This window comes from Passer domesticus, chromosome 6 (genome assembly GCF_036417665.1).
Source record: "Passer domesticus isolate bPasDom1 chromosome 6, bPasDom1.hap1, whole genome shotgun sequence".
Classification (NCBI taxonomy): Eukaryota; Metazoa; Chordata; class Aves; order Passeriformes; family Passeridae; genus Passer; species Passer domesticus.
In genome coordinates this window covers 11661484-11805662 of record NC_087479.1, presented here as the reverse complement: position 1 = coordinate 11805662, position 144179 = coordinate 11661484, and the positions used below count along the sequence as shown (strand labels likewise).

Genomic DNA, 144179 nt, shown 5'->3' with positions numbered 1-144179 from the left:
CTATAATTAAAGTAAATCCTGATTCTTTGCCCAGTATTTTCTCCAGTATAATCGTTTGGATTTGTAAAATTGCAGTGAGCAAGTTAAACACTATAATTAGGGCAGTGGAGAAAATGACTTGGTATGTGTCAGTTCTTCCCTATGCTTCTCCTAGAAAAAAAATTATATGACTTCCACAAAACTATACCACAGCCTGAATTATTTGCACTTTTTTGTTAGCTATTAGGCTAGCAAATTTCAACTGATTAACTGTTTTTTATCTGAGCTTTATTTCTTTCTATGCTGAATAAGTTCAAAATGGTTCCGACTTTTTCAGTGTATTTTTGGCAAAGTGTTAGATTATATTATTTTTAAAAAGAAGGAGAGAGAAGTTTCTATTTCAATGTCTTCTTTTGCATTTTGAGCCGTATAATTATTTTTAGTCTCTGATTTGGAGTGTCTGAGGTCACTTGGTCTGTTCAGCTTGGGAAGAGGAGACTGAGAGGGAACCTCAATGCAGGCACAACTTTATGAAGGAAAGAGGAGGGGCAGGCACTGGTTTCTGCTCTGTGGTGACAGTGACAGGACTCGAGGGAGTGGCCTGAAGTTGTGTCAGGGAAGGTTTTTGTTGGATGCTGGAAAAAAGGTTCTTCACCCGGAGCGTGCCTTGTGCACTGGAACAGGGTGCTTGGAGAAATGGTCACTGCCCCAAGCCTGAGAGAGTTCAAGAAGCATTTGGACAATGCTCTTGGGCACATGGTGTGACTCCTGGGGATGGTGCTGTGCAGGGCCAGGAGTTGGACTCAATGGTCCTCCTTTTCAACTCTGCATACTCTGTCATTCTGTGATCAGAGTTTATTTTTGTTGTGGTCTTTGATTGCAGTTGTCAGAAAATCAGCCATGTTCCCTAGTTCCTCCTTTTCTGTTTAGTCCCTAAAGTTGAATGGTTTAGAAATCTTTCCATATCCAAACTGCAATTTTTCCCCTACATATTTTTTCACAGAAATTGTTATGCATGGTATAAGATAAGAAGGAAATAAGATTTACTTTATTTTGGGTGACTTTTTTTCCCAACTCTCTCAATAAAATAACCATACTTCTAGTGACTTTTATTTTGTTTTATTCTATACTAATGACAGGAGCAGTGATTCCCACAAGCAAGATACATCACTTATTTTTGTATTAAACCTTACTGACACAGGAAGATACCTATATTCTGTTGTCACTAGGGAAGCATCCATAACTTTGTTTCCAACTCTTCTCAGATCAAGCTTGAGATTTTTAAAGGCATGTGTATAAATCATGTCTTAGGGATCATCTGTTTTTGTCATATGCAGTTGTGATGCTCTTGCCACCTGTCCTAGAGTCTTTATTGCCAGACCATCTTTCTCCAGCCTTTTCTTGCAGTTTTCTCATGATAGGAACAAGTCCTGATCTCCAAATTACCTTCTTATTGTTTTGTTCTATTATATAGGTCTCTTCAGCAACTACATGGTTAAAGATAGCTGTAAATAAAGAAAAACACTGTCTGACCATCCTTAAAAATATTTATTTCCTTGTATCTTTGTGAAGCTGGCAAATATATCATTATACTGGCTGTTGATGTCAGATAACTGCAGCACAAATTGAGTGATATTCTCTAGTTGTATAAGACTGTGGAGGAGACAAGAATTGGGCAACAGAGTCCAAATCCTGTGGCATTTGCCGCAAGATGGATTGTGAGAAGTGAAGTGGGAATGGGCTGGGGTTTTACATTACACTTGAACTGTGATGTAATGAGTTGATGGAATATGTGGTAAGCTGAAAGGCTCTGTCTTTATTCAACCTGTTGCATCCATATGACTTACAATCTTACTGTTTAAAAAGACACTTTAAATACAAATTGAGATGCTTCTTCTACTCTTCCTTCCTCATTTCTTTCGAAGAAAATTCTAAACCTTTGAAGTTCCTCAAAGAGTTCATTGACGGCATGCTGCTATGAGCTTAAATGTCTCCAAAACTGTACACCTTTACCACATAGGAGTGGGTACAAACTGACTCAAACAGCTACCAGTTGGGCTTTATTTTTAAAACTGAGTGTGATTTCTACCAGATTTATGGTAAAAATGTTCACACACAAATCTGTCTCAGATTAGTAGTGTCTTTAGCATTTCAAAACCTATATGCCGTCCTAATAAAATCTTTTGAAGGAAAACCTCATTAATCCCCAAAATGGACAAATTGCATTTGTCTTTTATTAATATACATGATGTTTTCCAGAAGCAACATGAAAATTGTTTCTTCATGGTATTTAAAGGGAATATGATTATCTCAGTGATGATTCACAAACATATGAAGTTTTTTTCTTTTGCCAAGAAAAGCTAATACTCCTCTGTCAGAATTTTAATCTTACACTCTCTGTTTATTGTAATAAATGATGTTGCATCTTGCACACATTTTGCAAAATGATAGAATCACTGAATAGGAAAATTAGCCTCAATTCCTAGTGCTGAATGACATTCAAATGTTTATATCTGTGGGACAATTAAGGAATATCAAGCTAGTACTCCAAAGCAAGACGTGAGGAACTCTGACTTGGTTTTGGTTGTGAAGAAACATGTCTCCACAGCTCTCTTCTCCAAAGCTGCATGTTGTGATGTGACATCCTCTCCCTGTCCCACTCCTCAGGATGCACTATGATCTCAGAAATGCTCAGCACCTGGGCTAAGTTCCTCTTGAGCTTATCAGAAACACTGTCTGTTCCCAGGAACATATGCTGGCTAAAACCCTCCTGTTTTTAATGGAAAGCTCCTTGGGAATTTTTCTTGCCCAAGTTACAACCCAAGTGGAATACCATTTTTGCTATCAAACTTCCAAAGAAAGTGACCATCTCAAATTTCGGCCGGGATGGAAGATTACTATGACCAAAGCCAATTGTTTGTGACCCTGTAAACAGAGAACCTAAATGAGACCCTTTAAGCTCTCCTGACCTGCAGGAGGCATTGACCATCCATCTCCCTCTGAGAGGGATATCTCACTGGATGCTCAACTCCAGCAACGGAGCCTGGGCTGATCCCACAACTCCCCAGGGCTCAACTCTTCTCCCATTGAGAAGATGCAAAGGAATATTCACTGAATGTTCTTCAGTGTATTCAAGGGGAATTTTTCCCAGGTATACACTTTGTATGTTCTCCTCTAGGTCTGTGTGTGCAAGTGTGGATATGCTATAACAAAAGTACTATGAATGTTGCTATCTTAGACTCTTAACTAAGGTAGAGTAACGTAGGGCTGTAAGTTACTGTTGTACTTATTGTAAATTTTATAGAATCTTTTGTTATACTGTTTATTGATTAAGTGCTGTTAAATTTAAGTGCTGTTAAAACCTTTAGGCCTAAAACATTGGTCAAGTCCAGGGCTAAGTTTAACAAAGGCCTCCACTCTGAGTCTTGTAACTCAAAAGGAAAGTCTTCCTTAAATTTTTTTATCATTACCTTTTCCCATCCTTACCCTTTTTCCATCCTCAGCCTCCATGCATGTAATTTTAGGCTGATTTTAATTTTAGATTGATTGATTCTAAATTCTGATTTTGCTCTGTGTGCCTTGGCAGTAGAATGAACCTTGCCAACAAACTTGTCATGGTTTCACTTTAATATCAAACCTGCTTTTGCAAATACCTTTGCCAGTGTCTCAGTTGCTGGCCATTGCTATAATTTCATCTCATTAGACAAGGAAGGACGTTGATTAGGGGCAGGAGAGTCTAACCCCTTGTGTCAAATTGAATTCTTATTGTAGTCACATTGGAAAACCTCCATTTTGATGAATGCCAGAAAGCAAATTTGTGTTACTTTGGACTGAAGAAATGCAGAACGTTGCCAAAAAAAGGCAGTGTTTTAAGAATACTCTTGCAGCATCCTTTCCTTCTTATAGCAATCAGGGTAAATTTTCTATTGATTGGAGTTGTAGCAGAATGACATGAGCTAGTGATGAGCACAAACAGCTGGGATTCAGGTTTCATTATCCTGAGTTCTGCACATAAGAGAGATGCTAAAGATTTATTTGAGGGGGGCCTTTAAAATTTCAGTGGGAATTTTGTCTGAATGAGAGCTAGGGAAAGCTTCAATAGTGGGACAGGATATAAGAACGTAAATAAAGAATGTAAATAAATCCCCAGACTGAGAAGGAAGCCTGTGCCTGTCAGACACTAAAATAACTGTTGCTTAGAGCCAACTGAACCTCTATTTATGACACAAAGATTAATAATGTGAGTGGCAACCAAAGGTGAAGTGATTCAGAAATCTAGTTTTCAATTTTTAGAAATATGGAACAGGCTTGATTTTACAACAGCAGATGTAAGAGGGGAGGAGGAAGGGGCAGGGCTGTGAAGGAGCTACAAGATGCTTTTTAGATTGTATGAAAAGCATTTGGCTGTGAACGAAAGAATGGCATTTAAATTCTTTTTCCCCTTGAAGATAATCAGGGATCTGTAGAATTAAAACTCATGAAAGGGCAGAACATATGGCATGAGGCCAAAAGCAGCTATGTGAATGTGTTAAATAAGCATCCTTTGTAGCCCATCTGTGAGGACATACGGACTCTGCAGCCTCCCAGCAGTCCTGGCAGGTCCTGTGCAGTGTGAAAGGAGGGAATGAGGCAGCAGGAAGATGAAGTGACACTGGTGAGCTGAAGGTTTTTTTACTTCAAGCCTATTTTAGGATGGTTACAGCCAGTGTGATGGAGTCAAATCACTGACAAAGATGCACATTATTCAGAGGGACAAAGAGTTTCTTGTGGTGCTTGGAGATCCCACTGGAATGTGCAGTTGCTTAAGCTGTCACTAACCTAAATGTGGTCATGACTACTCAGGGTTTCTTTTCTATAATGAATTTTCCTTTAACCCCATTTCTTTCTCACCTGTAGAAAGGTGATGCCCTATCCCACAGGAGACCTTATTCAGTGAATTGTTTTGGGCTTGATCCTTGTGAAATGGCAATGGCTGTGCTGGAGCTGAGCTTTGCCAAAATTTGATCATGTTTTTGGAAACCCATTCTCTACCATCATCATGAGAGATGTGTTCCTTGCTAGACTAAACACAGAGAAACCTTTATAAATGTGTTTTAAAGGTTTTAACTTTTCAGACATAATCTTTAGTATTTTGTACCGGTGTTCACACAGACACACCTGTTTTGTGAGGTAAGGGTCCTTTCAACAGACATTTAAAACTTCTCACTTCATGTCTTATTCTGAGAGAAACCAATCAAATGGTCAAATAGTGCTGGCTCACTCTGGCTAATGACACCTTTGCACTGGCATTTCGGCTCTGGATTTCCAACTCAAATGGAAAGTGCTCCTGCGGAATTCACCCTTGAAAAGAAATCTCAGTGCAAGCCAAACCAGAAGACCCAAACCACATCTTTGAGTTTGAAGCTGCAGCTGAAAAATACTTTTCCTAAGTCTGTCTTTGTGGTGGCTCTTAGTAAATTTAAAGAAACCATATTTTTAATGTCTGAATTGTTGATTTTTAAGCAAAATCTTTGTATGAGAACTCTATGTTATATGTCCCAGAACAGAATTTGAGAAATTCAGAGTTCTAGCATCTTATGGAAATATATCACTGCATGTCAAATTTGTTTCTCAAAAGCAGAATATAGTTCCTGGGGTTGTTTTTTGGGGATTATTTTGTTTTTCACGTGTTTTTTTTTGTTTTGGTTTTTTTTTTTTTTGTTTTGTGGGGGGTTTTTTGTTTGTTTGTGGTTTTTTTGTTTTGTTTTGTTTTGGTTTTGTTTAGTTGGTTTGGGGGTTTTTTGTGTTTTTTGGTTGTTGTTTTTTTTCTTTTTGTTTGGTTGGTTTGTTTTTCTTGGTTTGGGTTTTTTGTGGGGTTTTTTTTTCGGTTTTTTGGGGTTTTTTTCAGAATGCATCAGGAGTCTGATCAAATATTAAGTTATCTTCTTCACAGTGCTCAAGACTAAAAACTCTGAGGTGGGGGTACCATATACAGAAAGTTCATGTCAGTGGTCAAAGCAATAAGACAATTTGTTATGTCACTTTGGCATAATTGATCCACAAATTATGGATTGTCTCTGGGTTTCTGAAAAGGTGACAGGAAGCCAAAGAAATTGCAGGATGTGCAGCATGAGAAAGGTTCTTCAACAACTTTAGGTTCCCTCTACAGGATAAAATCTGTAGACAGCTGTCAAACCTGACTGGTCACAAATTTCCTACCTACTCATTTGAACAGTTTTTCCTATCTTTCCTCTTTCTGCCAGATGCTTCAGATGTGGATAGGAGTGAGGGGAAGATGAAATCTGAAGGTCATCCAATTCAGAGTAAGCTATTCCCAGGCAAGGTTCTAGGCTGCATTCCAGTAAAGCTGGAGATCCAAAATGGCACAGGTTCAGGTTTCCAGTGCTCAGCACTCAAAGCTGGGGCCAGATGTGGCACACTAAGCATCCCCTGGCTTCCTGCTGCAACATTTGTAGCTGCATCTCTCAAAGGCTTTTCTCAAAGTTTTTTTTTTTTTACTCTTTTATTTACTTTCTGAAAAGAATGTCTATATCTTTAAAACCCTTTTTTTAAGAGGTCTACAAATATGTTTAGCTGTCAGATAATCTGAAAATAGCCCTTGCAGGTAATACTTGTCATCTAAATGCAAGAAAAACATGGCAAGAAGTTTTTGCCGTGTAGGGGAAGCAAGGATGAGTCTGTGTTTTCCAGTTGATTGATTATTTGATTAATTTCCATTTTAAACACTGTATCATTGTGATTTCTTGGGGGCTTTTTCCCACTCTGGTCATTTTATTGCTTTTTCAAACAACCAAATATGTAATATTTTTTCTAATATGTCAAGCATGAGCATGCTGTTCTTGCCACCCTTGATCAGTGCATTGCTATGCTGCTGTGAAGCAATCAATTCAAATCATTACAAGGAAACCAACTTGGAAGAACTTGTGAGCTTTTAAAAAAAAAATAAATGGGAAATTTAAGTGAATAAGTGCTATACATAGCCTCTTGTCCCAAGAGACATTCAAAGAAAGAGTGAGTGCATAAATTCTACTTAGAAGAAGGTTACTCAGAATCAGATAACATGCAGATTAGAGGTTTTAAATGGAAAACTTTACCAAGGGTAAAGTGCTGTGTAGTTCTGCCAATAAAAGCCCTAATTGGTCCTCAGGAAATTCTACCTCAGTTGTGAATAGAAGTAGCATGAGAACAGGTGCACAGGAGGGAGAACAGAGGGGTTTTTTAACTTCCTCAGCCATTCTCTTCACTTATTTCCAAAGTCTTTGTATTATTTATCCCTCACAATAGATTGTTTACGTGTAGGCAAAAATTTTACACAGGGGGGAAATTGTTCCCTTAGTTTCTTCTTTGTCTTTTCTGAAAGATTTTGAGGGTTGGGGTTTTTTTTTTTCCCTTCTTTTGAAGTCGGTTTGCTTATTTTGATTGGTGGGGTTTTTTGGGAGAGGGTTTACTTGTTTGCTTTGAGGTTTTTGTAGGGTTTTTTGTGTGTGTTTTTGGGGGGGTTGTAAATAAGAAATCAGGTTACTGTTTTATGGCTATTCAGAAATCTTTCTAAGTTACTTGTGTAGGCATCAGCAAGATGTTTTTTGATGGACTCATTCAGAGAAGGAGCTTCATCTACAAGCCCAGAAAAGGTTGAATCCAGCTCACTTTTCTATCTTTCTTGACCAGAAGACAGAGATTGGCCTTAGTACAGTGAAGTGTACACTTCTGACTATTCACAGACAGAAACAGAGAAATTTCATATAAATTACATGAATACAAGAGGAAGAACAGGAAGATTCACCAGTGGCTATCCACAGCTGTGGCCTTGCAGATGTTGACTGCATGGGAGTGGCAGTGACAGCCAGTATTGGCCTGGCAACAAGCACCCATCCTCCTTCATTAACACAGGTCTTTCTGGAGTATGTTGCCTCCGTGGAAAATTTAAATCTTTTGAGGTATTAATAGTGCTCACCTTAGGAAGTGGCTTTCAGCTCTAAGGATCCAGTGACCAGAGGAAAAGGCAGGCCAGTTGTTTGGGTTTTTCTTTCCCTGCTCTTCATGGATGGCAGGACACACTTTTTCCTCTATTCTCTTCAAGTTTTGCTTCAAGTTTTTGTCCTTGAAACCATGAGAAAAAAATCTACAGGTTGTTGTTTGTTTTTTTTTGGTTGGTTGGTTTTTTTGTTTTTTTTTTTCTTAATGGAATTTAAGGTATCCAAGTTTTCAAAAAGAAAATATCAAAGCTCTGGGACAACCAGGACACAGCTCAATGAAGAAAGTTTGCCAGATCCAACAGCTCTTAATGACATCCTAATAATGAGAAAGAAAAAAAAAGGTGAGATTGCAGCTAGTTCACTGGTATAAAAAGGTGGGAGAAAAAAGAGGCAGAAAAGGTACCTAACAGTAATGAAGAAACAAGATTCTGGCCTTCTTTTTCCCCCTGAAGATAGTAAGAACACTGCCTTGGGACACAGAGAGATAATAAAAGTTTTTAGAAATCATTTTACACAACAGCTTAAACCACATTCATACTGCATCCACAAACCAGAAAAATTAGTCAGAGGTAGCACTTTTCCCCATTTAAACTCCAGATTTAGAGATTATGAAGTTTAAATATTTTTATGATCAGAAATGGGTAATTTAAAACCCAAAATATGTATTTTGGATTTTTGCAAAGGCTCAGGTTTTTTGGTGGCTGTTTGGTTTTTGGTTGGGTTTTGGTTTTTTTATTGTCCTGAGGGAGATGTGGTCTGTCAGTGTAGCTAGATTTGCCACATCATCTTAATGATGCATCAAGGGACCATTAAGGTGCATTGAACCAAAGATTTACATTCTCCTTGCCTGCTGTGAATTCTCTGCTGTCCACCCTTTGGGCATGAGATAAACAGCATTTACTTCAGACAGTTCTTTGCATCAGGATGCTCGTGTGTTTCCCATACAGCAACGGGAAAGTTTCACATTCTTTTCCTCGCTTTCTTTTGTTTTAACTGAAATTTGATCTTCATATGATAAGCACCTTCTATAGACCTTAAAATCTTCATGGAGAAAATGAGAGAAAAATTTATAAGCCCAGAGTATGCACAGAATGTTTAATTACCAATTTCTTTGTAGAATTGTCTGCAGATCTGCATTCTGGCACTAAAGTTAAAGAAATGTCTTTAAAGCTAGGATGCCTTCTAATTAACTTACTTCTTGAGTGGCATTTCAAATATGGCGAAGGTTTGCCATATGGCTCCTTTAAATTCTTTAAATTTTGGATGTCTGAGTCCCATAGACTCTAGCATACAATCAAAATGATGCCCTGCTCTGCCCTTAATAGCTATATGTCAGAAAAATAATTGCCTAGAATTATTCCTACAAAATTGATAGAAATAAGAGATGCACAAGTGCATAACATGTCCAGATTTTAATAAGAGCATCCAGTGCTACAGTAAATAGAGTGAAGAGCCAGGCAGGAGCACAGATGCATTAAGAGAGGTCATGCATGTAGCAGGGGGATACCAGACAGGAGACTTGCTGGAATTGTTGCAAAACAGTTTAAACAATGTAAATACTTTAAGAAGCCTAAATCAATGTGGGGAAAGGAAAAATATAAGAAAAAATTGGCAGGTTATTTTTTATTTTAGTGTTTTTTTGGTGAGTTCTTGAAACCTTCTGAATTTAGACAGGTGTGTGAGATTCTGCACGATCAAGGAGGTTTTACTGACATGTGAATAAAATTATTAACTAATTCAGTTTTGTATCATTTCTTAAGTTAGGAAGTTTAAAGGCATATATGGCCTAAATAGCACAGTACTCTCCTCTGGAACAAAATCCCCTTCTGTTGCTCCATTAAAACTAAAAGGATGTTTAGGTTCGATGGCTTTGCTCAAGCTGAGGATCTGACAGGTAATGACTTTCAACCATCCCTTTCATTGTGACTTTCTGCAACAGTATGCAGTTTTTTCCTCTCTTTTAGCAGGGAAAGTTGTGGGGAGGAGTTTGATGGGACCAGAGAGCTTGTGCTTTTTGTTTGCTCCTTCAGATCCGTCTGCAACTTGCTGGGAAGGAAGCCTGGGAGCAGAAGCAGGAGCAGTGCCAAGGGCAGGAGGCTCAGCTGAGCTGCGGTGGGGTCAGCTCACTGTGCCCTGTTCACTCTCAGGCCAGAGGTGTGTAGTGTCTGCTGACATGTGGGGAGGCTCCTAACTGCTCCCAGAGCTGACCCGTGAACTCCGCTGCACACTGACATGGTTCTAGGGCACGTTATCCCTCTGTGCCCGCACAAAGCGCTGTCAACAGCCACCGCTTGACAAATGAGCACATCTGCTCCTGTGAGCACAAAGTGCAGGATCAGGTCAGACAATGCAGACCATCTATTTTTAACTCTCTCCCGACGTGATGTTCACACTGTGCTTCTTGCTCCTGAGGCCACAAGCTGCTCCTCCTAAAACGTTTCTTGTCTTGTTTTGCCTTTAATTCAAAAGAATAGTAGATCTTCATAAATAATGTCTAATATATTTGGATGTGTCTGGTAAAATTTTGGAAAAAAACTCTTAAACAAAATGCTTTAAACAAAAATTTATTCCCTCTTCCCTAAATTCCCTGAAATGACTAACATCATCTAAGACTTCTAGCCTTGATGACCAGCTTGATATTAATGGCTGTAACATAAATGACCTTTTATAAGGACATCTTCAGCACTTCTGTGAAACCATTCTGACATTCAGTTCCAAAGCCTCAAAATAAAACTACTCACATGCACATGGGTGTTGTTCTTAGCCTTTAATTGAAGCTGTCCTCAATCTTCTCCTTGACATTGTTGCAGGATACAACTGATATAATAGAAAATTGGTTGTTTGGAGATTTAGGCTTCTGTACTGGTGGCTTGTGTGGATGCTAATAGGAGTCCTTTACTTCCACAGCAAAATGAACTCAGATACCTGTTTGATACAGCAGAATTCTGTCCTTCATCACAGGTGCAATCTTTCCTTTTTGTTTAGCCATCACAGAATATCTGTATTAGGCACCTAAGTTTTTAACTATTAGGAATCTATAGCCTCTAATGATCTGGAAATAGAACTGGAAAAGAAGGCAAGCAATAACATTAGTACCCTTTCATAAATATGGCCTCAACCTTTGCCAAGACAAATTTGAAAAAAAATCCAGGGATAAGCAGGAGTTCTGGACTCTTGCCACTGCTAATCTGACTCAGAAAAGACAGGTATTCAATAAAGCACAATATGTCCTTGATTTTCACTCCGAGATAATTTTAAAAAAGATTCTGTTTGATCCCCTTTGCGTCTGGTTTTGGTTTGGTTTTGGTTTTTGTTTCCCTTAAGAGCTCACAGTCTGTTAGTCTCCAGACCAAAAGGAAACCACTGTGATGATATAAATCAGACAGTGAGCTTACTGCAGATCAATTGAACATTTAATTTTTTTTTCACATAAGCTACAAAATGTGTGGTCAACTCCAATATCTTGGTTTGGAGCTAACAGTGGGTTTCAGTCTATAATCAAGGATAGCAGATCAGTAACTGGCAGGTGCTGATATTGCTCTAAAGAAACTACAGTGAGAACAGTGAATGTTAGAAGAACATGAACATTTTCACCAATGGTATAAAGGCTAAATAACAGTAAGGAAGATCAGCTTAATAATTTCACTCTTTCAGTGGACTAACAATGTTAGAAGGATTACTAACAAGAAGGATTTGTGATACCTTCTGCAAAATACATTTATGTGTTTATCTTTTGATTTTCTGCTATCTTTTGATTTCTTTACTCCACTCTGGTAAGACCTCACCTGTAGTACTGCACCCATCTCTGGAGTCCTCAGCATAGGAAGGACACGGAACTATTGGAGCAGATTCAGAGGAAGGACACAAAAATGATGAGAAGGTTGAAGTACCTCTCCTATGAAGAAATGCTGAGAGGGTTTGCTTTGTTCAGCCTAGAAAAGACTCTAGGGAGACCTTATTGTTGCCTTTTGATACTTAAAGAGGCCTTGTAAGAAAGAGAGAAACAAACTTTAGTGAAGCTTATAGTGCCAGAACAAGGGATAATAGTTTTAAACTAAAAGTTAGTAGATTCAGGCTAGATACAATAATTTTTTTTTTTTTTTTAATTTTTATAATAAGTGTAGTGAGATACTGGCATGAGTTGCCCAGAGAGGTGCTGGGCACCTCCCGCCCTGAAAACTTCGGAGGTCAGGCTGGATGAGGTTCTGAGCAACCCAATCCAGTTGAAGATAGAATCACTGGATTGTTAAGGTTGGAAAAGACCTTTAAGATAAATGTCCAGCTGCCAATCCAGCCAACCCATGGTTTAATCTTCTCCATTAAACCGTGTCCTCAAGTGGCACTTCAACACTCTTTTAGAACACTTCCAGAGATGGTGACTCCACCACTTCGCTGGGCAGCCCAATCCAATGCTCAACCACTCTTTCTGTGAAGAAAATTTTCCTAATATATAATATGAACCTCCCCTGGTGCCACTTGAGGCCTTTTCCTTTTGTTCTGTCACTGGTCACCTAGGTGAAGAGGCCAACCTCCAACTTGCAACAATCTCCTTTTGGGTAGTGGTGGAGAGCAATAAGGTCTCCCCAAACCTCCTCTTCCTATACAGGCTCAACACCCTCAGCTCCCTCAGCTGCTCCTCACAGGACTTGTGCTCCAGACCCTTCATCAGATCCATTGCCCTTCTCTGGACATGCTCCAGCACCTCAATGTCCTTCTTGTTGTGAGGGGCTGAGAAATGAACACAGGATTTGAGATGTGGCCTCATCAGTGCTGTATACAGGGGGACAATCCCTGTCCTGGTCCTGCTGGCCACACCATTACTGACCCAGTCCAGGATGCCACTGGCCTGCTTGGACACCTGAGCACAGCTGGCTCACGTTCAGCCACTATTAACCAGCACCCCCAGGTCCTTTTAGCCACTCTGTCCCCATCCTGTAGCACTGCAGGGATTGTTGTGCCTCAAGGGCAGGACCCAGAGCTTGGCCTTGTTTAACCTCATTGGCCTTGGCCCATCAATCCAGCCTGTCTAGATCCCTGTGCAGAGCCTTCCTGCTCTCCAGAAGATCAACACTTCCACCCATCTTAGTGTGTCTGTGACCTGCCCCATGGTAGGTGGGTCACTCTGGATGGTATTTGGAGACCCAACTCAAACTACTCTGTGATTCTGTGATTTTGGTAGATGTGCAGCTATACATTAGCAAGGCATCTGATGCAAGTTTGAAAACTGAACATTTCATCAATCGCACATAATTTTAACTTTTGAGTCTCTCAGAACAACTTCTGCAATTGTCTTTTCTGGATTCCTGTGTTTCAGCCTGGCTGTGTAGGAAAACACTGACAAGCAGTGCACAGAGGGTGAGGCTACCTGGTGTTTTCCCCATGTCAGTGCTTACTGTGGTGTGGAAGAAACAGCTCATCATGCCAGCCCACATGTGGAATTTGCTTGAGCCATGCAAATCCTAAGCTAGGATTCTTGTGCTATTACTCTGTTATACTCAGATGATAATATGAATTTAAATTAGGTGAGTCTTACTCAGTCATGATGTAATGAGAGGAAAATAATTATTTCAACAAAGTTATGCCTTCATAGTTACCCTGTAGAGTATAAAATGTGGAAAGTACCCCTTGCTTAAATTTCATAAATTCTAGTAAGTGTAGACCTTTTCTGAAAGCCCAAACTCACTAATTGTATTATTCATAAGTCAGCTCCCATAAGTGTAAAACAACACATATTACATCAAGTAAAGTGAATCCCAAATAGAGAAGGGAATTTAAAAAAAACTAAGTTGCACCTAACTGTGTGTGAACTGTGAAATGTATTTTTAGATTAATTTTTTATTTCCCCTTGTCACTTCTGATCTTGAGCGCATTTGTAACCATCTTGTACCCATCACTTCTGTTCCACACAACAGGTCAGAGATGCAGACATCAACCTTATAAAATTTATTTCTAATCTATCCTCTCTCCTGCTTCCCCTGCATATTAGTAAAAGCATTCAATGAGGACAACATTTCATTGGGAGAAAGCTGTCCAGAGTTTTCCTTATAATTCTTCTCAGGTAATGGCACTTTTGGCTGCTTCTGAGCTCCCCATCCTTCCATTTTTGCACACTGTGGGAAGTCATTGTATCATCTCATCTACTTTTGTGCATGGTCTTGTAGTACAACTAAAGACATCTCCCAGATAGCTGCTGCCAAGAGGTGTGATCTTGCTCTCAGCCACCTCTTTCTGATGTGCTCATCAAAACTGTACTTCCTGATGGCATAGGCATCTGATCCTTGAAGAAGCACGTTAAGAAGGCTAAATCAGAAAAAAATAACCACTTTTTCCACTTCTCTCATTTTTTGTTGTTTAGGGTTAGTTCAGGTCTGGAAATTTGGGAGACTGATGAGACTGTCTCTGTGCACAGCAGCCAGACACTAAGTTGGCTTTGCTAAGTCCTAAGCAGCACATTCAAGTGCCTGAATTATCTTGTTCTACTCTCAACACTAAAGTGGAATTAAAAAAAACAACTAAAATGCTCTCAACTCCCATTAAGCACCTTTAAATATTCAAATGTTTAAATATTTAGATGACCTGAACTGCTTCTAAGAGGTTCCAAGTGGGGAACAGTAGTCTGTTAATTCATGCACCCATTCCTAACAGCCTGAGCATCTTCTCTGAGTCCATAGTAGCATTTTGGTTTGGAGAACTTGTGTGGTTTTAAAGCCCATTTCCTAGCAGTTCCCACTTCCAATTGTTGGTTCAGTTCAGCATGCCTTTACATTCTATGTTAATGATAATGTTTCCTTTAAATAATTCAGGTTTGATGTCTGAGACAGATCTTCTGTAAAGGACTCCATTAATTGCTTGAATGCTATATCAGAGGTAAGTTTGGCCAAGAGATGTAAAATCCATTAGGCGATGTTAAAATGAAGAAAAAATGCTCACACTGGAATAAATTCAACTAAAAGACACACAGAATAAAAAGTAGAGAAAAGAATAGCACAAGTCTTTCTATATCCTTTGTATTTGTCTTCAAATGACACTATTCCACTTTTAAATTTCAGTTATTACTGCGGTAATGGTATTCAGATTGTCAGTGTAGTATGACAATTACAGTAAAGAAAATATCTCTAAATCTTCAGAAAAGAAATTATTCAGTCTAACATGTACAATAGCTCCTGCCAGGATGAGGGGAAATCATTGCTTTTATTCAAGTGACCTACTAAGTGCCATCTACCACATCAACCAATAAAACATTATCTCTTTATAACCCACCAGAAACTTGCTGTTATTATCACTAGACCAGATACTTTGATTTTAAATCTCTTTTTTTTTGGTGGAAAAGCTAGAATCTTAGTGAATGCAGGGAAGTTTACAGTGAACACATCAGATGAAACCCACTCAGAGGCAGATTTACTGGGGAAGGATGGAAAGGATACAAACCCTATGACTAGTTTCTGACTTGTGCTCCCCTGCATTAGGGCTTGGAGCTCATAAGCTCTCACTGCCTACTCTGAATTTTCTTTGAGCTCCCCATATTTGATGCACAGCATGACAAAGAATGAGAGAGCCTGTAGCACTGTGCAGAATCCTAAACTTCTCCCACATTTCTGCCCCACAGTGCTGCCCAACCCCAGCAGGTAATGACCCAGTGACATGCCTCTGTTTCATAATAAGGCTTTATTTAAGCAAAGTCCACAATTTGCTTCCTATAGTGCAGATACAATTTCAGGCAATCAATGCTCTGTTTGAGGTACTCCTCCTAATTACAGCAAAATATCATAGGTTCTTGTTCCCCCTGCAGTTTGGGATGTAATTCATCATATCCTTTCTGTGCCTCCACAAAAACTGAGTAATGAATGGAAATGTTGAGTATTGGGTGAAGTTTTTAATCTCCAATTGTTACGGGAACTTTGTAGGAAAATTCGTATCTATTGTTAAAGTATTCATTATTAGGGCTTCCTTGGGCTTTCCTTCTCATCCTTACCATTGCATATCCAAATTAACTTCCTAGCTGACATTGGATAGACTGTGTAAAAAGAAGTGAGGGCAGAATGGAGGTAGAGCAAAATGCAGTATTCAGTATATATCTCTGTATATTCTTCACATAGAAAACTACCTTCCTGATCAATTTCCTGGATTTCTAGGGGATTTGTCAAAATTGACAACTGTCAAAAAGACTAGTTCTAGTATGTTCTAGTAGTTCTAGTATGAACAAAAAAAATTCAGAAAAGTGGTCACTATTAGAATATGTCTTTGCTCAAAGTGTTAATTTGAATATACTCTGGGGATTGAGGTGGTAAGATAGTCTGTTAGTATGATGAAATTCAGGATGGCTATATTATTAGTGTTTCCTGGTGTTTCAGTGCCACTTATTTTAATGCAGCCCAGAATCAAAAGTTTCTTCCAGCCTCAGGTTGTGGTGGTCTGTGTTTCTGTCATTCCTGATAGACTTGTCCCTCTTACTCCTGATGAGTCATGGTTGTGGAGATTTCAGAATTTCTCCTGACAATATATTACATGCCTGCACTATACTTACTGCTAAAAAGTTCTCCTAATAGCATACTTGAATATTCCTTGCAGTAATACATGCCCACTGCTTCTTGTTCTTCCCACCATGGGCATCTGACATTCTCTAGACGTGTCTCTGTGGGCGTTTGAATAGAAGTGAGGATTTCAGACAGGGTTTGGATGGAGGGATTGCATCACATGTCTGCTGAGCTATTCCTGTTATTAGGGCCTAATGCAGCTCTCTTTTCATTGAAACAGCATGGCATTGTTGACTCATGTTTGGTTGATGGCCCACAGCATCCCTCTGATATGTTTTTTTCCAGAACTTCCTCACAACCAGTTGTTTCCTGGTCTTTATTTGTGCTGTTGATTATTTCAGCCTAAATGTTGCTGAAAATTACTCCAAAAATTACTTTCCCTGACTTAGATTGCCCAGCACACGCTGCTGCAGTTTCAGATTAGCAATGCAAGTTAAGAGCATTTCTCCTTGATTCTGTGCTCCAGTCCCTAGCATCACATTTATTACATGGACAAGTGATGTCTATATCCTGACACTCAAATGTTTGGGAAGATGAGATATGTTTTGCCACTTGTTGAAGGTAAGTTTGCAAACACAAGTCAGTTGTATCCATGGAAACATCACTTAAACATATGAGTCTGCAGGCTCTCTTCTAGCCCTCTGATTAGAATCTGGGTGTTCTGTAGACCAAGTCCTTCTAGTCCAAAAAAATAAATCATCAGTAATAGTCATTTTGTACAGAACAGTCTGTGAACATAAAGAACACTTGTAGAGTTCCTTAATAGATTCCATCAGAGTTTAAAACACATCCTTATTAAACAACATTTTGTTAATTCAACTGGTTTAGAACTCCCAAATTGTCTGACTTTCATATCCTTTATTGAGCTCAGCTGTGACAAGAACTGGGCTTGGAATCAGAAGTGTTTGGACAATTTAAGAAAGTATTTAGCCAACATGTAGGGCGCCTTCTTTGTGAAGGTGCAGAGCAATACTGGAATCAGTGTTCATTTATATGAACCAATACAGGTGACGCTCTTAGTTTCTGTTCTACTGATTAACAAAGTATTCATTATGCTTTCATGAAGAGAGGTGTGAGAGAACACCTGATGGGTTGGCCTGAATATTTGCCTGAATTTTTTGGCCCAGTCCAGAGCAACCTTATTCAATATTTTGTCTCTGCTAGCCAGTTTTGTAGTCAGGCAACAGTTAGTGGCTTCTTGCTCAGAAACAACACTTTGATGGTAACTAGATTGGGGAATTGTTGTAAGTCTTCATTGCTGTGGTTTTCAGTGAACCAAAAAAAAGATTATTTTTTTTTTGTTCCCATAGAGAGTACAATTACTTTCAAATTTAACTTTCCAATGAATTATTTTAAATAAGCTTTCTGTCCACAAAATATTCTGCAACATTAATTGTTTTACCAAATATTCTTATAATTGAATATATTTAGAAAAATAAATTCAAAAGGAATTTGAATGCTGCCAAAAGTAATTCACTTTAAAATGTGAATGAAAATGTATATATTATGTGTTAAATATTCAGCTATGAAATCTGCTACAGAACTTCAAAAGTCTTGTACTTTCAAGTTCTTGCTAGGAAAGAATTTATCTGCACACTGTTTTCATAATGCCCTTATGCATTTTCCTCCTTAAGAAGCAAAAATTTTTTAATGTGTCTGACAAATCTGACTAGAATTCAGGTGGCAAAGAAAAGACAATTCTTAGCCAGATGTTATTCCTTCTGCTAAATACCAGATTATGGCAGAGATGAGAAACTGTCATAGGTTCAGAAAAATCCTTAATACAAGAATGTATTTAGGCTCAAGATTAACTCCAACCATACTGAAGACTTTTGATTTTTATTTCTACTGCCATGAAGCCCTGTGGGGGATCAGCAACTTATTTTAGATTTCAGATTTGCATTTTCATTGCTAAATGTCCTTTCAGCAGGAGCATTTCTAACATTTTTTCTAAGTACAATGTTTAAACAGTCTTTCTTGCTATAAAAAGGAGAATGAATTTAAATTTTAATAAGAAAAACCCACAGTGTGCACCAGCATAAAATTAAAGCTCCCCTGTGCTGCCTTCTGTCCTCTGGGTTTTTTTAGAGTGACTGGTATCACTCTAATATTAATTACTTTCAATATTTCTTATGAATGTTATGATTAGGATTTACAGACACAATCTTTTTAATAGACCAAGAGTTTGATATGACTCTATAGTTTTGTTATGTGTAAAGCTTATGTGAGGAAATGCATTCCGACACAATTACAGGCAGGTTTTTCTGTACATTCAACTACAAAACACAACACACCATAGATTATTTTATTACAACATTTGTCTAAATTTGCTACAATTATATTTAACAGAATAAAGATGCTGTTGGGTGTTGGCACAGCATTGTTGTTTTATCTTTAATTGTTGCACAAAACCCAAAAATTACAATTAAATTAAAATATGCAGCCATAATAAAAGTATGACTTAATTTTTATCATCAGGAAAAAAAATTGAGCAACTACCATTCCCATTAGTAGGAAATACAATTTTTTGAGGCCTAATTCTGAAATGTAATGAACAGGAAAAAATACTTCTTGGGTTTATTATTATTGTTATTATTGCTATTATTTGTAGATCTGTAAGCACAGCTGTGCTACCTTGTAAAACCCAGAGAAGAAAAGATTACTTAGGAAAGAAATTACAAGATGTGGCAGAAGAGGCATGATGAGAAGATATTTCTGCACTTATATAACTCTTTACAAAAGTTAACCAAGAATTAAATATGCAGCACTGGTTAAAAGGGAATATATAAATCTTGATTTCTAATAGATACAGGGATAATTTCAGAGGTAATTCTACTAGAGAGTTCAGGCTTCAGTCTGTCCTTTTTTCTCTGTTACAGAAAATAATCTCACCCTTCTTAGAATACATGAATAAGATCTGAATAAACTTAACCAATGTGTTGCTCCTTAGTGATTCTAGCTAGATTTTCAGTTCTGTTTCTCATTGAATTCACATGAATTTTGAAAATCCTTCAAATGAAGTACCTGTTTATTTAGCTGTCCAACTACTTCCTGGCTGGCATGAATACAAAGTTGTACTATTTAATGCAATTTTTTTCCTTTTTATCTTTCCTTTGTGTACTGGGATGCTAAATTAAGCTTAATTACCCATGGAGGAATTGCATTCCATCTTGAATAATCAGAAACATAGAAACTTTTCCATTGAAAAAGACCCCTAAGATCACTGAGTCCAACCATAATGAGTACCAATGAAAATTCTGATTGAAAAATTATGAAAACATAGGTTTGGTTTATAACTTCATTCTTTGCACATGTCTTTGTGAAGACTCTAACTCTCACAAAAACAGTCATATTCCATTTTAGACTCCATTAATTCTGCCTAAAGTGAAGGAGGTAGGGAAAAAATTCTTTTCTCATTTATGTCTGTGGTCATTCACACGGTTTCCTTCCCTCAGAATGTTCTGGTTGGAGATCTGTGGAGTTAGGTTATTTTAAAAATTATAGTCTGCATTGGTGCAGAAATGTTGACTACATTTATAAGGCTAAACGTGGTAGCTGTAAATCAACTGGCCTGATGTGTAAGTGAAAGTGCAATTTCTATGCTTACTATGGCACTGCAGTTTAGGATAGATTCTTTTCATCTTTGTTGCATCTGATATTGAGAGGAATATACTGTTTAAATGCCCTAAAAGATGGATTTTATGCATTAAGGGTGGGGTTCACAACAACTAGTCACAATAGTCTTACATTTTTCTGTAGGAGAAAGTGGTTTGTAGTTATGTAATTTTTTTAATTCTTCATTGTGTTTGTTCTTGGTTGCTTGTCATTCAAAATCTGAAAACTTCTGATTTTGGTAGTATGTGGTTAAGAAGGAAACTTTGACATCAGAATCAGTTTGCAATACTGGTAGACTTTTATTAAAAATGTACACTAGAAATATCTATTTCTCAGCATTTTCAGTTACCCTAATTAATTCAGAAATCTTATCATAAAGAGAGAGACAGAGAGCTCTGAGCTAAAACTAATCTTACTTCTTGACTGATCTGCTAGCAAAATATGTTATGCCAGACTGTCTATGAAACCAGTGGGCATTAATGACTTGTCTAATTCCACCTCTCCTCTTGTTCAAAGGCTATCCAGCACTCTGGCACAACTGAGATCAAGTTTCAGCTGCATGAAAGGTTGACATTTTTCCCTTTCTAAAACGCTTTCATGTCAGCTGAACAGGTAAGAAGGCAATAAGCTATAAATTCTCATTAAAAGACTTTGATTGTCTCTTTGTTAGGACTTTGTGATTTTCTGAGACCTCAAGGGGAGTAGGTGTCCAGCAGTCCTCTGAAGCTGCAGTGACTAGGACAGCTGGCTCCCTTAGGAAGCCCTAGCCTTAGTATTTGAAATGACAACGATACACATGTGATCTACAAAGCATGTGCTTGCTTCAAATACCTTCTGCAGGCTTCTAAAGAAGTCATAGAGCCTTTAAACATATTCCTGAGGCTTGTTTGAATTTAAGGAATGTGAATCAATATAACCTCAAGTTGTCTTTATTTGTACAATGATCTAAGAGATTTCTCTTGGCAGAGAGAAAGCAATGACTTGTATTTCGAGAGACAATGGGCACATTTAATGGCACTTGGCATTTGCATACTTCTTCTATGTCTGCAGTATGTTGGCAGTTTTACTGTGCTGGAAAGGTCACTGGACTGGAACGAGTCGGTGATGAGGACAGAAGAGCTGACTGTGAGCATCCCACATGTTTGACAGCAGAGGATTTGGGTGCTCTTGAAAAGGCCGATATTGACTGAAGCTTCCAGGATGTGACTTTTTCATGAAAGAGCGCAGTGGTGCCTGGGAAGCTCTTTCCATCCATAATGAAAGAAAAAGAATAAATGTTACTTTCTACAGGGGTGAAAAAGGTGGTGAAGCCAAACAAAATACTGAATATGTTGTAATACATGGTGAGAAAGAGAAAGCCTGATGTAACTACTCTTATTAGAGCTATGAATAAAATGAAGTTAATGAGCAGTTCATTTTTCAATTAGTCCCATAACTCTACAGAAAATTTGCCTATGCTATGCAATTGTTTACTGTGGCTGCCTGACAGAGATCTGCCATATTTCAATTACATTTCAATTTGTTGCAGAAATGATATTTGCCTGTAAAACTTCCAGCACTGTACATGAAATAGGCTTCCCAACAAGGCAGTACTGTGGATCCATGATTGGTCCTGTTTGTTATCAGTAAGGTCACCATTCAGACTTGCCAGCTCAGGCTGGCATTTTTAAGGCATCTAATATTTAGTTTAAAGAGAGTATAGCTTGGGATCATGTTGATGGAGTTCTTCTGGTCATTCTGCATCTAGATAAAGTGCTTGATCTCATACTCCTTGTGTCAGTTCTCATTTCACTATATGTGTGTTCTCATGAGCTCCTCCTCATCACTGACACGTGTAGCATATGTGCACAGGTTCTGTGTTTCTTTAACATGGCAGCATGTCTTATTATTTATCTAAAGATTAATGTTAAAGGGAACAAGGAAGACAGCTTTACTTGGCAAACATTTGGGATCCTTTCAGATGAAATATTCACATCAAAGCATATAGAGATTTGTTTCCATTTGTTTAGACATCAAAAGTCTCACTGGATTTAAAATGCTTGTAAATTGTCTGAGCTTAAGTTAGGAGCTTGCCATTACTGCCTGATTTGGGGCTAGTTTCTAAATGCTGTTTATCCCAGTCAAGAACTGCAGATATGTAAAAATTCTTGTTTAGAAGAAATTCTTGTTTAGAAGAAATAATGCACTGCTTTTTTTTTATACATACATAATTAGTATAAAGGTTTGTGTTTAGTTTGGTTTGAGTGATAGCATGCATCCGCTTTGGTTTTGTCCAAACATATTTGCTGGTCTCTAATAAAGGCAGTAATTTGTGTGCTCCTGAGAACACTTGCAAAGAAAGTACATGATTACAGCATTCTTTGGAATGCTCAGACTGATCAAGCTTCTCTTATTTCAAGCAGATTGCTCACGGTAGTCTGATACCATGCTTAATGGAGTGCTTTGATTAGTAATAGGAGCAAACAATAGTGTAGAGGGAGATAGATCTGCACTGCACTTCCACCTGGGAGTAAGAGAGGTAAGGCCTAAATAAAGAAGGATTCATTTGCAGAAGTGTTTATGTAACAAAGTCACAGGGCAAATAACAGCACTGATATTTTTTACTGACGTCTTAGTGTCAAAATAGTAGTGCATAATTGAATTCAAGCTTCAGATAATAATGTGCCTCTCAAATGCCTGCGAGTATTACTGGCTGTATATTCAGTGGCTCTCAGGCACTTGCTCATACCTGCCCTTCATGTTTATTTGCAATGGGAGGATTTGTATTTATAAACTGCCATTTCTGAAAATCCAGCAGTTGGCCCTGGACAATGTGCAAAAACCATTTCAGATGTGCAGCTTAGTTGTTTCAGACTCTGGTTTTCAGATTATAACATAAAAAATGCAGAGGAAAGAAGTAATGCTCAGTATTGTGGTGCCATAGATCACCAGTTCCGGCAGAAAAGGGGAGTTCTTGTCTTAGGTCCAGTAAAACCAGAAATTCAAATTTACAGCATTTTGGTAAAGGGGGCTTTGTTCTGCCTTGCCCCCCTGTCCCTAAACAATCCTTCTGTTGCTGACCTCAGCTTTATCCATTTCAATGGTTATTTTCTAGTTTATAAGATGCCTGTTGCTTAGTGTACTGAAAAGAAAGCAAAATAGGTTAATGAAATTTACTCCCTACTACTCTTGAACGGGCATTCACAGTATAAACCATTTTTCACTGAAAACAAGGGACCTATTCTTTGGAAAATCTTCAAGATTTTGCAAAGAAGCACTAAGAAAAGCAACTGTGAGAGGAAGGCTTACCTTGTGAGGATGGATTGTAATTGGGGGGAACAGAAAACAGACTCCTAATATTCAGGTTTAGGGACCCAGGACATCATTACACCATATTGCATTGATTTGAATTATAACACAGATAAATAACTTTCATTTTGCCTTTATCTTCTTTGGCAAAGAATTTTTTATACTGAGGAAACATTGTGTTTTTTTATTTTAATGGGAAGAATTTAAGTGTTGTTAAAGTCACCCATAATGCTCTTTTCTTGCTATTACTTATGTTTTGCAAATATTTCTTTTAGGTAGGTTTGATAAACTCAGAAGCTGTATTGTGATGGACTTCATTAAAAGTGTTTCCATTTCATTCTCCTTTGAGAGCTACATTTTCCACGTTGCCACTTCCATGCCTTTGTTCACTTCAGCAATACAGTGGAGAGCTTTTTTTTCTGTCTAGAGAATGTAGAAAACCAGCTTGAGAGTCAGGCGTATTTTGTAGTTGATTATGTACCTCAAAATGCCTTCTAAAAATGAAAAAAAAAAAAAATTCTTTTCTACTGAAAGATGTTGATTTGCAATAACTATATTCCTGTCCTTTATTAGCTAGATGAATTTTCAATTATTTCAGGCCTGTCTGACATTATACTAACTAACCTTATCTTACCAAGCACTCACAAGTATTCAGATTCATCTTGTCTTGTATTTCCTACTATTCCACAATTTCTTTACTGCAATAAGAAGGTGACTGTCCAGGACTTACCATGGAGAATTTGTAGAGAATTCTTGGGTGCAAGTTCTCCGGAATTACTTGCTTTAATAAAAAAAAAATTAAACACTGTTGTAATACATAACAGCCTCTTTATCTGCTAGTCAATTAAGTATTCTCTCTGGCTATGTTTATTACCTGTTTTTCCCAAGCATAGATTGTAAATATTTCCAAATAATATTACTCTTTCAGTATAACTTACAAGTTTATCATGTCTATCAAGTAATGTGTGTGTTCTAATGCTACCAAATAATGCATCTTAGAAATTTATATAAAAATTTGGAAGCTATGCTTCCATAAATATTCATAACATTATTGTCCTTGCCAGATGTTGATTTTTCCCTGGAATACTTAGATTGTCTCATCAGTTTTCTATATTTCAGAAATTCTAATTTATGCTGATACCTATTTCACTTGTTTCCCCTATTGTCATTTCCCATCCACGGTAATTGCTGCCTTCATTCATCCACTGATTTGTAGCTTTTTAACAGTCTCTAATAAAATTTTTTCATTAAAAATCCCAATTAACTTTAATATTCCTCCCACTAACTTTCATTAACTTTCTTGAGCCTTGATGAACTATGTTTGTGTCTGTTTGTGTGTGATATTATCCTACTTACCTCAATCAACATCAATGAGTTATTAACTTTGCCTCCAATGCATCTTTCAACATCGGTCCAGTGATTAAGTCATCAGGAGTTATCTTGTGAACTGAAATTACACTTGAGTTAAGAGATGATAGACTGTTCTAAAGAGCTGTATAATATTTTACTGTTTGGTGGCAGAGTGCCTCCTGTGTCTGCTTCCATAATTGAAGTCCTTGTTAATAAAATTTCATTTCTTTCCAGACATATAAGGATGGGTTTAAGGACCAGCTTGCCCTGTTTTGAGATTTGAATCAGTAATCATTTATGTGTGCTCAAGTTTCTATAGAACAGGTTTATGAGTAACTCAAAACAATTCAGGGGAATTTTAATACAGAATACAGATATCATCCTCTCCATTTCCTCTTTCCCCTTCTCATTTTGTATCTGTTCTCTTCTTCTTATCTTAGCCATAAATGCACAGGATTGAGCAGAAAAGTGCTTAGATATTCATGATAGTTTCATGCTGCTCTTGCCAGCTCATATTGAGATTTTATCCCTGATGTGCTGGCACACAAATTTTTTTTATACTCTACTTCTCAAGAAATTAAAGCAAAAAGGTAGAAATAGGAAGCTGAGTTCACCCACAAAATGCTCAAGGGGAGGAACTCAAAATTTGTATTTTGACACATCCCATTCAGAACAGAAGAGCCACAGGTTTATATCTGCAAGCAGAGCTAAAGAGGAAATAGTGTAAACAAAAATTGATTTCTGCAAGATAAACGTTTAATTTGATATCACACATGGTGTAGAAGAAGAAAATATAATGAATATCCCAGATCTATGAGGTCTCCTCTATACCTGAATTCCTTTTCCAGTGTCTTTTGATGTTTTACTGCCTCTGAAAATGCCAGTGAAGGGAGTCCAACAGTGTCTTCAGAAATGCAACCTCTGCTATCTATTCTGAGCAAGTTGATGGCACAAACTCTACATAGTACACCTAGGTTTGTGCAGAAAAAAAAAACAACCTTGTTAAATCCTTATCAGGTTATTAGTAAGTGTTTTCCAATAAGAATATTTTTCATCATTTTAACAGCAATGAAACAAAAAGGGCCCTATAAAATTAATATTTGTAAAAATAAATCATACCTTTGTTTATCTCCAGAAACTACATATTCCAGCCTTTCTACCTGGATTATCTGATTCTTCTCTTAGTTTTCAATGAAATAAGGATTTTCCATTTTTTCAGTTTTTTAAAAAATATATTTGGAAATTTGTTCTGGTTTTTGCCTTTGTGTGGTATCTGTGTAACATGGCATTGGGTGGATGAATTAAAGGACCTTTGCTGTGAGCTTTATTTTTGTTTGATTAGAAAATTTTTATGGCAAACCAGATTTTACTGTACCTTGTTTTAATGAAAAAGGCTGATTATCTGTCAGTACTCACTGGAGATTGAATTTTCATTTGGCAGTTTTCATGACACTCTCTGTATTCATTTTTCAATCACACTTTGAGCCCCTGAGCTTGGCTGTTGGTGAGCCATACAAAAAATTCTAGAGTGGACTGAAAATTAATTTTGGAATTGAAACCTGCTACTACAATTCAGTTGTGAATAGGTTGAGTCCAAATACTGGTGCTGAGAATAGAAAAAAGCATCTAGCACACTGGGCAAGCAATTCATCATGGGCTCAGAGCACAGAAACATTGAAAATCTTATTAATGCAACTAATTATTTGGGCTTGATCAGAACAGCAACAAATTTGCCCTAGAAATGTAATGCATTTGTGTATACAAAGAGGATACTGATAGCTTTCATCTTCTTACTTCAGGATTATCAGTCCAACATGCTTCAGTTACAGGGAGAATTCACTTTCAGTGTAACTTGACTTTTTGTTGTATCCTATATTGAATGCACAAATATTCATGATCTGAAAATTTTAGCAGAGAAGAGATCAATGTCCTATGCTGTCTAGAGAGAATTAAATAATCTATCATTTCTCTTCAGGGACAACTTTTGTTTAATTAAATTGGCGTCTTCTGCAAACCTCCATGTCAGGCTCTCACAGAGCTGCAAGAGGAAAGGAGGAAAGCAAAGCAGCTGTGGAGTCCCCACACCACAGCACCTGCCAGCTCTGGAAGGGCCATTTTGACAGGGATGGATGTGGCCCTGGATGCAGGGATGTAGTTTAATTCAATCACAGTTTTGGTTATTGGGACATTTAAGGACTGTCTGAGGTGTAACTCACCCAGTATGGGTCAGTCTGATTAATGTAACCACCTCCATGTAAGGGACAATGAACTCCATCTTCAAGCTTCATAAACGTGTTTCTAGCAGAGCTGGTGAGGAAAAAACCTTCTCTGGCTTCAAGGAGGGAAGGAGGTCATAACTTCTAACAGGAGATCTAGTTCTGGTTTGCATCACCTTTACTGAGGACCAGTGTACCTTCTTGCTCATTTACTTTCACAAACACCTACTGATTTCTACCTAAAATATAACCTACCAATGAGGTTTTCAGGCTGCTAAGAGGAGGGCGAAAAGAGCATTGCCAAGAATAGTCTACCTGTGAAGGCTGACTAATCTTCCCAGCCTTGAAACTAACTTAGTACCCTCACAGAAGTCCAAAAGCCTACCCTATTTTTTTGTAAAGCCCCTGGGGTTTGAAGAAGAGGTTAACAATCTTCTCTCTGACTTCACTGGCTTCTTCATCCAATCTGCTCAGGGTTTCTCTTCTGAAGGATACAGAACTCAGTGCATAGGTTCTCCTTAACAGAACTCCGGCATTTTTTCTTATGTGTCAAATCCAGACCACTTTATTTCTGGGATAACACAAGGAGAGTAGATGCAGAAAAGTAATATCTGTGGGGCCATACACACCTGCTTGTCTTTTCTATGAAAATCAGTATGACTGCCAAAGAGAGACATTGAGATCTGAGCAGGTTTGAACACCGGAGGAGGCTCAAAACAAGGAAGCAGCATAAAAATAGAACAAGGATGTTCTATCTCTCTTTGTTGTAAAGAGGCACCACAAGGCAGAATCATGACAGTGGGTTGTGTTCAAACTGATCCATACCAATGACAGCATAAAATCCAACAGTCGTCTCAAAATTAAAACCCGTTGCTAGAAGAATAATAGATTTTAAGAAACCATTGTCTTTTACATGTGTATTTCAGCAAGTAGGTAGAGAAAATGTAAGTGATCACACAGTCTTAACTGTCCAAATAATTGCAAAATGCCATTTGTGGTGGCACAGTACATGGCCCTCCATCCAGCATTCCTTAGAATGACAATGAAGGAATTCATACAGGAAGCAATATGTTATTTGTGTTCAGACCTGCCCTGTAGCTGCTGTGAGGGGGCCTTCTGCCTTTCCTGTTGAAAGCCCAGCCACTCAGAGCCCTGCAAGCAGGCCAGTTGATTGGCACTGAAATTATGGCTTTTCTCAACCATTCTTCAGAGGCCCATCTGCGACAATGAATTGTGGAGCAGTTTTACAGAACAGGTACTCAGCAATAATTTCTCAAATACCCCCTACCAGCTAGTTATTTCTTCTAGTCTGGTTCTAATGTGAAGGGCATGGCTACAGGTCTGGTCTTGGACTTGGAGCAGAGGCAGTTCATCATACTGTCTTTCAGAAGTGTAATTTACTCCTTTGGGGGTCTTTTATGCCTTTTCACAGGCTCAGCTAGAACATTGTCCTGCAGATGCAAAGTACATCATTTTGTTATTTGTCTCTCTGTGCATAACAGTTTTGCTTGAAAAAAAGGAGAGGGAAGAGAGGAAAACAGTGGATATAATGAGGGGAAATATCTGATAAAGTAGTAGAAACACAAGGAGAGAGAAGGTGCTACCACTTAGTTAGCTGTTCTGGAAAACGGCCTATGGAATAGCTCAAGGCCTCAAAAATTTTCACAACCTGGGTAAGCAGAAAAAACATGAGGTGTTATATGCCTTCAGAAAACTGTCTCTTGACCTGAAATTACAAAACTGTAATTATGCTGATCTTTTAATGTAATAGCTAATCTAAGATCTTAACGCTCCACTGTCGATGAGAAACAGAAATAATAGATAAAAGTTCTTCTAGAAAAGTATCAGCAGTAAGCATTAAGGAGGAAAATATCTGAATTCCTGATACTTTGAACATTTTCTTTCATAAAGTAAAATGTTGTTGCTGTCCAGAGCTGATGAGTATTTTCCTCCTTACATCTGTCACTTGAAAAGAGATATGAAACATTTATTTTCCCAACCTTCCCAGAACTGGTAATAAATTGTCAGAACCAACCATTCATATCTGGTGGCTTTTTAAATAAAGGATTAGACCTTCAATATTTTATTTTTCTCTAGAATTGCTCTATAAGCTTACTGAGAATGAGGTAATATGTAAAAGACTGTGAGGGGAAAGCTATTTGTCCAGTGTCAGAGAGATATGGGCAAACAGTTTAAGACATATTTTATTTTCTCTCCCTCCTGCTCTATGTGTCTATATAGATGTATACAGGTGTGTGGGAGAACTGAGGGAGACAGACTGGCTGTCAGAACTGCCAGCTTTTGTTGAAGTTGTTATTGTGGACTTTTGCAAGCCAGCAGATTTCTGACAGAGTTACACTGTTGATAAGAAGCTATACAGGGGAATATATCTTGCTGCTAATAATATGGGCATGCTCTTAGAAAAAAAGCCTAAATGCTAAGTAATGCACATGGACCTCCCTTGCAGGCTCCTTTGAAGCAAACAGAAGCCATGTGTAGATTTACAGGAGCAGTCTTTGCTCTTCTGCAGCTTTCCTAGCTTGGACACCATGTTGACTTCAGTCAGAAAGTACTGAAGTGAGCAAAATGATGATATAATCATGGGGAAGAGGGAAGTGTTGGGTCAAACCATGCTGAAGAACACTTCTGAAAAACAACATGTTTCTTTTGTAAGGTCATCGGAAAATATGTCGTTCAGGAAGATTCACAGTTTCTGCTTTCCAGCCTAGTGTCTGTCCTAAGGCATTAACACAAGGAATTCATGTTACTTCTCTATGTTTTTGTGTTTAATCAGATCTTTGGGAGCTGCTCTCTGGTTCTCATTTGAATTTCAACCTTTATGGTCCAAACAGAAAGGAAGGAAGTTTACCTGTGTGCTATTTACCCTATTCTCCTGTGCTATTCTCCAGTGATGAATGAGATGCCATCAGTATATTATACAGGGTACAAGAAATGCAATGTGCCTGAAAACCATTTGCATCTCTGTTAAAGTCTATATCCCAGTTCTGTGGGTTTGCAGTGATGACAAACTTCTAAGGATGTGGAAAATGCTATTTCCAGAAATTCTCTGCTTTGTGTGCAGGTCACATCAAAGAGAGTTCCTGCTTTTTAGCATCAAGGATGGAATTCCTTCTGTCATCATGAAATGCAATACTGCAGTGAAGCCATAATTTGGAGCTGTAAGGGCTAAGTATAGAGATGGAGTTAGAAAGAGCAAGGATTATATAAACAACTGGTGCATGAGCCGCTCAGATCTTACTGAGAGAAAATGATGATAGTTTCTTCTTCCAGATGCTGAGTAGGACTCAATTGCACACCTGCTTAATTCCACAGTAACAAGTATTGCACTGGTGTGTACTCAGCAATGAGTTTTTTGATGGAAGTAATGACTTTTTGTGGCTTAACTGTAGAGCCAGCTGAAGTGTAAACTTGCAGTAAAAAATGTATAGATATGGTCTGGTAAGGACTGCCAAATGCCTTCTAGTCCTGTTTGAAAACCACAGTTCCCAGTCCTCTTCACCAAGCCTTTGCATTTTCCTAGCTACTTAATTGAGCTTCACATACCTGGAGACATATGAAGAAAATCCCATCAGTGACTGAGAAGATTATAATTGCAGAAGCTCACAGAAGATGGGGGCCTAATATGGTTTCTGTGGAGATAGTAAGATGTGTTGGGCCAAAAGAAATGCATTTCCCTACAAGCTGAATAGCAATGAGGTTATATTGCAGCAGGCTCTGCAAAAGCTGCCACTCTGGTCTAGTCAAATGAGACCAGAAGTTGATCACACAGAAAGGGAGAGGAAGAGTGGTAGTGAAATATTTACCATGACATGATGAAACCATCAGCAAATCCAGCCTGATTTTCTGGAATGAGAAACAAGGTGCTGAAAGCTTCTCAGCTATGTGGTAGGACTTTGGCTCCAAGCAGTGAAATTGCACAATCTCCCTGAAGTGCAGAGTAAGAACATGGAAAAAAGAGTTTTTTCAGCCTGAGTGAAGGGGGCTGCACTGAGTGAAACCACTGAAGTTCTGCTCACATCCACTGCTCAGAAGACACGACAGTGACTAAAGGCTGGCCAATCTGGGAGTGTATACTAATCACAAAAGCACAGAAGCCATTAGGTTGGGAAAGACCTTTGAGACCATCGAGTCCAGCCTATCACCGAACACCACCTTGCCAACCAGACCATGGCACAAAGTGCCACATCCAGTCTTTTCTTAAACACCTCCCAGGACAGTGACACCAACACCTCCCTGGGCAGCCCATTCCAATTCCCAGTCATTCTTTCTGTGGAGAACTTTTTCCTAATGTCCAACCTAAACCTCCCCTGGAGCAGCTTAAGACTGTGTTCTCTTGTCCTGTTTCTGGTTGCCTGGGAGAAGAGACCAATCCTCACCTGACTACACTCTCTTTTCAGAGAGTTGTAGAAAGCAATAAGGTCTCCCCTGAACCTCCTCTTCTCTAGGCTAAACACCTCCAGCTCTCTCAGTCACTCCTCACAGGACCTGTGCTCCAGACCCTTCACCCTTCATTGCCCTTCTCTGGGCACACTCCAGCCCCTCAATGTCCTTCCTAAGTTGGTGGGCTCAGAACTGGACACAGCATTCAAGGTGTGGCCTGAGCAGTGCCAAGTACAGGGGAATGATCACTGCCCTGGCCCTGCTGGGCACACCATTGCTGACACAGGCCAGGATGGCATTGGCCTCCTTGGCCACCTGGGCTCACACTGGCTCACATTCAGCTGCTATTGACCGGCACCCCAGGTCCTTTTCTGCTGGGCAGCTTTCCAGCCACTCTGTCCCCAGCCTGTAGCACTGCAGGGGTTGTTGTGACCCAAGAGCAGGACCTGGCACTTGACCCTGTTGAATCTCACACCACTGGCTTTGGCCCATCGATCCAGCCTGACCAGATCCATCTGCAGAGCCTTCCTGCTCCTCAGCAGACCAACATTCCACCTCAACTTGGTGTCATCTGTGAACTTGTTAACAGCAGACTGGATCCCCAGATCCAGATCATCAGTAAAGATATTCAGCAGGACTTGGCCCAACACTGATCCCTGGAGGACACCACTAGTGACTGGCCACCAACTGGATGCACCACCATTAATCACCAATGCGAAGAAGCAACAGCAAAGAAGATTTCTCCTTCAGTCTTCCGCCATACCTGTGTCTGCAGCAGGATCTGCACATATTCCTTTCCTTCCTGGAGAAGCAAGAAAAACATTGATGGATTTCAGACCTCTAACGGAAACAAATTAGATTTATATCCATTCTCCTTTCCTCCCAAGTCAGTATAATGCACCTAGCAACCAAATGGTCCTGGCTTACTGCTAACACTTGAGGTGCAAGAAAGGAAAATGAGAATTGGGCACTAAGGAATGCCTCCAAGTCACAGCAACTCCTGATATACGATTGCAAATGAAATAGCAACAGTTGGGATTGTAGCAATTGAGACAGCCTCTGCAGGAAAAGAGAGGGTTACTCAAACCCTCCACTATTTTATAGACCTTTCAAGACGGCTGCTGCAATAGCAGTGTTTCTAATGTGTACAAATTATTTCAATAAGAAATTCAACAGCGCATATTTGAGACCTTTCAACATTTAATGGAAAAGCCTATAAAGTCTTTATCTTAAAAAGTGAACTATAAAAACAGCTGCTCCCTTATTCTTCATCATTAGGGACACTTGCAAGGTCCCAGGAGTTTTGTTGCTCAGAAGAGCTTTGTTCACAAACACCTCACCTGAACCAAGTCATCTTTCTGTTGCATTTGTTTGCTGTAAAGGTGATTGCAAGATGGTGTGCTGTGGCACAAGGAGACACAAACCAACAGCAGGTCTCATCTGCCTCGAATTCCTCCCTGAGCTGCATTTCTGGCAGCTGGAGCTTAGGGTTTGCTCTCCAGAGAAGATGCTTGGCTATTCCTGTAAACACATCTGCCTGCTACAACACAAAGCTGTTTCATATGAAGATAGGTACTTCAGTCAGACATTCTACCTCCAGATCAACCAGAGAAAACCAGGAGGTTTTGTGCAAGTTAACCACGGATGTGTATCTGTTGTTTTGCTGCTGTGATCTTCCTGGAAATGAACACCAGTGAGCTGCTTCCTTCTGTACTCTTACAGAAATAGCAGACAATTTAGAAGATTTTAAAAAATGAAATCTGTAACAGCTTTCATAACAATGTAGAACTTATGGAACTGGGAGTACAGTAGTTAAATCTCTGGATCCCTTTTTTTTTTTTAAAGTTCAAATATAGCAAAACTTTACCAGAATTCCTCTGTTCAGTAAGAAAGAAAAAAAATTTCCTTAAATAAGTATTTTTAGGTTCTACCACTCAATAAAATTTGTAATGTGCACCTGCCATGTGATGCAGAACTTTGAAAGTCAAGTAACACATCCATGATGTGTTTCCCATCAGATAAAAAGGAAGCTAAAAAAATCTGATTTATCTGAAGTTAAAATCTCCTCACACAATCCTGTTTAAAGGAGGTGGAAATGAAGTATGCTGAGGATAATGTTTGCTTTTCTTTGATATAGGTGCATCGTGCCTGTGGCTGATACATGTTTTTATGAATACAGTCTCAATAAAAAAAGATATTTCATAGAAATCTGGTTATTTTAAGACTCTAAAAACATCCAAAACTACACAAACAAGAGCTGTATGACTGTACTATGAAATATCTTGACAAATACAGACACGTACACAGAAAGAGGGACAAGCCTTATGACTTGTCCCAGTGAGAAACAAAGAACTCTGAAAACCAAAAGACTTAAAACAATTCCTCTGAACTATTTTTTCCCCTTTTAAAAAGTTGCTCATGTGCCATTTGTTTGGTTCAGCTTTCAATGGGATTTATTTAGTTCTTTATACTGAAATGCAAAGATGTGAAAGGATTATGTTATTGATTTGGCTGGGAGCTCCCTCTTACACCCATTTTGTTGCTTTTCTCATCAACATGAGTTATCACGATCCTGTGGAAGGTGTATTGAATTTTAAACTTACCCTGTTAAGTGAAACATAGTTACTTCTAATGATTAATAGTTATTAATGCTGTAATAAATTTCTAACACTAATGTCGCCTCTACTGCAGGATGAATTTCTCATGCATACGTTGGGCTTGCATCAGATAATTTCCTGTAATTTGAGGACTGAAGGAAATATTAATAAGACTTGGGGAGAGTGGGGGGTGGTGAATCCTTTGAACATCTGACTAAGTAAATGGGCATGATAATTTTGCAAAAGCTTAATATTTGGCTCAGTATATTTTTTAAAATATTCCTGCAAGGGAAGTATAAGAGTGAAAACAAAAGCTCACAGGTCTGTTGATCAACCATTTTTGATCATACTTCCTATCCATTAAAATATTTCTCATGCATCTGAGCATTGCAGCACCTGTGGCACTTGTTTTCTTTCCTGTACATTCATAGTCAGCATTTTGCTGACAGCCTGGAAGCAGATGTTTTACTCTATCATGCAAGCCCACAATACCTTTGTCAGCCCATGCTAGTTTCCTGGTACACTTGTGGATTTTCTGAAGAAAGATGAAGGAATAAAGAGCTCCCCTTGAGCATCTGGTCCTTATCCAAACCATGTTTCTGACAGTTACCAATAGCTGATGTTTATAAAAACACAGGATGTATAACTCTTAAACACTGGCTTTCTTTCAAAGTTGATGTCAGTCATTCTGATGAAGCTGAGGACAGGGATATTCATTAAGGTTCATGTTCTTCAGGAGCCCAAGCAATTAAAGGGGTCATAGAGCTGAGGAGATTTCAAGGGCCAGCACACAGAGTTTGCAGCAAGCAGCTATTGCACTCATTGATCTCATTCCTCCCATTCCCCAGGGATCCAGTCAGGCTCAGCACTGTCTCTGGAGAAGCTAACCCGCTAAGAGAGTGCAGCAGCTGCCTTTAAACTCCCATGGAGCTACAGCTAAAGCTGTTTTCTCCTTCAGCAGAGGCAAAGGTGAATTTCTTATCCCCCATTCAGAGCACAGGGAGGTTTTCTGACCCAGGTGGGTATGCTCTGCCCCATCCTCATCTGCTCTGCTGAATTTGGCTCCTTGATTGAGAATATGAAAAAACCCAAACCAGTGCCATAGCAAAAAGAGAAATGAAAACTCCCCCCTTTCCTGCCTTGAGTTTCTTGGGAATGACACTGCTGAGAACTGAATCAAATTTGTGGCTATTGATATGCAGATGTTACAGTCTTTCACTGCACTGGGACAAAGATGACTGCATTTCCAGGTTGGTTTTGCACATAAATATGTATATTATCTCAGTGCCCCCGCTTCCACCAAAATGATAGCAACTGATGTTCAAACAGAACAGGCAAAGTCCACAAATAAACGATGCCTCATGAAACAGGCTCTTCCCTTTCCTTGTTTCTGATTTGTTTTTCCCTCTGGTACACACAAAGCTCAGGCCAAACAGGATCCCTCTGGCTGTATGTGTGGGCGGCCAATCTGGTTTTCTCCCAAGGTGACAGCTGCTGGATTTTCATTGAGGGATGTGACTGCCATCACCTGGTGAGAGCAGCGCTTGGAGCCGGGCCATGCCCGCGATGGGAGCCTCCCTGCCGCTCGCAGAGCCGAGTGATGCTGCCAAAGGAAGGGTCACTCACTGCAAGGGAGCACAGCCGTGAAAGAAGATCTTTTGAACAGCTCCTGCTGTCTGACTTTAAATACAAATGTAGTGTATTTTATATTATTAGATTAAATTAAAGACTGTTCTGGCATTTATTCTGTTGTTGCAGATCTGAAAGCATTTAATATCCTTGGTTTTAATCTTGTCATGAGTTTCTGTGATAATTCACAGAATCAGAGCAAGTTAGGAAATGTTTCTACCTAGATCAGCTTAGTCTATCATACTTGATAAGATATTATTTTGGGAAAAAATGCAGTCTCTTGGTGTAGTTTAGGTAAGACAAAAAAAGTATTTGAAGAGTGTAAGAAACAAATATAAATGTTTATTTTTCATTTTACCTTGCACAATAACCTTGCTTTATGTGATTTTACAATGTTAATTTTTTTAAAGCAACTTCAGTGAAGCATTTATGATCCACTCAAAAGAAAATGCCTTCACTCATATCTTTATTTGGAAAATTTTTGAATGGTGCAATTTCTATTTCAAAACAGATTTCATAAATCTTCAGGCCCTTATTGAAACAAGACTTTTGCTCTCCACACAGGGCTAAGTCAGGAATCTGGAACAGGAGCAGAGATTGAAAGGGCCAAGAGGGATGGCAATTAAATTTTTCATATCCAGTGCATTAATTCTATCAGAGAAAAAAATAAGGGCTGTAGTGCAAGAATCAAATTTTGGGTTGTCCTTTGGAATGTGTTTGCAGATTAGAAGCTTTCAGGGAAAGCTGAAATACAGAGCCCCTGGGATCAAGGGTGATTCATAGGACGCAAAATAGGCATCAGCTACCTCAGCTATGCATTCAGGAAACTATCTAGGAACATGTTAGTCTATCCAAAAATAATAGAATGCTTCAGGAGCATGTTTAAAAGTTGATCTTAAATATTTATTTAGATGTGACCATTTTGTAAGTCTGAGTCTTTTCCAATTCACGCCTGGATGCTGGGAGGCAGAGCCTGCCAGTGAAGGACACACACTCCTGTGAATACTGAGGCTATGACAACAACCTGAGTTCCTCTGTCCATATGCATTTCCTGAGACCACACCCATTAATCCAATAAGTAATGTTGAATCGTCCACATCAAGGCTGGTTGGGATAGTTTTGGTTATTTATACAAAAATGTAATGTGATGCAACTAAGGGTCACATGACTCTACATTCACATCACTAGGAACCAGGATTATTTATCCATCATGGAGAAATTAAACTTCTTGCAGTTGTAGTGAATCCATATGTGGTTTGGCAGTCATCCTCAATTAAATTCCATTTAACTATAACTTTTTCCTAAATGGAGGAAATTTCAAATAGGAGAATGTCCCTCATCTGCCTCACCATTATCACCACAAACCTTTCCTAAGGACCATGTTCCTTGATGTTCCCTTGACAACTGGTCTTTCATCACTCTTTGGGTGTTTCTCAATTAACTCCTTCCACACATCCCTTAGGAAAATTCACTGTAGTCCTTCATTGTGCTGCTGACTGTGTATTTTCTGTGTTGTGACAGCTTGTGATGTGTTCAGCGCAACAACATTATTATAATAGCATTCAGATTCTATAGATAATTCCTGTTAATTAACTGGTTCATATTTTTGCCAATCTCAGAAGCAGAAGTACCCACCCATTAGCTGTAGTAGGAATTACTCAACTCACCGTATCATACACGTTCAATACCCTGATAGAGGTTTAAATATTGTTACTCTGAACAACACATCCCAAGTAAAATAGTATAACAAATATAATCAGTGAATTTCAGATAAGCAGCAGCATATGTGTTAAAGGATTTTTACACATTATTATCCCAAAATACCACTACTCAAGTAACATCAAACAAGTTTCACAAAGTTAATCACTGTCCATTTCATAGCCTATCAATGTAACAATTCCTTCTGGACAGAGAATTTTTTATTTTTTCTGAAGAATTAAACCATTGCTGTCCAAAGCTATCACCACTCTCAGGCTTTCCATTCCCTCCAAACCACAAAGGACTAGCCCTAATCCTTAATGTGAATGAGATGAAATTCAGATGCAGAACTTCAGGCTTCTTTTCAGCCCTTAAAGTATTCCATTACTGTGTACTCCAGTGAGATCTTTTGCCCTTCTTAACCGAAGAGTGACAGAGATTTGGAAACAGAAGTTGTTCCACAAGAGAGTCAAGACTTCATCACTAGTTTAGTGCAGCCAGTTCTGATCTTCATCTGGGGAAAGGAAATTCACATGGGGGTCATAAGAAATTCTCCCCATCCCAGGTCATGTGTTCAAGGTAAAATTGTCTTTTTTCTGAGAAAGAAATCACATTTCTTTGGGCAAGGATTGTGATTTTACAATGAGATCTGCTTATAGAAAGGAATTAATCTTGAAAAGTTCCACTGTGTATCTGGGTCTCTGCTGGAGACACTCCACCATCTGACCCACCATGCAAGACCCAGCCAGACTTTGCAGAAACTCAGTAGTGCATTGTATCTGCTGGAAAGCAGGGCTTCAACTTGTCAGATGCCTTCTCCTGCTTTGAAAGCAACTTTTTACTTTTCCTCTGGGTCATTCTGTTCTGCCACAGCTCATCAGGAAGATCCAGCATGGGAAAAGAGACTTCATGTCCCTTCACAGCAGAAGTGCTAAGTAGGACTGTGACTCATTTCAGTGGCTCAATTATGGCTTGTTCTTAAAAGTTCTGATGTGGTCAGGATTTCCATAGTCTGTTCTATTTCTGAAGAGTTTGTTTTTATTCTACCAGTCTTTTGTGTCCTTCCTAATTCCTTTTCTAACCTGAGTAGTCCCACTAAGAATGTCATACAGTTTCCCAAGCTCTCCATCTCTGTGGACTTCAGGACTGACCTGCAGTTGCAAGTCTCAGTTTTTTCAGCCTCTTCACAGACATATTGAGTGTCTTTGATTTCCATCAGGACACCCATAACTGCAATTTCAGGTCAAGCAAAGAATGTACTTCTCATTGGCCACTTTTACTCCAAACAATGTTATTTTAGTTCTTATCAAAGATCAGTCAGTTCTGCATAATTTCTAATTCAATTACTAAGATTCTGCAGCATTATTGTCTTGACCAGCTAAGACAACCTCACCTTTGAGGTTGCCTTCCCTACTAACCAGTAAAATTATGCTACTAAATTGAATCATGTAAACCATGTGATTTTTTTTTTCTAGAGAAAATACATCATGTGTGGCGTTGCGTGTTTTGAAGTTATTATTTGAAGTTGTTGTTAATTATTTTATATTAGTTAAATAATGGTTTGTTCCTTTCCCCCCATGTAATCCCCTATAATGGTTTGTCCCTAAGTTGTTTTTCTCCTATTCTTCCCGCCACTGGCTTGTCAATTAAAGTAAGACGTCCCTTGTTCCTCCCCCTAATGCCATATTTGGTATTGTCAATCCTCCTGGTGCTGCCTCCTACCCGTGTCAATTATGTTAACCCCCCCTACCTTTTTCAAGAAATTTCTGTGTCATTTATCCTTAGCTTGTACTGTGATTTGCTCCCAAGGCTCTCTCCCTCCCCCTTATTCTTGTCATTGGTTCTTTTGTATTGCATCACCTCACCTGTACCCTCAGTTATAGGCTCCTTTGTATTTCCACGCCCCACACCCTCTTACTTTAAAAGCTAGCCGTGACAGTTGTTCTCTGACATTTGTCCCTGGACCCTCCTCGGTTGTCCTTTCTCCCTGGACCTTTCCCCGGATTAAAGACACCTTGGAACCCAAACAAGTGTCCCTTCTTTCTTCCTTTGTCTTGGATCCTCGTGCCTCTCTTCGCATCAGCCTGCGCACCCACGCCGCTGGCTGTCACCGCTACCCGGCAGACCCGACGGGAACCTGGGAGCGGCCAGTCTTGTGGCGCCCCTCTGAGGTCTTGCAAGGAGCAGCTAGCCGGCGCCCCTTTGCTCCGACCGGCCGCAGCGCGTGAGAGCCACAGTTCGGCGTATGTAGCAGGTGTAGTGTCCAGGGCAGAAAATGCTGTGCTCAAAGAAGTCTCCAATCCCATCCTATTTCGCTTGCTTTCGAAGTTAATACATTTGGTTTCCCACCGAGAGCAACCGTTTTTCGTTATGCATGTAAGGTCACACACCGATCTCCCTGGCTTTATTGCCGAAGGCAATCGCAGAGCGGACGCACTGGCCGCACCCTTACAACTGGCTGGCCAACCTGACATCTTCCAGCAGGCCAAATTAAGCCATCAACAATTCCACCAGAATGCTCCAGGATTGGTTCGCCAGTTCCATCTTCGGCGTGACCAAGCCAGAGCAATTGTGGCCACATGCCCAAACTGCCAGAAAGCAGCACTACCATCGCTAGCCTCTGGAGTAAACCCCAGAGGTCTTCGCAGTTGCGAGGTGTGGCAAACTGATGTTACACACATACCCGAGTTCGGGAGGTTCAGGTATGTCCACGTCACAGTGGATACCTTCTCGGGGGCCGTCTTCGCCTCGGCCCATACGGGAGAAAAAGCAGCTGATGCACAAAAACATCTTATCCATGCGTTTGCGGTCCTGGGAATTCCATCTTCCATTAAAACCGACAACGGCCCAGCCTATACTTCCAAGGCATTCGGTGAGTTTTTACAAAGTTGGGGAATCCAACACAAAACTGGCATTCCGCACTCCCCCACCGGTCAAGCCGTAATAGAGAGAACCCATCAGACTTTGAAACAAGTCCTCCTCCGCCAGCGCGGAGACGTTCAGGTTCAGACCCCGCACCTCCGGCTCTGCAAGGCACTCTTTACTATCAATTTCCTTAACTGTTCCTTTGACAGGCCGGAGCCGCCAGTCCTAAGGCATTTTGTCCAACACCCCCAACTGAAGATCATGGAAGAGCCTGAGGTTCTTATCCGGGACCCAGACTCTGGGGAAATCCAAGGGCCGGTCCGTCTGATTACCTGGGGACGTGGATACGCCTGTGTGTCCACTTCCTCAGGAGTCAGATGGATCCCCAGGAAATGGGTCAAGCCCTATACACCGTCCACTGAGCCTCCAACATTTCAACCCACTGTCCCCTGCGGCCAAAAGGACCCAAACAATGGCGCTTTTGCGCACAACCGGAAGCGCCGCAAAGGAAGGAAAAACCCAATACCCTCCGCCTGAGGGGCGTCCCCTTCAGAAACTTTAAGTTGCTCCCCATACTTATGTTACGTTTCGTTTTTCTTTAGGCATCCACCGTGGTCCCCATTGCCATCCTCGTCACCTGGCAACTTCTTCTTCAAGCCTTGGACCAGTCCCTGGTGACCGCGTGGATTGTCCCGCAGCCCCGCAAGAACGTGTGGGTAACCCTGGCCCATGCCCTCAATCAGAATCATCTTTGTCTATCCACGTCAGCAGCAGACAACCCTATGTCTACCTGTCTGGTGGGGGTTCCTTCAAAACTGGCGGATTTTCCCGATTCCATCCTAACCATCCAAAACCAACTGAATGGGAATAATCCGCCAGGTCAGTGGGTGGAAATTTTCCGGTACTGGGGGATTGTGAACAAAGTGAAAACACCAATAGCCAACCCCCTGGTACTGTGGCGCAAGTGGGTATATAACCTACCCTATGCGGAGGCTGAGCCCCAGGAATTCGAGCTACTGGGCTCGGCCAAAGCAGACCTCTGTGTGCACTTCGATTTTACACCATCGTCTCGAGTTGAGTCCTACGAGAATGTCAAGCAGCACAAGCTAGAATTCCAGGCAGCTGCATGGTGCACACAGGTGGACAAGATAAGCGCCCCATCCACTGACGATGGGTACCCCAGAAAATTAGATAAAGGTGTCTTCTTGATCTGTGGAGACAGGGCGTACCCAGGAATCCCGTCTCGTCTCCTAGGAGGCCCGTGCACCCTGGGGCGACTGTCGCTGGCGTCACCCAACATGACGCAAATTCCAATTCGGCATGCTAAAAGGAACTCAAAAATTGTAAAAAGGGGTGCAAGCCAATTTGACGAGCATTGTAATTTATCATTGGGCCAAATCCAAGAGGATCGCCGTCTCCGTCTTTTTACCCTGGGTAGCGGCGGCTAAGTCTCTTAGTGAACTTGGCAACCTCGAGTGTTGGGTGACACGCCAAGCGAATTTGACCTCGCAGGCCCTAAGTGACCTCCTAGCAGACGAGGAGATCACCAGGCGCGCGACCCTGCAGAACAGGGCCGCCATCGACTTCCTGCTGCTGGCACACGGGCATGGTTGCCAGGAGTTCGAGGGGCTGTGCTGCTTTAATCTAACGTCTCGAAGCAAATCAGTCCACGCGTCGATCCAGGAAATGAGAGACCTTGTCGGTACCGTCAAGCAAGAGAATGAGGACTGGTTCAAGGACTTATTCAAGAACTGGGGACTCTCAGGTTGGATGCTCTCCCTTATAAAAGACATCAGTTATTTCGTTGTCATTCTCCTTCTAGTTGCTTTAAGTTTTGGGATCATCAAAAGAATCATTACCGCCTCTCTATCCGGACCTTCATCAAAATCGAAGGTTGTGATTGCAGCTGCAACCACACATGAAGACAGCTGGTGGGAAAACCCCACATCGAGAGATACTCAAGTCTAAGATCCCGGAAGTTTTGTTTTTCCAAAACCCACACTGTCTCTCTTTTTTAAACAAAAAAGGGGGAGATGTGGCGTTGCGTGTTTTGAAGTTATTATTTGAAGTTGTTGTTAATTATTTTATATTAGTTAAATAATGGTTTGTTCCTTTCCCCCCATGTAATCCCCTATAATGGTTTGTCCCTAAGTTGTTTTTCTCCTATTCTTCCCGCCACTGGCTTGTCAATTAAAGTAAGACGTCCCTTGTTCCTCCCCCTAATGCCATATTTGGTATTGTCAATCCTCCTGGTGCTGCCTCCTACCCGTGTCAATTATGTTAACCCCCCCTACCTTTTTCAAGAAATTTCTGTGTCATTTATCCTTAGCTTGTACTGTGATTTGCTCCCAAGGCTCTCTCCCTCCCCCTTATTCTTGTCATTGGTTCTTTTGTATTGCATCACCTCACCTGTACCCTCAGTTATAGGCTCCTTTGTATTTCCACGCCCCACACCCTCTTACTTTAAAAGCTAGCCGTGACAGTTGTTCTCTGACATTTGTCCCTGGACCCTCCTCGGTTGTCCTTTCTCCCTGGACCTTTCCCCGGATTAAAGACACCTTGGAACCCAAACAAGTGTCCCTTCTTTCTTCCTTTGTCTTGGATCCTCGTGCCTCTCTTCGCATCAGCCTGCGCACCCACGCCGCTGGCTGTCACCGCTACCCGGCAGACCCGACGGGAACCTGGGAGCGGCCAGTCTTGTGGCGCCCCTCTGCGGTCTTGCAAGGAGCAGCTAGCCGGCGCCCCTTTGCTCCGACCGGCCGCAGCGCGTGAGAGCCACAATCATGTAAGAAAAACCCATCTCTCTTCCCTGGACCTCTTCCCATTGGAAATGGGGTAGAAAATAGAAAAAAAAATCTTGCCAGCTTATCCGCAACAATGTTTGCACTGTGGTGGTACTAAGAGTTAACAGCATGAGGACCTCACCCTCCCAAAGCCATCTCCCCTGGTGGCAGGAATGAGGGAAGGGCCATGATGGAAAACTGCTTGAGTCATATATGAGATTGGAGATCATCTAAGTGTGAGCTAAGAAAAATAGCAGCACCAGATTGGTGTAAACTACAGAAAATTAGAGGAATTAATAAGGTCAAGGTAGCTGTAGAAATACCTGGTTTCCAGAGGGGAATTAAAAGGGCATATTGTCAGGTGTAAGTAGAGCCAGAGTAAAAAAACTTTTGTCTCAGTTACAAAAAAATCCCACTGCAATCTAAAATGATGGATTTCAATTTGCACAAATGACTGTCATATTTAAAAGGTTAATGGAAAGGGTATTTTCTGCCATTCTGTGTTGGAATGCTGATTGCACCTAGCAGATACACTGGTGCACATAGAATCCCTTTAACACAATGTTCACAATTGGCCTGTGAGTACCTTGGTATTTTTGCAAAGAGAGGAAAAAAAATAGAAGCCATGTTTCAGAAAAAGTAGCGGCTTTTGCCAGCAAGAAGAAGTAATTCCAAATACAGGCTTTTAACTTTGTTGTGAAAAAAGACAGAGATCTTCAAACCTCTGGAAGTCTCTGTTTTTTTCATTGTTGCCACATGGGCTGGGCTTGGTGTAGAAAGACCCCCTAAAGCATTTCAGTAGCAAGAAAGACAGCTGAGAAAAAAGCTGAACTGAGGAGTGAAACTGGTCTTGTGGCGAAAGCAAGGAACTTTTGGTGCGCTCCAAAAAAACTACAAATACTATTCAGAGTCTTGTGTGAAAGGAATATTGTGGGATAGAATCTGCTTCTTCTTAGATTTATACATAGAAATCAAGGTTTGCATATAATAGTCTTAAATAAGGTTTTCTTTTCTTTTCTTTTCTTTTCTTTTCTTTTCTTTTCTTTTCTTTTCTTTTCTTTTCTTTTCTTTTCTTTTCTTTTCTTTTCTTTTCTTTTCTTTTCTTTTCTTTTCTTTTCTTTTCTTTTCTTTTCTTTTCTTTTCTTTTTCATCCCATCAGTTTCTGCTCATGAGAGCCACCAGAGAGCTCTGCCTCACTGTTCGCACGCAGGTAGAGAAGAGAGGAGGAGAGGACAGCTTCATTTTATATGAAGTTTAAGAGACAGAGCTGCATGTTTGGGAATGATAAGCACTTCCCATTTTACTGTGGCTTCTTTCCAGATGCAGCATTCTGGGGGAAGGTAATACCACTTCTGCCAGCCCACTTTGAGATGTCTGACATGCAGTTGCTTTAGCATTTCTGCTGCTTTAGCAAAGAGCACTTTCCACTTTGGCTAAAGGAGAGTTCTCTGCTTTCCCAGAGGGCTTTGAAAGACTCAATCCACTTCAGCACGGAAGGCAAAGGAAATACTCTCCTTGACTTCAGTTAGAGTTGGGTCTAAGCCCAAACAAGGGCTGATGAATGAGCTGAATCAGCTGCAAGTGTTCTCTGCTGGTATGATTGCCATCTTTTATGTAGAGCTGAATAGGAAAAGGGATTGTGTTTTTGTCCTCCTTTCACTGCCTTCTGTATGCCTGCTCTAGAAAGCTCAAGAACAGGATGTGTTTCCCCCCAAATCTCAGTTCTTTGTTTCATTGCCAATCACTGCCATAGAGCACCAGTCACCTCTGCCTCCTTTTCTTCTGCATTGCACCTGTGCTGCAGATCATTAATTACCTGTTCAGAGTGCAATTGCTGTGCATGTGCAGCGTACCCTGCAAATATGTGCTCTGGCTGATAAAGAGTTTAAAAGAGATTTCCAGTCACATAGTCCAAGCCTGTTTTTCAGTAAACCAAACTACATTGTTCATTTTGCCAACTTTTTTTATACTGGCTAATAGAATTCTTTATGCTACTGTTCTGAGGGAAAATGGATTTGTTGTGTAGTCACTTCTCATATATCCAATATGAAAAAGGGAATCATTCAAAGGAATCATTCAGAGGAATGACCAAGACATTTAAAAATACAAGTAAACATTTTTGCTAATACAAAAGAAGCAATTAACAATATATACATACTGGTAATAAAAAACCCCAAACAAAAACAACAAGGCTTTCAAAATAAAATTCACAATATTCTTCAAAATGGCTTTTAAAATAAATTACTATACCCTTTCTCTTTTATTCAACAAAAGTAATTTATTGGTGACTTTAAAAAAAAGAAGTAAAGAAACTGGCATTTTTTCCACACAATTCTAAATGCCCATGCACAATTGGTGTTTTCCAGTCTGAGTTCTGGTGGGAAGTGACTCGATCTCCCTTTCCAGAGCATGATCTAATTTTGCTTCCTTTGCATATTATACCAATGTCTTAATGGAGATGGAGATCATGAAGTAGATTCCATGGCTGTAAATCCTGATCCAAGTCCCTCAGTTGTCCAAGTGGTCATTTGGACAATGCAGTCTCTGAAATTCTTTTGCTTTAGGAAAATGGCTTGGAAGATAAGATTCACCTTTAGCTGAAAGACAAAAAGTACGGGTGCAAAACCAGTCTAAAGCTGGCAAGGTGGGGACAATAACTTTGTCTACATGGGCCTTTCTGCATGTAGAGAATTTTTGACAGTTGAGATAGCACTTCTCAAAACTTTGGGAAATGAATCAGACAGGAGTTCATTTAACAAATTCTGGGTTGTCTAACAGTCAGCAAAAGGGAGGTTTTAAATTATCACCAGTCTGTTAGATGTATGTGTGTGCATATTCTGATATTTGATAGCCTTTTGACAATTTGAATTGCTGAGTTGCCTTTTTTGGTCTTCCAGGGTACCCATTTTATAAATTATTGCTGAAAATTTAGTTGATCTTATATTTAATTTTCTTACATAAGATAATTATTCACTGCTCTTTCTTCTAGATGTGTTCCCAGGCTCTTGGCAGTCATATGAGTTTCTAACCTGGAGCTGTCTCTCCCTGACTCTGATAGTTCATTGGGAATCAATGGAGTATTTTCCCCTTTGCTGGAGGTAAAGACACAGTGAGAGCGCATCTTTATTCTTTGTCACTTAGGCTTCCATCTGTTTTCCAAATCTCACCAGACATTTGATGACTATGTTATGTCAATGTAACAACAAATTGTCATAGGGACTCAGCTGGCACTGGCATAAACAGAGTCATTTGATTCTCCTCCCAGCTGCAAGATGACTCCAAGCCAACTGAAGGCAGTAGCAGGGACTGCCCTTTTTTGTACTAGGCCAATGCCAAATCCCTATTGCTCGCTGTAAAATCAATTTCATTATCTGTTAGATGTTTTGGGAGCAAGCTTGTAAGCAGGAATAAAATACTTTGGGATATGTTTCTTTTTTTTTTTTTTTTTTCAAATTTGTCATTTTTCCTTTACATTTCCTTGTTCTTCCTTTCCTCCTGAATTTTGTGAAATTCCTGATAGTTATGGTTGGGGTCTGGGGGAGTGTGCTTTTTCTCCTGTATTCTTATTTGCCAAATCATCAGTTTACATTTCTTGTTCAAACACACATTGGCATCTGCTCTGTATTGGTGACAGAACAGTGTAATTTCTGTAAGAACAGTTACCACTATAAGAAAGTGTAAAGCACCTTCAGAAACCTGTTAGATGTAGTAAAAATTGGAAGTCCAAAATAATGACATGCTCTTGCTCTGTGTGGGCAGTGATGGATCCCAGCCCAAAAAGCCATCCAGCAGATTAACTCCTCTTGAAAAAATTCCTCCATACTCTGACTCACTGCTTCTTTCCAAAAAACCTGTGACAGACAAAACATTTATTTTCAAGCACACAACTATGAAAAATAAAATAAAGTAAAATGAGTGATGACTAGTTTCCAACATGAAAAACATTCTTTTAAATGCAAGTTTATTCATAGAATGATAGTCTACCAGATTGGAAGGGACCACAGAGATCATGTGGTCCATCCTTTCTTGGCAAAAGCATGGTCTGGACAAGATGGCCCAGCACCCTGTCCAGCTGAATATCAGAAGTGTCCAACACTGCAGAATCCACCACTTACCTGGGAATTAATCCAATGGCTGATTTTCTCATTGTGAAAAATGTTCCTTTTATGTCAAATCAGAATCCTTCCCAGGAGTAGCTTTTACCCTTTACACCTCAGCCTTATCCACATGACTCCTGGTGATAAGGTCTTCCTTAAGCTGTCTTTTCTCAAGGTGAACAAACCTGGTTGTCTTAGCCTTTCCTCATATGACAGCTTCCCAGTCCTTTGATCATCTTTGTAAACCTTCTCTAGACCCTCTCCAGCCTGTCCACACCCTTTTTTTTTTTTTTGTATAGCAGAGAGACCAAAACAGTACCCAGTATTTTAGTTTATTCATTTTTTATTCATCTTAATTAGCTCTGATATTTTCTGTTTGAAAATAAATTGTTTTTAAAATATGTTAATGTCATTTTAGAGATAGTGATCTGTCAGGCATATTTGAGGAAGAGTATTTATGATCAGGAAAAAGCCACAGCAAAGATGGCTGAGGATCATGACCATAGTTGGCTGCCTGGTCAGGGATGCCTTGGAGCAGGAGAGAAAGAGGTGCCAGCATGGACACGGAAGTACCAAAGTCAGAGGAGGCTCAAATAAGGTAGGAGAGAGATCTTGTTCATATTTCTCTGTATGTGAGAGAACATTTCAAGTGACAACATTGTTGTGGATAGTCTCAGATGTTGTTGTTCAACGTATGTCCTAAACCAGCCTATGTGATTCCATCCAGCATGGCAGCTTCTCTCCCAGGAGCACCATGTGGAAATGGATGTAAGTCACTTGTAGATACATCATCTGTAATTTGGGAAGATTAGAGCAGTCACTGCTATTTGTCATGTGTTTGCAGATCTCTTTGAAAGGCTGATGCTTACATTTAAATATTTTGGTGTTGATGACCTGGATGATTAAACATAGAAAAACATTGGAATTAATTAGATACTGTATACATCCCCTCATATTGGCTGGTGTACTGTCTCCTGCTGGGGTTTCACAGCTTGGCAGTTGATCCATTACTGCAGCAGAGTGTATTCAAAGAGACATTTGCTCTAAAGAGACCTCAGAATGAGAACAATTTACACAAATGTGCTAAGTTGCATAATTATAATGGACCAGATTGAAGTCCTCACTGCTCAGTTTTTCACAGGAGTCATGGTGATGGATTTCATGGCACAGCTCTTATGAGTAATTGCTCAGCACTGTGAGTAAGGGATCTGCAATATGTCATTCTATTATTATTTATCTAATTATAACCTTTGCTAACTTAATACGCAGATTTGCAGTAGAACATGAGTACACGTACATGAAAGTTGAACAGGTATGACACAAAGACAAATGCTTTCTGTCCAGGAAAGTGTATGACCTAGAAAGATGTTATGTGATAACAAGGGGAAAAGAAGAGAAAAAAAAAATAAAGCAAGAGAGAAATGAGATAAGTTTAATAAAAATCAAACAAACAGGGTTATAAGGAGGACATGCAGTGCACTTTTCTGAATCTTAATAGCTATAAACTTGGAGACATAATTTAGAATATTTTTATACAACTTAATTTTTGTATCACATCATATGATTACTAACTTTTGATAAAAATTACACAAGTACCATTGGACTGATCAACATAATTTTAATTTTTTTTGTTAACTGTCAAAAGTCTCTTTTATTTCCAGGACTGTTCTAGGACTTGAGTTTTCATGGATGAAAGGAAAATGATCCTGACAAATTTTAAAAATGTTTACTTAGAAAGTTCCAGAACTTTCTACATAAGTATTTTTGTCTTGTTTTTTTTTCGCATTTGCTGTTAACACAGAAATCAGTGGCAAATTTCAAGAAGCAGTGCTAATTATTCTCTGTAGTAAAAACAGTTTTTTCAGTTGCCTCAAGCTTTGCTGCTATTCAGCTGTTAGGACTGATAGTTCTAAATGATATTTAAATGCTTCTGGAAAGTTTAAATGGCTTAGAAAAAATTAAGCTGAAATAATTGTAAGGTTAAGAAAAATTCCAAGTTTGTACTCTGTAGAGTAAAAAAAACCAAAAAACAACTCACTTCTTGTCTGCAAATTACATTAAATTAGATAGGTGTTTGTTTTATGCTTTTTCTTCTGAAATTCTATCCAAATTTGGCTTGCTTTTAGGACTTTTAAAAATTGCAGTTCTGATGTACTCTGTAGCTGATTTGAACTGCAGTTTACTGAGCAAAGATCAGGACTGAGATTTGAGGAGTGTGAAATGAGGGCCATGAAATAGCTAAGCCAAAAGGCTGCAAAAAAAGGTAATTTGAGAAGAGAGGGGAGAAAGGGGAATCAGCAGGGAAAATTGAGTCTTCTAAGTGAGCATGCTTCAATCAAGTGCATGGAAATGAACTGGGAATCATCATTTCTCTGCTGTCACAAATATCTGTGAGAAAGCCAGTAAAGCGTCCGCTCCTCTGCAGCACTGATTCAGACTGAGAATGACAACCTAAGATTGCTATCCATTATTCCATTAGCTGAAATTACTGTAATCTCCCTAGTGGAGCCAAAGGTTCCAAACCTTCTGGCGAGTCATGCCTCTGTCAGCGCAGCCTAGGTGGTGGCATCTGGGGCCCTGGCTTTTAAAGGCCAGGGAGTGAAATGGAAAGATGAACTTGAAATTAGTTTACTGAAGGTAGAAAATGTGTGTATGCTCTTGTTAGGAACTGCAGCATGAAAGTTTCTTTGAGTATCTTTCTTTAGGCACCTTCTCCACCTACACGAATTCCAGAGGCAGAGGTGTAGGCTGGAAGCAGCCAGCAGAATTGACAGTGCTCAGTTTGGGAGCAACTTCTCAATATTTCTATTATTTCTCTGCTGTTCAGTGCAGGAACAGACTTTTTTTGATAGCCAGGTGCTTCTGTTCACTGACTCCTGTCCCTGCTCCAGACGGATCAGGACAGTGGAGGGGCTGTGCTTGCCCCATTCAGAGAGCAGCTTGTACTCATTTATTGCATAGCGTTCAAACATTTTAACATCACAATTGATTTCTCATGGATTTATTTTTTTATTTTTCAAGTCATGACCATTGTTACAGTTTCTGAGCACATACAAGTTCTATTTTATTTTTACTGAGTGTGAAATCAAGAATTGCTGTTTATTTGTGTATTCACAGCATGGATTCTAAAAAATGAAAACATTAGTATGCTGAAAGAACACTTCCCAGGTTCCAGTAGTAGTGAGGACTATTCAGCTTTCCTATAGGTATGTATGTTTAATATCCCCGAACAGAAGCACACAGCTAGTGCCCACTTTTGAGACTCTCAGTGTAAAGGACATACATTCCATCACAGGATGTCATAAAGACAGATACTCCAAGGCAGTACTCCAATCCCATAATCTTGAAATTACTCTGGCTGGAATTTCCTCTCTTCCTGATGTCCAGCTTAAACCTCCTCTCTGGGTGTCAAAACCAAAGCCTAATAACTCCTCACCAAAAGGGAAAATCCCAATGAGTCATACATGCTAATTTTAGATTGCATGTCTCTAATATACATAATAAATAAGGTGGTTTAGGGATTGCCTTAACTAAGCACATTATTGTGCTCTAACACTAATAACCAGTACTGTTCTTCTGGTCCAAACACTGAAACACTCCAGTTGCTCCTATGTGTAATGACAGAGGGAAAAGGGTTCATTACATACAATTACTGATCACATGATTTTTATTTTAACGTTTGAGTCTCCTAAAAAATGAAACTAGTGTGAAGATGCCAGAAAATGCACCATAAATTAAAATTGCAAAATGTCACAGCTTATTTAATCTTCCATGTTGAAAAGGAGAGTGAGTATTTAATTAGTTCCACATAAGCAGTGTTTGTTTAGAGAAAATCTTTAACCTTGATAAATTATTGAAGAAATTTCATTAACCCTTTGACACGAATGGGGCAGCTGCCACATTTAAAGTTACAATGAAAAGATTTGCATATGTTGGAGTTATTTTCAGACACTTGCTGAAAGTTATATTTAAATAATTTTTTCTATATTTAGGAAACCTCTAAATTTCTCTGACACACTGCCCCTGAACGCTGAAAGATTTACTGATCAGAATGGTTCACTGGATATTGTTATCTTCCTGTATTGTTCTGTGTAGGCACTTTCCAGAATGCCAGATTTGAAGAGTAGCTGTTCAGACAGCTGAGAAACATGATTCCTGATTACAGTGCACATATTTTCAAACTTAAATAGGTTAGCAGTTATGTTTTGAATAATTTATCAGAAGAGAGATTTTCTCTGCACAAACAAGGTGTTGGAAAACACATATCACTTCTTCGTTATTCAGCCACATTATTCAGTTCTCCAGAAGAGTTAAAACCCCCTTGTTCTTGTGCTAGGCACCATGGCTGCTGCTATCAGCTTTTGCAGTCACACAGCCAAGATACTGAACATGGGACAGCACAGGACATGGATCTGTTGGAGTGAGCTCAAAGGACGCCACCAAGACGATTAGAGGGATGGAGTACCTCTGCTATCAGAAAAGTCTGATTGGAACTGGAATTCTTTGGCTTGGAGAAGAAAAGCTTTGGGGTGACCTAATTGCAGCCTTCCTGTACCTGAAGGGCACCTACAAGAAAGATGCAGAAACTTTTGGCAAGGGCACATAGGAACAGCAGAAGGGGGGAATGACTTCAAATTGAGAAAGAGTAGGCTTAGATTAGAGATGGGGAGGAAAATCTTTACTGTGAGGTTGGTGAAGCACTGGTACAGGTTGCCCAAAAAAGCTGTGGGTGTCCCATTCCTAGAAGTGTTCCAGGCCAGGCTGGATGGGGCTTTGAGCAACCTGGTCTAGTGGAAGGTGTCCCTGCACATGGCAGGGTGTTGGAACTGGAGGATCTTTAAGGTCCCTTCCAACCCAAGTCATTCTATTATACTGTGATTTCTTTGAATTCCCATGTGGAACTTTTGGACAGAGATTGGTTAATTCTTGTGTCTTAAGTTTCCCGTCCTTCACTCAGTTTTCCAGTAAGTGATCCATACTTTGGTGGAGGGTTTTTTTCAGATAAAAAATTCACATTTGAAGAATCTGTGAAAAATATTGACTTCATATCAAAATACAATTGCATTTGTTCTCTCACTAGGAAAATTAAATTACACAACTGATGTTCCAGTAAGTCTACCTTTTGTGTCCTAAAGTCTTAGGGTCTGAGTGAAATTCACAGCTGGATATTCATCTGGGGCAAACTTTGCATTAATTTTCAGTATGCGACGATTAGGCACACAAGGTTTTTTTAGACTTAATTAATCATCTGGCAGTGGAGTTTTAATCTATATTTCAACATGATACAAACCAAAAAGGCTCATGGTAAAAATGTAAATGTAGCAGCAGACCCTGAAGCACTGTATAAGCATGAATCAAGCTAACTTGCAAAGAATCTATAATTCATATTGTAGGTGATCATCATTCATTATGGTTTGTTTTTTTTTAAGAGACTTACTGTATATTTCAAGGTTTGTCAGCACTTATATATTATAAACATAATTTATGAGGGCTTGCTAATTATTTCCAGAGGCATCAGATCAAAAAAACTAGCAGCAGACTTCCTTAAAGATAACTCATGTGGTGGTTGATTACCTGGTTCCCAATTGCCAGTGGAAGCATCACACATTTAAAGTTGAGATGTATTTGTCTATGCATTCTCTGTGTGCCATTTTCACAAAATCACCTGCTCATTTACAATTGTGTAAGTTGAGAGTGATTTGTGTTAAGGCACTGTAATGGCATTTTTGTGAAATTACTCTTTGTACAGTCAAGTAAATTGCCTTTTTTTTTTTTTTTTTTTTTTTTTGTAATGATACCTTTCCTTTTTGAGCAAAATACTTTCTATTTTTCACAAAGACCTTATCCACAGACTTTGTGTTAGAGAAGCAAAAGACACAGGACCAATGTTCAGGGTAAGTTTTGAGTTTCTGTTTTAATAAAAAACCCAACAAAGCCATGAAATCTGAATTCTGCATTCTGTTTTTTGGTATATTCTAAATCTAGGTCAAAGTACTCCATCTCTAGCCTGATTCAAGTGATTTCTGGAGCATCCTGTTATGCTAAAGCTAATGTCAGTCTCCTGTACACGAATTTTCTGCACTGGCTTTGCAATCATCTGTGGGCAACACAAGGGGGTTACCTCTGTTCTTGCTCTAACTGCATGGACATAGTTCTCCTGAAACAATTGCAGTTTGTCAGTACTGCAAGCACTTACACAACCCCATTGAAATCAAGGTAACAACTTGTAGTGTGGCACATTCTATTTAAAGACTATACACTGGGACAACATCTGTGATCGATTTCAGTCTGGATCTGGGGGAAAAAAAGACCTTTAAAAATAGCAAAAAATTTCCCAGGGTGCAGAAATTATAATGCTTATAAACTTAACTAGAACAAAAGCTATTAGCTTGAAAGCAATTTGGAAATAGGTGCTCTACCCAGCCAGGATAATTAAGGTAATAATGACACATCTGTTCAAAATAAGTTCAAAATGCTTTACCCACACCAAGTAGAATTGATCACTGCCTGTTTTTCTTTTGCAGATGTTCAAGGTTGGAAATAATTATAGGAACCTAATCCAAAACTCATGTTTCTCTATTGATCTGATCCATAATTATTTTCTCTACTTTTTTCACTGTTTATTGCCTAAATACAATTGTATTTTAAGCTTAACTAAATATTAGGGCATAATGCAGCTGATGGGCTTGAGACAGACAAGGGTTCTGACAGCAGTAAGGAAAAGGGCATTAGGATGAAAATGAAGGCATTAGGATATTGTCAACTGGTAGTACTGGGAGAACAGGTCTGAGAGAGGGGGGGAAGGGTCAGCTTAAACTCAGTCCTTCAAAGAGAGGTCTCTGGGCACTGAAGGAGGCCAGCACAGGCAGATGGACAGACAGACAGAGAGGTGCAGGGTGCCTTCTTCCCATCTGTCCATACTTGTGTATATTTCTCCCTATAAGGAAAGTGTCTGGCTCTGTTGTACAAATATTACACATATTATTTGTGCAGTTTCAATTAGAGTGATATATCTGGGGAAATTTTTCCTCCCAGACAAAAGCTATACCTCATACCTAAGCAGAATTTCAGCCAAATTTTGGTACTACTTCAAGCCACCATTTTTTTGGTATTCCCTGTTTTCTTGTTTTTTCTGGACTTTTCAGTGTAGAAAGAAGAAATTAGTGCAAAACACATGTGCATATATATGTATTCATATGAATATGCATACATATTTCAGATAGCAAATAGTGGAAGCAAATTTCATTCTAAGTGAAAAAACTGATAAGACTGCCTAACGACTGGAGAAAATAATGAAAAAAGTTGACAATTTGTAAGAGAAGCTCTTCTCTATGGAAGAGTTTTCCTATGGATTGCAGGAAAATTATGCTTTCTGAGAGAAATCTTGGGGACAAGGTGGGAGGGGGAGTTGACAATGAGACCCAGTTGTCAAGATTCAGTAATCAGCTGTAATGGTGCTTTGAAAATTCATCTAGCAAAAGTTATCTTAAGCAGCCTCATAAGCTTCTTCCTTTCCTATTGTACTTCCTTGCTGACAGGGAGAGGAATAGTTTTGTGCAGTGTCCCAGTTATTGAACATGTCTAGTCGTAAGATCCAGTTTCCAGTCAGTGTCTTATGGCTTTGTTAGATGTTATCCACTGGGACTAAAAATTTTTATGTTTTACTCCCACAAAAAAAGAGGTCCAGCTTGATGGAACCTGCAGCTCTGCCTTATTTTAGTCACTCACCACCAGTGCTTGCAAGGTAATGCAAGGAATACATGTTGTTTCCTAAGGAAAATATCTTATACTAGCAAAGCAGGGTCCTCATCTCTACCGGACAAAGGACAGCAGCAGTCAATTGTTACTGTTGGTCAAATGCATGTAATAGCAGAAATCATTTAAACTATTATCAGATGTAAAATAATTTCTTATTGGTCATCACAATCATATTTCCCTCATTATTGAGGCTTTTAGTAAGGTGTAACCCTAAAAGCCAGCCCACACTGACTAGCACTGCAGGGTGCTCTTTGCCCTGTGGCAGGGAATTTGCTGCTGGTTGCTGAGCATGAGAAGTAATGACACTATCCAACCCCAGGAAGGGTCACCCATTGCCACACAGAGAAAGCTGTACAGCTGCTAAATGAAGATTTTCTGAATCATAAAGAAGTAGTGACCAAAACTTTCAGGTGAGTTGAGAGACAGGTAAAGGGCAACTGGAGTCACAAGGTAGGGCAGAGATAAGGTCTGCTCTGACAAGAGGTGTCTTATTGCCACCAAGAAACAATCCTAGTCTTGCTTCCTGGCTGATTTCAGTTTCTGCCCTAGGTCTATGAGTACACTGGTGTGCTGGTTTTGGCTGGGGTAGAGTTAACTTTTTTCCCAGTGGCTGTTGTGGGGCTTTATTTTGGATTAGTGCTGAGTGCAGGGTTGCTAATAGAGATGTTTTGTTATTGTCGAGTAGGCCTTACAGAGCCAAGGACCTTTCTCCTTTCTGTACTGCCATGCAGTGAAGCTGGAGGGGCATGGAAGGTTGGGACAGGACACAGCCAGGACAAGTGACTGACCCCAAATGACCAAAGGGATATTCCAGACCATAAGACATCATTTGCAGTATGTAACGTAGGAGGAAGCGGGGGACATTTGGAGCAATGTTTGTCTTCCCAAGTCATCATCATGTGTGATCAGGCTCTGCTCTCCATGAGGTGGCTGAACACCTCCCTGCCCATGGGCAGCAGTGAATTAATTCCTTGTTGTCCTTTGCTCAGAGCTCCAGGGTGTCAGCAGATTTGCCTGGGTGCTTTGGCTGTGTATTTTAAGTAGAGCGTACATGGAAAAGAAAATGGTTGAGATGCAGGGTGGTGGACTCCTGTCAGGTAAGGAGCTACTGCTTTGAGTAAAAAGTATTGGCTAACATCAGGATTTGAGCAGGCAGGAGCCCCAGCTGGATGTAGAGGCTGTCTGTGTTGTAAAGGCTCTGGAGGCTTCATGTGGCATTTGGGGTGGGGAAAACCCCCAAGTCAGAGTGCTTTAGGGAGTACCCACACAAGCCCTGTGTGTGGCCAGGAAAGGTGGTTTTGAGTGTGCCAGGAGAGTTGCAATAATGTGACTGTGGGAACCTCCCTAAAATGGGGGAGCTCCCAACAGTGAACAGTGCTTAAACACCTGTGAGTTAAAAACATTATTCCGTCAGGAACAGTTTGAATTGTGTAGCCTTGGGGGCTTATCTGTGGCACATTTTGTACTATAGAAGTTGTACAAACTCAAAGCTTGTTAATTAAATAATGCCTCTCCTATTGAATAAAGGAGACCGGTGATTGCAATGTAATTTTTCTGTAAGATGCCTGAAAAAGGCTATGTCATAAGGCATGTATTTGAACAGCCAAAATCCATTTTTCAAGCCAGCTTTTTGGTTTTGAGTGTCTGATTTAAGCTGCTGAATGCTTACATAGTATTGATTACATATATTTATGCATTTAGCCTTTTGAATTGAGCTGAGATTTCGGTCATTCTCACTGCAAAACACAAGTTTTTTGGGAATAACTGTCAAAAATAACTATTCTCAATAATCACTTTTAAGAGTTTTATCAGGAATTTGCTCACTGCCTCGCTGCAGAGTGACTTAGACTCTTAAGATCTGACCAGAATATTAATTTGGACTTGAATATCAAAGCACAGAAAGGACAATATATTCATATTACTTAGGGCTCTTTTTTTTTTTTTTAAGTATTTCCATAGCTGTAGAAATGTTGTGTGGCAGTTGTAAGAACAGACTCTTGGCTCCTCCATCTGGTTACTAACTACTATAGTGAAGTGTCTTACTAAAGGCAGCTACAAAGGCAAAATGTGCTGTTGGGCCATTTGTTATGTGTTTTCTATGAATTTTTCCACCCTGATTCTCTTTATACTTGGCACAGAGCTGTGTTGAATACATTTCATACATTTTCATAAGGACTATGCTTTGAAATAATGTAATTATCTGAATATATATATATCATCTTGCCAGGCTGACCTATCATTCAGGAAATACTCAGATTGTATTCAAAACCATATCAAGAGGTGATGCACTAATTTTTGAAGACTTAGTAATGAAAGCAGTGGGAGAAGCTGACACTGTTTATTATCTTGTGAAGATATTCAAAACCATCTTATATAATCATAAAACAGCCCTCCCAAGAGCACTCTTGAGAGATTAATATGGATGTTATGGTGCCTCAGGATAATAATATGCATTTTCAGTAACGGTCTTTGGAAGACTTCCTGTTAACAAGAAAGACAGTTTGGGGGTTTTTTGTTAGTTTTTTTTTTTTTTACTTCATGTTTAAATAATATGAGAGGCATGCATACAGACTGGCATAAATAAAGGATGCTCATATTTAGGCCATTGCTATGTAACTGAATACCCCATGGCCCTGGACCCCTGTAAGAAGAAAGTCTGCAGGCTGTTTTCCAATCCACCATCATCCTTTGTCTTTCTCTGTGATTTTTGTAGGTTTATCAAATCTCTTGGGTCTTATTACTCAACATGCAGGTGCAAACACGCAGTAAACATTCCAGCTGCATATACTTAATCATAACTTGCAGTGCTAGTCAATTGCCTTGCAAAAAAAAAAAAAAGAATAACCAAACTGAAAACACTCCCCTCACCTCAAAAAAAGAAATGGCTCATAAAATTTTCTACCATTTGTGCAAACAATCTAATAAAGACTTGAAGGGACAGGTTATTAATATTCTGTGCTTAGCCATTTTGTTGTATGAGGTGTTGATTCAATAAGCTTCAGCACATAATTAAAACTTCCAGGTTCTGAGGTTGTGGTAAACTCTGGTGTCTGCCAAACTACAGTAAAAATTATAATTACATTTAAGTAGTTTAGAATGACAGCTTTCCTGCTCTAGAAATAAGAGTAGTGAAAAATGTTTCTGTGCCAAAGGTCCTGCTGTAACAGAGTCACAATGGTCTTCCACTGCTCCACAAGCGCTAAAGTAGGACATGGTGATCTAGGGTAGAAGCTTTGTTATAAAGCCACTGTTGGCTGAGATATTAGGGAAGCTGATGGCTCTATGGACCCCAAAGTTTGTTGTCTCTGGGCAGCTGGTTTCATCCTCTCATCCTGGCAAGGATGAGAGAAAATGCTGCTCCAGATCCAAACCCAAATGCCCCTGCTACCAAGGCTGAAAGGCTGGAGTGTGTTAGCTTTCATCAGGATCAGAGCTCTGACAAAGTGGCACAGGAGTGCCACCTGTACCTGACATCAGCACCGATCTTTGCTCTTTTTTAAGGAGCCTGTGCTGGCTACTGAACTCATTCCCCACAAAACTGGAGATTAATGTGTAAAGTGTGGTGGCAGAACACATACTGTAACATATTGACCTGACCTGTCACCTTCTCACATTAAAAAAATCTTAATAAAAGGTGTTATTCACTTTTATGTCTAAGAATTCAGGCTTCATTTGAAAAAAAGAAATAGTGCTATGGCAGATGGTATCTCTCATATTTTAGTATCACACACTTTGTTAATAATTTGGCTATATAGCTGAGAGTCTGTTGTTTCGTAGAATAAATTCTAGTGGATTTAGTTATACTCTTTGAATTATTTTGTTCTCAACATTGACTTTCTGGATGCATATAGCTTTAACCTAGACAGTCCAATTTTCATGGTGTTTTTTTGGAGGTGGGATGAAGCATAAATCAGGCCATTAAACCAAGGAAGCTTATGAGGAATGTAGTTCATGAAAGAGTCATTGGACTGGAAATAAAGACTTTTTCAGTGTTTAAGCAAACAAAGCTTTTCCACATATGTTTTCCATTTGTCTTTTCTTTCTTTTTTTTTTTCCCTAAGGAGAGAATATGACAGAAAGCGCCTGAGCCCAAATACTGAACCTGCTATTTCCAGGGAAGGATTTTCTCAGAGGTTGCAGCTGGTTGCTCTGTTTTTGGCAGGCCAGGTGAGGGTGGGACACTCAGTAACGCTGCACACACTGAGAGGCTGACAAGGAGCAGGATGCCTGGTGGGTTTTCAGACCCAGCAGCTGTGTGTTGGACACACTTCATGTCCTTTTCTAACAAGCACAACTGCTGTGCTGCTTCAAGCAGCTGTGCCAAGAAGCCTTTTAGCATATGCAAGCAGCACCCTTATTTTTATTCATGCCCAAATCAAGCTCCTGCTAACAGTAATTTTCTTTAATAGTGACTGCTCACATCCTTCAGGGTAGTGGCAGCCCGTGGCCTTAGTTTCTAGTTCCTTAGGCACACTTTTTGGATACACAGTCATTTACCACTTCAAAGTATCTTTGTATAAGCTTTCATAAACCACCTGTCATCCTCATCTTGTAAGTGGTCTTTTCCCCTCACTGGGACACTCTACCTCTCTTTGTGCTTTCAGTCAACCTTTTTTTTTTCTTTTTGGACTGTGTTTTCATCTAGAGGAGTTGATTGGAATAATTTTTTCTTTTTTAATTAACAATCATATTAATGTACAAAAATCATGTAAGAGAATCTGGCTCACGAGAGATGTCCCATGATGTTTAAACAGATTTTTTTTGAGAAAGGGAAGAGCAATTTCTCTTAAAAGTTTTATATAGGCATCTGGTCAGAGACACAGTTTTTGGGAGTGCTTTTTTTTGGGATCTGCCTGACATTTCAATCAGCTTGTGCCTTTTTTCTCTTTTCTCCCCTTCAATATTTCTAGAATACACCCACAACTCCACCTCCCACTGACTGGCCCCAGCATTTGAGTTCACTGGCCTGATCTGTGTTGTGTACTGTTCCTCACGTTCCACTTAACCATATAAATAAATAAGTATTTGAGGCTGAGGGTTTTTTGGTATCAAGTGCAACATCAATTATGCAAGTCATTGAAGAAATAGTCACCCTTAGAAAAATTACATATATGAAGAAAAATGTAAAAACACCATAATAGGATTTCTAACACCATTATGTTTTAAACCTAAATAACACCATGAAATGGCATGTGAAAGAAACCTCCTCCCCAGCTCCAAATGCCCTTCCTCTCAACTCCAAAAGTTCTTTGAGATTTCTTTACCCCCCAGCCTGGGAAAATAACCTCTTCCATAGCACCTCTTCTTCCTTTTTTCCTGTTTCTCTTGCATTTTCATTTCCTTTGAGAGTACAATTCAGAGGAATTCCTGTCTTTTGAAAACTTTTGCCTGCTGAAGGTGATGTTTCACCCTATTTGTTTTAAAGCCCAGCTGGGAGAATTAATTCTTAGTAATCATCTTACCCAAGTTAGCATATGTTAGCATCTTACTGGAATGGATGATGACTAAGCAGAAAAGAAATTATTTGATTTTAATGCATCTTATCATCTTAATATTGAGCTTACAGTAATAAGATATAGACCGAAAATATTTTATATTCAAAGTAGAAAATAACTGTATAGAGAGATCTGAATATATACAAGTGATATGACCCATTGCACTGATACTGACATATTTGATCACTGAATCAGTGAAATTACACTTAGTGTAATTTTGACTTCAGTGTCTAGTATCTTGATGTGTTTTTATTTTCTGTAATTGGAATATTAAACTACTTAATTTATATTTAATATAAATTATTAAATTTGTTGCTCAAAGTCTTTACATATATAACATTAATAAGTGATCTGACTTTGGAGAATTTTGCATTGTAATCTGAAAATAATTTTGTAAGTTCTTTGTGGAAAATTCATTATTTAGAAATTATATATCCCTGGTGTTTCCATGGAAACACTTTCACCTTATGCTAATGAAATACAAATTATGGGAAAATAAAAATCTTTACTAGAAGAGTATTAGAAAAAAATGGTTTTGCAGCTTAGAAAATTTTAATGCAGATAAATCTCCAGTCTCTCAAAACAGCTGTCAGTCTAGATCCAGAAATGGGTCAGGTTCATCCTGTTCAATGCTGAATTCCAGAAGCTGGGTGGGTTACCATGAGGGTAAATGAAATATGCTGTTTACTGGCAATGATGTCTCAAAAGGCTGGGTTTTTTTAGTCCGTGTCTAGGCATCTGGGCTCAGCAAGCACTCTATCTATGCATGTTTCCTACTTCAAACAGTTTGGTTTGGGGTTTTTGCCCTATATGACACAATGTAGGTAGCATTTATCCACTGTGATAATTTTATTCTTTGCAGCACTGCGGAGTAGGAGGTAAAAGCTGGTAGGACTACTCTTGTAACAAGCAGATGTTGGGTTTATTCCTGGTTTTACCACAGCAATAAAGCTCCAATCCATTTTCTTGCAATGAATGACAAAATTCCTTCTGCCATTTGTGTCCATTGCACCACCTCTTTCAGGATCCCTGGGTCTTTTGTGGTCCAAACCCACTGAGGGGCGAGTTTGGGGTGGCTCTGAAGTGGGGTGCCTGGTGGGCAGTCAGTGGGGGCAGGTGGGATCCATCTCTGCGGGGCATAGGCTGGGCATCCAGTCATGGATAAGGAGACAGTCCTGTCACAAATATTTGCAGCCCAGTGGCCCAAGTGTCCTCAAAAAACCTTTCCCAAAATATTCTTGATCCTGATAGGAAGTGAGGAGGGTGGAGGGCTGTTGATGGCACTTTTTGAAATTGGTGATTGACTTTTGTTGTTTGGTTGGTTGCTTTTTTTTTTTATTTAATATTGATGATGTCTTCTGTGGGTAGGACAGAAAGAAAAGGTTTTGTTTAAAAAGTGTTTTTATTTTGGTAAATTATTCCTCTTATCACAACACAAAAACCCCACACTGATCAGAAAATATCAAAGAATAGTTTTTTCTTAATCCATTTTTGTAGGCATGTTGTCTCTGACTCTCTAATTAGAGCAAGAATTTACTCAAACTTCATTAGCCTTGCTTTTGTCCATATGACTGGTTTTGTCAAGCTTGAGCTCTTTGCAGTCACATAGGTAAGAAGCAAATATGATCTGTAGCTTATTTAACTATTGCTCAGTTGTACATTTCTTTTTAGTTACAATGGGGACAAGGAAATTTGCCCTGAAAATATGAAACAATCATTGGTAGCCTCAGAGAGTTGCCTTTGCTGATAACAGTATTGAGCCAGAAATTTTCTGCCAATTCAGCCTCCTGCTGCCACCCACAGCCAGCTGTGTTTAGGAGCTCTTCAGCTGACAATAGTCAGAAAGGAGGTGAAGGATTTCTTTTTGTGTGAGGAACACAAAGTCTTGAGAAAAATAAAAGTGGTAATGGATTCAGAGAAATACCCAAATTAAAAAAAAATTATAAAAACTCACAAAGCATTGGTTTATGGTGTCTGGGTTTTTTCCCAGATTTATAGTAGTAGCAGCAGCAGTTGTGTTTCTCCTGATCTTCTCTGTATCCTGTAATTTGGTTGCAGAGTATTTAGGCTGAGAGTTTAAATCACTGGAAAATAGAGTTTAGTGATTGCTTGTGGTCTTGGATAAAGCAGCTGCCGAGAGCCAAGTGTTCCTGGTACTGTGTGTGTTCATTGACCTTTCTGGGCCACCAGCGAGGCCTTTCAGTCCCATTCCAGGCTGAAATGGAGCTGTGATGAAGTGCTGCACATTCAAGGACAAGCTGCTGCCCCTGAAATGCCTTTTGTGGGGATCTAAATAGATGGATTAAATTGAAATGGGTGTATGTAAATATTTACAACTATGGTAATTACAGCAAATGATTGATGACACACTGTACCCCAAAACAGCTTGATGGGTCACAGGGTTGAAGCTAACTTGTGTGTGGAGTAGGGTCCTTTAACATTTGTGGAAGAGGGGAAGCATTCATCTTCACAATTGCACAAGTTTTTTTCTCTCCTTTTGTAGAGTAACATAAAATGTTTATTCTGAATCCATCAGAATTAAAACTTGCATAGGTCAGTCTGGCTTGACCTCATCTCACAGGGAAGAGCTCCACGTGGGCTGAACTCTGGTCTGTTTGTGACAAACTCTGGCATTTCATGGGCAGTTAAGAGCTGTCTCCACGGCACAGCTGTCTGTTATGAAGCCTCTTGTGACTGAAGAATGCAACAAGAAAATGAACATGGAGGAAGAGAGCTTCAATAGCTTGTCCAAGACAGACACATTGTGTTAGAACATGGTTCAGCAGCATTCCCAGCTTTTAGTCCAATGATCTGTTCAATATTCCTCCCTGGCATCCACTTTGATCATAAACTGAGGTCTCAGTCTGTCCTTTCTGCTCTTGTAAGTGCCTCTGTTCTTGTCTCAACTTGTGGGTATGCATGTTCACAATGACACAACAGGGTCATAGTGGGAATTTACTCCAAATATTGACTAGATTTGTTCATGTGTCAAGGGCCGGGGGCCAGGGATGGTAAGGAATACCTTGGCAGAACATGTCAATATAATTCTAGCAGGAATGTGTCTCACTTGACCTCGTTAAGCAACTCTGGTTCACCCAATATGATTTTCTGCTTTGACCTGTGACTTTCCCCCATTAGGACTTTAATGGATTGGATTACAGACATTTCAACCTGTGGCAAAGAGGAAAGGTTATAAACATCTACTCTTGGCCTGAAAATGGTTAGTGTGATGGGAATGCATGGGCTCTACAATCACCATATTAACCGAACCAAGCAATGTGCTTGTACAAAGCTGGAATGACAAAATCTGACATGGCTTGTTTGACACCTTTGCCTTCCTGCAAAGGCAACATGGCATCATTCATTGATAAAATGAGGTTTGATTCTGTGGCTTTGGAGTTTTTTTGGAAAGGTGTTTTTTTGGTCTGTTTGTTTGGAGTTTTTTCTTTCTTTGTATGTTTCTGTTTTGTTTTGGTATCCAGCTTGATTTGTGAGGGATCTGTCAAGGTCATCTGACAAAACCTTCTCCATAAAATAATGAGATCTTGTGTATTATTTATGGTCAAAAAATGTATTCTGCAAATGTATGTATCTGCATGTGTGGAGTGTTTGTATGTGATTTGGATTTGAATCTGTGATACTGCCTAGTTTTCATAAGTCCATTTTTTAATGGATCTGCTCAGCATGTCTTCTATCAGTGCAATTCACTGTTTCCTCTGTAGGGTGCAGATGGATGTGTACTGGTGAGTCAGGTTGTCAGGTTTGAAAGATTTACTCAAGTTGTGCTAGGACAGGAATTTACTAGGATTTACTCAGTTGTGCTGGATCTCAGGAAAACATTTTCACTGAAACTGTTGTCAAGCATTGGAAAAGGCTGTCCATGGAGGTAAGGGATTTAGTCACCATCCCTAGAGGCATTTAAAAGACATGCAGATAAGGCATTCGGGGACATGGTTTAGAGCTGGACTTGACAGTGTTGGGTTAACAGTTGGACTTGATGCTGCTAGAGATATTTTCCAAGCTAAATGATTCAAAAATTCTATTATACTAAGTGAAAACTGAAGGTGCAAAAAATCCATTGAACAAAGAGGCATTTGAAAAAGAAGAGCTACTAATTTCTGAAGAAAGTCAGTCATGGGCATGGAGACAGTTATCCAAGGGCTGAGTTAAACAGTTGTGCTTTTTGATGATTATGTCCACCAGTTCCCAGTGTTGATCCTTTAGAAGTCTGTATTTCATCTGATCTGTCTCTGTGCTTAAATGTCTGGAGGAAGAATTACCAGAGGTTTGTCATTAGGAGATGAGGCCAGAGGGGATTTTAAAAAGGGTGTCATTAGATTTCAGAGACCCACACTGGTACATCATTCCAGCCCCCATGTCCTGGAAATACGTTGGGCTATAATTTGGATTCAGGGGACATGGAAATTATATAAACCTTTACTTACACTTTTTCTGCCCGTCAGTGTACAAACTAGTCTTCATGACATTTGGGATTATACATTTCCCTCAGCTCCAGCTACTCACCTGTCCAAACGAAGAATTAATGTGACATGAACACAACAGAATTGTGCATGAAAATAAATTAATGTCCCTCAAGCACTTATTTATTGGTGCTACAGAGTTTCTAGTCATGTACAGAGACTAAAGTAATTTATTCTGCCTGCTTTTTTATATCTAGCATTTAATGACAAACACCACACTTTATTGCCAGCATTGTAATACAAGAATTAATAAATATGCAAAGTGATCTGCTATTGCTCAGAGTCATGAGTAATGAACATCTTGTATATGACAATGCAATGGCTGTTCTTGTTTATCAGTCTTTGGCTGCTGTACTACTGAGATTATTTTCTCATATCATTGCTTTGTAATTTATATTTTTGCCTTCTTTTAGGAGTTCTTTCCTGTAAGAACTGCTGTGAATGTCTGTCTATTTAATATGAGTGCATTAAGTCTCCTCATTATTTTAACATGTTTTGCATAGACACTTGGTAACAAAATATATCTTATGCATTAGTGGATAGCAAGTTTTTGGATATGGAACAGCATGTTCAAAGCTGAACAGAAATAAAAACCTAAAAAACCCTGAGTAGAGATGGCTGAAGGTTGACTCGAGAACCATCAAGGTTTTTCCCCAATTATTTTTCTAGGTTCTGTCCAGTTGTAATCAGGTTACTTCTTGAGCTGATTATTACAAAAACTAATAAATAACAAACACTTCTCCAAAGCACAATTTTGACTGTTCTCCATGGGATCTTTGATCCTGAAAACATGATTTTCGGAGTAGAAAGTCTCTTACTTATAAAGATTCTTTTTATACAGCACAAAGGTATTTTCTCCACATGATTTGAATTTCATTACCACCCTATTTGAACAATGTTTTAAGGATGTATCAGAGGCAGCACAGAGTTCTCAAGTACTTTGTCAGGTTATTTTCCTCTTAACTGAAAAAATATTATTTAGAGCTAAGCTTTGAGATCGTGCAGGCTGTGCAGTCTGTGTTGTCCAGGGATTGATTTCAAACAAAAAAATTTCACTTTCAGTTTAATTTTCATGTGTACAATTCTGCTTTTTTTCTGGATCTTTTTATACTTTCTTGCTCCTTTCTTCTATTGCTATGTATGTGAAGGCAGTCTTTGGCGTGATGGTTCTTTAAATGCTTAGTAAATTGGGAAAACTGAAAATCTGTGCATAATTTCTTTGGTTTTTTAAAAGCCTCTAAGATACTTAGAAAGAGACCTTTTTATTTACCACTACAGTTGTACAAACTGAACTACAATATTGGCTTTGCAGTAAACAACAGTGTTGCTCAGGTATATGTAATACCTTCCTTACCTTAGAAAGGGAACTGGGTCAGCAAAAAATTATCTCTCACAGGATACCCTTATGACTGCAGGCTGCTGGAGCCTTTGGGTACTGGGAAATGAATATCTGGACTCCAGCAGGGGAGGCAGGGTTTGGGAGTGACTGGCTGTAAGGGGAGGGAGAGCGCAAGCAGGTGGCCTGAGGAGGTATTCCTGTATTATTTTAAATTTCCTTTTCTTTAATTTTACATAACACAATTGGGTGCCAGGAACAGGAATTTTGCCTGAAGGTCTAAACAGCTTTTTTACCAACCAGGTTTGAGGTTTATCCAGTTTTCATCTGTATGGGTAATGTCATCTTTAATAGTCAGGAATTTAAGCCTTACCTCTGGAGGAGGTTTGATGCCAAAATTCCCGGGGGATGGGATGGGAAGAAGGCAGTGTGAGGATATTTAACAGTGAGTGGTGGCCTCAGTTAGAGGGTGCCCAGCCTGGATGAGTTGTGCTGCTGGCAGGAGTAATTCTGAGTTACCAGGCTGTAGCCATGACATTTTATAAAAAATCCTTTGCTAGGACTTTTCTCCTGAGAAGCCTCAGGAAAGAATTGTAAACAATAACTATCTGCTGCTGTGGAATGACACAGGTGCATCTGTGATTGGTGCATGTTTGTTGTTTCTAATTAATGGCTAATCACAGTCAGCTGGCTTGGACTCTGGAAGTCAGGAGCCTTCGTTACTCATTCTATTCCTCTTCTTTCTAGCCTTCTGATGAATCTTTTCTCTCTATTCCTTTAGTATATTTTTAATATATAATTTTATTATAATATATATCATAATATAATAAATAAACCTTCTGGAGCATGGAGTCAAGATTCGTGTCTCCTCACACAAAGCCTTGACCATACCAGGCTGCTCATGGCTGCATCAAGGTGCATTAGAATCTCTCCAAGGATGGAGTTTCTACAGCCTCTAGGTTTCCATTCCACAGCTGGGCCACCTGCAGTGGCAGAACGAGGGCAGTGGTGCCTCCACAGCCAGGGAGATGACACAGACAGGCAAATATGGGCTTGTGGGCTCACTAAATAGCAAAAGGCAAATGTGGGCTTGCCTCTCCTGAGCTGTTCCCTGCCCCTTCCACACTGAAACCTCTGCCACCTCACCAGAGGTTTTAGGCAAAAGAGAAATTCTGTTTGGTATTAGTGGGGGAAAAGTCCCATGTCAGGTGGCCCAGCTGTGGAATGGGAACCTGGAGGATGTGGGAACTCCATCCTTGGAGAGATTGAAATGCACCTTGATGCAGCCATGAGCAGCCTGATTTAATCTTGATGGTGGCTCTGCTTTAGCAAATGCTGGATCAGAAAGCTGCTGGACACCCCTTCCAGCTTATGATTTTTTTGTGGTTCTGTGACTTGGTAATTTCTGACTACCAATGGCTGGTCTGTCACTGATTCCCTGCCTAAGGCTTTCTTTCAGAAGAAAGATTTTTTTTAATCTGCTCCAGTCTGATGTCCAGCCCTTCCTAAGAAAAAAAGCCAGTATTTGGTCACTTTGCACAGTGCTGCTTTTGTTTGTTTGCAATCTTTTGTCTATGGAGAATCCTTGAAATTCCCCTCTCTGGGTATTTTTCTAGCATACAGGATCTCTAGAGTTCTGTTCGATATCTGCTGCTAACTTCTGGATTAAACCACTTTTTTCTATTGATCACTTTTCTGGCATAATCCTGTTGAAGGACAGAAGAATTGCTGACATTGCTGAGTCCTTCATCACCTGCCATGTGGTGAAGGGGGCAGCATAGACCTCCTACACCACATGCATCTGGTTTGAGACCTTCTGTAATTAGAAGACAAATGCCTGTCAGAATGCAAAAAGAGAAGAGATGGTAGCCAATTTTTCAAATGTCCTGGAAGTTGAAAATAAAATTACTAGTCTTTTGTTAAAAAGCAGTTTCTGAAACAAGAGGATAATGAGTCTTCATTAGAAAGAAAATAATACATAGAAACTAAAAACTACATGAAAATGTAAATAGAACAGGATTATCAAAATCATCTGGTGTTTGCCATGAAATACCACCAGAGTTCAGAGGTAAAGCTGCAGAGTTAGTGTGTTATATAACACAGTCTTTTAAGTTGTGTCAATGCAAAGGAATAGTAAGGAGCAAAAATGACACCACTTAAAAAACATTCACACGGTATCTGAGGTAGTAAATTTTCTATTCATACCAGGCAAATTAGTGTTTGGGGAAAACATTAAACCCACTAAAACCAAACCCAAACAAATTTTAAAAAATACCCTTAAGCAAAAAAAAAAAAAAGAAACAAACCCAAAACCTCAAAAAAAACACCAAAAGCAAAAGCCCTCCAAAAAAATCCCACCCCAGAAAAAATGTGAAAACATATGGATGCATTATTAGGCACATAGAGGAACAGGTAGGACATCAGTTGTAAAAGAAGCAGTGTGTTGCAAATCTATTAATTTGGTGAAGAATGTTACTAAGATTCAGTTGATTTGTATTTGCATACTCAATTTTTATGTCTGTATCTAGGCCTTCAAAAAGCATTTGACTGATGTTTCTTATTGAATACTCTTTTAGAACATAAAATTTAACATAGGATAAAGGAGAAGGTCCTTTCCTGGATTAGTAGCTATTTAATGGATAGAACATTGATGGAGTGAAGGTATCAGACACCACACAGGGATTCTGTGCTGTTCTGCATGTCTGTTGGTGTCCTGGGAAACAGACGAAAAGTAAGGTGGCAAAATCTGATGAGAAAAAAATATTCAGCATACTCTGATGGGGATCCATCTGTGAAAGAGGAGGGTTACACTGGTGACTGGGCAATAAAATAACAGAGGAAATTCAGTGTTGATTACAGCCATTTGAGCTTTCAGGGGAAAATAACCCTAAATATACAAACACAGCAAATATCTGTAAATTAGTGCTCACTATTACAGGAAGGAGTCTGGAAGGGATTTCAACTCGTGCTCAGAAAACATCACCATAGTACTCAATTGTGATCAAAAAAGCAAAGTCAGGTGGTAGAATGTACTAGGAAAAGAGCAAGGAAGTCAGCAGGAAACATGGTTGTGCCACCATTCAAATTCACAGCGCACCTGCATCTTGAACAATATGTGCAATTCACAGTTGCTCCCTTTTGGAGGAAATGAAATGTAATAAAGATTGACAGCAAGGGTGATGGGGAGCTTCTGTGTAAGGAGAGACAAAATAGATTAGAACCCTTTCCCTGAAAAATATGACAGAAGGCAGATATGATATAGAGAATGTCATTAGGAGATGGGTGGGGAATACTATTCACAGTTTCTCAGAACACAGTAACAAGGGAATAGCAATAAAACACTCAAATACTAAGGCAAAGAATAATCAAAAAAGGCAAAGAATAATTTTTTTTCCACACAACGCCCATTGCATGTCTACAGGATGCTGTGGATGCCAGTAACTTAGTTGGCTTCAAACAGCTGTAAAACATGGCAGTGGAAGAAAAATCCTGGTAGGCTGCTCTAAAGAGTAGACACTGCTGCTGGTTTCCACATTGGAGGGTATGGAAGGGTGTCACTGCACACTGCTGCTACCTATTGTCCATGCAAAGACTGGGAAAGATAACAGTTCTTATATGTATTGAAAATGGATTCTGGGCTTATTCAGTCTGTTGGGGATCACACATTGCTACTACAAGAAGAATTTTTGTGTTATCATAGATCCACCACCAAACTGACATTGAGTCAATGCAACCTTTGCACTGATTTCAAAGTGTTCTGCATTGGACCATCAGCTGAAGTCTCAGTTCTCTTACAGGTATAACCCATCAGAACTGATGGGTTTCATGAGAGGCAGGATTTCACATAGGTTCCTAATATTTCTAAGGAATAAGAGGTGTGTTTCCATTAAACTAGCTGAGTGTGAACCATGAGATTTTATGGGTTGGGGATAATAGATGGGATATTGGAAAGAAAACGGAAATGTCTTTCAGAAGCTGAGATCACTGCAGATGCATTCTTCAGAATAGTTTCATTTCTTTCATCCACTGTCAAGAGCACTGTTTGTCAAGATCGTCCTCATAAGTTAATGCTCTCTTAAACAACTTAGATCTCTGACTGGGCAAACAGCAGTTCTTGAATCAGAAGTCTGTAAATCCATCTTAATCAGCTGATTACAAATGGAAAACTGCTAAAAGGTGATGAGAAAAATATTATGGGCCAAAGAGAGGTTTGTGTTCACTTATGGTATATTTAATGTGCTGTAAGAATAGCTGGAATTATTTAGACTTTGCTCCTTTCTGTGCCTTATTATGGCCTTCATGTATGGAGGCAAATAACTGGGGCTGCTGGGCTACCATCTCTTGTGCACTAGCTGAATGAGATTCAGGAGGATGTAGGATTATAGCCATCCTTCCTAAGGCCTGCAGGCAGCTGGGAAATCACAGCTGTGAATTCTGCTCCCTGCTGGGTCCTGGAACTGCCCTTGCTGTGCTCCTGTGGAGCACTGGAGAGATTTCAGAGGTAGCTTTGTTTTGTTCTCAGCAGCAGGAAATGTCTTCAATTCATAATCATGCCTCACACCTAAAGAGGGTGAGCCATGTTTCTAAGTTGTGAAACTGATCTGTTTGGGAAAATTAACAAATCTTAGTTTGTAATTAAGGGTATTAAAGCCACTTTGACTATAAATAGTTTATCTGGGCTAGAAGCCATCTTCTATTACAGACTTGACAGGAAACAGTGCAGGATATTAACACAAAAGAAAAATCATTTACCAGGTTTCACTTGCTTAAATAATATCTTAAAATATGTTTTCTTTATAGAGATAAGTGTACATGTTTTGTATAATTAACATAGTAACAACAAGCTAAACCATTAATTTACACTATACCAAAATAGATAATAGAACTTCAAGAAAACACAATACCTGTATTTTTTCAGTGGTGTGTGTAGCTTCTACAGTTCTAGATAAATTTGTCATCCAAGTTAGGCAGCTGTAATCAAGGATTTAGTCAAAGTCAGAATGCCACATTGAACTGAATCATGAAAACGTAACTTCCACTTAACCCTAATGTAGAAAACCCAAAGACTTTACACACAGAACTGCTAAAAAGATTTGTAAAAATTGCTTTGGATGCTTTAGTATTGTTTTCAAGCCTTTTTGTTTGTCCCGTTCCTTTTCTATTATATAAGAAAACTCAAACTACAATTACAAGGCATACTTCCTAATATTAGGTAACTGATTAAACAAACAATGTGGATCAAAGGAAATTCAATAATTATGCATCTAAGTCTGCATCTAACTTTTAAAACTCCCATGTTTTAAAGTGATGAATTATTCAAAACTCAAGATGAAATGGAGAATATTCCAACTTGTGCTTTTGAAGTGTCATCTTATTAATCTAGGCCACTTTATGCACATCTATAGTCTTTTCATCTCTGGAGATCTCTGCAAGATGGTGGGCATGTCACTAAATTTCTGTTGGCAGTGAGTCAAGAAGCAAGTATTTTAAAACTTACAGTTTATTACTATTGTGATTCAATTAATATTCAGGATTCCTAAGGAAGCTCTATGATCTTTTTTCTTTTTTCATATTTTGTGATTCCACTGTTTTTTTTCTCCCCTCCAGTTATTTTATTTATGCATATTTGTTAGATGATTTTTTAATTACATATACTTATCCTCAGATATTAATTTTAACCTTTGCTTCCCTGCCCCCATTTTCCACCATCCCAGTCACTCAGCTTCATTGTAATTCTGTTATTTAGAACATGCATAATTCATCAGCTGGGTCCAAGCTAAAAACTGAACACTTAGAAAAAATAATTGAGAGAAATCAGTTCCAGATGCAACTTTTTAAGTTGGTCCCTATTTTTGTAAGATTAAGAAAAAAGGAACAAGGAGAGCAGAGTTGATTCCAGTGTTACAATTTGTGTCTACTTTCAAACCTTGATGGTCCTTTTTTTCAAGAATGAGTTATGTTTACATTCAAAACACTTTTGAGGATACCCTTTGTGGTTTTGCTAGACTTGTCTCTTACCAGGCAAGTGCAATAGTGACAGTAGAACAATATAATTGAAGTTGGAGCATCTCATTGTACCTTTGCCATAAGAAAATCCACAAATGACCTGTGGGCTTGCTGAATTTCAGACTGTAAAGAATATGGATCAGGAGGCTGGTGCTGATGCACACACTGATGCTGGGTGAGAAGGGCAAGATGGGAGCTGGTCTGTATTGTGGCCTACCACTAAACAGATCTGATCTGACTAGTGCCCAGCTCCTCTGGTCTAAGGAGTGTCTGGTTCATTTCAACCCTTTGACAAGCCTCTTCCTTTACGCCATCACAGTCTCCTCCTTCCTGCATAGAATCAGCTGTATCCCAAAATTCATCCCAGATCTTTCCTCTTTCTCAGAGCTCCTCTCCTGCCAAAGTCAGTCTTTCTCAGATCCTTCTTTTTGGAGCCTTTACTCTACTCCTAGAAATACTAGATTTCTTTTTTTCTTTTTTAAAAGGAAGACATATACTAGATAATGGGGTACAACTCTGCTAGGTTGGGAAAGGAGGCTACAGGAAGAGTGCTGTAATTGGCGGCTTTCCCATCTGGACACTTTGCCACATTATAAGATCTGGATTTTTCATCATCAGCTTCTCCCTTGCTTCTTTCTGATGCTGTGTAAGAGATAAAACCTTCAGAGTTCCTTGATTTTTGCACAAGAATAGCACATACTTTAATGATAGTATCTCATCCATAAACTTTGCAGTGTGATGTTATGATATGCTAAAGATCTGCCTGCACAAATTGGTGTGACCATTCAAAGAAAGTGAAGCACACTGAGCTCAGCAGCTCCTATCAATATGGTAAGGAAAGGAACCTGCTGTAGCAAACATCTACATCAAGAGTAAAATAAGAGCCTCAGATCTGCTTACAATAAATGAACTCTCTATAAAGGAACACTTTACAATTCAGATGCTTCCTGTGTACTTGCACAAATGAAATGAACCTTTAATAATTCTCAGTCAAAATACTTATTAATGTCTTTCCTCCAAATTCTTCATCACAATTTCATACATAGTTCAAGAATACGATTTAGTTTTCTAGCTAATAGAAATAATCTTAACAATTCTGTACATGAAGAAGTGTTCTTGAGTGGACACTCAAACAATCTTCTTGCTTGCTCTGATTATTTCTGTGCAACCCAGACAGTTTTTTTCCAGATGAACTATGTATCATTTCTTCTTAGGGAGTGAAATAAATTCTGTTTCCATAATGCAGATCTTACTACAAGCTGTGTCTGGCCCCAGAAGCACATGAAGCTGCTGAAAGTGTTTCCTGCAAATCCCTTCCTCTAAGTTTGATGAAAACAAGGAAGGATCCCGTGAAGGAGAAACGCCTCCTCCCTTGCCAAAGGCATAGTCATATAAAATAACTTTAAGGTGAGAGACTAACTACTAGGTACTAAACGTGTTCAGTACTGAGGCTCCTTGGTACACAGCACACACTTTGTCAGGATGCACACAACAGAAAACCAACCCAAAGCACAAATTGACTGCCTGAGGTTTGCCAGCTGCTGATAGAGCTGCATACAAGGCCCCATCCTTGCTTACAGGGCAGTGGGTGAAAGCTAAATTACCCAGCCATCAAGATCACCAGATCTTCTCTGATTACTTCAATCTTTGTTTCAATTGTATTGTGTTTATTACTTCTACAATAAGCATTTTATTTTTCTGAAGAAATATGTTTAATGTCCTGAGTGCATTGCAAAGAGGTCATAGCTCCAAACATGATCATGGCAACTTTGATGAGAGGAGGCAAATTTTCTTCTTAAATGCATCAGAATTGAAGTGCCTGAACTTCAGTACACAGTTTGCCTGGACAGAAAGAAGGTTCTGGTTTATGGTTTGCAAACCTTCATGGCACAGGCCAGACAGTGCTGTAGAAGTACAATCTGTGTGGTCTCTGGGGAAGTGAGCACATAGGTGGGTTACACCGTCATAACAAAACATTTGCTGGAGTTGTTATGCCAGCTTATGTCAGATTACTTGGACAGTCAAGTTAAAAAATGTTGTTTTGTCAAATGTTCCAGTTCCTGTCCATGCAAGTAGAGTTCAGTGTTACCTGAATTTGGTTTGTTACAAATTGGACTCGTCTGTATTTCTATGCCAAATTATCTCATCACACTCAGCTACTTCCTCGTGTGGGATGACTCATTTCATGAATTTAACAGTTTGTGACTACATATATCTTTTGACTACAAGCCAGTCAACAGAATAATCCAAATCTATGCAAAACAATTGAAGGCTAAGAGGTATAGTCATTAGAGATGACCTATGTGTTTCTACATAACAAAAAATAAAGATACAAATCTGCTTTACACCTCACAGTCTATCCATCTGAACTTTTGACAGGGACAGATGCTTATCTTACTGTGTGAAATTCTTAGAGATTACTTTAAAATATTGTGTATACAGCTGCTAGAGACTGGGAGGAATAATGGCTGAAAGGACAGCACCTTTTTAGAAAACAAAAGTCTTTCTCACACAGAAAGACACACAGAATGTCTCTCTGAGTACTGCCTTTCTCTTGGATTGCACATGTTAAGAAATGTCTGCTTTATATGAATTATAGATATTAATAAATTGGGGTTTTCTGTGGGGGAAAATAAAAGGAGCAGTTATCAAGCCTTATACCTTCTCTGTTTCTGCCTGATTCTAAGTTAAATTAAATATCTTCTTACTCACCTTTACTTAGGACAGTGTTTTCATTTGAAATCATGCCAGCAATATAAATACATGCATGCAAACTGGTTATACAATTTTCCTTACTTTTTGACTCACTCCTTTTGCTAATAGAATAATCATTACTACTGTGTCACATGAGGTATCAGGTGCATTTTCCTGTTATTAATTTCTTGTCTTTTTGCATGTCAAGACATGGTTGAGCAGAACTCAAAAGCTGCTTCAGATTCTGAAATAATATTTTGTGTCCTTATGGATCTTTTCATCTGAAGAAGATAAAGTAATTTAAAAATGTGAATTCTTTCAAGCTCCAAAGCCTCCTGTAAGTGACATCAGAATCAATGTGCTTATATGGGAAACAGAAAATCAAAGACTGTTGAATAATCTTAGTGGGGTACAAGAAAATCTGTAACATAACTAGGAATAAATATTGATGATAATTCTTGACTCACATTGTTTGGGGAGTACCTAAAACCTGCCTTTCATTTTCTTTTTACCCCCTCCTGTTGCCATGTATGAGTTATTTCTAGCAGAGAATTTACTTGCATTTTCTGACTCTCTTATTGTACATACTTTGATTGCTTTCAGTTGAGTAGATCTGGGCAATTCTTCTGTACTTTAGGAGAAAACGCCTAAACAAATAGTAGAAAAAATACCTTTGCAAAATTTGATAAATAATTTCAAATTTTGATAAGTTATTTGATAAATAACTTCTGTAATAGCAATAGATTGTATCACTTTTCATTTTTAACAGCACAACAGAGTTAAGACTGCTATACCAGAAGAATGGAGATACCTCATTTAAGCAGTTAAGGCTTTGTATGATACAGGCAGATGTGTGTGTGACAAAATCTGACTGAACAGTACCTTCACTCATGCTCTTGTCTAGTTCTGGTCATTCCATCTCCTTGGTGCCGGGTGAATATCTTGACATTTTGATTGTTTGTTTAACTTTTTTCCTTATGGATGTGTCTGTAGATCCATGAGGTGTGCCATGAGCATTCCCAAGTACTTAAGCCAGCTGCCACAGAATGCCTTACACCTGGGCTGGTAAATGAACCCATCCCTCCAAAAAGGAGCTGCTGTGTGCTGACTGCCTTTTGGAGAGGTCTCTGGCATATGTGAACTCCTCAGCCATTCCCAGGAGCAGCTTTGGAGCCATAAAATGTGCCAAAGGGTGTCTGGGACTGTTCTAGCATGTTTTAGATGTTCCTGGAAATGCTTGAATTTCCTGGTGTAGGCATAACCCATCAAGGAGTGAGGTGAAATGCAAACTGGGGAACCCAAAGGATAGCTCCGTTTTCCTCAAAATGCACCTCATTGCTTGTTTCTGAACAAAGCAGCAAGAATGCAGAGCAATGTGATGTAGCTTTGGTAGAACTGAGGGGAAAATATGCATGAAATATGAGCAGCATGGAACAAACCACAGAACATTCACAGGATGTTGGTCTTCACAGATTGGGTTTCCCTAAATATGCAATGACTCTTGTTCCTATTGAATTCCCATAAAACTTAAAATATTCACTAGTGAGATTTTATGCACAACGTGGCAGCAAGATCTTTTAGGAAAGATAAAATATCCAAAGCCATTTGGCAGATGTCACTGAGATACAATGTCACCATCATGCCATGACTACAAAGAAAGATGATCTGGTGGCCCTTTCTGCCTTTTAGATATGATTCTATAAATGATGCAAATTTCCAAGGTATGTGGAAACAGCAGGCTATTTTGAATGCAAAGCAATCTATTTCAGGTATCTGTGAGCTCTGAAATAGGACTGAGAAGAATGAGACTTGTCAGTGAGGCTGTGATCTTTATCTGGCTATTTGCCACACTGAGTCATGAGATGTGCTGCTGTGAACTCAGAATCACTCTTATATGCACAAAATCTATTTAAAATGATCATCAACTAAGAGAGCACTTGGGAAATGTGTCTTCCTAGCAGATGCTAGATGGCCTCAGAAAGTCAGATTAGTCCCTATACACATACAAAGTTGTTTATTAGTGTGCTCACAAATTTTTTCTCTCCCCTCACAGATCTACTGCCTCATGCTTTACATAGCTGATCCCTTAAGGAACTACTTTATTATTTCCTTTGTGTCCCTGCTTTGCAGTATCTGTAGCACAAGCCCCTTTATGAATTGTTTTCCATATGGAAATCTATGTTTCTAGTGACTTCTCTTCTCATGGAAATTTTATTTCCCTTGAAAGCAATGGAAAGTTGATGAAGAATCTTGATGAAAGTGTCCAGCAGTGCAAGGGAAATTAGCTCCATTTCACAGAAAAGTACAGTGCTTGATTGCCCTCCAGCCTGGGCCACCTGCATCCTGAAACACAAGAAACTTGGATGCCCTTGAGAAGTCCTTGACCAAGTCTTCCTAGTCTGGCAGCTGAGGTGGCAGGCAAGTCATCAGGAAAACAAGTCATGGACCTGTTAGATCTCTAACAAAAACATACTTTGAATGATTAACACTATTTTTTTTTTTTTTTTTTTGACAGAGAGAGAGACCCATCATTTGCTGGAAGTTGTCTGGACACCTCTAATTGCAAAATACTGCACAAGAAAATTCAAGTACTTGATATACGTGGCTTTAAGATTCATCCATTTTGCAAAAGAAAAGGCTGATTTGAACAATGTTGCTCATCACCTTGTATCTTTTGGTGTGGATAATGAATATTCAGCATGTTGTGTTTCCAGGAACTTTGCTAAAAATAGCACTGTATCCTTGTTTGAAAAAGTGATGAGCATAACTGTGAAGAATGACTTTGATGGTTTTCCTTCCTCTTTTTCTGTCTTCTTTGTTAACTCTTTCTATCATAACACTTCTGCTCACCATCAAACTGCCACCTCCTCAGCAGACAAACCAGAGAAGCATGAGGGCACAGATGTGTGGAAAAGTAAGGCTGGAGGGAGGAGAATTTCAGGTCTTGTTCCCTCTGCTCTCAGCTCAGTGGTGGGACAAGGTATATCTGAGGCATCTTTAGTTATTTTCATCTAACCTGTTCATTAAACCTTCAGAGACATTGCTGCTCTGCCAGTGCTTAAAACTACTTATATTTTCATCATACATAAGTGCCTGAAAATGAATGGTGAGCAAAACTAAATCAGTATGATTTCCTTTTACACATGTTTTATCTTCACCTCGGTGACGCCAGGGTTTATGAAATCCTCAGTCCTCTTGATTCTCTCCTGTTTGTCACCTCTTTTGGTAAATCATTGGGTGTGATTCAGTCTCCCTGGTCACTGCTGCCCAACAGCAGCTTCCCTCAGGCAAGTGGCCTTATTTGAAATGGCTCCATTGCCTCTTTTGCAAGGAGGGTGTCCTGTGGTGCGGTACTAAATTGCATTCGGTTTGTCTCTTAAATAGAACTCTCCCATCCCAGATCCTCCCTCCTATACTAATCTGCCCAGGTTACATTCTGCTTTTATTTGCTATAAGTTTATATTTGTTATTACAAGGGCAAGGTTTCATTGCTGTCATTCTTTTTATTTTTATCCTGTTGACGCTTTTTACCAATTTATCAGCAATTGCCAGTTCTTCTGATTTCTGTTTATTTACTTAAATTTTTATTTTCCAGAGGGATTCTACCAACAGTCTCCAGAGTCTCTCTAAGCCTACTTTGGGACCTTATTACCTTTATTAAGTAATTAGCTCTTTTTTTTGAGTTTGGAACTGTGCACTATACTATTTCTCTCTTCCTTTCAGTCCAGTTCCATCTTCAGACTCCTGTTCAATTACTTTTTATTTTTATGACCAAATATAAAATCAGATAATTGTAATATTGTAATTTCCTTTGACTTCTGAAAAGGGGAGACTCTCTTAGTATTTTCAATTCATTGGAGATGACCAAAGGGCTTTTTAAGATAGGAATGGCCCAAGTTCAAAATTTCCTCTGCCTCATACTTAGCAAATAATTGATTCTGGTTAAGAGTCATCAGATTACAGTGTCAATCTCCCAGGCATAATGGATGTTCCACCTAAAGAAACTTAGAGGACAAATCAGTCATTCTAATATGCTCTGAGATACAATCCTGTTGCAGCTGGGTTTTTGGAGATGAGGGTTTCAGGTCTGTGTGGCTTTCAGGATCTGTTTAAGTTTCATCCTGGAAGTTTCACTGAAACAAACACTTTCTCATTAAGGATTTCAGTTTCAAAACAATAGTATTGGCCTCTGTGGGAAGGAGGAGCAGGGCAGGGAATCTGAGTCAAAACATTCCTAACCAGAATAATTTTTATTTAAACAGTATAAGTCTACCTTCCAGCTATGTGCATCAAAGGTTGGCTTCCACACAAAGAAGAGGAAGTGAAGTTGTTGTTATAATTTCAGATGCAATGTTGGAGAGCTCAAACAGTTCCAATTATATAATACAACAGATGTCACCAGACTGTGATAGATTTTTGTTGAGTTTTAAAACTTGAGGTGTCTAACTTGTTAAGGATGGTGAGTGGACAGGGTAGATGGGAAAGTAGGAAAGTGTACTCTGAGTAATACTGCTTCTAAATTCACTCATTTAAATTAATGCACTTCTCTAATCCGGTGGGATTAATTTTACACTGAGAAAGAAAATAAGGGTGTGCTCTGCTAGCTTTGGGTAGCATTTATTCTGAACCAGAGGTACATTCTCATTATTCATGCAGAGAAAAAATCTGGTAAACAAAGGCTGCATAAAATAAAGTGTTATCTAGGGTTTAGTGAGGCATCTGGCTCTAATTTTAGATAAGCTTCTTCTGTTGATGTCTCCATCTCCTCAAACAGTTGTTTCTTCTGCTTCTTGAGGCTTTTTTTTCAGTTACCATCTTTTGTGGGGCAGCAGCTGCACCAACACCAGGGCACTGTGTGCTTGAACCTTAACACATGCCTGAGCATGGCAGTGTAAGGATTCAGACATGGCTTCAGAAGACTGCTGCTGAACATCACAGAATTAACATTTTACAGATTAAAATAATTATGAAAAGAAGTGCCTTTAACAAAAAATATGTGCAGGGCAAACCTCTTGAGTTACATTTTACCTTGTTCTAAATTATAATTTCCCATGTAGTAAACATCTCGCATTTCAGTATGTGGTTGATCTGCATGGACTGACATAAAAATACAGAATGCTAGAAGTTTTTTACTCTATTGATATAATCATGGTTGAAAACAATTTTTTTTCTTTATTAGCTAGTCTTCTTCTCAGAGAAAATAGGCAAACTACATAACTCAAAAATTTGTTATTAATATATGTGTCACTTTTATTCAGTTCACTTCTACACGAAGTTAAAGTTGATTTATAAGCTTTAGTCTCTATTGAATATGAATAAATAAATTACCTTACACTTTATTATCTTTGGATTGTGTTTTTATGAATGATCATCTCTGCAGAAGTTTGTGTTTGAACACACAGCTCTGAGCTCAGAGAGGAGTGAGCCAGAGCAGTAAGGGAATTCATAATGAGGCTGCACCTTGCAGCTCAGCCCTACACAGCTATAGGAATTGTGACAATTTAGAAAGGCACCAATGCTGTTATAGCATGTTAAAGCTGTCAATGAAGTTTTGGAGGGGAGAAAAAAAAACAAGAAAAACTCCTTTTCCCTTAAAGGAGTGCTGTTGCAGGAGAAGGTTGAATGACTATCAAAGGTATTACAAATGGAAACACCTTATGTTTTCCTGTCTGGCTTTATGAACTTTCAAGACAATACATTTTCTATAAAAGTGATTTATAGCTTTTATATTGTAAACAAAATTCAAAAATACTCAGGAAACTTTTTGAGATATCTAGTCAAGGAGTAATTACATGAAGGAACTGCCACCACCTCTTGACTAAAACCATGAGAGAATAAAAGATTAGATGCCCCCAGTAGAGAGTTAAAGCTGGTCTAAAACATCTTTAAATTAAACATGGGCCCAGTGAAATCAATTGCACTATCACTAACTTCAGCAAAGAGACATTATTACCTATTCAACTTAAATATTGTATAAGTGTGATGAATCTTTTCCCTTCAAATTCCATCCTAGGATTTTGCACTCAAACTAGACATCGATGAAAGTTACTGTCAAGCAAATGTTTGGCAAAAGATCTCTCTGCTCCAACAATCTGCATACCTTTGTAATTAATTTTTTTTTCCCCTAGGCTTTCAGATAAGGACTGCAACTGGGTATGTGAGTCTGAGAACAGTTTGCCAACTGATCAGTGAAATTTGGGGGGTTTTCTATTACATTATCAAGGATATTGGTAAGATCTTTTTTATAGCTAGAAGAGTGACAATAGCAGTTTCCTTGAGGACTGCTGTCAGTTCACACATCCTGTGGTACACTGCATGTTGGTCTACTACGGGGCTCCAAAAGAATTTCTTAACCTTTTCCAAAATAATCAGGTGGCATTTTCACAGTGCTTCTCTTTATTAGGATACAAAGCCTCTTCATAACATGCTCTTTTCTTAATCTCCACTACTGGGGGAACAGCCCCTCTCCAGAGGATTATGTTATCCACAACATAACATATATGTGGGCAAGTAAAGCACAAAGGCCAGACACAACTCCTTTGTCAAAGCTGAATTCCCTATCACCCCCCTCAATCTCTAGTCACGCCTCATCTCCAAATTTGTCTCTATGAATCACCTGGAAAAGATATTTTTGATGTCTTACCTTATCCTATTAGTATTAGCAATATTAGTACATTCCACTTTCTAACCTTTTTTTCTGTTGGAGTCCTTAAGAGGAACATTGCTTGTCAAAGTGTTGAATTTTCACAGCCAGGTTGTGACTTTTGTCTTTTCCAAGGAATGAATAGATCTGGTCCTGGAACCCAACTGTACATTCTCATCAGTCAAATAGTCAAGGAATGATTAATTCTTCAGTCTTTACTTTTAATTTCACACTGATGTTGTGATCATAATCAGATACATGAGGAAAATGAGAGACTAGATCATATTTAGCCCGTAAATTGAGTATGAGTTCTCCAGATGTTAAGTCCCTTTTTTTAGTGTCTTGAAACACCTGTTTATTTTCACAACTAGGATTCTGTACTGCCTTATAGGGCAGAATTATTTTTCATGGAAATTTCATGTGTTGAGGGAAGTTATGTTAAGCTGTGATTCTTTTACTTAAAATCAAATATATTCAGAAGTTATTTCAGTTGCTTTTGTTATGATTCCCATTAAAATGTAAAGTATTAATAATCAGATACATATATTTTTAAAAGCAAACATTTCATATATTTCTGAGCATGATGAACTGGCAGGCTTTTAATGTGCCCTGGAATCTTACTCTTCAGTCTCAGAGAGTTGATTCTGATGTCAGTCATCCCAGATAGGTGAATAGGTATTATCATCTCTATAGACAGGGAAGCAAAGACAAATATAGGGTCTGAAGTGGCACAGTAAAGAATAATGACAGCTTCCACTGCCTTCAGGAGCTGTTACTGCTGATCAATTTTAAAGATCAAGTTATTTGTGTTAACTCTTATACAAAGATACACTTGTTTTTTACTAGGAAATACTGTATTTCTCTACATGAGAAAGTTCATGGTGTAAATTTAACAATTTCGTTAATATCAGGTGAGCATCAATAAAGCAAATTCTTTAGCAACCATTAATAGATCATAATCCCAATCTCTGGCTCACCAAGGATGAGGCAAATGACAGATTTTAGAGCTCTCTTCAGGGATCACCTCTTTCTCTTTAATTTAAAGGACTATATTTATGTTTATTTTTGCTATGTCAAATACTCTTATACCTATTACAAAAACTAACACAGGCTTCAGCAGCACCTCAAAGATCTATTTCCATCTATGTCTTCTTTATTACTCAAAGATTCAATAGCACAAAATACCTTGCAGTGCAACAAAGCAGTTAACCAGTTGCTTAAATCCCAGAGTGTCTTATGTAGTTACACTTGTACTCAAATGCTCTGCTGAAGAGGGATAGGGTGTCGATCTGAGGCCAGAACACAAAGGCTGGGACCTCCAAAGTTATTAGTTTCAGCACCACAATTAGAACTCAAGTTCCCCATTCCCCAGCATGTATGCAGCTCACTAGAACTGTGCTTTACCTCTTATTGAAGTTCACTCTAATAATAATTCTACCATTTCCACTGGGGTAACAAATCAAACAAAAATAATTGGAGGTGGGGGAAACAGTTTCATATTTCAATTTGATGTATCAGCTCTTTTTTCTCCATGACTAATTTACATTTCATATGAAAGCAGACAGAGACTAGATTTCACAGATTTTTTTTTCTTCTCTCTTAGTTTTATTGCTGGGAAAGTGGAAGGGGGATGTAATTGCTTTTGTTTCCACATACCTGTGATAATGATAATTTTAAATTTAATAAAATTAAACTAGGAGTTCTTCTTACCAGCTAAAACATTACTTCTCCTCACAGAACTTAATGACAAGTGGGTGAAATTTTTTTTCATGTACATCATGATGTAAAGATCACACAGTGAGTTCCTTGATTCTTTAAAGTCACAACCAGCTAAGACATTCTGAACACGCCCCTCAAAAGAAAAGGTTATTTGTTTCCAGATGTTAGTCAGCTCCATTCGTCTTCATAAAACGCAAAATAAAACAATATTCTGTGTCATTATGGCTACAGAACTTTAAGGAATGCTTTAGCACTGTTACAAACTCTGCAGAGGCTCCAGCTGAGCTCCGTGCCAGCGCGAGCCGTGCGCGCACAGGCGGGCAAGGCACAGATCGGTTACTCAGGGCTGCTGCGTCTGATGAAGGATGCTTAAACATCCATCTTCTCATCCCCCGATGGAAGCTGGCTGCTTTCACTGGGATGGAGACACATTAGGCACTGATTCAGTAAAGAACCTGCAGGTGTGGGTTTGACAGGGCAGGGGGACAAGAAAGGAGAAGATTTAAAAAAAAAATCTGCTAAAGATGAAACAAGGTACCTCATATCACGTTCATAAAGAAATGGCTTTTGGATTTTACATCCAGACTACAGAATTCTTGTTAATAGCTAGCTGCCAAAACAGATGCCCTGATTAATGAGAACAGATGGATTTCTCCAGAGGGTCTGCAGATTTAGGCATTACTTTCACTAAATGAAATGCTAATGATCTGGCAGCATGATTCTCCGTGTGGATTAGATGCCAGTAATATTTTATTTGTATTTGGTGGAGTTAGAATGATCCCTTTTAGGCCTTCTTCTATATAAAATTCTAGTATTATGCTTCAGCTCCAGATCCCTAAAAGCTATAAATAAATGAGTTAAATGCTTTTGCAGGATTTTACTGCTTGCAAACTCTTTTAGTAGATTATATACTTTTTACAGGTTCCTCTTCAGATTTAGAGGAATGTCTGGTTTTGTATTTTTAATTGCATTTTCCCAAGGCAAATTAATCACTTGATTCATTCTGCTAAGAAAATGAGATTATATGAATTTTTTTGCTATTATATTCAGCAAAACTTTCTTTACTTTATTTTTTTCACCACAATTTCCAAGTAAAATTAAGCTGAAAATTTTGTACCAAACACATTTTTTGTGGAACTAGTCAATTTTGTTTCCTAAATCTACCATAAGTTAATATTTCTGGTGCTAAAAAAAAAATAAATTAATACTTAAAAAAAAAGGTTAATAAATTCTGCTCTGAAACAGCTGACTCAAATCCCTCTCTTCTTCTGTCATCTAAAAATCTTCTTTGGTGGAATGAAAGGCTTTGTTTTGTTACGTTTTTATTTTTCTTATTTGCCAATGTGGTTATTTCAAGACAAATCTATCTGCACAATTCACACCTGCCTGACTATTATTCTGTCATCTTTGTTCTGTTTTGGAAAGACTGTGAGGAAAATAATGCAGAACTCAATTATTTATAAGGGGGGCTTTAGGACTAATCTCTCTCTACAATAAAGAAAAAAAAACTGATTAATCTCAAGAGGATCCCTAGCTGCTACTTCCTTTATAGACCCTGCATCTACAGCCTAGCAGATACATAAGCGTCAAACAGCTGGTTTTCAGTTTTAAATAGATGTTTTTGCTAAATGTGATTTCCTTTCAGAATCATAAAGTAGCAGCAAACTCCTGTAGGAAAAGTACTCATCGGAGGTGGGTGTAAAAATTAGAGACCAGGACTAGAAAGTTGACAGGACGATAAAACAGTATAAAAGAAATAAAGGAGCTTGAAATTTACAATTATCATAATGACTGACTGACTGGGAAATTGGCCACTGGCATTTCTCCTAAAAAAAAAAAAAAAATTTACAGTTCCTCTAATCAGGTACTGAATGCTGACAGAGAGAAAGATGAGTCAATAATATCCAGAAGTGGCAGTAGATTTTGAGCAGCAGGATCTGGATGTCTCCAACCGGGCAGCACCAGTGTTGTAAACTGTGTCCACAGCTCAAAAGTGCTCACACAGCAGGAACACCAGAGGAACTGGTGTGTGGTCTCACAGCACAGCCTGGCAAGGGTCACTGCTCTGCCATCCCTGTGCCATCAGGGATTTGCCAACCATTATTTTCTATGCTGTTGTTTCAGGAGTATAACATTTGTGTCAGACTGTCTAATCCATGGTACTACACTGGGGAAGACAGGACAGCTGAAAATAACAGAAATTTGATGCAGAGTATCTTCAGTTTCCTTGATTTAATTAAAGGAGGATAGGACCCCACTTGGAGCAGAGATCTGATGATGATTTCCTTTTCATAATTAATTTTTCATGCCAGCTGTCTTGCCCCTTGTAAATCCATTTCACAGACTCTCCAGTTCTCCTCTCTTATTCAGAGTACTGTATGTTATCTTGTCCATGAACTGTACAGAAATCTCAGTTACAGTGACACCATTGCATTCACCAACTATATTTGTTCTCTCAAAAATGTATCGGATTTGACAAGTTCTGGATGCTATGAATTCATGGTGATTGACATTAATTATATTTCCTGCCTTTAGTTACTTATTAATCACCTAAATTTCTTATTCATTTTTTTCCTTCTATGGAGTTGTGTAGGACTTCAGATCTGATGGAAAGAAACTCAGAATAAGGCAATGTGGGATGATGTAATTCCAACTTAGTAAATAGGCAGAAATACCAAAATCCTGCAGATAAATAAGTAACCTTGCCAAACAGCCAGTGGAACTCCTCTGTTCCCACCCATCATGGTAAATATACCAGTCAAAATTCATCTTCAGCTCTTCATAGCAGCTTCCTGGAGTGCATTAATAGATAGAATGAAGGCTGGCTTTAGGCCTTCTGATGGTTGCAGTGCAGCAAGCTTGCCCACCAGAAAAAGAGATGTAGTCTGAGTCCTGTTGTATGTTATTCTCTGCATTAATACATTGAAATTCAAACTCTCTGTTGCAAAAGTGAAATGTGAGACCCATTTTCTTACTGATGCTGAAGATTGTGTGCTGCTTAAGCCTTGCTAAAGACAAGTGAGCCCTGTGTGTGACAGTGGGGAATGCAAACCATTTTCTTTACCTGTAGCACTCAAAAAAAGTTAGGAAGTAACTGAATTCTGAACTGAATGTTTCCATAAATGCAGCCATCCATGCTGCTGGCTTTGCTGTCTGCCTCAAAAAGATAACAATAGACGAGCCTTGACCATATGATATTTATGCTTCATTAACTTCCTGATAGATTCCACATATGTTTCAGGCCAGCAGGATGAATACTGCATTTACTTACCCTCTCTTTCCCTCCCAAAAGGGAATCAGACTCTAGACCTCAAGCCCCTCTAGTGCTGGAGTGAGACACCATCCCACTGAGACAGCCGGCTCCCTTCCATGGGAGCGCAGGCTTTCATACAGAGGGAGCTCTCCATAGTACTCCTGATGAATGATGGAGTGGCCTTGGAGTTCTCTCCCGTTTCAAATGCTTTGGGAAGGAATTTAACCCTCCCTGAATTTGTAGAAGCATTTTGTGAGAAACTGGTATCTTATTAAATTTGCTATAAAAGTGCCAAGAGAAAAACATTTATGAATGGAGAAATGAAACCCCTGAAAAGGAAATTTCTGGAAAGGAAGAGGAAGATCAATGTTGCCAACACTCTGTGGATTTTGTTTTTCATTTGGGGGTTTTTTGGCACTATTCAGCTCAATCTGTCAAATGGCCACTTTGTAGTAAACAGCTTTTTTTGGCAAATTACCATAAGAATTAAAGAAAAACCTTTAAATTCCCACATGAAACTAAAAAACACTCTACCAGATCTGATAATCAGTGTTGGATTCCTTTTCTGTACAGTTTGCTTCAGGTTAAGATAGATGTAGCATTGAAGGAATTCTTACAGTACAGATTATTCAGGTCTCACTGTGTATCAGATTGGGTACAAGAATTACTTCCTTGGTTTTGGGACACACTCCAGCACCTTCTGACACTGGTGGAAGGAATGCTGTGGTTTTTGATGTCTACAAACCCAGCTCAGGTCTTGAAAGAAATGTAGTGAAAGGGAACCAATTCTTACAGCCAGCTAATAATGAAAGAAAAACTTATTTTTAAACATTTCCATAATCACAGTTCTGTGACAACTGCAAACCCAATTTGTACAGTTTACAAGAAAACAATTTTTCTTCTCATTTTGCAAACTCAGCCTGGGATTAGAGACCCAGGTGGATTTCTCCAGCTAATGCATCAGCTTGGAAAATAATTACAAATATACAGGAGTTACAGCTTGGCTAACAAGTCTGCAAGTGATGCATAAGGCAGAATTTGAGCCTAGCTCTCATTCTCAAAAGTTTAATTGGCTCCCTTGGGCAAACTGTGAAGAAAAGAAACTGACATAACTCTAGAACTGAGGTGGCCTAAAAGCAGTTTCAGATCATAGGAAATGTAATGCTCGGCTCCCAGTTACTTTATTGGTGCCCCTTCAAGGCAGGATTTTACACAATTTTTGAGTGCTCAAAAATATTTATTTCTTAACAGTCATAGTAGAAAGCTGGGAACAACATGCCACCATTTCAACATCCACAGGTTTACCCCTTCCTCATCACTACAGGCATTACAGACAAGTCTTAGATGGACACATAAACTTTAAGAAAATATTGGGGGAGATATGTTACTTAAAATAGGTTGATAATTTTTTTTGCCAAACTGCTATTTTTACTCAGCTTTATTTGTTCTTTCTTTTCTTTTCTCCTCTCCTCAGGTTCTTATAGCTTTTCATGTCAGCATTCATCTCTAAAGACTTTGAATTACTGACAATTCCCAAATCATTCCTCTTATTCTTGCTTTTTTAATCTTACATGGTCTTGCTTTACAGACTCTTATTCAGATTGACAATGTTTTTGACAGCAAAACGGAGCCATTGTTATATAACTGATATAGGGTAGGATTCACTGCTGAGAAAAGGTTGCTGAATCTACTTTGTTTTTCTTACTCTTATTCTTGCCTACCTTCCAGCTTCTGCTTCCATAAAGAAAAGAGTCAATACACAGAGATAGTCATGATATTTTGAGTGCAGCTTCAGTTTAGAGCTCTGGATTTATGGTGAAGCTGGAGACAACTTAATTCAATTGTTTCCATGATGGGACTAAATTGTTTCTGAGAGGGGGAATGAGTTTCATGATGCCTGGCTGCAAGATGGTGCCAAACTATCACTGAAATTGAGATGACTGATGAAGCAGGAGCTGATGCTGAGTGACAGGGCTGTGTTCTAATCAGAGGAACCACATGGGCACTCGCTGGCCTCGTGAGCACAGTGCTGCTGCAGGGCAGGTTGGCTGGCACCAGCTCTGCCTACAGCCAAGGGCTGGCTCACAGTCCTGCCCGTGCTTTGTTCCCTTCCCTGATGCATGGCAGACTGCAGGGTCTGTAAGACTTGGAGGGGAAGCCAGCTTCTGCTTGGAAGTTCTTCCCAGAGCCAACTGGCATGACAAAAGAGCTGAATATCAGTAGTTTGTTTCAGATGAATGACCCTTTTCAGGACAAGGCACCAAGTGCTTTTGTTTTTCCAAATGCTGACACTTTCTCTTTTTTTTTTCCTTTTTTTCTTTTTCCTAGCTGGCATCTGTGGTAGTGCCCAGTAGTTTTCCAGATTTGCTGACTGGTTGGAGTGACTGTTGCTTCTGGAATTGCTTCTCTCTTCAGCCAGTCCTTGCAGAGAAGAACTTTAGGTGCGCTGCTCTACTGGTATTTACAGAGGTCTGTAATGAGTTGATGCTGGTAAGGTGCCAAATGCCCACTGAAGACTCTCTATCACTCCTGAGAGGGGCAGAGGAGAGAAAATACAAGGAAAAGTTTGTGAGTTGAGATAATGACAGGAACAAATCATTCACCAATTATAAACTCAACTTCAGGAAGAAAAATTATCAATCAATCAGAATTAGATACAAAGAAATAAAAAACTAAATCCTATAACACCATCCCTCTACCATTCCCTTCTTACCAGGCTTAACTTCACACCTGATTCTCTACCTTCTTGACCCCAGGGACATGGGGGGACAGGAAGGGGGGCTGCAGTCAGTTCATCACATTGTCTCTGCTGCCCTTCCTTCTCATGGAGAGGATTAGGACTCTTCACACTCTTTCCCTGCTCCAGCATGGGTCTCTCCCATGGACACAGCCCTCTATGAACTTCTGCCAGCAAGTCCTTCCTATGGCCTGCAACCCCTCACAAACAGCCCCAGGGTGAGTTACTCTTCCCTGGGACGCAGATCTTCAGGAACAGGCTGCTCCAGCACGGGTCACCCAGGGGGTCACCAGTCCTACCAGCAAACCTCCTCTCCTCATGGGTTCACAGCCTCATCTGGGGATCCAACTGCTCCAGCATGGGGTCCTCCATGGGCTGCTGGTGCATCTCTGCTCCACTGTGGACCTCCACAGGCTACAGGGACACAGCTGCCTCCCCATGGCTGCAGGGGAATATCAGCTGGGCACCTTCTCACTGCCCCTGGTGTCTGCAAAGCTGTTCATCTATCTACTTGGAGACTGCTGGTATTGGTCTATAGGGCACAGGGGAAGCACATTCTCACAGAAACCATCCCTGTAGCCACCCTCACAACCAAAACCTGGCCACACAAACCCAATACAAAGTCTAGGGCAGGAGGAGAACAGTAATAGAGTCCTTTTAATACTGTTTAGTCAAGTAGTGCTCCTTTAGAGCTTTGTATTCTGAAGATCCATCCAAAGCCCAGAAAAGAAAAATCCCTTTTGTAATTTTCTATTTTCTCTTTCCTTTATTATGTAAATTGTATTATGTTTCCAAGTGTATCCAGATTACTATTAATGCAAACACAACTAGATGAGAATGGTACCACACTGCCATTTTTGAGAATAGTAATGTTGCATCTTGCAATGCCTGAAATGTGTTGCAGTCTTAGCTTACATTGCCAAAATCCAATAATAATAATCAATCCAATTCTGAGCAAAAAACGGTAGCATCATGAGAAGGATAGATAACCAGTATATTGAAATTTCCTCTTTGTACTGGTTCTGATCACACAGGTTTGTGTTTGCATGAAACCTTTCTTCAGGACAGAGGGTTGTAAATACGGGTGTATATCTGTAAAATATCTAGAAGATGTCTTCTGAACAGAGTCCCATTGACTTCACTAGGTTAATGCACCTCTGGAACTTACTCCATGACACTAAACTAAAAACAATTTAGCATAATGCATTTTCTGCTAAGTTTCTTACACTTATAATTTTTCTATTATATCTTCATAAACCCTCCAAAGCTCCAGTACAAAATCAAATTCTTGCTCGTCACAATTCAAACTTGAATTCAATTACCCCTGTTCCCATGTTGTCTGGATAGTGTAGTCCTATATGAACAATAAAATAAGAAAAAGTATGGTAATTACCATGCCATAGGCAGTATGTCAGCCTGTGAGACAGGCAGTGGCTTAAAAGGTAGTCTGACTTTTCTTTAAGTGGCTTGTCTTTTTATTTGATGATATAAAAAACACAGTAGGCTAGATTTTCTGCTAGGGTAATGGGGTGAAACTGTACCCATTTATAGCACCAGAGTTCCCACAGCAGCATGTAATTTATAGTTTTTTCTGTAACAGTGTTCACTGTTAGTACATCTGAAATCAAACCAATCTTTGTGAGACAGATGGTTGTTATTATTGGAACAAAAAAGATTTCCTAAAACAAAAGATCACATTCCTAGTTTTCCAATAAAGGTTCAGTGGTGTTGTTTTGGGTCTTTATGGCTAAGGCAATAAAAATGGGGACTTGAAGAATGAGGCAGGTTTGGGCCAAGTCCTCACGCTGTACCGTCCTCTTACAGCTTTAAGTTGGGACATGTATAAACTCTCTCTTCATTTGATTTAAATATTGCCTGTATAAAGGCCCCCTCAGACTTTCAAATACTTTAAAAACATGTATGTTCTTTTAACTGCTTCTTCCTTGCCTTGCTGTGGAGAAAGTAGGTACTGATCAATACCCTAGGGCACAAAGGAAAATGTGAGTCCGCTGTGTGTGCCTCAGGGTTTGCTGGGTTTTATGCCTGTCTCCCAAACTGCTGAGTTACTGAGATATTTCAAGGCCTGTTTCCTTTGCTGCTAGCATCTCATAATTGTAACACTAAGCTCAAAATTAAAAATCAGTCTCTAGATTCTCAGAATAACTTTGCTAACTCAGTGAAGGGAACGTGTTTCCTGTTTTGTGGCATCTCAACAGCCTGACTCCCCTAAAGTAAGCATAATTTGCCTCTTGTGACTAGTTTATTTCAAGCTGTGGGTTCCACAAAAAGAGAAGGAACTGAAGAAATACCAAGACAGCTAAAGATCTTTTGGAAGTCAGTTTCTTAAAAAGAGTTGGAAAGGGAATTTCTTCTGGGATATGCAGCTTGTAGGTGATGAAGAACACCTTCACAGCAGAAGGTGTTTTTCTCCTTCTGAGTGGTGGATGGTTAGACCCTCCCTTTCTTCTGCACTATGTGGTTTCCATTTGAGAGCTAATTACAACTGTGGCAGGATCACACAATGATCAAGACCACAAGTTCATGCACTTGGCTGAGCTCTTGGGGATTGATGATAGCTGATCTATGAGGAAAACAGTGCCCACTTTTGGGCAGAGAACCCACAAAAATGTAGTGTCATAAACTCGTAGACACCATCCACCTCTGTGAGCTGTTGTGATACCATATCTAGGGGTTTTGGCTACCTGTTTTTTGTAAAAGTGAATCTATTAAATTCAATTCTCACTTGCCCCTCTCACAAAGAGAAGATTTATTGCCGGATGTCATTTAGAATAAGACTTTTTTTCTTGTGCACATGTTGTAAATTTATCTGTTCTTCCTTTGCTCAGTGTGTCAACAATTTATTAATGGCAGGGGAAAACAAGTCATATTCTGTCTGGCAAAACAGCGCAATTAAGAAAGATTGCTATTCATTTTTAGATTAAACCAAATTTTTTTCTTGGTTTTGCATATAAAATTGTCTCCTTTGCATCTAGTATATTGTAATGGTACATCTGGTCTCAAAATTAAAAAGCAGTCTCTATCCAGAAGGTACAGTGCATATACTGAGGAAAATCTTTGAGAAGCATTGGTAATAAGGGTGTCTTTACAAAGTATTTCTTGCTTTAGTCAAGTCCATAACTCTGAATGCCTCATATTTCTGTACACAGGAAGAGTTTTTTTACAGAATTATTATCTTTAGAAATTGTTGATCACCTGCATTGCCATTCATTTGGGAGACAAAATGATTGTTTCTATGCTCTTTGTTCCCATGTAGAAAATGAAAATAATTCCAAAACATATAAAGACCAATACATCACAAAAGGCAGGTTTGTCTATTGCAAACATAATTTCCGCATGCAGAGGTTATCTGAGTACTTTGCAAATGGAGACCACAGAAGTCAACCATGACAGCAAGCCAAAAGCACTGTTAATTATCAGATTGTACATGCAAATCAGGCAGGTAGGCACACGATGATTCAGATTGGCACCTTGAGGACTCAGATGAGTTGAGGGTATGAACTGTAGCTGGAATAAAGTGAGCTAATGTATCAAACTTATGAAAATGTACTAGTTAATAATTTACTATCCATAAATAGACCTTCTCCAGGAGCAAAATAAATTGTACTTTGAGATATGAGAATCCATTTTTGAATGCTATTCTTTTACTGAATTATGCAGTCAGGGCAATAACAAAAGCTCAGTTGCAACTAGGCAACTGGGTGTGGATCTTTTCTTTTGAACACCTCTGCAGGATGATGATGGATTCTAGCTGCAGGCCACAGTTTCTGTGTCTTCAGAACCTTGTCTGAAAAGAATCAGTTCCAACTACTCAGTCAGTTTTCACCATTGTGACTTGGTGTTAAGATGATGAGCTTTGTCTTTGTCCCAGAGAGATGATAATCTTATGGAATGAAAAATGAATATAAAAATTATCATTTCCTATTTCTGTTGGATACTCTATCCAGAGAAATCTACTTTTTTCCCCCTTTTCTGTAGTGCCATTTAAGTACTTAAAATCATACTTTAAAATGTGCAAAAAGTAGTTTTTCTGGTGTCTAAGTGATTTAGGAATGCGAGCCCAATTGGAGAGTAACTTCATAAAGATTTTTCTCATCTCTTTAAGATAATAAGCAAACCTTGATGATGAAAGCTAATACTAGCAGAGCCAGAACATTTAGTAGGACAGACGTTCCTAGATGGTGGGACCCAACAGACAAGTTACAGTTTTTTAAAACCTGTGACTTCTAATCAACAAGATGTCTCCTGAAAGCATCATGAGCATCAAATGCAACTGAAACTACACGGCTTTCAGAATTTAATTTTGCAGACATTTGGCCAGGGCAAGAAGGCTTACTTTACTGCTCTTTAGAGAACTGATATAGTTTCATGACAAGTTCAGGGCTTTACTTTCATATGTGGGCTACTTGATATACCTCTGTGAAAAAGCAAGCAAAAAAGGAGTTGTGTTTCTCCTTCCAAGTGGCAGAAACTCAGGTTGTGTTTAGACTATTCCGGCTTAATTCACTCTATTCTTCCCTCTTTCCACTAAGCCACTTATGTCCTAACAGGCAATCCCAGCTTCCATATCTTGAAATCCCCTAAGACTGTTTTAATTTGGGCATTTGAGTCAGGCTGATTTCATTTATGTCCCTTATGGATGGCAGAGCACTTTAATACAGGCTGTTGCTTCAGAACAGTGTGGTGAATAATATAAATAGCTGTTCAGAGAATATACAATAAACACTGCATCATTACTGAATTACTAACTCCAACCAAATATTAGTGCCAGGATACAAGTCAAATCAACAGTGTTCAACAGTGCATAGTGTTCACATAATATATTAACCATGCAAGCTTAAAAACTACTCTTGTCTGACAGAAATACTGCAAGTGAACATGCTTTTATATGCTATAATGCTCACTCTATCTGATTTGTGAAAGCCAAGCTGTATCTAATTACCACAATCATTTTCTGAATCTTTCTTCACATTTCATAAATGAACTACAGAAGGGCTTCTAACTGAAGATTCAAGCATCTTGATGAGATGAATGAAGAAAAAGTATCCTTCAACTCAAAGCTCACATCTATAAGCCTCCTGACCAACTGACTTTTAAGCACAGCAGACCTCTGCCCAGGTTCAGGCAGGGTTTGAAGCTATATTTGGTTGTTTAGGAAATGTTCATCAATCACTTTGGTTCTTCTATTCATTACCAAAACACTGTCAAAGAAAAGAAACTCCATAAATAAAGATGTCTGTCTATAAGATATTTCTAGTCTTGAAAATGCTGATTTCTTATCTTGCCACAACAATAAGGTGTTCTGTTTTCCCCAAAAGGAGCAGTTTGCTTTTTTTTACCTGCTTATAAATTACAAAGTACCTTAAGTTTAAGTTGACCTCAGTCTAAGTGGCTGGTTTTGAAAATAGCTTGACCAGGTGGCTACTTCATTCACAAATATACTTCCTACTTATAGTTTAATTACAAATTTGCAACTAGTGGCAGTGTAACAAACCAAGTTGTTTCCATGTGACCAGAATTCCCAACACTTTTTGTGCTCTTCTAGGGACAGCAACCCAAGCCTGAGGAAGGATTCATTGGGGTAGTCTGTGAATAAACAGAGGGCATAAAAGAGTCACTCTTTCAAAGACAAGGAAGTATTCATAGATATATTTCACCACACCAACTGTCTCACCTTTTCATCTCGGTAATTATTGTGGTGTTACAGAGTAGAATTGTTTCCTTTAAGAGCACTCACTGACAAATGTGCCTGTCTCATGGCTCTTGCCTTTCATTCTGCCTTTTCTGCTGGACATAGAAAAGTCTCCTGCTCCACTGCTTGGTGTGAAAGTCATGCATCCTCTCCAGAAAAGGCTCAAGCATCAGCTAAACCTTTACCTAATCATACACAAGTTTTCAGCCTGGACTGGTAGCCTTTTGGCATTTCTCTTGGTCGGCTATCAGCCTGCTGAGGCTGGGGTGTGGCTCGACTAACAAAGTCCAGTCTAAAGGTTAGTGCAAGGTTTGGACACAGCTTAGCCCAGGTCTGATCATCCATACTGCAAGGTCATCTTGCATTGTCACAGGTTTTGCTCTCAGTGCATCTCTGCTTGGATGTTCCATTGGAATTTCTTTGGTCATGCTCCACAGCTCTTACCCACAATATATTCTGTAATATTCTGTAGCAAATGATTGGCAAATTGTGAGGGAAAAAGTGTGGGTTTTTTCCTGAGCACTGTGGGAAAATGAGATTAATCCTTTTCAGACAATTAAACTTCTCATTCTAGTGTGAATTATCGAAAACCAAGAGAAATGGTGAGACCTATCTTTTCTCTTTGGGAGAGGTGGAAAATGTCACTATATCTGTGTGAAAAGGTTTTGTGATTGGCTGGAAAGGTTCTGCTGAGATGGCAATGCCTTCATTCTCAGACACTGCTCCTTTTGTCTGTTCTCACAGCCAAGTAATCAATCCTATGAGCTGCACTCACTATTGCACTCACTCTTTAGGATTTGTGACCTTCCCTGTACATTATCACTTCATGCTGTGGTCTGAACCTGCCTCCAGCAAGGCCCTGCCTTGCCATGACAATAATACACTATATTTCTTTTATTGCTGTTTTCTGGCAGAAGAGAATCTTGCTCCACTGCAGTTTGGTGAGCCTGTCTGTTGCCAGTGCTATTCACCAGGGAACAGAGACTCAGTGGACAGAGGTGGGCAGTGGCAAACAGGGGCATCAGCTGCACAGCAAGCTCAGTTTCCCTGTTTGAACCTGGGTTCCTGCCAAAGGGTGAAATTTGCAGCTACAACCACTCACTGTCTCCTACATCTCCTTTCTTGGCTGGAGGAGGGCTCAATGTTCCCTCATGAGCACTTTAAGCCACACCCAAGTATTAATTGCTCAGTAAATTGTTTTGGTAAAGCTTGAATTATCAGCTTATTACAATTTTAATGACTAGGAGACTGACAGAGGCTGAAGTCATACTACCTGTGATGTATTATTTTTTATAATTGTGGATCTGCTTTCTGTTCATCCAGGAAGAAATCTGTATACAAGCATGATATTTATAAGGTTTTATTCCTGTTCTGGGCAAGATTTATGCGAAGAATCACAAGCTACTTCTAACATTTACTATGCAGCCAACTTGGATTAAACCTCGCATGAAAGATTTTATCTCTTGGTTTCCAAATTTGCAGAAGGTCTTATCCAAACTTGTTTTTAGTGTATAAATGCTCAGGCAAATCACTGCCTCTAACAGAAAGATAGAAAGGCTTAGAAAATATGACCTTAGAATGGAAAAACTTTTACATGGAATACATTGGTGCAAAGAGAAAGAGAATCAAATTTTTTCTTGCATCTACAATGAAGAGCAGAAGTAGTAATGAGGCTGAATTGTATCAGAGGAGATTTGGGATAGACATTAGGGAAAACTCTCTAATGGTGGTGATAATTAACCATGAAATAGCTTACCTTGGGGTTCTTCCCCACAGTCACAGCTTCGTAATATTGAAAAACCATCTAAGAGAAGCAGATTAGATTTCCCTGTTGCTCCCTTGTTGCAGGGTAATGGACTAGATACCCCCCTGCAATCCTGCCTGTAACTTTATCAGCATTAGTTGGTGAGTCAGATTTATTGATCATTGTGATTTTGTAATTAATTCTATGCAGAATTGGTGATTTAGATGCATTTGCATAGTGCAATAATTTTCACAGAATAGTGTTCAAGAAAAGCAGATACTGCAATTCTGAAGTACATACTAGAATCAGAACTGCTGGCTTCTCTTGTTTTCTCCCTGGAAAACAATTTTGATATTTGTTTTATAGACTTTTGGAGACGAGCTTGTAGGTTATTTTGCTGTGAATTGTAGACTTACATTTTCATTTTCTTTCTGTAAACTCTGAGAAATTTTGCAGACTGTTTAGGGCAGTCTGCTAGCAAACAAATGTACATACTTTTCTTTCATAGAGACAGAACTTTTACCCTTTAGAGGTGTCACACAAAAAAATCTAAAATAAAGATAGCAGAGATGGATCCAAGTGTTTGTACAAAAGTTTTGAGTGTGGTCTAATTAGTTGGATCTGAACAGATTATTTTGACTGCTTTTTTATTCTGTGAATTGGCTAAATTAGATTCGCTCTTGTATAGCTAAAAAGACAATTTTTTTCTGGTTTTTTTATAACTCTGGAGGAGAAACTATTGCACCTGCTCATACTCACAGATAAAACCTTTCACATTTCACAGAAAAATTTATGTAGTTCTTTAATAGAAAAAAAGAGTATTTGCTACATAAAAATGTTACTCACTTCAGAGGACACTCTTTTTACCAGCGGGCCTTATGGTTTTGCAAAAGCTACTTGTGGAATCAGCAGTTATTTTACAAGGTGTGCACAAGTGTGCTCATGTGTCTAGAGTAATTAACTTGAAGAAAGATCGTGTAAAGGACAATATGGAGCCATGTTTCAGCAAGGGATCTGTGTGAAGTTAAAAATCCCAGCTGGAGCACAATAGAGAGAATCCTCAGGGATGTGTAAAACATCAAAAGAAAAGCAAAGACAAGCAGGCAGGAAGAGGAGAGGATGGTTGGCAGAAGGAAAGGGAGTAGATGGACATGAAAGTAGAAATCTAACTGAAATGCAAATTCAAAAAACTTCTCAAAAGAGGACCAGATGCTCAATTTTTGTGCCAAGAGTCAGAAAAAAAGAGTAAGAATCATGTGATTGAAAATGACAAAATATAACACTTAATGGCTCCAATAGCCAAGGCTGGAGAATGCAGTTCCTTCTGGATATTTTTAGAGCGTCCCTAGAAACCCTCTCTCACCAACAAATGTGAGAAACTCAGAGGAATGTAGAATCAGATAGAGAGAAGTGAGGTAGGAGCTGTTGAAAGAGACTGTAGTGATCAGGAGTGGTTGCAACATTGGCAACTCTTCTTCATAGGAAAATAATAAGAAAATTATCACTCCTGGAAACTGCTGAGGACATAATCACGCTTGGGCTAGGAATAGCTATTATTAAATAGAATGTTGTTTATAATTATAAGTTGTAAAAAAAATAACCAACTTAAAAAAAATTAATCAAATTAAAACTAAAAAGGCACACAACAACCAACCAGACAAAAACCACAACAGGTGAAAAAGTCCTACATAGCTCCAGGATTTGTCAATATCCAGGCTTTTTGCAGTGGATTTTTGCACCCTAAGTATATTAGCAGCCACATTTTACTCCATCACAGCCACAACTCAAGCTATTTGCAAGGGCATAAAGGGAATTACAGTCATGAGAATGGCTCTGTTATGGTGATCTGAACCCAAGGGAATTCCTTGCCATACCAATTTTTTTTTTTTTTTTTTTTTTTTTTTGTAGCAAGCCTTGAAGAGCCTGGTTTATTTTTAGGCAGCCAAAGAGTTCAATATAGAAATCTAGGAGCTGTTCATTGACTCTGGATACATTGTTTCTATCCAGAGGCTTCATAAAATGTTAATGACCATGTCTGACTTTCTCAATAGAATAGGAACCAGGGATTTAGGCAGCTAATTTATTATCACTTACACCAGCATGCAAATGAATCTATCATTTATACCAGCATGCAAATGAATCTGCCCTTCTCTAAATGTAAAGTAAGAAACATCCTTATTAAAAAAAGAAAAAGTGAATTTAAAAAAAAAACTAGCCAAAACTCCTGTTACCTCCATGATTCTCCTCCAGAGAGCCTCTTATTTGAAAAGGATCATGTTTCCTGCCATAGTTTCAGGCATACTTTTGTGCTTCTTTCTGGCCTTTGGTGCAGGTGATAATTGAAAAATGGAGAAGCTGCTGTAGGAACTGAGAAGAAGACATGGGAAGGGCTGGGGAAGAAGGGAATGTGAAAGCAAAGGAGATTGGTAATTGAGAGTGGTAAAAGAAGTAGGAAAGAAGATTTAATTCATCTAGTTATAATTCAGCCCAAAGGCATGAAACAGAGGTGGTGTAAAGTGTTCACAGTAGCACAGAGTGTAGTAGTAATTTCCAGTAATGAAAATATGAGATGTCCTCTAGATATATTACTCATCTCTACTACAATGGAAATCTGCTGCTGAAAATGCAATTTAGCAAGTGAGCATCAAACCCAGTAAACATCCAGTGCTCCCCTTGTACTCTTCTGCACTGCTTCCCACTGCTCCTCTTGCCCACCACAGCCTAGACTTGGTGACTCCCAGGACACACTGGGCTCTCAAATCCTATTTCCAACCCAGATTAACAGGAGAGAGAAGGATGGAGATACTTATAGCAGTGGTTTTCCAAATAAGCTGTAAAAGCATCCTGAACTACAGCTAAAGCATTTTTTTGTCACATCTGTATAACAGATGGTCTTTATCTATCCAGGCTGTGGGAGTTGACTCTGGGGAAGCTTTGTGTGAATGCTCAGGGTCAGCCAGGCCTTGTATAAACTATGGCACAGATTTCTCTCAATTCATAACCCAGCTGAAGAATTACGGATGTTCTTTCTTCTCTTAACTGTATGTTAGGTCATAGGCTAAAGGAGGAATGAAATGTGTCCATCAGGTATTCTATTCCCTCCCTTCCTGCCATTAGTTGTCCCCACTAGGACTCTTTTCCTCCCTTAGTCCTTGCATAGCTCAAAGTAGCTCCAGGTCATAGGAGAGGGCAGCAGGAAATCCTGAAATAAGCTGCATACATGCAAAATCCTATGCCTGCATTAAACACAAAATTTTATACACAGAGATATGATAGAAAGTCTGCTAACTCTGTGTGGACCCAATTTCAGCACATCTGGTTTTCTGCAAAGCTAAAAAAAATTGTTAAGCATGAGAGAGTAATTCAATTTCACCATCCTCCGTATCTCCCACTAAGGATATGTGCAATTAATATTTAATTTGTTAATTATCAAAGGTATTTACAAAGCTTTCTGTTTTAAGAACATCACAAAGACATAGTATGAAGCTATGTGACTTCTGTGTCCTAATGTAATGTTAATTTAATTTGTCTGCTCAAAAAGTCTTCTACAAGACAAATGAATATGTACTGAAAAAAATCATTTGCTAAATTATACAATGAAAAATACAATAAGCCTGTTCGTAATTCCTATTTTAGATCTACTTTTACTCCTGTTTGGGTAGTTTAAAGTGAAATAATTGAGGGATGTATTTTAGAAAAGGAATGGTGATAGAGTAATTTGTTTCTTTGATGCTTGCCCACTACTTCAGTAAGCATGTGAAAAGTGATGTTTCTACACCCAGGAGGACCTAAGGTAAATATTTGCCTTTAATAACGTTTTGACAACTCTTTCAGTCAGCATTAAGCCTGACATGTGGCATTTTTAGTGTCCTGCTCCTGCCAATCTCAAAGGAAAGGATTAGACTAAAAAGTAGATCTTGTAGCAGCCTTCTCTCTGGCTTGGCTGCTCTGGTGTGTGGACATGCTGCAGCCAACTGACAGCAAAAATCCTTATGAGTTTTCATGGCAGCCCAAGCAGCTTTGGAGCTGCAGTGCCTTGGCATGGAGCAGCTCTTCCTGTTGTAGTTGGCTTGTCAAACCTGGCTCTGTGCATCTCTGTGTGCCCCTGCATGGGGCACTGTGTGCAGCAAGAGGCACGCATTTGTGGTGGAAGAAGTACTTGTGCTTATAGCAGTCCACACTTTCCAGTGAGATCTAATGAAAAGCTATAATATTTCTTTACATTACCTTAAGGGTTTGGCTTTTTTAAGCTACAACTTGTATAAGTGTTCTAGGGAATAGGGTTGAATAAACCCTTGAATAAACTATAATAGGAAATGCAACTAAGGGTATTCTCCTAGCAGCAGGCCAAGCAAGTTGCCTTTTAAAACAACAGGGAATTCCACATGGACCATGTGCAGAGGGTAAGAAGTCTAAAAAATTACTATTTATAGCAAGGGGTTATAATTTTTTCCTCTCCTAAACTGTTACTTGTTGCAGATGTGAGATGATGATATCCTCTCATACTTGCATGACGCAAATTATTTGTTGGAATACTGATCAAAATAATTTATTTCTATAGAATTACTGAAATTGTCTTACTACTTTATAAAAAGTCTTTATTAAACATGTTGTAGTATTAACAAAAGGCAGAATTATTACAGACCATTCAGATATTCTGTACACATTTACAAACATGAAAGCAATACAAAATTTTCAAAACTTGGCAAGAATTTTCTCTAGTTGTGGTCCCTTTTCATATTTATAATGAAAATAATACATTTCTGAGAGTAGATATTTCTGCTTAATAGAAACCCATCTTTTCCACCAAAAATAATTCATTTGAAAGTTTCAGCCATCTTTAAATTATCTGATCTCAAAGGGTTACTTATTTGTATCATCTGCATGTATGGAAAGAAGGATATTACATTTTTAGCCACATAATTTTAAAGTCTGCCTGGCAAAGTACAGGAATTGTTGAGAGCATGCTGGATTTCCTCAGGAAAGAGACCCAATATCCTCACTAGCATTGTGTATTTATTAAAAGACAGAAGAAAGAATTGGCTTTCTGCATCTTCCAGTCTTTTAGTGTTGCAGAAGGTCCCTCCTTTTCCCTTTTGGTTTTTTTTTTTATTTCTTAAGAAGAGTAAGTCATAAGCTATTTGTGGTTTTATTTCTGGAGTTGCTTTGTAGAAGACAATCCAGTTTTCTTACATGCCCAGTAGAGGCATTTATTTCTCTAAGGACAGTGTTGTTGCAGTGCCCACAAGTCAACACAGAATATAAGAATGCATATTGCCAACCATTACTTGCCAATAAGCCTCCACTTGCCCTAAACCAGTCTTTCAAAGTTCTCCATAGGTGGAAGAAAATCACAGGAACAAAAAACCCAACTCTTCTCTGAATCTCACCCTTCCTTGACCACCTCCCAGGACGTGAGGTTTGCTGTTTGGTCCTGTTTCCAACCCAGATAAAGTGCCACAGTAAGTTTGGTAAGACATCTCTCAGGCAGTCTTTAGTTCCTCCCGAGAAAGAAAGGAACAAAGCAATTGGGAACACTAAATGAGAAAAGCATGCAGTGTATTTAGCATTTAGAAATGCATGAAGTGCAAAATTGCAGTGTCAACGTTCTTCCAGGAGCTGCTGTCATGAGGCAAGAGCCTTCTTCCTTTTAAAAAAGCATAAACAAAGCCCACCCTAACCCACCCAGCATCTTCAGGGAGGTATCCCCAAAGCAGCACTGATCTTCCTTTCCTCTTTCTCCTCTCTTGGTTGCACAGGTCTCACAGCAGAGCTCCAGTGGCTCTCTTGAGCTTTCCAGATCCACCTCAGGGTGATGACACTGAGTCAATATGCTGGGTCAGGGCTGAAAAGAACAGGTGCTACCATACTGGTCCTGAGGTGAAAAAATGGTGCCTAACCAGGTTTTCAGAGCAGAGATGGTGTAGCCAAGCTGGTCTCTTGCTCTTCTCACCATCAGGAACAGCAGACATTTAGTGGGGCATTGTCCTTAGCTTGCATCCTGCTACAGCAGACCTAAGGCAGAGCTTGCTGCCATCCAGCCTGCAGAGCACTGCAATTACAGCTTTTCCCTTCCTTTGTCCATTTTATCTGTGTGCTCCTCTGTGGGTACCTTGGGAAAGCTTACTGGAATCAAAAGTTCACTATTCCTTCCTCGAGCCACAGTGCATCAACTACTCAAATTAAAAGACAGACCTGCTGTGAAATAAAAAGTGTTCCCCAACTTGCAGCGAGTTCTCATAAAGGAACTGTACCAATCAGTTCAATACCTGTGGCTTCCTACTAAAAGCAAATTATATTTCACAGCAGATAGCCAAGCACACAAGGATGTATAAATTTAGCAAAATGCTTTTTATTAGCCTTCTGCCTTTACATGACCACATTGTGAGCATGGAAATACAAAGGGATTCCTTCTCTTTTTAAAGGCAGCCAATGAAAATACCGAGGTTTTGGAACATGAATGCTTCCAGTAATAAAACAAGGTTAACTTTCTACTTAAAACTCAATTTTCTATTTGAATTGAAAATTTTAATTGCACCAGAATATCTTCTTGGTAATTAACAAAAAAATGTGCCCAGTATTTAAATCATAAGCCCACTGACATGAACAACACCAAGATATATATTTTAGTAAAAGTTGTTTTAATCTTTGGAGTAAGGTTGAATTTTGTATCATTTGTTCTTCAAGAACTCTGCATGCCTCTAGAAGAATATCAATCTAGGTTTTAAGCTTAGCTCATAATCAGTAATTCTGAGTTCTTTCAAGGACACTTATTATAACAACAGGTGAAGAAGTGTCTTTTCCATGGGGAAGGAACTGTATGTAGATTGGACTCATCCAGAAACTCGTTTACAAAATTCCTTGCCTTCCACTAGAAATCCCAGACACATCCATGCCCTTGTTTTCTTTGAAATAGAAGTAGAGCGGGTAAATGTGTTGAAAAACTCAGATGTATGACATGAACTGTCCTTATCAGCAGAGAAGGCAAATCCCAACATTACAGACACCAGTCCTGCTGTGCAGTTTGTGGCTAAAACGCCCTCTTGTTCTGGGACATAAGGCTGGGAGGATGTTCAGTCCTTCTGCAAATTTTTGTAAGATACATATGAACCTTTCTCCTGAAATGTCACTTCCCACTAGAGTGAACAAACACATCCTTTGCGTATTTCTATTTATAAATCTTACATTTATCCCTTTAATTATGCTTACTGGAACACATCTCACTCTGATTTCTCATGGCATCTTTCATTAGGACAGAAGGATAATAATAATATCTTTGATGAGTTCCTATGCTGCAATAGCATAAGTGTTTATTTCTCCTGAACTTTCGCCAAGATTTTAATAAATCACACCTCTCCATTCACCAAGCTCCATTTCCTTCAGATTTTCCTGTATATTTTTCAGATTATTTATTTTTCAGTGCTGAAGGTTAAGGTTTTCTTGTTTATACTTGATATTTTCTTGTGGAACTTCCATCACTGAATTCCAAAGAGCATGAGCCTAATCCATAAAATTTGAAGGAGATCATGTACACTAGCTTAAAACCTATGGTCTCTTTGTGACTTTAAAAACAAAAACAAAAAAAGAACAAAAAGCAGCAGGAAAGTAGCAGACTTTTTAAAATATATACTATATGAAAAAACCCAACAAGACCAAAATCCAATCCTAAAGGTCATGGCACACATTTAAAGACACCTATAGTTTGATTTTTAACTCTGGCCAAAATATTCCCAGCACAATGATGAGAAAATAGTTGTCTTTTATTCCACCAACTTACACCATCTATGTTTTTTAGCCCTTTTTATCTCATGTATATCTTAAGCCACATATCTGACCTTCACACAGCAGACAGGAGATGAAAGAGGAGAAAAATGGTCCTCTGGCATGTGGGGAGATCTGTGCAACTGCATCTCTGGCTGGTGATCTCTTTCCCCATATTCCGTTCTGCACAGCTACACCCTTCAGGAAATCTGCGGCACACACTGCTACAAGAAGAGGAGGGTATGTGTCACCACCTGGCAATGCCTACTCTGCTGCTTATGCTAACAGATACTGTGAATCTCCAGGCTGATTCAGCTATTTTTATTTTAAACTCAGTAATGGATTGGGACTTTGGTCACTGTTCAGATTAAAACATCTGGAAATATCTAAATAATATCATCAACAACTTATAGACAAAACTAAAACTGTAAAATAAAATTTGCAAAACAATGAAAGGCACTTGTATTGTCCACCCCACAGAAGAGAAAAAACTGGTGTGAATTGAAGGGATGAATGACAAAAATTACTGTGTCTTAGTGTTCTAGTGATACTCAGTGGATAGCAAGAGAATAGCTGAAGTAAAGATGAGAAAAATTACAGTGCTGAGAAATGACTGTAATACACATCAATCCAGCTCCTTTCATCTGAAATCAACTACTTTTCAGTTGTCAGAAAGGCATAAATGAGACATAAATCAGGTAAGTTTCTGTTAAGGACACAGAGGGATAGATCCCTTGCTACCACAATCCCTGCTACACAGAGGGCACCCCGCTGTAGCTGTCAAATTCTCAAGTTGCCAGGCTTTGAATGTGGGTTAGAAAGAATAACAACTTTTTATTTGAGTCTGGTTACTACAGGATATTCATCTGTCATTGACCAGTGTGGCATAATATCTCTCTCTGGTCTCCCTGACCAATTCACATTGTCTCTTTGCCTGTTTTCTTGAACAACATCTATTATGCCAGGATGAAGCTGAGTTGGTTTCTCAACAGCCTGCCTGATCTGAGCCCACTAAGGACGCTTCCACATGTGGCTTGGTGGCAGGTGTTTCCAAACCTTTCCTGCTAATCATGTTCCTTGGCAGCAGAAATGCTCACATTTGCCCACAGCTGTGATGGACAAGCTCTCTGTGGCTGCTTTTTCTTGGTTTAAATCATGTTCCATGAAGGGACTAACTGGATGAGCTTGGCCCTTTTAGAAAGCAGAAGATTCCTGCTTGTCAGGCAATAGGTTTACTACTGGAAGTGGAGTTTCTCTGGCACAAGAGGGAGAGACCTCAGAGTAGTGAGCCCTCAGCTCATGCACAGACTGAGAAACTATTCAGAGGAGCAGAGAGTGGAAATCTGGGACTCTCAGATGGCAGTAATAAATATCCCAGAACCAGAAGGGATTGCTCTGTGTTTGTTGCAACTCAGGAATATTCTGTTTTGTTGGAAACAAACTATAGGAGCAATCATGTACTTGTAAGGATAGACTGGGCAGGAATCCTCTTGGCTACATCACAAGAACATTATCACAGCCATGGTAAGGCAATGGTTCATTTTGCTCCCTGCTCTGTTCTCTTACATCATACATGCAAAGTTGCAGGAAAATTGAAAGACTATCAAGAGCATTCTGAAAATCCAAGGATTTACTAATCACATCATCCTTATCCGTATTTCTATTGAATTCTGGGAAAAAAACTGTAAAAGATTTGCAATAAAGACCTTCACTTCATAAAAAAACCCCATAGTGACTTCTTCACAAAAAGAAGCAAGGTTAACTCTTGCCAATTAAACCCAATGTATCACATATCCATTAATTCCACGCTTTATTATAGCTTCTACTAATTTTCTCTTCATTTCTCTTCTTTAAAAACAGATTTCATGTCACCCCTGAGTCCTCAGATACAGATGCAATTTAAGTAAAAGGGCATACACCATGATTAGTAATTCAGCTATTTCATCCTTGATTTCCTTTGGATCCCATGAGTGAATACACCCTGGTCCCAGGGATGTGTGACTGTTAATTTTTTCAGTCAGTTTCAGCATCCCTTCAGAATCACTTCACTTGATGAGTCTCCCATAAAGAATGATTTTTCAATAGGAATAAGGAATATCCCTCATTTCTTCTGCCATGAACAGTGATGCAGAAAAAGCTTTTACCACCTCTGAAATTGCTTTGTGTTCTCTGAATATGTTTTTAATATCCTGTTCGTGAGTGGACCTGACAAATTTTCTGGCAGAACCTTTGTTTCTCATGAGTATTAATAAATACTTATCAACAGTTTTGATTTCTTTTGCTAGTTGCTTCTTCAGTGTCCTTGCTGTTTCTTCTTCATTTCTAGACATACGAAGGGTGTAAATATCTACATTCTTTCCTACCAGTCATTTCCAGGTTACTCTACTTTAAATAAACTGGCTTAGTCCATGTTTCATTAAAATCTCATTTTTTTGAGTTTTGAAACATTTCAGTCTTTGAGACATCACTCCAGGATGGAGCCCAGGCAAAGCCTTCTTGGAGAACTGGCCAATGAAATGTCTCTTCGTAATGCTGTTCTCCTACATCCTGTTAAAGAGTCTCATTTGATTTTCCACTTTTCCCAAGCAGGAGTCATTGGGGGCCTACGCAGATCTGCACAGATCAGGAAGAAAAAAAATTTTTCTAAGGCGCTTCAGGAATGTGTTTATTTTCAGCAGTTCCCAGTAAATTAAGAATTCTTCCAGAATGTCTCTGACAAAACAATCTATGTTTAATTAATCATCAGATTTTGTTTTCAAATTCACAAGTAAATATTTATTTGATGATATTGAGTACCTGTTCTTTTTCAAATATTGTACATTTTTTGTCCTTGATTCTTACACCCACCAGCCTAAATCTCAAGAGAGGACATCTGTTACTGAGCTGTTTGTGTGTAAGCTTGGACTTTCATCTGAAGAAACCACACAGGAAATCAAACTCTACTCTCCAGTTTGTTCTTGATATCCATGCAACTTGTAACAGTTTACAGTCTCACTGCTTTAAAAGAATGCACCAAAAGTACTTCACATCAATAAGAGTGAAAGCCTACCGCATGAAGAAGCAAATACCAAAGGAATAATTCCATTATTAACAGGAGACAAGTTCCAAACTGCATTCACCTCAGAGACAGTAGCTCCAATCTGAGTTCCAAGGGGCAAAGGGGCAAACCCGTCACAAGAAAAAACTGAAAATCTGTGGTTCATCTCTGTTCTGCAGTGACCTCTCAAGACTGCTGTCCCAGGAAACTGTTAAGATGTGGAGGTTTGTGAATGTATGAGCTCAAATGAGATGATATTTGAGAAGCAGTTCTTGGAAACAAAATTAACGAAAAGTCTCAAAAAAAATTCCAAATGTAGCATTCATTTAAAATTATTTAGTTTCCCTTCCAGTCATTTGTTTATACATAAACAAGCCATCCTCACTCATCCTATACATGTGGACATAAACAAATTAATTAATTGTTTTCTTCAACAGCCTTAAAAAGGAAAGAGTGAGAGAGATTTTCTACTTCTAAATCCTTGGAAACTGCTAGTATAGGCACTTGATAATTGCCAGAGTAACAAGAAAGAAGCAAGTCTTAAAATGGAAACACATAACATTTCCTTGAATTGCAGGATATGCATTAGGAGTCAATCATCCTTCACTTGACAAGGCTAACAGGAGAAAGTGTTATATCTGTAAGACAAATCATATGGTAGGTATAGAGGCCAAACAGTAACAATTTCAAAACAGTGGTTTTACCCCATTTGTGGTATGTGTTTTAGTTGCCCTTGATATTCTTTCTAAAAGGCTATTCAATGCTCTTTTGTAAACATTCTTCAAATTTCCAGCCAAATTTAATTAACGACCAATTCAAACCAATCTGATTTGGTGCTAGCTTTATCCTCTGTGCAGGTAACTGCTCTGTCCTAGTGATAGTTTATAGAGAGCAGCTGCCCTCAGTCTGGGTTGAGTCCAGCAGTCTCTTCTGATCATGCTGGTTATTCCCCAGGTCTCGCCATTTCCTTCCCTCTGAACCACACACCAGTCACTTCTCTGGGTCAGCACGTGCAAATAACTGATTGTCTGCTGGGGACACCTCAGATTAAGAAGATTTTGCAGTGCCCATTCATGGATTGCTTTGCTCAGCAGCTGTGTGTCTCTGGCAACAGCAATCAGTAACAGAGCCACTATTAGAGTGTGGTCTGGTCTTTCCCCTCAGTCATTTCCTATGGATGAGCTCCTGACTGTTAAAATCCAAGTACCCAAGTGAACAAACTTACATGGCATTTAACTCCATCTCATTTCACTTCCTATTAATCTACTTGCTTCCTTCTGTGTTATTTTCTTTTAAGGAGATCTGATCTTGTCCAATCACAACATGAGGGGTTTCCTCATCACATTTCTAATTTTTGTGCCAAGGTTATTACAAAAAAGTGTTATACAAGGTAACCTGGAAAAATACCCAAGAAGAACTCCAGTAATCTCCCTCTGTCCAGCCAGAAAATTTCCCTTTCTACTTTCCCTACTTCCATCCTTCCTCTAAGTGACTTCTCACCAAGGTTACTGCACTTTAATTTCCAAATTTGCACTTTACTATATCCCCATGTGCCACTGTTCTGGTTTCAGACAGGGACAGGGTTTATTTCTTGCAATTGCCATGAGGGTCAAGGCCAGCACCCTGATGTTATTTGATACCAGCTCACATCACTGCCAGGGGCAGCAGGGAAAGGGACTTTTTTTCCCTTCTGAGGAAAAGGGCCCTCCTTCCAGTGTCCTGGAAGAGCTGATTGGAATTGCTGGGGGCTTGCAATTGTTTCTTTGACTCATACCTTTTGTTATTACTATTGTTGCAGTTGCTGCTCCTTTTCTTATCTCATTGCTGTTTCCAGTAAATTGTTCTTATCTCAACCCACAATTTTTGCCTTTTGCGCTTTCAGTTGGAGTGGGAGGGGAGGAGGAGCATGGGTTTAGTAGGACTACTAAATTGTAGAATACCATTCCTAAGCCAGGACACACTGCTTGGTTGACGTCCAGATATGTAATTTCATTCCCCTTTCTGTTGTCTAGAAAACCAATTACCATAATAAAAAAAGTTGTGTGGGTTTTTTTTTTAATTTTTTCACAACACTTATGTTTGGTAAACCCCATAAATGGGTAAACCCCATTTACAGTGATAGTCAAATTAGAAAATTCCTTTGAACAAATTCCATTAAAAGGGAAGAAGCTCTTAATTCTTGAAAACCAAGTTGAACTGGTGAGTAAAAATATTCATCTAGATTAAGGAGAAACCCAAATGCAAGTCTTCATTGTTTCACCTCCTACATGCATGTACATGCAACACTTTGCTTTGACATTGTTTTTGACCCAATTTGAACCAAAATTCCAAGGAGAGCCAAACCTGTTAACAGCAAATAAACAGAGGAAGGAGAGATCCAGGAGTGTTACACAAGGAAATCACCTGTTGCTAAGAGCTTCTCTTGTCAAGGGAATAGAGATTTGCAAAACACATCTCTCCCTGTGACAGGAACGGATCTATATTCCCAAATCTCCCGAAGAATAGCAATAAATTACATCTGATCTAGAGGGATACATTTAATGCTTGCTCACTGACATACATTTTGAAAAGAATTACTATATTTGTTTAAATAAAAATGTACAGAGACAAGTTCTATAGCAATACAGAGTATTATTCTCATTCTTAATAATAATCACAGTAATAATAATAACATCATAATCCCTTCTATAACAAAGTACAAAATTAAAGGTAAAAGTCATCTTTGTCTTGTAGTAAGCTGCAACATTCAGTAAGGCACATGGAAATGCCTCAAAGACACAGTAAAACCCTTAAAGGCACATATCTTATGTGATTTGTATTTGAGAAATCAGTATTTCTTTAAAGAAAGTTATCACTGGGTGATAATAAGTTAGTGGTGAAGTATTTTTTCCTTTCTACACCAGCCGAGGTAGTTGCTCATGATAGGGAGAGCAAGAGCTGATTTTTTCATCTATGTAAAATACAGAACAGTCTTTATCCACCATTCTAAATCAGATCTCTATACATGTTTCCAGTGCATATCCACTTATAGATCTCAGCAGCTTCCACTTCAGAGAAAGTATTCTTCTTTCTGCTGCAATGTGAATACAGTTGTATCCCTACATCTATAAGAAACTGTTGGTTTCCTTAGGTATTTTATTTGCAACATTAGAAATTAAATTACTCTCCCCCCTGGAATTTTTTAAAAAAATAAATAAATTCCCATGTCATCCATCCAATCCTCTTCAGAAAAAAAAACATAACCTTCTTTGCAAACAAATGTTAAATTCTGACAGCAGACCTCTGTCACTTCAGATGAGCTGCACCTTTCATTTTGCAGAGGTCAATGCAGTGCAGCGAAATGATAATGGCTGACTCTCTTATGTTATTTTTTTAGAGCATCATCATCCCACAGCAGCCAAGCAGCAAGGCTGCTCAGAGCAGCATTCTGTACTGGGTAACACATTGTCATGGCAACCAAACAAATGGGTCATCCCACTCTCCTCACTCCCATTGTTCCACGGTGAGAGAAATCACAGCACGAGCGGGGATGTGTCTCTGAGCTTCTGAGAGACTGAGCCAAGTTTCCTTCCCAACCTGCTCTTGGGCATGGGATCTCTTGGGGAAGCACTGGGCCTGTGTTCCTGCTCAGGGACATGCACATGCACAGGTCCATGACCTCAGCAGGTAGACAAGGACTTGGGAGTAAAAGCAATGCCCACGAAACAGTAATGATCTCCCCCTATAAATTACTAGATAATAGCAATAAACACACTACTAAAACAATGGCAATAAAGTGGGGATGGCCAAGCCAATCTCATGATGGAGTTACCTGGGCAATGTGGTGATTCAGTGGGACAAGTGGATGAGGGAGTTCTATGAGGATTGTGAAGTGGTGTGTCTGTTGACCACTTTCTGCCAGCTCTGTCTGTCCTGTGCTTTCCTCACTGCTCCAGTCTTGTTCTTGTTCTTCCTCCTCACAGTCCTTCTCATTCCCATTATTTTCTGTGTTCTGTAATAACTCTTTACTGAAACTTCTTCTGCTCCTGTGGTCCTGCAGGCTCACACCTACCCTCTCACTCCCCATAGCTTCTGATAGGACTGTTTCTGAATCACCCATATTTCACACTGCAAGATACATTCTCTCACAGGGCTTTGCTTTCAGACAGATGAGAACTTAATCAAGTTTCCAGCTATTCCAGCTGGAATTGTGTGTGCCAGACATCTGGATGAAGAAATTATTTTCTTGAAGTTAACATAATTGCTGTCAGCCAAAATTCATGAAATGTTTCCAAGATTCAGGATAGGGTTGACATGGACATAGGCCAAAATTATTGTAATTATTAAAAAATTTAAACAAATTTCCCAGACTTTGCCCTATCCCCATAGTACAGAGCAGGATATGCAGTTTATCAAGACATGCTGCAGTTTTCTTCAGAACATGTTTCCCTTTTTAATTATTAATATCTGTTCTTTTCCAAATAAGATATAACCCCGAAAAAATTGTCATTTGCACATCTCAACAGAAAATTATCAGTGTTTGCAACGTACGACCTCAACAGGTATTGTTTATTCTGTGCATGTTGCAGTCCAGAGACTGAAGTTCAGTGTTCCCCAAGGAGAGGATGAGACTGAGACAGTCTGAAAAGGTAAGCAGACTCCAGAGATGGGAGCAGGATCAAGAGGAAACCCAAGACCAGTAGATGAGAAGATGAGTTTATGATGATGAGCAGAATCACTGAACCATAAAATGATAAAAGCTTGGGAGAGACCTTAAGGATCAAACAGCTCCAACACCTCTGCCATGGGCAGGGACAACTTCCACTAGACTAAGTTGCTCAAAACCCCATCCAATTGACCTTGAACACTCCTAGGGATGCAGCATCTACTTCTCTGGGCAATCTGTGCCAGTGACTTTCTACTCTCACAGTAAAGAATTCTTCCTTTTATTTCAGAGTGTACCCTCTTTCAGTTTAAGACATCACCCCTATCCCCACACACCCTGATAATGAGTCCCCTATCATCTTTCTTGTAGAAGAAAAGAAAAAGATGGCTCAAAGCCATTGAGTAAATGTTTTCAGAGCGTGAACAAATGAGAAGAAACAAGAAGGGCTCTGGATTTTATGACAGTCCCAGGTGAACCAGGACTGAACAGGCAAGCAAACTGTGGGAAGGGACCCTGTACTGAAATAGTGCAGGGTGCAGATTTGCAGATGGAGAACCACTTAGGTGAGAACAGGAAGGTACTGGAGACAGCCATGCGGAGTGAGAGGAGAAATAAATGAAGAGGCTCAGCTGCCCAGAGAGAAGTGGTGGAGCGTGAGGACTGAAGAAGAAGAATAGCACAAAGTTTCAGAGAGGAGAAAGTGGGAATGTTTCTAAAGGAACACTGATGTGAGAAATCCAGAAAAGCATAACGGAGACTGAGCTATAAAATACTCTAATGAAGAAATGCTGGAAACATGGAGCAGAAAGGATTGATCTTAAAGAGAAACAGCAAGAACTATGCCTGGAATGGAATTAAAAATTCACATCTCACCATCCACATGCTCTCAGTGAATATGTGTAAAACTCCTCAGCAAAGGCTCTCATTGCTTCATCAAGAATGATGATCTGCCATGACAGCTTCAAGCTTCAGAGTTCTGAGAAGTACCTGTAATTGTTGCCAGCATGAAGGCAAACCATCAAGACATCAGCCTGATATCACATATGGGACATTCTGCTCCTGTTCCTGATTCAAAAACAAATAAGCCATCAAAAAAGGGTAAAAGTCATAGTATTAGCTGCAAGCTACTTTTAAAACATCACAAAGCTCACACAACATTGGCAATGCACTTCTTGCACTTCCCCCTGCAATCTTTTTCAATCCACTTGCATGGCTTTTTATGGTGAAAGGTTTATGTAAATGTCACGAACTTTAACTGTGGCAGGAATCAGGGCTCAGTGTCATGGAACAGTATCTTGTGAAAATGAGCCAAGGCTGGGCAGTGAAAGGTACCCAATCCACAGGCCCACAGGTCAGAAACTCTGTACAGAGGGGAGCAGGAGGAGAAAGGCTGACCTCTGCTTTAAAGCTTCTGCAGAATTATGTCCTACCCTGCCTCTCTCCATGATATCACCGACAATGCCAGACAAGTGGCTAGAGCCAAACTATTCATGTGTGGCAATTACAGCTACTCGTTTTCTGGTCTCTCACTTAAGCCTGAACTGATAAGGTGTTGTGCACCATGGCCTTTCACATCTTTGAGAGCTGGGATTGAATGTCTAATGTGCTAAATGCACTGAAAAAAAGTCTTCCATTGGCAACACAGAACAAGCGGGAACTGGGCTTTTTTATTTCTTTTGTTTCTCTGCCCTCCAGATATAAATTGGATGTACTAGCACTGCCTTATGTTACAGTTATGTTACTGCTCTGAAAATATGTTCATTTATATTTTTGTAGAAGTTGAACACTAATACAAACAGCATGAGAAGTTTCAGAAAAAGTTCTACAACTCTTTAGAACAGGTTTTGAAAAATACAAGAGGTAAGGCACAGGAGCCACATGAGTAAACAAAATACTGAAAAGCTATTTTAAACGTGACCACTCAATCAGGCAGATGTGCCATGAAGAAACACAGTATGTAATGATGAGATTTCAGATGGAATTAGAAAGCATAATCACAAAAAGCCAAATTAATCTTGCCTCATTTCCCATCCATTGAGGGCTTGACTTTTCAGCCTCAAAAGCAATATAATAATGTAACATTATATAGGTTTTGTACATACTTTTACTTTCTCCAACAGACAAACAAATGCTGAAGTAATAAGAAAGCTCCATCCCTCAGAGTCATGGGGATTGTGAGCTCTTACCTGGATCATTGTGGCCATGTTATTTTGTTGAGGTTGTGTGCTAATTTGTTGTCCTGCTTTCATTATTGTGTTCTTTCACATTTTTTCTGAGTAAAAGGTACCTCTCTATCTTCTTATTTAGTCCCCTGTGAAGTCATATTACAGTCCTGATGGCAGTAGCAAGATCTTCAATGCAACACAAATGTTACATCATCTTACTATTGTCAAAATTCCTAGGAACCAAAATTCCAGGGACTGTTATTTTAGAAATGCAATGTAAAAAGACAGCCCCTGAACAAAGAAATTTATAAACTCAAAGTAAGACACAGCTATAAAAACAAGACACAAACACATAACAAAGACACAAGCAGATGAAAAAGTAATAAAATACATTGCTCATATCAGAAAAAAAAAAAATCAGTAGTTATGAAAACATAATTGAAAGCACTGTTGTGCCTTTCATATCAGACCTGCTTTACACTGCTTTCCAAAGCTGCAGTTAAAGGAAGAGCTATTTATTCTCTTCCTTGTCACTGGAGGCTTTTACCTATAGTAAGCAAAATGCAAGCCAGCAATCATGTAATATATTACAGATTCTTTGTTCTGCTTCCAGTTCCCAAAGCCCTGTTGTGTCCACTATTTTTTCACCATCTACAAATTTAATTTCATAAGGTATAGCAGGGAGACTAGAGCAAAATCTATATGGTAGTAATGGCAAACATTACTAGATAAAGAACTAAGTGATTCAGTGTTGTTGTATTATGCAAGAGAACAGGATTCAAAAGATTTATGACACATTTCTCTTTGAAGATTCAAAGGGAATAGCTGGAAAAATACACATTTGGACAAAATGCCTAAGGATTATTGCACTTGGAAGAGAAATATCATAATTGTGCATACATTCAAATTCACAAGCAATATGCAGATGAAACATTTAATTAGTTTAGAGAAACAATAGTGAGCAATGTAGAGCTCCCATAGTTCATGCGAGCAGTAATAAAGATTATAGAAGACAAACATAAAAATACCACTGTTCCAAGAACATGAGCACAGAAGATCCATAGTTGATATTAATTCAGGAAACTGAAACTGTGCCCACTTCTGACACAAAGAACCAGTAATCCCCTTGCCAATAGCCATCACTGGAAATTCAGAATGCAAGGGAATTCTGCATTTAGTTCCAATTTTTAACATGGCCTGTAGCAGATAGCTCCTTTTCTCTTTATGCCTAATTTCTTTCTTTCTCTTTCACAGTCTGTAGTTCACTCCAAAGATAAACCTTATTATTAAGGTTCTTATTATTAAATATAATAATAAGTAAGATGGATGCAGAAGATATAATCATGCCTATCTGACTGCTACAAGTGTGAGTTTGAACTAGTTACTTTATTTCTCTGTGCCTCAGAGAAAGCCTCAGCTTTTCTCTCTGTGAAATGGAACCAACAAGAAACCAGTGCAAAAGCAGGATCTCACCAAACTCATTCTTGCTTATCAAGTTATTGCCTTTATATGATTTGCAAAAAATCCTATTAGTCAGATCTGATTTGGGAAAACACAAACCACAGTTAATTCAGCCTTGTTTTGGCCACCTCACCTAATCTTCACCACTAAGGAATGGAGGTGTTTCAGGCACAACAACAACAACAATTACCTTCTTGCTTAATTAATTTCTAACATTAATCTCAAGCCATGCTTTATAAAATAATTCCAATCACTAAGCATTCTATGTTAATATGTACTAAGTACTGGATAAACTTCCTAAAGTAGTTAATTTGTTTCATTGAAAATTTTTCACTGAAAATTGCATTCGCAAAGTTATAGATTATCTTAGATTTGACACTAGAATTACAGGGCAAAAAGTCATGCCTTTTGTTATGCAAAATTTTTCAGGCTTCCTGACTGCAAGTGTTTACCACCATTAACAATTTAAAATATGTTATTGTTAACAAACATTTCTCCTTCACTTGAAAATTCTTTCAAGATAAGGCTAGAAAGAAAAAAAAATTCCTGGGAAGTGCAGAGCTGACACATGAACTTAACCAAAGGAAACAGGTTGTATATCTTTGTGAAAATTACTTTCTTGATATTACTTGTGTGTAAAGGGTTGACAATTTGCCAATCTCTATCTTTCTTGGCCTTGATGCTAGACTGAGGGAAAGAGCCTCTGGCTATGGCAAAAAGGACTGTTTCTGGCCTATTCTTCTTTATTATTCCCCTCAGATATTCCTTCTGGTTTGGATCCTTTTTATTTCTCAAAAAATTATTTTTATGGCACCAACTGTTATAAAATCTTATTCTCACATTTACAAGTGGAATGATACTCTTGAGGCAGTTTCTTCATGTGTCCCTCACCCAGGTGGAAAGAAAATGCATTGATAGGAACAGCAGAAATTTCATCAAAATTGATAATTTTCAAGCAATGCTTATATAATATCCTGTTGTCAATTAAAAATTAAATAGACCTAGAAAAAATGCAAGGTAACCATAATAGTGTAAATATAATGTAATTTAGGTTCCATTTTATAGCTTAATGGTATCATTAGAGAGAGCAATGAAAACCATAATGATAAGACCCCACATTAAAAAAAAGTAGCAGAAGAAAAACTAATTAGAAACAGTATAGAAAATGAAAGAACTGTAGAGCATAGAGACATTTATAACATACAAGGGGAGAACTATGAAAAACCCCATGAAAGGAGACTATTACAGAGTTAAGCTCACCCGATTTCTAGAATTAGTGTATGTGTATTAAAAAAAACAAACAGAAATTTGAGGAAATAAACATATATTTTGAAGAAAGCTGAACAAAAAACAACTGTCCAAACAACAAAGGGTAGAGAAATTATCTGGTCTCTTTGTCAGAAGACAAACAAATCAAAAACACCAGAAACATTTTTGTCATGTGACAGAATCGGCAGAACACACCCATATGTGAGGGTGCATAAATAACAGCAATGGATCTGTTACAGCTTCTGTATAATGGAAGAAAATGCAGCATCTTTCCCTTAAAATGGCTCAAAATCAGAGAAAGCACTGAGACTGAAAATAACAGCTTGTTTCTGTAGTTTGCAAAAAATCCAGCTGAGATCAAGACAAAATTGAAAACTGAATAGCAAGCAGAGTTCTGACAGCAGTAATGAGTCTAGAAAGGCATGTGGATTATTTTTCATTTATTTTTTGCCACCTAAAGCCTACATCAGGGCCAATTCGAAGCTTTAAAAACAGCAGGCTCCTCTAAGTATTAAGGCTCAGGTTGAAACTGTTAGTATCAGAGCACACTGGAATTTACAGAGTGTAAAATTGTACATTGTCAGAGTACCTCTACTCTGCTTTGATAAATGAAGATTTCACAAGATATTTCTTCCTGAATTTATTTTTCTGTTATATACTTTCCCTGTTTGTTTTCCTGATTTTCTCCATATATAGCTAGCAGAGAGAGACAGAGAGAGTTCTTATAAAAACTAAATTTAAATAAATTTTACACACACTCAGATGTATATGGCAATGCTTCCTCTCTCTGTATTATTCATATGTGGACAATTTTCCAAAAGACTTGAATAGTGGTTCAATGTTGAATTTCCTCCTCTCTCAAAAATTTAATCCTTGATGGCTCTCTATCATTTTAAACTCCATGAAGACAAAACTAAGCTATTTATTTTGATATACATCTGTCTCACAGTGAATTGTCCATTTTTCTTTATCCCTTCCAGCCAGAAGAGAGAATAATTTATTCTGTCAGTTCAGAAAACCATAAGAACATTGCGCCTTAATAGAGAGATTGTTTTTCCCTCTGTTGCTTTCTTCCCTTTGTACACACAGTCAGCCCCTCTCCAGAAATGTAGTCTCAGATCTGGTTATGCTTTATGTAGGAAGTAAAATTATTTTTCTAGCCTCAGTCAAGTACATAAAAATGTATTTTAGGATGCAATACTACTAACAAGACCAGAAAAATTGTTCTGTTTACTGGCTGACCAGTAAGAATTTACACTTATATTCACTGCACCAAATCTTTCACATTGCAGGAAAATAAAATGTAACAAGGTGATGTAATTTACAAATTGAACATTATCTGCATCTCCAGGTTGCTCTGGCATGTTGGATGTATCAGACATGCTATGATAAAAAGTTCCTAATTACCATTGACATCTGTCTGGCTGCCAACCACCCTTTAAAAATCCCTAGGATTCAGGCTTTTTTTAACATCAGTTTGCAAGGGAATGTTTGCCTGACCAAAAGCTATCACAGGACCATAAGTGATGGCTTTGAAAGGGACATCTTGGATAACCTAATCCAAACACCTGCTTCAAGCAATTATGGTTTTATATTAGTCTCCTCATAAGTGTACTTAACGTTCCCTCAATGACATCTAATTAATTATTTTGCCTCTATTCTGGTGACAAATTGTCATACTGTCTGATCAACCTCACTGTTAGAAGAAAATGTCTATATACCCAGGCTAAATTCATCCAAGTGCAGTGCTGGCCATTACTTCTGTCTACTACAAGTTCTTGCATTTTTGTCTTTCCTGGTTTCACACATCATGATGGATCTATCTTCTATAATTTCTCTGTTTTTATACTAAAAAATCTAGTAATGATTCTCACAGTGTCGTTTTTTTATAATGTTATTTTATAATCTATATCCCTGTATCTTATTCTATACTTCAAGAACAAGTACCTCACTACTACTATAAAAAATGACAGTGATACTCTTCCAGATCCTTGAAAAATGCCTTTGTTTAGATTTCTTTAAATACACATGTATTCCTTTTTGTAACAGCTTAGGATGAGGTTTCTTTTTTGTTTGCATTAGTGACAGAATCATGTCTTTTTTTAATGTATTTTATATTATGTCTGTGGTCCTCCAGTTTCTCAGCTTTTTATGCTGTGAAATAATAGGATGGAAAAACTACTTAAAAAAAAAAAAAGAAGTTTTTTTGCTGTTGTCTTGCTTTACTCTTTATGTATTTTTTCTTGACCCTGCATTTTAATTGCTAAGTTCATGCATCTGGCAGAAGACTCTGAATGTAGAATCTTACTGAAAATTTCTACATTTAGGTCTATTTCCTTAAAATATCAAAGCTGAGCTCTGATCTCAGAGATGGCAAAATCTCTGACATTCCTCACACAGAGAAGGAGGAAAATCACATCTATTTTTTGATCAAGTTTGCTACAGACAGTAGAAAGCTGCTCTAGTGATGGAACTTTTGCCTCAGTCTTCAGAGCAGCAAGATTTCATATAATATACTTTCCAAAAGAGCTGGCAGAATTCTCTGTGCTATACTAATTGGGTGATAGATAGCACTGAGCTACTGCTTTGACAATAGTTAGAGAAGCTGTGAGGATTTTCAGTACTAGGGAAGGGAGTGAGTTTGGTTTAACTCCTGTAAATTATTGCTATATATTTTAGCTCTACACATTTTGGCTACTGATTCAATGGGGAAAATTTACCATGCTAAATATATATATATATATTGCAATCTCTAGCTCACTGGTGATAGCTGCAACTTCTGTGTGTAGTGAAATCTATTCTGTGAAGAAAAACTTTCTGCTTTATGCACCCTGATACAGCCAGAACTGGACAAGGTGCCTGTCTCCCCACTGACGTCTGTAGGCATTCACCTGTTGTCTTTTGTGAGTGCAGAAACATGTTTTTGAAAAGGGTATGGTGACAGCAGAAATGATTTCATGTTTTTCTTGTCAGTCACCTGCCAGCACAGTGCAATGAGTCAGCTCACTGAGGAGCCAGAGGCGGCACAAGTCAAGCTGGCATGGGGGGACAAATGCCACTGTGCATCTGGGACATGGCAAGGGTTAGAGGAGAAGGAAAGAGAGGATGTAGAGGATGTTCTGCTCAAACCCAGCAAGTTTGTAGGCTGATTCAGCCCATCTAGTCCCAGCTCACCTAACGATAGGACAGCCTTACAGAAAGAGTAAAAAATAGTTCCTTAGGGCTCCAGCTACATCTGATGAGCTGTCTTCTAATGGACAACTGGTCATTGAGTACAAACTTGTAAAACCAGGTATCAGAGCTTAGAACTTTATACCCGTGTATATTCATGGCTGATGAGATCACTTCAAGGAAGGAAACAAAAATGTCTCCACTGATAGTTTCTTATACAGTAATTCACAAAGTGCCAGGCAGATGGCACTGTCCTGAAATTGATATTTTTCCTTTTCTCTTTGCAATATGTATCAGGGTAGTCCAAATTAATCAAATTATTTAATTCCATCATGTAAGGTCTCATTTGCTTGATGGTTTCTTTGTGACACTGCTGATAGCCTCAGATTCCAGCTACCAGAGTTTTCAGGGATGCTCAGGAGCTGTAATATCAATTAATTGCTTTGCTGATGCAGATTCTCCATCCTCAGATTCTTGCAACAATGAAATAAAAATGTGATTGTACTTCTCTCCAGTCAAAACATGTTAGAGTAGTAGACAAAGATACAGGACACAGGTACAGGATCTTGGGGTACAAGTACAGTACAAGAACTCCTAGCCAGGACATAACTTCAAGGATTTTCTGTTGCTTCTGCATTTTCAGACTTTGCAAAGTTCCTTGCCCATTGCTGACCAGAAGCATGAAGAACTCTGTTTCTATGTTCAAAGTACAAAAAGAAAGTTCTTGCCAAGTTTAATTCTCAGTCTCAATCTGCTTTTTCCAATATTTCAGTCCTTGAACATGTCTAAGAATGAATGATAGCTATGTGCCACTTTCTTGGAACAAATGCAGTATTTTATTAGTTTCTGGACAAGGATCTTTAAAGACTTCTTTCTGGATTCAGTTGTTGCTGTCAATTTCTTGGATGATTGATGCCGCTGATTCCTATAATCAGTTCCAAAGGAAATCTCCCAAGATTTCCATGAAACTGTCTCTTTGCCAATAATCACAGTAAGGAGCTCACTAGACCAGTGCTTCTCAATCTGTACTCACCACTCAAGTATCTTTAGGTGAAGAAATAAGTGCAGTCTTTACACCTTGAATGATCTCCATACCCAGACATCTATTACATGAGATTCTTTCCTTTCCAATTTCTAATAGAAAGACCAAAAAACGTTAAAAAAAAAGGTTTCCTGAGTAGAAATCACTAAGATTTGAAACATAGAACACAGTTACTACAATTTTCAAGAAGTATTGTGGAGATGATGGAGATTTGGATCAGAGTGCTTTCGACAGTAAACAAGCCAAGTAAAAATGATTTTCAGCTTGGTTTACTCAGATGGAAGGAGGGGAGAGAAGAGAATTAGCCTGGATTTATGGAATGCTGGGTTTCTGTTTAGAAATTATTTTTGGATTAGTATCTGGGCAGATTCTGTTCCAACAGATAGACTCTAAAACAAAATTATTATGACCTATTTGAAATAAAATTAGCAAGTTTTGTTTAGATAACAGTTGAAGAAAGTAGAAGATATAGGAAAATTAAATTTTTTCCTATTTTCAGCAATCTGAGGCATCCCTGAGACACAGGAGAGTAAGAAGTAGAGTTGTTCTAAAAATTAGGTAGTTTTTGCTTAACAGTGTATCTATTTAAAAAAGCCTGAAAAGCAAGAAGAGTACAAAAATTGAAGTTTGCAATGGCCATTATAACATTGTACATAGCATTGTGAGAAACAGATTTTCCTGATGATTTTTTGCAAGATGTCAGTTTTGAACAATACAGCAGGTATTCAGTAGTTATCTCAGAAAATAGAAGAAATGTGTCATCAGATGTCAGAGCCTCTATTTACAATGCAAATTAGAGAAGACAATTTGACATTGATGAGTGTAGGAATAAAACCTACTCTACAGATTCTTTACTCTTAAGGGCTGAAGAAAGAATACAAGGAGAAATTTCTAGGATAGAAGGCAGAAAGATGAAAGCCTTACTTTACTAGTTGTTCGCGGTAATACTGGAATATCACAGAAATCACAGAATGCTTGGAACCCTTTTAACTACCCAGGTTATCTCTTGGTCCAAAAATGCAAAAAAAAAAAGGTGTAAAATAGTGGGGCTTCTACATCAGTAAGCAGGGGAAGAATAAGCAAGCTTGGACCTACCACAACCTGAGAGTGAACAAATAACTAAGAATAAAAGCAAAGCGAACAAAGAGCTGCTAATATTTACCCTACAGAAGCACAGGCTCACAGAAGGGCAGAGTAAAGGATTAAGCGGTCATCATTAGCACTCCACATTCTCTAGGGTGCCACTGACAATACCCCAGCAAGGCTTGGTCTGGTGAGCTACAGCAAAAGCTGTGAGGTAATCTTTTCAAAACAGTAAATGTTTCAGTGAAAGGAAAGCAAAACAAGTAGAAAAGGCAGGGATGCAATCTGTGCCTAGGGAGTCAGATGGGCATAGCTTATGTCAGACACCAAAGCTTCTGGAGGATCTCGAAGAAGCAGTGTCTGCCTCTCACTCCCTGAGTACTCTCTTTTAACCCAGCCCTCATTTTCTACCCTTCCTTTTTCTCTCATTCACTTCCTCCATTCTCGGTTAAAACTAAAAGGCAGCAAACTTTTTCAACCTACGTGACATCGCTGTCTTGAAATACCACTACATGGACAATCTGAAGGTAATGAGCGTTTTCCAGGGTACATTTTCAAGCAGGTAATCTTGAATTAGCCCATTGTAGTTTTCTCACCATGGTATTAAGATCTCTAGTTGCTTCACATAAAGGCAGGCAAATTAGTAAATGAGGTCTCAGGGAAGAAAGCACTGCATCAGCAGGCAAAAAACAGGTCCCTCAGGAATCCTAAAAACCAGGCAGAACTTCTTTAAAAGAAAACAATGAACTAGAAGGAGCACAGAGAATAAGAAATAACCAGTCTATTTCCTTAAGGGACAGCACAAAGGAAGAATAAAGAGACACAAAAAAGAAATGTACAGTCACAGAATAAAATGCTGAATTTAAAGTGCGTTGTGGTAAAAGTAATGATTTTTCCTTGATTTTTCCCGTGACTGCTAAAGGTACACTTAGGGGCGTTTTGGTGGGGTCTTTTTGAATTCTCAAGCCTCAGAAACCGAACAGCGTTATACTTTCCCTGCCTTCGCTGAGTCTTTCCTGAAAGTGTGGGAGCTCTGATGGGAATGACTGAGAATTCTTTAGACTTCTGAAGACAAGCCCCAAATGAGGTCTTTGCGGACAGCCACACTAAGTTCCAAGGAGACCAGAGGCGTGCTTCACACTCCCCACCCCGCGCCTCGCCCCAGACCTCCCTTCTCCCGCGCCCCTACAGGATTCCTCCCTTCGCCTGCGGCAGGAGCTGAGCTGCTGGAGCTGCTGGAGCAGCTGGGGCAGCTGGAGGAGTAGGAGGTGCTGGAGGTGCTGGAGTAGTTCGAGGTGTTGGAGCAGCTGGAGTAGTTGGAGGTGCTGGAGCAGCTGGAGCTGCTGGAGCTGCTGGAGCTGCTGGAGGTGCGCGGCTCCCCTCCGGCGGCGCCGGCCGGGGTCTGCCCGGCCCGGTGCGCAGCTCCCTGCCCGCGGGAGGAGGCGGGCAGCCCTCCCCGCCCTCCGTCCCTCCCTGCTCCCGCCCCGTCCGGCGCAGCCCCGCGGCGCTGCGGGCGGGGGCTGCCGCCTCGCCGGCCCCGCGTCCGCCGAGCCCCGCGGGGAGCGGAGCGGCCCCGGCCCGGCCATGGCGCTGCGCGCCGCCGGCATCCTCGGCTGCTGCTGCCTGCTGCCCCTCGTGCTCCCCGCAGCGCCAGGTAAGGCCGGGACAGCGGCTCCCTCGGCCCGCGGGAAGGGGAGGCGACTTGGGAAAGTTTGGGGAGCCCTCCCGGAGTCCCTCGGCGGCAAAGGCATCCCCAGCCCTCGCTCCAGCCGGAGATGCCGGTGTCCTCGGGAAGCTTTTCCTCGGCAGCGGACGGAGCGCGTTTCTCCTGGCGCTGGCGCAGGGTGTCAGGGGCTAGCGGGGATCTTTCAGAGGATGCTTGGTGCAAATGATTAAGCAAGCAAACAAACAAAACCTGCGACTGAGATCTCTTCGCCGTAACTTGCGTTATTTATGCGTGTTTTAATGAAAATGGTTATTTTCATCCGATGTAGGGTTGAAATTAATTCAGCACTTTTATTGTAAGTAGTTTGAAATGGATTTTTTTTTTTTCTGACTGAAAGTACTTCTGTGTTTCAAGTAGTTCTGAAACAATGCGTTTGGAGTGGCGTGTCATGAAACAACATCCGTGAATCTGCTCTGACATTACCCCTTTAAAATGGTGTGTAGGGATATTACATACACTTTTCATGCGCTAAAGTAACTTTGTATTCTTTTGTGATTTTTTGTGGTCTGTATGTCATTTCACTTGCCCTAGAGGTGCATTCTATAACACGTTCCAGGTTAGGTTAATTTAAAATTTTACGATGCAAAAATGTCTCTGAAGAAAAAAAGAAAAGGAACATTTTGCAGTCTGGGTTCTTTCAGAACATCCATAAAGTGTATAGGATATGATGTGGGGGGTTTTGTGCTGATTTTTCTGGTTTGATGTTATAAATCTCTTCTTCCAGGCGTGAACTGTAAAGCTGGCTGCCATCCAGAGAATGGATTCTGTGAATTTCCCAGTGAATGCAGGTAAAAAGACCTGTCAGACAGCGGTATTAGGCACAGGAGTGGTCAGCTTCAATAATTTGTAGTCCTGGCAAGAGATATAGAAACTGAAATGGTTTGGTCTCTGAAAATATGGAAGTGTAATGAAACAGCACTCTATTAGGATACAGTAACTGGAAAGCATGGATATTTAGGTACCTGTTTAGTTTACTTTTTCCAGTGTGAAGTATTTACATTGATTAGTTGGGGGTTTTTTCTTGCTGAATGAAATTTTTTCTTCACATAAACGGCTTCTAGTATCTCAGAAGCACTGATGGTATGCTTTTGTTCAAATAGTACAATTTGGTATGCAAAAGTTTATTTATTGTGCATTTGTGAACCAAAAAGGGGGGCATCCTGGTAATTATGTTTATTAAAAATAAACTCTGTTTTTGTCTTGTCTTTCATCTCTTTCAGGTGTCAGCCTGGCTGGCAGGGTGCACTGTGTAACGAGTGTGTTCCTTTCCCTGGGTGCCTGCACGGCAGCTGTGCCAAGCCCTGGCAGTGCATCTGCGAGGAGGGCTGGGTTGGCAGCCTCTGTGACATAGGTTTGCACATCCTTTTCTCTCCTTGATTGAGTGAGGGGAAGCAGCCCCATCTGGTGTTGGAGGCACGCAAAATCCTTCTGGAGAACTAATTTTAAAATGTTGAATGTTAGCTCCAGATAATGAGGAGGTTCTGGGCAGCAGCACATAAACCTCGAACTTCCATAATAATTTAGGCAGAAGCAATGCAGTCTCTTTTGTAATTGGGCATATATGTGAGCCAAGTGTAAATTCATTATATTTTAAACAGTAATTATCAGGGACAAGGCCAACAAACAACTGCTCCCTTCTTGTCATGTAAGCCCATCTAATCAAAATACAAGTTATCTTGTATATATTAAATAGTTTTAAATATTTATGTAGCACATTATATATATATATATATATATGTATATGCTATTTTCTTAGTACTTCTTGAAAGGAAAACATTGTGCTTATTTTTTCCTTTACTTAACCCAGTGATTATTCAGTGAAGTAACATTACTATAACTGAGAAAAAGCTCTTCCTGAACAAACTGCCATTTCCCCCTCAGGTCTGAGGGAAAAGCACAGCTCTGTGTGCACTCTCTCACCCTTTGCCAGTCAGAATCAGCCGGCTTAGCATGAGCAAGCTGAAGAATTGGCCTTTGTTGAGATGGTTTATTTTGGCTGACACAGGCAAAAGTTCAGTCGGAGAGATCTTATGGGATGGAAACCAGATGAGCATCCAGGAGCATGCACTGCTCAGCCCACACAGCTGCAGCTGCGAGAGAACAAGTGTCCAGGGCCTCGTTTTCTCTTCATGCCTTTCAGGCTTTTGTTGCTATATGGCTTATGATTTATAGAGTATACATGAGATCTCCAATACATAGCCAAAGTGGAGATAGATGACAGATTAAACTGCACAAGATTTTCAAGATGACTAAAAGAATCAGAAGGTTTTAGGTAGGTCACATCTTTGCAGTGACATGGAATTTAGTCCAAGGTTCTCAGGTATTCATTTACTCATCAGGTTTTGCAGCCTGTGCTCACTGACTGCACACATGAGCAGAGAGAGTCTTCCTAAAGTCACTCCTGGTGTGTTTGCAGGAGCTGTGGTAGCAGTGGTCACATCTGTGGTGCAGACATGACTCTAAACTCTCAGATGTTGTTCTGGGCACATCTCACAAATGCGTTTGTACCTGAGACAGACAACTAGATTCTCATTACAGTTAATGAGGAGGGATGAGTCCTTCTCTGATCTATAGTCAGAGATTTCTAAAGCTACACAAAACAATCTCCCCTCTGCCACCTTAGGAGGCTCAGTTCTGTTGCTTATCAGTGAATGCAAAATTCCACATTTTTAAAGGTAGCATCTTCACAGCTATTTCTAAAAGCTTTAATTGTATAGCTGAATTCTTTAGTATTGATATATCTTTGCAATTCTGAGCCTTGCAATGTTTCCCTCTTGCAATTTCTACTTAGAATGCAAAAGAATGCATTGAAAATTGAATCCACATCTTTATAAAAAAACATGAATTTAACACATACTCATTAAAGCAGTCCTGTAATACCAAAAAGGGTATCCCTTGCTTAAGTGCAGGAGCTACTCTTTCTCTCAACACTCAGAGTCATCTCAGAGTCTTCTTTGCTGATTTGAATTAAACTCCCATGAAAAGCTGCCAAGAATTTTCAGCCAAAGGGATAACTATTTTTTCATCTGCAGCAATGTTATGTTGATAATCTTTTCTCTTAGTGGGTTTATCTACTCTAAATGCATTGTTTGCCATAAGGGATCAGGAGAAGGGTGCTCCTCCTCATCTTCATGCTATTGGAAAGTTGATAGAAATTGTTATCCTGACCCAATAAACCACTGAAACCTCAAATGGATTATTGCTCAGCCCCTGATCCCATCATCATCTGTCAAAAGTTGGTGTCAGTTTCCTGCCTGTATAAAGTCATTACAGGTAGCTGCAGTTAATTTACAGGTATCATTACATGAATCTTGATCCGGTTAGGAAACAGTAAGGAAAAACCTAGAATGGAAAACTGTGGAAGGATCTGAAGTGCATTGGCCACTATAAAAAACAAAAATATTTCTAAAACAGAGATATAGTCTTAGCAGTGTATTTGCTTGCTAAGCATGGGAGGAAAAAAAATTATTTGGACTGGTGATGGTACCTCTTCTGTTCTGTGGAAAAGTTAGTATATGGGTATGATCTCCTTGGCTTTAATCATGGAACTTCCTTTCTGGTGTAATTGTAGATCACCAACTGGTTTGCTAATGCCTCTGATTGTGTAGCTGTTTTTAATACAGGCAGCCTGGTTCTCAGTTCAGGACAAGAATGACCTTCCTAGTAATTTAGAGACATGCGTGTTATGGGTTGGGTGTGATCCACTGTGAACATGTAGGGCAGAATCAGTGGTAGCATTTGTGACTATTATTGCAGTCACATGGACAGACAAGGCACTTGAAGGAAAATATCTGTGACTTGGTCTTGGTGTTAACACTGCTGGTTAACCAATTGGAGCCTGTCCAACTGGCTCCATGATGCCATGGCATCTTCATCTTGTGGAAATGCAGCCTTGAAACCCAGTGTGTGAACCAGGCTGCACAGCACAGAGTTTCCCTCTGCAGCTGATATACACTGCACAGTACAGGAACCACATCAAACACTGACCATAACAAAGGGAAAATCAATTGAGTCAATTTGTTTCCAGGAGAAAAATGAGAGCCCAGTCAGAGTGTTTGATCCAGCTTGCTAAATCAGATCTGTCAGCCCGTCACCCCCGGCTGTGCCTACACAGTCCTGTCAGCAGGTCCACGACCTCCTGCTGGAATCCTGGCCTCAATTGGGCTAAAGACACAACATGCAGTGTGAGCTGGGAGTAAATTGTCCTACTTGTCACCAGAGTGCTTTGCCAAGGCCACATGTTGGCAAACTCATCAGAGAGTACAGGTGAGTCTCTAATGCCTGTGCTATGAATGCATGAGGCAGGGGCTAAACTTGTCCTGTGACAAACTATTACTGAGCATATCTTCCTCCTGAAAACACTCAGTGATTGCTTCATGCACTGCAGCATGAGAGCTTAGTTTGGTGGAACTATTAATTATGGGTAATATGATTGAGGCCACTCATATGCATAAATATAACATCCTGGTTTTGCATTTTCATCTGTTACCACTTGGTGGTTGCCCTTATGAGAGGTAAAATAAAATAGAGAAAAGGGGATAATTGAGACTATTTATGTATTATGTTTTAAAAGAACCTGATACAACACCCTTTTAAGATGTGTTGTAAAATTAAATGCCTGACATAATTAGGGACAGTAATGCATATATATACATACCTATTCATATATATATATATATATATATATATATATATATTTCAGAGAGTTTCCATGTGCCTGCATCAAAGTTCATGTCTTTTCCTCCATCAAAGTACACGCTTTATTAGCTGCCTTTAGAGTCTGTGAAAATAGCTGGCAAACAACACTGCTTCCAAAAGCATTCAAGATTATTTTGGTCCTTGTGAAAATTGGAGTTTTCACTCAAAGTGCATGCTAAGTTGTCTTGCAGTGAGAACAGACTAATGCATTAGGAAATAGAATTTTTGTCCAGGGAAGATTGTATTTGAAAGCTAAGGCTGTTGTTTTCTGTGGCTAAAATTGAGCAGTACCTCATGATATCATCTAAATTTCATGTTGTGCTGTGGGAAGTAAAATATAAATGCCCTTAAATCCCTTTTCATCTTCTTAGAAAGTGTGTATATGTATATGTGAGGCATCAGATACCTTCCAGTCAGCACTTCTCTGCAGCTGCTGCAGTAGCTTGCTAAAATATGCACTTGTTTGTTTATTTAGTTTTAATTATTTTAAAATTTCAGTAATCATTTGAGTGGGAAGTGGCTCAGCAGGGCAATTGCAAAGAAAATGAGATGTGTGACTTTGAGTCCAGACGTCATACAGCTCTGTGTTCTGGTACAGTTATATAAGGGTTGAATGTAGCCCAGCCAGAAGATGAAATTTTAACAGATTTTTTTTTGTAAATTGCTAATCTCTGTTTTTATGAAACATTTGTTCATAAGCACATGATGATATGGGCAGGGAGCAGGGAGAATTCCCCATTCCTGATTGCTTTATCAGAATTCTGCTCATGGAGAAGCCAAGATTGGAAAGTATGGCTAGACTATCTATGTAGAAGTTCTTTGTCCCGTACTAATATTTTATTTCTAATACTACTTATTTATAGAATGGAGAAATTGAAACACATTTTGCAAGCAGGAGCTAGAAAGAGCTGAAATTGCTGCAACACTTGAACAATCTGAACTCCATTTTAACAAAGGGGGGATAGATAAGAATTTATAAAATGCAGGATGAAGTATTGTCAAAGCCGTATTTTATTTGAAGTATTGTATACCATTTGCTATTTCTTTCTCATTAGATTAATCAAGCCCTGTTGGGTATTTTTAAACAGATATTCACCCATGTTCAGCAAAGCCCTGCACCAATAATTCAACGTGTATAGAGACTGGTGATGGAGGATATATTTGTCTGTGTGCCCAGGGATTCACAGGAAAAAACTGCCATCTCAAGAAAGGACCCTGCATTATTAATGGGTAAATACTGATTTCTAACATGCATTTAAAATCTAAACTTCTATTATTCAGACTTCTTTGATAAGTGGGAGTGTTAAAATACACAATGCTTCTGATAGTTGCTGATATTATCAAACTTTACAAATCTAATCTATTAATATTTTAAAGACTTAACAGATTATCAGTGTAGCTTTCTGTGCACAATCTGAGTACTAAAAATGCTAATTTGCATATTTTATTGTGGCGAATTTATGCCTTCTCATGATTTTCACAAACAAACTTGATGGGAGTCACTTCCTGTGTTCTCACCTCTAGTGAGGGATAATTTATACACAGCACAATAAGAACAGTAGTTAGCACAGAAGCTGTCTGCATGAAAACACCCAGCCTACCATTCTGTCTTTTTTTCTTAAACAACATAAAACAATATGATTATTGTAATAGTTAACTGAAGTAGACAGTCTCATTTCCACCAGAACAGGGAGACCATTGCTCTCTATTCTTTAAAAGAAATGGAACATTAGGAACAGCAGTAGGTTGAGAGGTGATCCCTCCCCTCTGCTCAGTCTTGCTGAGGCGCATCTGGAGTGCTGGGTCCAGTTCTGGGCTACCCAATATAAAAAGGACACAGCCATACTGGAGTGAGTCCAGTGAAGTGCCATGGATTTGATTAAAGAATAAATAGGAGCATCTTTCCCATAAAGAGATACTGAGAGCTGGGTTGTTTAGTCTGGAGAAGAGCAGGCTCTGAGGAACCTGTCCATTGTGTATGAGCACCTGATGGGGGGAAGCAAAGATGACAGAGCCAGACTTCTCACAAGGTGCTCAATGAAAGACCAAGAGGCAATGGGCACAGGCTAAAGAACTTCCAGGAAAGTCTCTAGTAGGACTGCTTGAGAAAAAGGAAGACCTTTCAGTGCTACAGAAAATGTGAATTTGGGTTTCTGTTCAAATCTAGAAGCATCTGCTGTCTTCTAGACTTCTCATCAAAATTCTGATCCCATAAACATACAGACTGTCGTTATGGTGGATACAAACCTGGTAAACCTATCACCCTAAAATCACAGTTTTCTTTTAGGAGATTGCCTTCTTGATCTCTAGCTCTGTATGGATACTCTCTGGTTCTCTTTTTGCTCAGTGACAGATAATTATGAGTATTCAAATCTAGCTTATGATTGAATCTTCCTGAAGACTTATAGACTCCTGTTTAAGGATTTATTCAAGGAAATTAATATTAAGGCTTTATTTATTTAAACATATTTAAATTAGACAAATACAACTCTGTTAGTAATAAATAAAGAAAAAAATTCAAAATTCTGCATTTTTCCCCTTAACTGTTTTCTATTTCAATATTTTACATTTCTGAAAAATTCAGAAAAAGGTTTACACTTATGTTCTCCAACAATTTCTTCCCATTTCCCTAAAAAGTACTGAGATTCAGCCCAGCCATGAAGGTTCAAACTTCTACAAATTTTCATATCCAAATCAGCTTGTTCAATTTTCCATGGGACTTGTAAAGGTAAGGGAGGGTGCTATGTTCTCCAAGACAGCTGTAACCACTGAAGGACTATATAACTCCAATTTCCATATTTTGCTTAAAAAGACACAGTGGCTGGTTAAATATGTTGAAATTCCTTACCTCACGTTATCACTAAGTTATCAATGTCTATGTCAAATACTGCTCCCAGATTTCCAATATGTTCTTTTAGTGCTTTTTTACCCAGCCAACATCTAAAGAGCAGTACTAGAGGACAGAGCAGTTAATGTGGAAGCTGCAGAAAACAAACAGATGATTCCTGTGCCAGAATGTTCAGCCTCTCCTGATGGGTGGCTGCCGGGTGTTTCAGTCCCCAGTGAAGCCAGAGCTGCTTGGAGCATTCTCTACCAAAGGTAGTCCCAGAGCAGTGGTGACTAGCCCAGCCTTGTTCTGACCAGTGATCAGGGACCATTGGTAGTCTGGAGCTTATACCTCTTTCACAGTCACCTCATCCAGACATCAACAGATCTTGTAAATCTCTGTGTCCCATCATGGAATTCCACAACAGCCTGTTGCTACTGACTGCTGCATATGTGAAATGTCTCCATCTGAAGCTGTGATCTTCATTACCCCTGGGACTTTGCCCGGGAAGTGGGGGACCTTAAATAACAGCTTGGACTTTCAACTATCAGATAGTACTATGCTATATGTCTTCAGGGATACATAAGTATTCAGAAAAGTTTTGTTGTCAAAGAGGCTTGTTCTAAACTTTGCCAAGTATTTTTCATATTTTACAAAGTGAGTTTTAAAAGCTTTGCTGATGTGTGATGAACTGCCATGAAAGTTTCAGGGTTTGAGGTTTATTTGCAAACCTGGGACTCAGGGACCCTTGTCATTCAGCAGGGACAACTAAAGGACTAAGTGCACTTTGCATAGATCCCCTGAACTGATACATTTGTGCCAGTCAGTGGCTTCATCTTTTGGCATCACTTTCAGTAAGGCACAGTTGCATTGTAAAGATAGAAAAGATCTCTCAGTTAATTCATGTCACCTAAAACGTATTATCAGGCTACTCTTTGGGAAGTGCTAAAAGAGTTTGTAGAAATACTCGGTTTCCTAGGGTCCTGCTTGTACATTACAGCTGTCTTTGCCCAGGCTGAAATTCACTCATTGATATTTGGTATTATAATTGTATCTATCAAAAATTTTGGCTGAACAGGAGTTTATAGGAAAGCATCTGTTTGCTTCTAAATTTTTTGTGTAATGGAACACAGATGGGCAGAATAAAACCAATCAGCTTTACACCTAGCTGCTATGGCACTGTTTTGCTCTGCCAATACAATATATAGATGATTTTAGGAGTAATCAAGTAGAAAGGAAGCAGCCATGGCTGCTTATATCTTGTCTAAATAGTTGCTCAGCTAAATAGCTCCAAGCATATAAAAATAGTGAGAATCTTCATTTGAATAAATGTTTGAAATAATTTAAAATCCCTTCACAGCTCATTGGGTTGAATTTATATACTGGTGTACAAATCCTGCCCAAAGGGTCAGCAGCAGATACTATAATCTGTATTGACAAAGCTATTCAACAAACTCATTCTTTATTCAGCTTCACTGACTTCAGTGCATTTGCATTTGGAATTGGGTCTTCTAAAGAAAACCAGCTCTTTTTATTATATATAGTGTTTCCTAACAGTTTCTTCCTTTAAACTTCAATTTTGTCTCTGTGTTTGTTATGGTCCTAGTTCTCCCTGCCAGAATGGAGGAACATGCATTGATGACAATGGTTTTGCACCCCATGCTTCCTGTCTGTGCCCTTCTGGTTTTGCTGGCAACTTCTGTGAAATAGATAGAGACGACTGCGAATCCAGCCCATGTGAGAATGGAGGGACATGTACAGATGTTGGTGTGGGTTTCAGCTGTTCTTGTCCCCATGGCTATACAGGAAAGCTCTGCAGCAGCCGTGTCACTTTCTGTGCAAGTGGCCCATGTGAGAATGGAGGGACTTGCAGTGAGCATCCGCAGGGAGGGTTCGAGTGCATCTGTAAACCAGAATTTGTTGGCGTGACCTGCAAACATCCCAGCAAAAACACCAGCCTCTCTGGAATGAATATGGAGACAAAGCATATGCAGAATTACAAGCCACCCTCAAAAGCTCACCATAGATCAGTGCATCAACAACAAGAAATCCTGAAAATAACAGTGAAAGAAACCATTCAAAATGCAGATCCCTTACTGAGTAGAAGCCAGGTGATATGTTTTGTTGTGCTGGGCTTGCTTACGTGTCTTGTTGTCTTGGGTACAACTGGGATTGTTTTTTTTTCAAAATGTGAAATGTGGCTTGCTAATGCCAAATATAGTCATCTCCTGCGAAAGAAAAAGAACTTTTTTCTGAAGTCTAACAATGGGGAAAACCTCTCAGTTAATATTATCTTCCCAGAGAAGATCAAATTGACTAATTACACTAAGAACTACACTGCCATCTAGGCCCTTGAAAGCCAAGCAGCATCTTGCAACTTTTCATAGCAATATGTAAAATTTATTGCCTGTGTTTGGCCTCAGTATTTGTGTGTATATTTGCTGTAAATTGTTCTGAGTGACAATGAAGAAATGTAATGTATCTGTCTTGCTAAGGATTTTTTCATTCCTTAAAATAAAAGATAAAAAAAGAAAAAAAAAAACAGGATTAAAAAGCAAGGAATGATATTTTAATTTCTCTTCAAGGCAGCTACTTTTTGTAAAATAAAAAATAACTTATCATTGCAACTGTATTGCAGCTTTCTTATCTTGTGCACAGTTTATTTGGCAAGTACTTGCAAATTACTCAGTAATGCTTTTCTTTTTTTTTAATAAACAGCAGTTAAGGGCTATACTGGTTTATTTATTCATTTCTAAACCTTACTCTACAGCAAAATCTGCAACAAGTGTCCATGCTGAACTCGTTTGCCATCTGATAAAGGCTTTAAAATTGCAACCAGCAGGAGAAAATTCACACTGATATCTCATCTATTCAGTCAGTGTTGCTATTTTTACATGCTTATAAAAGAGATTCTATAGAATCTTAGAGGTCTTTGGGATATTAATTTCAGGTTAAAGGTCTCTTGCTTGAAAACCTGCATCTATAAATCATTCTATTTATCTATTTTAAAATGTTAAAAAGGTGTTCAATGTCTTTCTTTTTAGAGACCTAGTAGAGATTAAAGGATCGGATTCTGACTTTTCTATAAATACTCCTTAAAGACCTCTGCTGAGTGAAGAATCCTTCATGACTGTCATAGGGAGAAAGGAAAAGATGTCACGTGTCACCTGAAATAGGACAGCTGCTTTTAATTCTTCACTTCTGCTTTTTCTGTCACATTTCAAGGAGAGAACAAGGTTTTCAAGAATCAAAAGCAGCAGTGGCAAAGAGGAAAAGGGTCATGAAAGCCATAAAATTGTCAGGGGCCTGAGGGCAGTGAGAACTCTTAACCTCCCTGGGGAGCCTCGCCTGGGGCTCTCACCCACCTCCTGCCCACAGGACCCTTTTGGGTCAGCCCAGTGCTGCTGGTTCTGGTCTGAGCTGTGCTGTGGCCATGCTGGGCTCCACCTCTGCCTGCACTTGGTCCTTGGACTACCCACTGTAGGTAGCCCATCTGCTGCAAGGACCCTTTGGACCTGAGCTCCAGCCCTGTCTCTGGCCCTGCCTGCTTTTGCTGCTGCCAGGAGCCCAGGGGTGGCCCCTGGAGCTGGTTCATCACCTTCTGTGTCTGGAACTGCCAATGGCCCCGTGACCAGCACCAGCTCTGGCCACGTGTTCAGCTCCTGTGAGCCTCTGCTGTTGGTCAGGCCATGGGTCTGTCTGTCCCACCCTGGGCCTGACCCTCCTGGCCCTCCCAGCTTCTTTTCCTAAATGGCCAGACGACACTGCTCCCTGTAAGAAAAACAATCAAAAGGAAAAAACCCACCAAAACAACAAAACCAATCACTTGCAGTGCCTAAAGGTGTCTTTAACTGCAGTTTTGTAACAATTTATTTCCCCAGCCACCCTAGAGAGGAATGATTAGCAGCTTCTTCTCAGCTCTCATAACTATGCTATTCCCAAATCCATTAACAGCTGCTCAATTAAAAAAAAAAAAGCCTTAAAGCATATACATGGCATTATAGTACAATTTCTTTTGTTAATAACTCTCTGAATTGCTACAAGTATATAGCAAGTTTGCTGTATTGTTGATAATATTTGAACATATCATAGTATTACAATGTAGTGCTAAGAGGAAAAAATAGTGTTTAGATACTGCTGTGGAAGGTGTTGAGTTCCAGATAACAGGGTCAAAATTTGAAATTAAGAAGATGCTCCTTCTCAAAGCCCGTGTTGGAAAGTCAAACATTTATCAAACCTAGCAACTTTGCAGCCAGCTGTAGGGAAGTTTGAAGAAGACTTAGAAACCCAGATGAATGTAAAACTGGGTAAGCAGAGTTGAATTTCAAGTCACGAAACATGAATCTTAGAAGTTGACACAATTTTAAACCAATATGTTTTAAACATATAATTCAGTATTGTGCATTTTACCATTAGAAATATGTTAGGGTTAATTTGGAGATAACCAAAAACATGCATAAATCCATTGGGTATTTTGCATCTTTGATTTAAAACCAGTTAGAACTTTAGGTATCTGCTAGGAGTCAGTGGTAAAATTCCTGACCTGCCTGTACTCCTTCCCCCTACCTTTGAGCAGAGGCTTCCTTACCCCTTACAGCTTGGTCTGCTCCAGAACAAAACAAGGCCTTAAGTAACAAAGCTTTGTATTTTAAACATACAAAACATAGGAAGTTATAATTCATATTTATAAACTGTCACAGTTTTTATTTGCCCAGGGTGACCCAGTGGGCAGCTCCTCCATTACAGGGCATTTCTTCATATGTAGACAGGAAAGCATTTTTGAGAAAAGGTCATTTGCACATCATGGAAAAATAGATTTCAACTCTTAGTGTCTTTCCTATCGTTGGTGGTCTGTTGTCCTGCAACCTTCTCCAAAGGGAAAAAGTATTACCTTAAGCATGAAAGTCTGGAGAAAATGGCATCTGTTTTTACCTTCTTTGTTCCAGGAAAGAATTAAACATGTAAGTTTGTTTCTCATATTTTTGCTGTTAGTGTAGTGAATAGCTCCAAAGCCTTGTCACCACACAAGTGACAGACAAATGAGATGGTAGAAAAGACTATGAATCAATAGCCTGCAACAGGTCTCCAAAGCAAGAAGATTAAATAAGCATTGTGCATAAACACTGACATAAGAGCAAAGAGAAGGTAGAACATTGATACCAGTTCAATTATATGTTCATTCTACATATTTTTTATCAATGAACAGAGAACAACATATCTATGATACCCCATAAGTACCAAGCTATGTTGCCATGTCTCACATTTTGATTTTTGAATGTTCTCCTCTAATAATGCAACAATGCCTCTGAGACTCAAACTCACCTCTCTGCCTTTTTTGCCTGTGTTAACTAAAAAATAAATAAGGACAACTAGGCTGAGGGACGGGTTAGGACAGTGGGACTCTTTGTTAAGGGCATTAGCTCCTTTTTATCCCCAGCGCATGGGGGAACATATTATTATAATTATTTTTTTTTTTAACCACTTCTCTTTGAATCATTTTAGCCTCTGCACCTGTTGTTAACAACAACAAAAAAAAAACCACAAAAAAGCCCCTACAAAAATACAACAACAACAACAAACAACAACAACAACAACAAAAAAGCACACACAAAAAAACCCCCCATACTTAAAAAAACCAACCAAAAAAATATGTTCCACAGATATCTGGTTTTTTGAGATAGGTCATGGATGCTTTTCCAGTTTGGTTTGATTGTTTTGGGCTTGTTTGGGTGGGTTTTGGTTTTGGATTTTTTTGAAGGGGGGGAATGTGGGTTTGTTTTTTTTTTCTGGGGAGGGGGAAAAACACCATGGTGGGGGAGAGGTCTGTCTGCTGCAAAAGTAGAACATATGAAGGAACAATCACTGAATTCTGGAGAAGGATCTGAATGGTGAATGCATACATTGTTTTTCCTTTTACTGCCATTCTTGGTGTTGGCCCATAAACCAACAATGCATGCACTGCTTTGGATCAATGAGAATCACGTCTGTAAGTGCTAAACCATCTGCTGGCGATACATCCACAGCAGCCCAGCTAGTTTGCTCTTCTAAGTTGATAGCATGAGGTTCTGTTTTCAAAGAAATATTTAGGTCCAGGTGGACCACAGTATTCCTATTTAAAACAGACCTTCAGCTTTTGAGAGTGAAGCAGTGTTAAGGACTTGGCTGCGGGAATATGTATAAACCATCCCTGAAAATAACAGGGCAGTTTGCACTGGCCCAGTACAATACTTTTCACAGCTATGTCATTCCCCCTCCAAGTTCTCAAATTTGCCTTGGCAAATTTATTTACTATCACAGCCTTAAGGGCAAAACAATTTGCTATAGATATGGAATGCTTTTTGTTTTTATAAATACAGGACCTTCCTGGCAGAACTACACATGTACGCATCCAGAGAACATGAAATCATTGCACATGTACTATACATACATTGTGAATTTTCCAAAACACTTCTCATTTACTATGCATTTCTTGTGAATGAGGCATGGACAAATCCTGTGTTCCTGGAAGTCACACAGCCTAGGAAAACATCCAGTTATGCCTGGCTTAGGTGGAAGAAATGTCTTGAGAGAAGAATTTTGTAGTTGCTCAACCCATATTGGAGTCGGACTTGAGGTCCACAAAGACAGGGCAGCTTTGTTACATCTTTGTGGCCATTAAATGAGAGAAACCCAGAAAATTTACTGGGATTTTGTCCTTTTTAACATCAAGTAATATTTTGAAGTTTCTCTAAATTTTCTTCAAGGAGATGAAGGTACCTTTTAAAATTATTATGGTGAAGGTTGTTTTAAAATTTTGCAAAAGGAGGAATAGGACTCCATTTAAAGGGGAATATTTCAGTTTCAAATATAAACTGAACTGTTGATCTGGGATTTGAAGAACCGTTGAATTCATTAATTTTTGGTTATTAGCTCTAAGACTCAAAATTATAATTTTTCTTGCACTTCAGTCCCCTGTAGGTCCTTGAGATGGGGAAACTGTGCTGAAGCTCATATCTGAGGGTCTCAGAGAAGTCCATGGGTACACAGTGAAGAATGTGATCCTTGTCCCTAGCAATCGAGAAATTCTACAGGCACAGAGCAGCCTTATATTTTCATGGTCTCTCAAAGTCAAGTCTGAGCAACTTCAAAGAGGCTAAAATATGAAAGTGATATAATAAAGAAGAGGGAATTAGCCAGGCTTAGTGAGAAATTTTTATTAGACCAAAAATGTTTTTATAACATGAAGCTTGGAGCAAAAATACTGTTTTATTCTTTGTCTCTCCATCCACTTTCCTCTTTCAAAACAATGTCCTCACTATTAGTTCCAGTCTTCTACTATGTCTGCCCGCTTGATGGCAGCATTTGAACACAGAACCCTTTGAATCTCCCCAAACCGTTCCCTGCGCATTTCACTTTGGAAAGTTTGTAACCCACTCCCGGGGACTGGTTATGGGAAAATGGCAAAAACAGAGAACGACAACATGCCAGCAGTCCTTCGCCTGTAGGTAACCACTGCTTCTGACGTGGTGAGCTGCAGCAAAACCACATCTGCATCAGCGGAGAAAGACAGCAGTGTTTCCCCAAAGAGAATTACTGTTCTCCTTCGGAATTAAAGTGAAACTAGAATTTGGCCGTCCTTCTGACCTGTCCATGGCTTTTGGTAGCCCAAACGCAGACACTGTGTACTTTTAAAGGGTTCAAGGGCAGTGTTGGCAAGTGCTGGATAGGGCTTTGAGCAACCTCTTTGTGTCCCTGACCACAGTACAGGAGGCAGAACTAGATGATCTTTAATGTCCCGCTCAATCCAAACCATTCTAGGATTCTGTGATTTATAAAGAACACTACATTAATGAAAGTAGCTGAAATGAACAGTCACTGAGAGGAAATTAAGAATAATGAAAGGATAACCAAGAAATTATTTTATATAAATTCAGCTAAATGAAAAGATTTTGGTATACTGGTATGCTCCTAGACTCTCTCATTTTGCTTGACTATTTTTTTAACCCCAAAAAGGCATATACAGCAACTTTATCAATAATCTAATATCCGTTCTTATGCTTCTCACACTGTATGGTGAGATTTTTATTTGCTTGTCTCTGCCTTTTTGGCTTCCTAGGTACTCAAATTAGAAAAGGGAAAATATGTGCTTTAATTTTTAAAAATCTTTTTGTACCAAATTGAAGGACAGAACTTCACTCAGATTTCCAGAGCAGATGCAGGCACACCACAACTTGCTGGAAGCTGTGCATCTACAATATTTCAAGCAAGAAATAGTTAATATTTCAAAAGGCTAAATAAACCTGGAGTTATTCCATTCTACTTTCCAGTGTTTAAATTACTGGAAGTATTACATGAGTCCTGCATTTTATCGGGGCAAATGTAAGCTTTGAAGGGATTCAGGCCTCTACTCTCACCTGTGCCTGTTTTTCTTCCTAACTAATGGGACTTGGAGGACTAAGGAGATCTGACTGATCTGGTGGCTGGGAGCCTGGATTGCTGGGAGATATGAAAGGCAGCCTGTTTTCAGGGAGTGTTGGAGTAGTCCCTGTAGTTTTGAGCCCAAGAAAGTTTTTGATGCCTCCTTGCTGAGAGAGAACAAAGATTGCCTGGAAGCCAGAGATGAAAGCATAAGGATCACGTGTGGGCTTACTGTTGGGAAAGAGCCATAAAGGGACCAAGTCTGATGTGGAGCCCTGTCTGAGGCAGTTTTTCTTTAGACAACTGCAGGGCTGTTATATTCTAAGAGATTAGCACAGCAGGGGAGATCTTAGTTTGTGCTTTATAGAGCACGTGCGAGGTTGAGGGAGCTAAGAGGGAAAAGCTGCAGCTTTATCAGGTTTGCTCTGCACAGATGCCTGCAGGCCCAGTCCTGTTCTCCCCTTCAGAAAGCTGGAATTGTCCAATAGTTTCAATGAAACTGCTGCTGTTACCTTGGGGTGTCGTCTTCCTTTTGAATATCAGTCCTTTTGATATTTTGCTCATTACTGCACAGATTCTGCATTGATCTTGGCTGGAGATTTTCATTTTTCTATCCTACGGTTACGATCTTCATTAAAAAAAAAAAAAAATAGTACCGATGAGTGAAAAAGGGTGCAAAAAATTCAGGCTAACCCCCAGCCTCAAGACTTTTCCTCTCCAGAGAAAAGGTTAGAGATCATTAGCCCTGTTGGCCAAGTTACAAAATTGTGACATGCAAATGGCTTTCCAGTAGCTCCCTCCAGTTCCTAAGTAGGTAGATCCAGGGTAATCATATTCATTGACATCATTTCCAGAAGCATGGATTTGGGGGAAAGGGAGTTTCTTTAATATTATGCACACTAGTGTCTCAAATCCATCTGTCTTTGAGAGCAACTACAATGGCATCAATAAAAGCAAACAAACAGAATGGTGGTAGACCATTTAGAGTGGAAGATCATGCCCAAATCGATGCAGCCGTAATCCACTAACAACTTTAGCAAAGGGCTTCATATTCTACTTAGCAGAGGCACACAAAAAAGGAGAAGAAAATGGAGAAATAGCCTAGTTTAAAGAGACAATGGAATGGTGAGTCCAAGCATTTGCTTTGAGGATGTGAAGTAAAACAGTGGGATGGTCTCCACAGAATCCCAAGACAGAAGAGGAATGAAGGCCACCCAGTTAACCTGGAAACAATGAAAGTCCTCAAAGTCCTTGTCGTTCTAGCAGGCGTGACTAGCTTCAGGCAGGGGAGGAAATCTAAGTAGGTGGCATAGCTAGAAGAAGCAGGGAATTTAGGCTTTGTTCTTTTCTTCTGTTCCCCCTGAGATGTGCTGTTTAGATTTGCCATACTCTACCCAATTGCTTACAGGCGGCAGGGCATGTGTGACCACTACAAGATGGTGAGGAATTGGACATCCTGGTATGGATGAGTGTCAACCATCCATTGCACAGTTTAGAGAGGCAAGAAGTGAGGAGGCTGAAATGGGATTCATGATATTCAGCAAATGGGTTGATGATATTCAGCAAAAATTATATTCAGCCTGCCTGAGGTCCTTGCACATGAAAAGGGCAAGTTGGAAGAAAATACATTTGCAGTTTAATTCAGTGATATTCAGCAAAGACTATCCTAAATAGTTGAAGAACTCTCTGTTTGTATCCTGATGGTGTCTATAGTTGGTCAAAAATAGTGTTATTCCTTTGGGTAGGACCATGATGTAAGTCTTTGAAAAAAACAATTGTAGCTGAAAAGTCCTTGCTGTTCTTTCTTCTCTCCAGTGTTTCGAAGAACTTGATGTAGAGGAGACAAAATGTTATTGAAGCCTGTGGTACAAATGTTGGAGCATTAAACTATCAGATTAAATAGGTCTTCAGATGTATTCACATAATAAACACTTACATATGTTCTGTCTCTTGTGGGCAATGCTGAGTTTGCAAATGAGTGAGTTTCCACTGAAAAGTTCCAGCTAAGGCTGCCCACAAGCTTCTGCCCAATCAATACTCATGTTTTTTCTACAGAAATACATTTGCCCTAAAGTTCCAGTGAACTCAACTGATTGTATATTAAAAAAAAAAAAAAAAGAAAAAGAAAAAGGAACACTTTGAACATGGACAGTGTTTGCTTGAATGTTTGCAAGGTGCTTTAGGAGGCCATGGCTGTGGCAGTGAGCGATGCTGTGACTAGATGGTGCACTTGCCATATTATACATAGAAACTATGAATAGAGTGGTGATAGCTGCTTCTTGCACAGGTATTTGTGAAAGCTCTGGTAGTGATTACTGTGTGCATATCTGTCTTTGGGGGAGGATGATTACAGCTGTGGAATAAGGGGGAACTCTGGATTTTGAGAACATATATTAGGTATATATTTATAATATATATGCAGTATAATAAATGCAAACCCCCTGGAAAAAAAAAAAAAACAACACAATGACTAACAATGCATTCACAACACACTATAGTATTTCTATCCAATCATCCAGCAAGTCTTATTCACTGCTGTTTATGTTGTCTTGTTGCCATTTATACTGTAAATCCTGCCTGCACTGAAACACATCTGACAATCCTTTCAATGAGCCTGGGCTGGGGCTGAAATAGCAATGCCTGATGCATATCATCCATGTTCAGCTTTCCCATGTTTAGTCTCTGGCTCAGACTAATGTTGTTTTAAACCTCAGCAAAAAAACAGCTTGGTTTCCAAGGATGAGAAGATATAGTCTCTTCTACTTGTTATTTAAAAATAATAATCTGACAGTCATGTTGAAGCATAACAGCACTATTCTGAGGGCTGCTCATACAGACTTGATGTCCTTTTGACATGAGTTCATTTGGCTGTCGTGAATTTCTAGTTATTAATGCAATAGTTAAAACAACAAGCATGAGGGGAGAAAATATCATCTTTATTGGAAACAATTATTCCGTGTAAATGTCAAGATTTTTAAAAGCAGAAGTACACCTCCTGCAGGTCAGAGATCAACCTCTGCAACGTCTTAGAGTTCTGGCTGAGATACATTCCCTCACAGATAACTTGTGCCTCAATTACCCTGGTTGCAGGCTGTGTGAAGATACCCAGCCTGGAGCAAATAAAAAAAGTAGTTGGAGTTGTTTTGTCTTCCACTTTCAGTGAACTCAGAATGCCTTGTGTTTGTTGTGGGCTGCCAGTTGCACATGATTACAGGAGGCAGCTGGCTGTAGTGCCCTGTCATCCTGCAGCAGCATGTGGTTCCCTGAGTCTGAGGTGTGATGGACCTCAGAACCTTACTCTGAATTAGTACCAGTGTCAGAAATAAGGATTTTAAGATTGTTAGAGTGAAAAGCTTCATAATGTTTATTCAAAGCCTGCCTGAAATCCTTGCTTGTAAAAGGGCAAGTGGTGAGAAAATACATTTGCAGTTTGATTCAATTTTTGCATGTCTGTGTGTGTATCTGAATAAAGATTTCAAGATAAAACTCCTATTCTGAAATTAGAACTGAAACGGAAGCCACAGAGGGCCCTAGGGTTGCATTCTCATTTGACTGGCTGCATTCTTCTCAAAGTACAGTGAGGATGTCTTATGGCTGCTGGGATATGAAAGTTTAGTCCTTCCACAAAGCAGTGTGCATCACCCATATGGCAAACTTGTTTTGCCTTGGCACACCACTGCTGGTGCAGCTTGAAAGATTCAGCTGGAGAAGAGCTCTGGCAATTCTTTCATTCTATCCATTCTAATCCAATGGTCAAGGATTTTTCAATAGGTCCACTCAGACGAATCAATCTGCACTTTGTGATAGCATTTTGACATGAGGGAACACCAAAGAAGCTGTGAATTACACTCCTTTGTAGAAGGAAGGAAGGAAGGAAGGAAGGAAGGAAGGAAGGAAGGAAGGAAGGAAGGAAGGAAGGAAGGAAGGAAGGAAGGAAGGAAGGAAGGAAGGAAGGAAGGAAGGAAGGAAGGAAGGAAGGAAGGAAGGAAGGAAGGAAGGAAGGAAGGAAGGAAGGAAGGAAGGAAGGAAGGAAGGAAGGAAGGAAGGAAGGAAGGAAGGAAGGAAGGAAGGAAGGAAGGAAGGAAGGAAGGAAGGAAGGAAGGAAGGAAGGAAGGAAGGAAGGAAGGAAGGAAGGAAGGAAGGAAGGAAACTTTTTTTTGATGCAGTATTATGAAAGGCTGCTGTCACTGTGTTTAACTTTTGCATCCTCTTTGGGTGCAGAAGAAGCCAGAGAGGGATCCTTCATCAGGAACTGTAGTGAAAGGTCAAAGAATAATGAATTTTTTTGGAAAT

General features: G+C 39.2%; 1 protein-coding gene and 3 long non-coding RNA genes across 5 annotated transcripts; 2 read left to right on the top strand and 2 right to left on the bottom strand.

Moving 5' to 3' along the window:
- Window positions 1-41689: 41689 nt before the first annotated feature.
- On the top strand, window positions 41690-77210 carry LOC135302634 (uncharacterized). Of its 2 annotated transcripts, none has more exons than XR_010364219.1 (3): window positions 41690-42933; window positions 45921-46029; window positions 77026-77210. It is a non-coding gene; the product is annotated as an uncharacterized LOC135302634 (long non-coding RNA). The 2 variants fall into 2 exon arrangements; XR_010364220.1 differs by lacking the exon at window positions 41690-42933 and adding an exon at window positions 43904-44271.
- On the bottom strand, window positions 63070-75829 carry LOC135302633 (uncharacterized). The gene is made up of 5 exons (XR_010364218.1): window positions 75681-75829; window positions 75387-75445; window positions 71003-71069; window positions 64727-64805; window positions 63070-64545 (listed from the first exon to the last, which is right to left on the bottom strand). It is a non-coding gene; the product is annotated as an uncharacterized LOC135302633 (long non-coding RNA).
- Window positions 77211-86711: 9501 nt separating the features above from the next.
- On the bottom strand, window positions 86712-104582 carry LOC135302632 (uncharacterized). The gene is made up of 3 exons (XR_010364217.1): window positions 104440-104582; window positions 98836-98994; window positions 86712-88942 (listed from the first exon to the last, which is right to left on the bottom strand). It is a non-coding gene; the product is annotated as an uncharacterized LOC135302632 (long non-coding RNA).
- An 18855-nt stretch (window positions 104583-123437) lies between these two features.
- On the top strand, window positions 123438-134220 carry DLK1 (delta like non-canonical Notch ligand 1). Its single transcript, XM_064423347.1, has 5 exons — window positions 123438-123892; window positions 124689-124752; window positions 125185-125315; window positions 129751-129892; window positions 133096-134220. Exons 1-5 carry the CDS (start codon window positions 123823-123825, stop codon window positions 133835-133837), a joined length of 1149 nt encoding a protein of 382 aa, XP_064279417.1. The 5' UTR covers window positions 123438-123822; the 3' UTR covers window positions 133838-134220.
- The last annotated feature ends 9959 nt before the right edge of the window (window positions 134221-144179 follow it).

Excerpts from the sequence above, each read along its gene's own strand:
- DLK1 (XM_064423347.1), top strand. The coding sequence starts at position 123,823 with ATGGCGCTGCGCGCCGCCGGCATCCTCGGCTGCTGCTGCCTGCTGCCC. Across the intron at positions 123,893-124,688 it reads CGTGCTCCCCGCAGCGCCAG|GCGTGAACTGTAAAGCTGGC; the intron begins GTAAGGCCGGGA and ends CTCTTCTTCCAG. Across the intron at positions 125,316-129,750 it reads TGGCAGCCTCTGTGACATAG|ATATTCACCCATGTTCAGCA; the intron begins GTTTGCACATCC and ends ATTTTTAAACAG.